The 144,179-nt window shown below is 41.4% G+C and overlaps 2 protein-coding genes across 4 annotated transcripts in view; one reads left to right on the forward strand and one right to left on the reverse strand.

The window, feature by feature from the left end:
- The first annotated feature begins 1,419 nt into the window (after nucleotides 1-1,419).
- On the forward strand, nucleotides 1,420-68,198 carry LOC126277922 (uncharacterized). 2 transcript variants are annotated; one of them, XM_049977493.1, is made up of 4 exons: nucleotides 1,446-1,739; nucleotides 20,609-20,793; nucleotides 59,925-60,096; nucleotides 67,877-68,198. In XM_049977493.1, the coding sequence occupies exons 2-4, from the start codon at nucleotides 20,760-20,762 to the stop codon at nucleotides 68,100-68,102; spliced, it is 432 nt and encodes a 143-aa protein (XP_049833450.1). In that variant the 5' UTR covers nucleotides 1,446-1,739; nucleotides 20,609-20,759; the 3' UTR covers nucleotides 68,103-68,198. The 2 variants fall into 2 exon arrangements, with proteins under 2 accessions (XP_049833449.1, XP_049833450.1); XM_049977492.1 differs by lacking the exon at nucleotides 20,609-20,793 and having other exon boundaries at nucleotides 1,420-1,739.
- Nucleotides 68,199-118,703: 50,505 nt separating this feature from the next.
- The window catches only part of LOC126277921 (zinc finger CCCH domain-containing protein 13-like), a 963,772-nt gene continuing 938,296 nt past the window's right edge, over nucleotides 118,704-144,179 (reverse strand). For both annotated transcript variants that reach the window (XM_049977490.1, XM_049977491.1), the window contains 3 exons: nucleotides 139,208-139,414; nucleotides 126,550-126,718; nucleotides 118,704-121,134 (listed from right to left, as the gene is read on the reverse strand). In XM_049977490.1, coding sequence (XP_049833447.1) covers nucleotides 120,368-121,134; nucleotides 126,550-126,718; nucleotides 139,208-139,414 — 1,143 coding nt within the window. In that variant the 3' untranslated portion in view covers nucleotides 118,704-120,367. The remainder of the gene's footprint in view (nucleotides 121,135-126,549; nucleotides 126,719-139,207; nucleotides 139,415-144,179) is intronic.

Raw genomic sequence — 144,179 nt, forward strand, 5'->3', positions numbered from 1 at the left:
TAATGGGCCTGTAATCCTAATATTTTCACTAAAGGTCGAAAGTTGTTCTGACACTGCTGTGGTGATAAAAAAGAGGGGAGTTAATCCCTAATAGAAAACGGAGTGGAACAACATTTTCTACAATTGAAGTAATGTGGCTGAAAGAAATTTGAATACAACTGTTATCAAAACGGTTTGTTCCAAGAAAAACTAATGTTTTTGTCCAAAAACTGAAACAGCTGTTAATATAAATATTACCCATAACTGGTGTGGTTCTTCGATTTGGTTGTCTGTTAGGCACTGTTAAATAAAACGAAACGGTCCTTTCCACTACTGCAGGAATTGTAACACATGCCAGATAGATAAGACTACTTTGGTACGAATCGTCATTTTATACAAATAACGCGACAGAATTCACGAAGTACTGAAATCAAATGCTTACTACTGCAAATAAACAATATTACTTCAGAAAACAGAGAAATAGTCTAACCTCCCTGCAATATCCTCCAGTATCTCTCTACAAGATTGAAAATACAAAGTACGGCTTCCTTCGATAAGTGAAATCTGGATATGAATTCGGAATCGGTATCGCCTCACGTTTTTCATCTTCCACATTCTCATGAACAGTTCAGATTCTCGTCATTTCTGTCTGCAACTGCATGTCTCTATTCCGGCCGTCTTGAAAATTATTACGCGGTTAAGCTCGCTAACCGGCCAAAAATCACCGGTTCAAGTTATCCTGAGTTTATTCTTCTGTCAGGCGTTAGTCCGGATTAGTGCAATGCGTTACTCGAGCTATTCCGGAAACTGAGCTTAAGCGGTTGCTTACCGGAGATTGTACAACCGGTGCTATGCTATAGGCTTTAACTTGCTGAAACCACAGTCTAACAGTGAATCTTTGCTTCATAAATTTCTTGAAGTAAAGTTACTTCTTTACTTTATAAATCACCAAAACAGTGGAACTGATGGGTGGTTAAAACATTTCGTTGGTAACAGGGATCTATCTATATCCAAATCCCGCTCCAGCTACTGCCGGGTGTGGGTGCTGACGAGTCCTCTACATTTGGCTCGGTCCTCCCACCACTTTTCTTCCTCCACTTGCTGCCAGGTCACACCTCTCCTTTCAACAGATATTCTCACTCCCATTTTCCACCGTGTTCTTGGGCGCCCTCAAGGTCTTTTCCCATCCATCTTTAGTTCTTCCATAATTTTGGGGAGTCTCTGCCCATGCATCCACTTAACATGCCCATACCATCTTAATCTCTTTCTTTCAATTTCTTCTCTCATACTTTCTTGTTTGAGGTCCTTTCTGATCTCTACATTCCTTACTCTGTGCATTCTTGTTTTTCCCTTAACTGCTCTGAGAAATTTCATTTCCCCTGTTTGCAGTCTGCTCCAGTCCCTTTCTGTCATTGTCCATGTTTCTCCACCATAGGTGACAATAGGGATGTAACAGGGATACAAATCGATAATGTCAATTTTCTGTGAAAAACACTTTGGCATTGTTACCGCTACATAGCGTACATCTTTGTGTGCAATTTCAACTTCATTGGTGCGTTTAAATCTTTCAAGGGCGCCAAACGTGAAACCTACTATTCGAAAGCGGTGTAGTGATTGAAAATAGGTGTTCTAATAACCTTGCTATAGGTCAATCATGGAAACTGGAGCTTTACTAGTTTATCAGTGCAAAGTTTGCAAATATATAGTAAGTGACAGTAGTTACCTTGTTCCTGGAAATGAGGATCTCATCCTCGTGTCACGTAAGTGAACTTTCGTTGTTTCTCGAACTGTAGATTTTCTTCCGTCGTATTATTGTATATTTGCTCGTGACGTCACTTTCCTATATAGCAGAAGAGTGTAATGACATGTGTAAAGGCCGTATATAAATCTCCTGCATGTTCATTTATTTAATTAGTACTATAGTACTGTAATGTTTTGGGCGATTTCATCTTAATCATAAATGTCAAGAGTGAATGTGTCGTGTCATATCATCACTTCAAAGTTTTCTGAAAAACATATGTTGAAGTCCCACAAGATTTGTTAAAGCCATACAGAGCTCTCAGAATGAGAGTATTTGTAAAAATGTTACGAAGGGAAAGTTATAGAAACATTATATTAGAAGAACCACAAGCGATAGAGATCTGAAATTATTCTTAATGAAAACCTTATTTACAATACTGCCAGACATAATTAACGCATTTTTTCATCTTTAATTTGAAAAAGTAGACTACAGAAATTTTTAACTTTTAGCAAACTTGAAAATTATGTTTTGAAAATATGGACAGTTACAGGATGTTAGGGTAATTCCATGTCAAATCAACACAGTCATTTTACTCACCATTTCAGAGTTTGATAAAACTTGGCATAAAGGTAATAAACAATAGATTAAGAAAAATATCCTAGTTTATTGAAATCCGTCGACCCATTTTGAAAAAACCGGAAATGTCAAGTTTTCAGAAATCACCAAAAAACAGTAAACTGCAATAATTTCAAATTGCTTAGCAACTGTCCTATTTAAGCTAAAATAGTGGTATAGATGTTAATTTCCATTATGTTTTCTATGATATACAACACAATATGGGTTCGAGATGATTTTTTTCTTTTGTTTTTCAATTTAAATTTTTCATTTTTCAGACTGGATGTCATCGCAAAGGTTCAAAAAATTATACATAATGCGTCATATTATTGTTAACTAATTCCCTAAGTGAGAAAGAGGGACTGTCGTGGGTTCACATCCTTATAAAATTTCAAAAATTCACATTTTGCTACAAACGAAACTTTTGTAGGCTTAAAATTTACAGATCTAAGCAGACATACATATACTTTTATTATTAATGTATCTAAGCATACATTCAAATTTTAAGTTAACACACATATACCAAATGCCAGTTGAAAAACCTGATTTAAACAGTCTGTGTCTAAAGATAGAACTTCTTGTTAAATGCTTCTCTTGTTTTTACAGTTTGATCCAGCCACCACTTCTTGTCCCAGACAGCAGAAACATATCCAAGAATGTCTTTTATTGCCCATCTTTCTCGAGATTTTGTAACTGTTTCAACAATGGAGCCCACGGTATGGGGATTACGGAAGTGTCAGATTCCCCCAGTCTGCTTTGTCCCATGACGTCATCTATATGGCAGAAATGGCTATTCTAAGCATCTCCAATATGGCGCCTATGAATTCACTACCCACACACACACACGGTAACAAACAATAACATTCCCTCCAAAAATACAATCAAAGTAACAGGGCACCCGCAGGAAACTGGGGGTTTTAGGGAGTGGACAAGCTAAATATAACAGTAAAAAAGACACCATGATCCCAAAACACACAAGACGTTAAACGAAAACATTACAAAATTTACAGGAATCAGACACTTACCTTGACCTATATAGGTCAACCGCAGCTAACGATACCAAACCACCAACACCTACAGCAAAAACAACGAAAATTGGAGTCACATTTTCCTTGACCACAGCTGACGATACCAAAACTCCAATACCTACATATAAAACAATGAAAATTGGAATTTGTCATTTCCCTTCACCTATATAGGTCAACCATAACTCTTGATATGAAAAAACCACCACCTACAACTATGAAAAACAAAACAAAAACCACAACACCTCAAAAATTCAAAGTCAAACATCCCTATATAAATTAACATACATTCAGTGTACAATAAATACAATAAACATTACAACTTGAGAAAAATAGACCCAAAAAAAATTTACTTACCACCAACAAATGTTGGTACTGCAGAAGGTTGGCCATCCCAAACACACACACACACACACACACACACACACACAGCACCATCAAACACAACCAGAGTACATCTTCCAACTCATAAACTCCATGCCGCCATAATGACACACCACCCTTACGTAGTGGGTCAAAGCAGATGGGTGGAATTGGACGCTTCCATTAACACCATGGTCTCTGAAAAAGCCCTTATCAATATTTTTGACGCACTTGATGCAGTCAGTATAAAAGTATGTAATTTCTGTGTTCCTTTTATGGAAACAGATTGATTAAGGTGCTCTTCCAGAAATCTACCAGTTTCAATGTACTCTTCTTTTGCTTAAAATTCAAAATTTGCAAATGTAATGCTTTTAACTGCCCAATCAAAATGTGGTTGTCATATGGCCTCTGTGGACTTGCTTTTGTGTCTGACATCGCCGCAGGGTCCTTTTCCATGATCAGAGTCAAATAAATGCCATTATGTTTCGGTATCAAAATGTTCTTTGTGGAAGCATAAGTTTACAATTTTTTTTTTTATTCATATACTAAGCTGCACTGCCATCTGAAAAGTAGTATCTGTATATCAGTCTGAAGCCGGCCGCGGTGGTCTCGCGGTTCTAGGCACGCAGTCCGGAACTGTGCGACTGCTACGGTCGCAGGTTCGAATCCTGCCTCAGGCATGGATGTGTGTGATGTCCTTAGGGTAGTTAGGTTTAAGTAGTTCTAAGCTCTAGGGGACTGATGACCACAGCAGTTGAGTCCCATAGTGCTCAGAGCCATTTGAACCATTTTTATCAGTCTGAAATTGGAATATAATAGAGGGAAACATTCCACGTGGGAAAAATATATCTAAAAACAAAGATGATGTAACTTACCGAACGAAAGTTTTAAAAACTGAATTAGCTTTTTTGGAAAATTATGGTATTATGCTCTAGACATTTAGAAATTGACATAACTCATGTGCTCTGTTGTGTTCTCTTCTTTGTAATACACTAAGGAGGGGGGGGGGGGGGGGGGGGAGAGCGGCACTGCGGTATGATCACTTGATCAGTGATAACCTGGGGCCTCATCGTGGACCACAAAAATGTGTAATTCTCAGAGAAGTCACATATAACAACACATTCATCCTCATCCAAGTTTTCCTTGATCCCATTTAGAAAAGAGCTTTGCTGCTTTGTTAGAAACTCATGAAGTATTAGTGTGGTTAGTTTCTCAGAAAATAATTCAGTGAGCTCTGATGAGGTCTTCTGCATGATTTCTAAGTTGCTTATGTCTACTGAAACCCAAGGGTTGAGAAGTATTTTCAACCAAATTACCATTAAATGCACTTTATAGTGTTCTTTTTATTGGGTAACTTCAGGGGCAACAACGGCAGTTTCCTATAATGCAGTGGTATGATGTTGGGTTGCACAGCACTTTTGCCAAACAGTGTTTGTAACAGGTCAATTCTCCAATGGTTAAGATATCAAGTTTAGTGTTTTCGATCATTAGTTTGACATTTTGATGTGTAGTGCAAACACATACTGAGTGTGTTCCCCTATGACCAGTTAAAATGTAGTGTTTGGGGTGCAGTTCTGCAAATTTACAAAACCCAGTCTTCATAGTGGAAAATTTAGCTTTGAAACTGTTGAATGCTTCTTTTAAATTGCACAAAACAGTCCTTTAGGTATTACAGTCTTTCTTCCTTGCCATTATCCTACTTATTTCATTATTTTCATAAAAATAATTGCACACTATTTGCACAACCTCTTGTAACAAATTCCTTCCCAGTTTTTGCTCAGGACTTTCTAATATACTTCTTTCCTTCAAAAAGCCTTTCTGCATAGTGCACCCTGGTTGGGAGCATTGAGTTCATGCATTATCTTCCTAATACTAAAAGATTCAGGCAAACATGTTTGTAGCATTACTTTCTTTTTCCTACTACTTGAAGGAAAACTACCTTTCAGGTTACATATTACAGACTGTTCCAGTGACTCACATTCATTCTCTGAGGAATCTGTACATTAGCAAATAATTGTTTTTTAAGGGCTAACTCAATGGTTTTCAGTGGAATACTGTTTCATCCGAAGTTTTGTACTATGTACAGGGGACACTTCTAATTGCTGAAGAAACATGTATTTAGTGTCTCAAGAATAGCTGAAGGTGGAGGAACAAAGCTTGTTTCCTCATCATCTGAAGATTTTTCTACAATCATTATTTTCTTGAATATTTTTCAGTGAGCAGTCTGCTTCGTACAATTAGCACACATTTTTGATACCTTTGGGGTATTAGGAAACATATCACATATCCCATTCAGGCACATTTCTTAGTCTCTTTGTTTTTCAGTGAATGATTTTATTATTAAGTCAGTGTGAAGACTTAAAGGTTTGAAGCAACTGAACTACAACAGCTCCAGATTCACAGTTACAGATGGCTTGACCTTGAACTGGCATAGTGAAACCTGGGCAGCTACAATAATAGCAGTTAGCTATTTAAGATTGTTGGAATCAGTAGTGGGAATTTCTATCCCAGTTTGTTCTTTTTACACATAGTAATCAAATCTTAATAATTACAGTTACAGGTTACAATTGTATTAAAAAAATTTGTTTTAGTACTTTCAATAAAATAATCATTCATCAGTCACTAGTGACATTGTAAACATATTACAAATAAATTTATGAAAAATTTTACTGTGTGCTGTATGGCATAGGAAACCTCATGGAAAATGCTGCAAAATGATACGTCTCCAACCATTTCTGCTTAATTAGGAGAGTTCTATTGTGTTTTTACTTTTACTTTTATATGTTAAGCATCCATTAATCATATATTTGATATGGGATATAGCCTACTTTTTACATTAGTACAGAATTTTAAATACATGTTACATAACAGTAACATTGATTCAAATACATAAGTAATTTAAGCACATGATACAGTACAGTAAATCATTGAAATAAAATATATTAATATAATAGTACCACCTAATATATAGTACAATAGGTGAAAAAGCTGTTTCAGATACATAATACAAAAAAGAAAATAATTTAAATTATGTCAATAGACATTCATTTGCCGAAGGAAATGATTTACATTTATGTTAACAGATATTCATTTACAGTATAATAGCACCTGTTTTTTTTATATGTTTTCAAAGTCACTTTGAATTTTTGAGTTTCTTTTATTTCCTTGATGTGGCGAGGAAGTTTATTGTTAAATTTTTTTCCGGTACCCAGTAGTCCATTTTGTCTTAGAGTTGTTTTGATGTTCAGTGTGGAAGTCTGATTTTTGCCTGGCGTCATGTGCATGGACTGCTTGATTTGTGCATGCTAAGTGGTTTTTAGTTTCTGAAATTTTCTTAAGGTATGTAATTATCTCAAGAATGTACATGCATGGTTGTGGTAGTATCTAGAGTGTTTTAAAAAGGGGTTTGCAAGAATTTCTCGGTGGGGTATTGTCAGTTGTCCGAATGATCCTCTTCTGTGCTATGAAACAGCTTTGGCTTATTGGCAAATTTTCCCCCAAAAATTATCCCACATAGCAACAGTAATTCTGCTTGAGCGTAACACACATTTTTTAGTGTTTCTTTTGTTGTACACCTAACAAGTATATTATGCTATTACATATTGTGCTAAGCTTCTTGCAGATGTATTTAATGTGTGCCCCACTTCATGCTGTCCTTAATCCGTAATCCTAGAAATGCAACATCATATTGGATGCAAGCAGCAATCAGGAGAGGTTGGGGAACTGTTAAGTTCTGCTGCATGTTGTGCCACTGGGCGTCAGCTTTGCCCAGTTTGCTGATGGCTGTTCATCCTGGTGTACAGCTGGTTGGTGGTGATACGTGTATCAAAAGCTGGGCAATGATTGCAGTTGAGCTGGTATGTGATAGGGCTGCTTTCACAGGAGGCCCAGCCTTTGATACGGTAGGATAAATCTGTGAGAGGACTGGAATAGGTAGTGTTGGGTGGGTGGCTTGGGCAGGTTTTGCGCCCTGGTCTTCCATGGGGGTATGATCCTGGTGGCAAGGGGTTGGGATCGGGAGTGGCATACGACTGGACTAGGATACTGTGGAGCTTGGGTGGATAACAGAACACCACTTTAGGAGGAGTGGGAAGTATCTCGGGCAGGGCACAATGATAGGTAATCAAAGCCCTGGCGAAGGATGTGGTTTAGTTGTTCCAGTCTGGGGTGGTACGGGTGACGAAGAGGACACTCCTCTGTGGCTAAATTTTGTGGAGGTGGTGGGTGGATTGGGGTTGTGAGGGGAAATAGTACGGGAAATCTGTTTGCGGACTTGGTTTGTGGGGTAGTTCCTGTCTGTGAAGACCTTTGTGACACCCTCGGCACACTGAGTACTCGCCACCAAGCTGTGGCAAGAGAAAAGTAGACCACCCTCTGCACAGCCTGCACCTGAACATAACACACTGTGTTTCAATGGCTGCCTCACTACCGGAGCCATCTGGATCTTTCCCTCCACCACCAGCTTTCCTGAACTGTGCAGATGGGAGTTACCATTACAGAACATTCTCCACTCCCGTAACTATCCCGGGCTCAGTCTACTGCACTACACCCTCCACCCAACAGTTTCCATCCCCTGTGTGCTGTCATCTTCTCCCTATTCTCATCTCCCACCATGTTTATTTGCAGCCCTGTGCCAATGCATCCGCCCGTCTCTCCCCACTTTTTTTTCCCCATCTCCCTGCCCCACAACCTCCTGGCAATGCGCCTGTTGGCAGTCTAGTCCCTGCACACTCAATCAGACAGCATTCGTCTCTGTCCCCACCTGTACACTACTATTGCTTCCCATTCCCCACTCTCTCCAGATAGCTGCTTGCATCCCATATGATGATGCATTTTGACCCGAGATACTGGAGTTGGCTGTTTTCTGTGCGCGCGCGCGTTCGTCTCTCTCTCTCTCTCTCTCTCTCTCTCTCTCTCTCTCTCTCTCTCTCTACTGACGGAGGCTGTGGTCGAAAGCTGTGTGTCAGCATCTTTTAATCGTGCCCATCTGCAACTTGATGTGTCTTTTTTACAATAAGTTGCAATCTATCTTTTCCTACGTTGATATTTATCATTGGCCTAGAATCATCTGGTGATTCCCAAAAACAGTGATCTTTTGCTGGTTATCTGACCACATTGAGATGCAGGGAAACGACTTGGCCAAGAAGCATGTTGTCCATCAATGTCCCATCCTGTTGCATGCTGTCACCTCATTTTTTGGCACGCACATCATATATCAGTGGGAGACTCAATGGTTGAAGGTGACAAGAAACAAACTGTGGTTACTCAAATTGACCACACAGGCATGGCAGACTTCATGTCAGCCTCACTGCTGGAAGGACATTCTGCTTACCAGACTGCGCATCGGACATAGTCCTTTAATGCATGGTTTCCTTCTCTAGTGGGAGGATCCACCACTCTGTGAGGTTTGTCGTGTGCCACTTTTGGTTCAGCATATTTTGGCAAGATGTATTGTATATACTGATATAAGGGCAGCCCTTGGTCTGGATAGAGATCTGCCCACCATACTTGCCTATACTGTTTCCAGTGTTACAAAGGTGTTGAGATTTTGTGAACTGTCAGGCCGCATCCCTAGATTGGTGGGGAAGGGAGGCAGACTTTATTGCATTATAAACTGCTCCGCGTGTGGGGACAGCTTTTGTTCACCCATAAGATTGGCATGCTGGCTTTTTGTTGGGGCACTGTTGACTGTGATGTTGATCATCCGTCACCTAAAATAATAATAATAATCTACAACTGTCCATAACTGTGAAATTGTTCCTGGTACAGGGTTTTGTGCACTAACTTCCCTCTCAATTACATCTTGTAAATGTTTGCTGGGATTCATGTCGGATGATCTGGGTGGTCAAACCATTCACTCCAAATGTCCAGGATGTTCGTCAAAACAATAATGAACAATTGTGATAAAACATCTTTGTTGGGATCACGAATCCATGAATGGCTGCAAATGGTCTGCATGTAGCTGAACACAACTAGAGGACCCAGTCCATTCCATGTAAACGTAGCCCTCACCAATATAGAGCCGTCACCAGTTTGCACAGTGCCTTGTTGACAGCTTTCATCCTTGGCTTCATGGGGTCTGTGCCACGTTCAAACTCTACCATCAGTTCTTAGCGACTGAAATTGAGACTTGTCTAACCAGATCTCAGTTTCCCAGTCATCTGGGGTCCAACCAGTATGGTTACAAGCCAATGATAGGTGCAGCAGGTGATGTCGTGCTTTTAGCAGACACTTGTCTGTTGTCTGGTGCCATAGCTCATTAACGCCAAACGTCACACTGTCCTAATGGATACGTTTCACTATTAAAGCAATTTTGAAAAATAGTGAAGCTCACATTATACTCAACATGTACTGAGAGTTAGCCTAAACTAGAGACTGATACTAGTTTCATGTTTGAGGAAACAGGCAAGTGTTTTGTGGATGGTGGCGTAAATGATGTGAGATGGGAATTGACCCTGTCTCCATTCTGGAGAACTACCATTCTGTATCACTGAATTTGTTCTTAGTCAGAATTCTAAAGGATGTTTAAGCTCAGGCGTATTGTGTAGAAAGCAAGTCACATGAAATTGAACTAAGTTATTCACACGAGTCATAGATGGAGATTCTAGTAAGAAATTACACACGCGAGACAGATAAGCACTTAAATTTACTTGCAATTTGGTTGCACAAAATGACGGAAAAGTTGTGGTTTGATACAGTAATGTAGTACCCTCTGCCTTAATGAGTGAATGGGTAGTGTATTTCCTTATTCAGTTTTCTGTTGAGACTTTTTCGGTTTCGGGATGTACTGTTTTGTGTTTTTTACCATTCATTCATTTCTGTTTTCTGTCAGCCTTTTCAAAAAAAAAGTAGCTGCGATATCTTTGTCATTTTCTTTTTAAACATCTTGTGTTGTGCACGGATTGTCCCAGGAAGGGCATACAAGTAGGTGGCTTAGTTCTTCTTCAGCCCCGCAGTCACAAGAGGTGTCTGCACTCACTGGAAGGATTCCCCATTTCTTCAGGTTGGTCTTGCATTGGGGGACACCCACTCTTAGGCGGTTGAGGGACCTCCATACAGGATATTGTAGGTTTGCGCCAGGAGCTAGTTCTTCTCTTGGTGATAGGTCTGCAGGCAGTGAGCTCTTACATGTTGCAAGATGAATTGCCTCTGGTGCTTCCTCCAGTGGCGCAATCCTAGCAAGGAAACTCTTGCGGGATTTAAGGTGGGATCTTGCTGGCTGATGACCATACAGAGGCTGTTGGCGGACATTCTCCTGCTTTGTTCTCTCATGCAGCAGTGCTCTCCCCCCCCCCCCCCCCCCCCCCCCCCCCCGGATGTTGGGTGGGACTATTCCAACAATTGGATACAATTTCTGCTCTAGTGTTGGCTTCGTTCGAGCATCCTGAGATGATCCTTGCAGTATCATTGACCACAATATCGACGTGCTTAGCATGAGCTGAAGGATTCCACACTGGAGCAGCATACTCAGTGGCTGATACACAAAGTGCAAGTGCAGAAGTCCTTAGGAGATGCGGGTTGGCTCCCCAGCTGCTGCCAATCAGCTTCTTAAGTATCCCATTGCAGTCAATGACTTTCTGTTTCACATTTAGATATTGCTGCCTATACGTTAGAGCCCTGTCCAGTGTGACACCTAGTTAGACTCGGGTTGGGAAATGTTTCAGTTGCTCTCCTCACCATGCGATGTCCAGCTTTTTTTGTGCTTCCCTGTTTCGTAAGTGGAAGGCGTTCACTCGAGGTTTACTGGGATTGAGCTTCAGGTGGTTGGCATCATAGTACTCGGAGAGTTCATCCATTGCTATATACAGTTTTTGCTCTACTTTAAAGGTTGGCCCATGAACAGCTACTGCTGTGTCATCGGCATAGGTGAAGAGCCTAGTACTTGCTGGTACTGGCTGATCATGTGTGTAAATATTGTACAGTGCTGGGGCAAGCATACTGCTTTGGGGGAGACCGTTCTTCTGCGTTCGCCATCTACTCTTCTTACCCTATAATGTTACTTGGAATCTTCTGTTGTGAAGGAAGGTGGTAATAAGGAATGATAGTTGGTAGTCCTTAGTAAGATCATACACTTTCTTTAACAGTTTCCTATGATTCATAGTGTTGTATGCAGCAGTTAGATAAACAAAAGTGACTCCAGTCATCTCACCACGCTCAAAACTGTCCTTGATGTGCTGGGCTAGATTCAGGATCTGACTACAGCATGATTTGCCAGCATGAAAGACTGCTTGTTGTGGGATAAACTTCACTTCAAGGGTGGCACTGATTCAGTAAAGTACCAGCTGTTCTAATATCTTGAAGGTGTGGCATAAAAGGGAGACGATCGAAATTTTTTTGGATCATTTGGTTCCTCCTCAGGCCTAAGTATTGCAGTGACTTCTGCCACATTTTGTGGACGTGTAGCTTGGCGACACATGTGAGGTGGAGGACTTATGTCCAAAATGCAGTCAGGGTAAGTCTTTATACAAACGGCATCCTCTGCCCAGTCACAGGCATTACTCGCTTGTGACAAACTGGGGGATGTTCCTGTTACCATTACGCCTCATAAGAGCTTGAATATGGTCCAGGGCATTATATACCACAGGGGCCTTCTTTTGCAGTCTGACAACGAGCTGCGCGCCAACGTAGAGCGACGAGGAATTCATTTTGTCCAGCACGTCCATCGAGGTCCGAGGGATAATCAGTTTGCCACCGGTGCCTTAATCTTGGCCTTCAAGGGTGACAACTTACCTGAGAAGGTCAAGGTGATGGTCTACCGCTGTGATGTTAAGCCATGTATCCCTCCCCGAGTGTGGTGCTTTAAGTGCTGGAAGTTTGGCCGCATGTCTTCCCACTGTATTTCCAGCATTACATGTTGAGACTGTGGATGTCCGTCCCATCCCAATACTCCATGTGCCCCGCTTCCCATCTGTGTCAATTGTGGAGAGCATCATTCACCTTGCTAGCCAGAATGCAGGATTTTACAGAAAGGGAAGAAAATCATGGAACATAAATAAGACCCTGGACCGACTGACCTACACTGATGCTAAGACGAAATTTGTGTGCCTACATCCTGTAGCTATGACCACCTCTTACGACGCCGCTACGAGAACAGTTGTCGCTCCATCAGTTCCTTGCATTCCTGTCACCTCTCAGAACCAGAAGACTACACCTGCCCCCTTTGTGGTGGGGGGCATTTGCCTCCCTTTTGCTCACGCACCATCTATTTCGGGAACAACACCCCCCTCCCGGCCATTGGGGATATCAGTCCCCACTTCTGAGCCAGAGAAGCATGTCTTCTTCGGCTCCTTTTGCTAGGAAGGGGTCCCTTGGGTCACTTCCTTCCCAGTTTTCTGCTAGTGAGAAAGATGACACCCGCCAGTGGCTGAAGCAACCACAAGAGGTTGGTCGTAGGGCTTCACGGTCCTCCTCAGTCCCTGAGATGGCATCAGTGAAGCCCTCCTAGCCAGACAAACCTAAGGAGCAGCGAGAGAAACCTAGAAAGAAAAAGATCCCCAAGAGCCAAGGCTCTGCAGTGGCACCCACACCACCACTACCTTCAAGCTCTGTGTCTGAGGATGAGGTGGAGATTCTGGTGTCCGCTGAGGACCTAGATCTCGCCAGACCCTTAGACACAATGGATATAGCCTGTTCAGGAAATGAGTCAGTGGCAGCAGGTGATCCTGAGGCATAGGCTGCCTCATTGAGTGTTTCATGCCTTCCCAGTCTCACTATCATGTCATCCTCCAGTGGAATTGCAGCAGGTTTTGCCACCACCTGGCTGAGCTACAGCAACTGTTAGCTTTACACCTGCTTTGTGCATTGCCCTCCAGGAAACCTGGTTCTCGGCAATGCAGAGCCCTGCACTTCGCGGCTACAGGGGATATTACAAGAACCGTAGTGAATATATTAGTGTGTCAGGTGGAGTTTGCGTTTATGTCCTGAACTCTGTACGTAGTGAACCTGTGCCACATCAAACTCATCTTGAAGCTGTGGCTGTCAGGATACAGATGACACAGGAAATAACTGTCTGCAACATGTATATCCCTCCAGATGGTTCGGTCCCCTTTCATGGACTGGCTGCACTTATTGGTCAACTCCCTAAACCATTCTTACTTTTGGGACATTTTTAATGCCCATAACCCCTTGTGGGGTAGCACATTGCTTACTGGCCATGACAGAGATGCCGAAAATTTATTTTCCCAACTTGACCCCTCTCTCTTAAATACTGGGGCTGCCACACATTTCACTATGGCTCATGGTAGTTATTTGGCCATTGATTTGTCAGTTTGCAGCACTGTACTTCTCTCATCTATCCACTGGAGAGCCCACGATGGCTTGTGTGGCAGTGACCACTTCCCCAACTTCCTGTCACTCCTCCGGCTTCATGCCCACAGACACTTACCCAGATGGGCTTTAAACAATGCAGACTGGGTAGCTTTCACTTCTGCTTTCACTGTTGAATCTTTCCCCATGTGCGCTATCGATGTTGTGATTGAGCAGGTCACTACAACGATAATTTCTGTGGCAGAAAAAGTGATCCCTCATCCTCTAGGGTGCCCCCGAGGAAAGGCAGTTCCTTGGTGGTCACCAGAAGGTGCTGAGACTATTAGTGTCAGCAAGCTCCACAGAAACATAAGTGGCACCCTTCGCCAGAGCACCTAATGGCCCGTAAGCGGCTTCATGTACACGTTCGCCTGCTTATGACGACGGAAACAGGAGTGCTGGAAGAGGTAAGTGTCGACCATTGGATGCCATACGTTACCTTCCCAAGTCTGGACGAAGATCACACGTCTTTTTGGGTACCAGACCCCAACAGGTGTCCCCGCCATTAACATCAATGGCATGCTCTCTACTGACGCAAATGCGATTGCGGAGCAGTTTGCTGAGCAGTTTGCTGAGCACTATGCTCGAGCATCTGCGCCAGAGAACTACCCCACAGACTTTCGCACCCTCAAACGGCAGACGGATAAGAAAGTCCCTTTCATTCACTACATGCCACAGTGGACCCTATAATGCCCCATTTACAGAGTGGGAGATCCTTAGCATCCTTGCACATTGCTCCGACACAGCTCCTGGGCCAGATCAGATCCGCAGTCAGATGATTAAAAATCTCTCTCGTCTGACTACCAGCGATATCACCTAGTCATCTTCAACCGGATCTGGTGCAATGATGTCTTTCCATTGCAGTGATGGGAGAGCACCATCATTCTGGTGCTAAAACGCAGAAAAAATCCGCTTGATGCGAATAGCTATCAGCCCATCATCCTCACCAACGTTCTCTCTAAGCTGCTGGAACATATGGTATGTCGGCAGTTGGGTTGGGTTGTGGAGTCACATGGCCTACTGGCTCCATGTCAGGGTGACTTCTGCCAGGGTCGCTCTACCACTGATAATCTTGTGTCCCTTGAGTCTGCCATCCAAACAGCCTTTTCCAGACACGAGCACCTAGTTGCTGTCTTTTTTGATTTACGTAAAGCATATGGCACGACGTGGTGACATCATATCCTTAACACATTGAGGAGTGGGGTCTCGGGGGCTCACTCCTGATTTATAACCAAAACATCCTGTCGCTCTGTACTTTCTGTGTCCAAGTTGGTGCCTCCTATTGTTCCCCCTGTATTCAGGTGAATGGCATTCCGCAGGCCTCCATATTGAGTGCATCTCTGTTTTTAATGGCCATTAACGGCCTAGCAGCAGCTCTAGGACTGTCGGTCTCACCCTGTCTGTATGCAGATGACTTCTGCATTTCGTATTGCTCTTCCAGTACTGGTGTTGCTGAGCGGCATCTACAGGGAGCCATTCACAAGCACTCTTTAGCCGCGAAGTCATGTGTCGTGCGCTTCTGTCGGCATCGTACCATTATTCCGGAACCTGAACTTTATCTTAATGATGATCCATTCACTGTAGTGGAGACATATCAATTCTTAGGACTGCTTTTCAATTCCTGATTGAGTTGGCTACTTCACCTTCGTCAGCTTAAGCGGGAGTGCTGGCAGCAATGCTGTACGCTTCCTAAGCAACACCAACTGGGGGCAGATCGCTCTACGCTGCTGTGCTGCAGCTCTACAGAGCCCTTGTCCACTCCTGTTTTGACTATGGGAGTCTGGTTTACAGTTTGGCGGCACCCTGAGCGTTGCAACAGGAGCTTTTAGAACGAGTCAGGTGACCAGTGTCCTATTGGAGACTGGAGTCCCTTCATTGCAGATCTGACCTGGACAACTGCTCTCCAGTTATGTTGCCTACATTCATCGTTCTGTGCATCGAAATTATGGTCTCCTTTTCCCAACCATGGCGGCTCATTGGCGGCCCAGGTCAGGGCTTCCAATTGCAGTTCGTGTCAGATCCCTTCTTTCCGAACTGGAGTCCTTCCATTTTCCACCTCTACTTGAGGTCCATTCACGTACACCTCCATGGTGTACACCTCGGCCGAAGCTTCATCTGGACCTTTTGCATGGCCCTAAGGACTCTGTTAACCCTGCCGCTCTCTGCTGTCACTTCCTCTCGATTCTTGATGTGTTCCGGGGCTCTGAAGTTGTTTACACTGATAGTTCGATGGCTGATGGTAATGTTGGCTTTGCCTACGTCCACGGAGGCCATATTGAACAGCATTCCTTGCCAGCTGGCTTCGGTGTATTCAATGCAGAGCTTGTGGCCATATCTTGTGCACTTCAGTATGTGTGTTTCTGTTCTGGTGAGTTGTTTCTTCTATGTTCTGACTCTCTGAGCAGCTTACAAGCTATTAACCAGTGCTACCCTCACCATCCTTTGGTAGTGAAGATCCAGGAGTCCATCTCTGCCCTGGAACAGTCCAGTTGTTCAGTTGGTGGCTGCGTGGTCCCCAGGACACGTTGGAATCCCATGCAACGAACTTACTGACAGGCTGGCGAAACAGGCTATGTGGAAACCGCTCCTGGAGATGGGCATCCCTGAAACTGACATGCGTTCTGTATTATGCTGCTAGGTTTTCCGACTTTGGAAGACTGAGTGGAATAACAGTATGCACAACAAACTGTGTGTCATTAAGGAGACTGCGAATGTGTGGAAGTCTTCCCTGCTGGCTTCTCTCAGGGAATCAGTTGTCCTTTGTTGGATCTGCATTGGCCATACGTGGCTCACACATGGTTACCTCCTCCGTCATGAGGACCCACGTCAGTGTCACTCTGGCTCCCAGATGACAGTCGTCCACCTCTTGCTGGACTGCCCACTTTCCGCCGCTCTGCGGTGGATTTCTAACTTTCCAGCACTCTTCCTTTGGTGTTGGGTGACAGTGCCTCAACAGCAGCTTTAGTTTTACATTTTATTCATGAGGGTGGGTTTTATCATTTGATCTGAGTCTTAACGCATGTCCTTTGTCCCCCTGTGTCCTTCACCCTAGGGCCTTTAGAGTGGAGGTTTTAATGTGTTGCAGATTGGATGGCTTCTCCTTTTTTATTCTCATGATCAGCCAGCCGTGGTAATCTGCTTTCATGTTTTTAATCTGTTCTCCCTGTTTCTTGCATATCTCTGGTTTTCTTGTCATGTGTTGTCCATTGTAGTGTTTGTCCTTCTGTTGTTCTTCTGGTTCTTCCTTTCTCCTGTTATTGTTCCGTACGTCTTCTTTGTTTTCTTCTTTCCCTTGGCTAATCGTCCTACTGGGAACGAGGGACTGTCGACCTCGCAGTTTAGTCCTTCCCTCCCCTCTCCCCCACCCCCTTTAAACCAACCAATCTCGGGACATCCCAGACTGTGGCCATGTTTTTTGATTGGAGAAGGCCTAAGACACCTGCTGGAGAACTGGTGTCCTCTGTACTCTTTACATGTGGGGTTTTTGTAGCCGCCTGCCGTGTTTCCTTCAGGCAAAAGATCGAGTTTTCCGGGTGCATGTGAGTTCTGCCTTGTCGGACACCTTTATCCAGGGAAATGGTGTGCCTCAGGGTTCCATCCTGAGTGTTGTTCTCTATCGCCACTAACCCTATCATGACCTGTCTCCCACTGGGCATCTCTGGCTCCCTTTTTGTTGACGATTTTGCTATCTATTGCAGTTCTCAACTGACCTGTCTCACTGAGCGGCGTCTTCAGCAAGTCTTGATCGTCTTCACGCCTGGAGCATCGACAATGGCTTTCACTTTTCCACTGACAAAACTGCCTGTATGAATTTTTGGTGACGCAAGTGGTTTCTCCCACCATCTTTACATCTTGGGCCTGTTGCTCTTCCGTTCGTTGAAAACTATGAAATTCCTTGAGCTCATGCTCAATAGGAAACACTCTTGGTCCTCCCGTGTATCTTACTGGCATCCCACTGTAGGTGGTTCCTCAATGTCCTATGTATCCTCAATGGTACTTCCTGGGGTGCCGATCACACAACCCTCCTCTTTTTGTACCGGTCCATTGTCCCTTTGAAACTTGACTATGGGTGCTTTGTTTAAGTGTCTGCATGCCCATCCCTCTTACGCTGTCTCAACACTATCCATCATCGTGGCATTCCTGTGGCCACGGGTGCCTTTTGCACCAGCCTGGTTGAGAGTCTGTATGCTGAAGCTGCTGAACTATCCCTGTCCTACTGCGATGACTTCCTCCTCAGCAGGTATGCATGCCGTTTGTGTGCTTTGCTTGGCCATACATGCTATACCTCCTTTTTAGATGATTCCTTTGATCGTCAGTAAGGGGCTCGTCCATCTTCTCTGTTACGCCCTGGAGTTCTCTTTCGGCAATTACTACGGCGGCTTAACTTCACACTACCTGCACCCTTCCCAGTTGGTGCGAACCCTTCACCACCTTGGCTTTGTGAAGCGGCCCATGTTAACCTTGGCCTTTGTTTGCTTCCTAAGGACACTACTCCAGCCTTGGTCTATTGCCTTACGTTTCACGACCTTCGCGTGCAACTTCACAATGGTATGTTTGTATACGCTGATGGCTCTCGGACTGACCGTGGGTTCGGATGTGCCTTTGTCATTGGCACCCTTGTCTTTACATAGCGGTTTCCGGTACATGCCTCAGTATTTACAGCCGAGCTATTTGCCTTTTATCAGGCCACAGAGTACATCTGGCGACATAACCTTTTCAATTGTGTCCTCTGCTCAAACTCACTCAGTGCCCTTCAGTCTATGTGCACTATACATCACCCATCTCTTAGTGCAGAAAGTCCAAGAAAACTGCCAACTGCTCACTCTTGGTGGAGCTAGTGTGATGTTCCTGTGGGTTCCTAGTCATGTTGGTCTGCCAAGAAATGGGGCAGCTGACACTGCTGCCAAAGCTGCAGTCCTAGTACCTCAGCCTTGAGTACCTATGTTCCCTCTGATGATTTCTGCATTGCTGCCTGTCAGGAGGTGGGTGTCCCTTTGACATCACCAATGGTCCTCCCTTCACTGGAATAAGCTCGGGCTTATTAAGCCTCTCCCACCAGCTTGGACAACCTCCTCTCGGCTCTCCCGCTGGGAGGAGGTTGTTTTAATTCGGCTGTGTGTTGTGCACTGCCTTTTTAGACACCGTCATTTTCTAAGTGGAGCTACCCCACCACTTTGTATACATTGTGCCCAAGTTTTAACTGTCCGCCACTTCCTGATGGAATGTCCATTTTTTTTTTAACCTTTTACATTCCCATTTGGGTTTGCCATCTGAGTTGTCAGCTGTTTTGGGAAATGACGCATGGGCTGTTAAGTTGACCGCATTTTACTTTTTATCCACCAAAGCAATAGGGCGACGGCCATTTACTTTTTATTTTTGGACCTCCGTTTCTGCATGGTGTCTGTTGTAGCCGTTTTTCCACATACCTTATTTTAGCTGTCTTCTGTTAAGTTAGTCAGGACTGACGTATAGTCGTTCTTTGACTCCTCTCTCTCTTTGTGTTCTATAGATTTGTTTTGGGCATGTATGACCCCAGTTGTTTTTGCACCCTACTGCATAAAAAAAAAAGCAATACTTGTATTAACACCACACAAAAACCTGTGTTAAAAATCACTGGTTTCCTAAAACATTTTTATGTTAATTATAGCTGTTAGCAGACTTGAAAAGAGTTAATTTACGGTATGTGTGGATAATATATATGACAACTCTTCTTTAAGGGAAAACTATTAACACAATATGTTAGAAAATCTGCTACGGTAACTAAATTACAAGTGCTGATTTGTTACCAAATGCTTGTAGATTATGCAAAAGACAATGGTAGATTCTGAAAATTCTCAAAAACTCATGTTTACTTGTGTTGCTATACAATGAAATTCAGGAGTGACCTATACTTTGGCTGAGCTGTGAACCACAAACATTGATTTGCTACGAATTAATTTATATATCGAAAACACTCATACCACTAACTTTTGTATGCACCTGAAAGTTCTGAAACTAAAATGCTTTTCACAAAATTGTATAGTGAAATTAGAGAAAGATTGTTTTAAACAGGGATAGGCCCACTGTCCTAAAAATTTTTAAAAGAGCACTGTTTAATTTTTATCCTACAATTGACAATAACAGTACTAGTTCATTGGTGCACTCATGAATATTTGAAATTTTGTGACACAAATGGGTGTTGATACAGTCAAAGAAAGATTACGCAGAAGAAACATTATGAACAGTAAAATATGCGAATCTAGAACTTTAAATAGACATACAATCTTGTACCAGGGGCCTCGCACGAGAGAAAATTCTTTAAGTTGGCTTTTATATATAAATAAACTTGTGTGTTGCATTAATTTTTCACAAAGATGATTCTGTGCACACTTCTACACTGGCCTGGTAAAGAACAACACCACAGCGTAAGTTTAGCTCAGTCAAAATCGCTAAAACGTGCAGCAGCAACAAATCATGTTTTCTGCTTGTGTGTAGTCTGTCATGGGTTTGCCTTATGTATTTTGCTATTTTATGTATAAAATATAAAGTGTCTGACAATGTTCGAACCCTACAGGAATTATCTGTAAACAAAAATGTTCAGTTTCAGGCACAGCAGATTGAATGGCTGCTTCTCAGTATCCAAAAGATGGCTCGGTTACTATCGCAACAATCGGCATCGGCAACCAGGTGCCACATCAAAGTTTCACCCTCCCAGTAGTACTAAAGGTTACTGGTAAGAATATTGGGTGCAAATGAGAGCTCATTTCACCAAATGCAACATTACAGGTAACGCACACATTTTTTTTTTTTTTTAAAAAAGGTTGTTGGAACCTAAGTGTACCATCTGTGTTTAAAACTGTTCCCTGGCTCTTGTCCAGAAACTGTGACCTGTTTGGCTGGTCAGTGAACGCTATGATGCTCAGGTGCATGTCGCTACACCAAGGTTTAAATTTTTCTGGCTCAAGAAGCAGCCTCAGCTTACATTAAAACAGTGCACTGCCGAACTTAGACGGGTTACAAGAGGCTTACAAGATGCAATCGAGCAAAATGTCTTAACACAGAAGTATTCATGCCGGTGGTCTCAATATGCTGGATCCTGATGTGAAAACATTTCTGTATATTGTGAAATCTCAAACTATTGTGGACACAACTGAAGGCGAGTCTGAGGGTCCATGTATTTCTTTTGTTAAAAGTGCATAAGACACTCGGCCAAAAGTTCAGGCTAATGTTAAAGTGAATGCAAATAGGGATCAGACTAACAGTAAACAGGAAGGTAAAAACATTCAGTCCTGCAATACATGAGGTGGTCTACAGAATACAGTGAGGAAGTCTTGTCCTCAGTACTTTTCATATCGCGACAGAAAAACTTGTCTTCATCATAGCACAAAATCTTTCCATTTCTGTAGGCAAAGTCACAGTCAGTGTGTTTACAAGGCAGCCAGTGCATAGGCCATGGCTGGCATTGTACAGGTGTACAGTTTTGGCGTAGCAATCGACACTTGCATGTTGTATAAGCTTTGTCACAGAACTGACACAGGCAAAGGCTCTCATTTCTACGTCGCGGAAATCTGCTGTAGTACACAGACAGCAGAATCCAATTAGGAGTGGCTCAGAAGACAATTAAATTTCAGTTGGCACAGGTGCAACTGTTTCCCTAATCAATAAACACATGTGAAAGGATTGGTAGCCCACAGCTACAGAAGTGTACTTCTGTTCTTGTCTGAATATAACCGACAGGAAATATCAATGCATTGCACTTGGAGTTTGCCAACAACTTCCCACGCCATCACAGAATGTGTTTTGTTTCATGTACTCAGTTCTAGGAACAGTGCAAACATTTTTGATTGGTTGAAACTGTGCATACAAGACAGTGTGTGAGAAATGTGTTTCAGTACCTCACACTAATGTTTCTGACATGTCTAATAAGTACAATGAACTGTTTGTGCCAGGTTTATGAAGGGCTAACAATTTTGGTGTGTACATTATTGTTGAAGACAATGTGCTTGTGTTTGTTCCCCCACAATGCCTGTTGCCAATGCAGTAAGTGAGCAACATGCTCAGGAACTGCAATGATGTTATACAACCCATTTCTGCAAGTCAGTGGGCATCCCCCTTGTTCATTCTCAGAAAGCCGTCAGGAGCAGGATTGCCACAAGTTCTGGAAATCAGGAAATATCAAACATATCAGGGAAATTTGGTAAAAAAAAATCACTGGAAAAATCTGGTTTTTTGTCTCAGTAGTAAGAAATTGTTTGTTTACTGAGATGTCATGCTTCGTTACTGGCTGGGTGCAGCTGAGTACGTGCGCTGCTTCCCAACTCATTCTTACTGCTTCTCCCCTTCCCACCGTACCCCTCAGCTTGCAGTCAGTGCTGCTGCCGCCGCCACCACCACCACCACCACCACCACCACCACCACCACCACCACCACCACCACTTGCTGCTAGCCTAGCAGCTGCTGTTGATGAGAGGCAGGGTCACGTGAAAAGTGGTTTGCTTGGATGTAATTCTCAGAGCTTGTTGACGCAACGGCCAGAGACAACGGCCATGTATGTATGAGTTGTGTCTTGGGATTGTGTAAATGTGTGTGTGCTCTCTTTTTCTGACAAAGGCTGTGGCCAAAAATTTAATTGTGAGAGTGTGATTGTCTTTTCTATGTGCCTGCCTGTGGCTCAGCAATCATCTTTACAGTGAGTTGCTACCTATCCTCATTAGTATTGATTCTTAAAGTATTTGCGAAAGTTATCTGTTGCGTGGGTTATCACTGCAGTCACATTTCATCAACTTGATGTGTCTGACATGTGATTACCTGGCCACACGAGTGGACATCTGTGTCGGGTCAAAACCTAAGGCCATTTCTGTGGGTATCTCTAACTGAGGGGGCTTATCTGAAGCCCATAGTTTCCCACTATTGCGCAGGCCCTTCCTGTTGGATCTAGTCTGACAGATCTGTCTGAGTGTGGCATAATGCAGTGGATTTTCATGGTTTATCCATATATCCAGGACTGTTGTGCTCCCCGGCAGGCCAGAGGCCATGGGCAATGGATTTCAGGAATTGCGACTGTGACACTACAAGTACATTGTACAGTGTGGCGATTCATAGACATTTCACTCATTCTACTATATTTTGGCACTTACAAAGGTGTTTATATGTTAGAAGTATGGACGATAAGAAGAAGAAAATTGTGGCAGTCGCTGGCAGTTTGTACACTATGTACTCATGTATTGCTTGAAAGAAAAATTGCACAATACTTATAGAATAATAGGCATAACACAGTGGGTAATAACAGACAATAACGTGCATAGTAGAACAAACATTTTGTTCCTGGTCACCCACAGTGTTGGTTTACACATCTCTTCTCCACCTTATACATTTCTTTCAGGAGGCCTACTTTTTTCTAAGGTTATTTCTGGAAGCAGTGAAGGTATTTTAAATCTGTCTTGCTACTCCAACAAAATGCATATTTTTGCCACCAAATGTGTTTTGCTTTATTGAAATAAAATACATCAGTGGTCTTAATGAAACATGTACCATTTGGCTTGATTTCTCCATCTACAAGCAGTTAATTACACAAGATGTTTATGTTAATATTTAGAAGTACAGAAGTCCTTGCATTTTTTTATTTATTTTTGTCAGCTTCTGTCTTTACTTACCCGTGAGATCTGAAAATTTATCAGGGAAAAATGCTAAAACGTGTCTGGAAATCAGGGAAATATCAGGGAATTTCACTTGGGGAAACTTGTGGCAACCCTGAGGTGGTTTATGTCAGTGTGGTGATTGTAAAGCCACAATAAACCTACAAACACTCGTGGATTCATTTCCTCTCCCATGATTGGAAGATACGAGGGTAATCCCAATAGTAATGTCTCCTATTTTTTTTATAAGTACATAGACCTGTTCATTTCTACAATGGTTTACATCAGTTTACAGCTTGTACATTTAGCTATTTTTCGACATAATCACCATTTCTGTCAATGCATTTTTGTAGGCGCTGTGGCAGTTTTTGTATGTCCTTGTCACGCCAGCTCACTGCCATGCTGTTCAGAAAGTTATGAATCTCTTCTTTCACCTCGCGTCAGAGCTGAATCGCTTTCCGGCCAAATGTTCTTTTAACCTACGGACCAGGTGACAGTCACTAGGTGCCAAGTCAGGACTATAGGGTGGGTGGGTGATTATGTTCCACTGAAAATGTTGCAGGAGAGCAACGGTTTGCTGAGCTATGTGCGGGCGAGCGTTGTCATGGAGAATGTGTACGCCCTTGCTCAACATTCCTTTTCTCCGGTTCTGAATTGCCTATTTGAGTTTTGTCAGAGTCTCACAGTACCTGTCAGCGTTAATTGTGGTCCCAGTGATTCAGCTTCGATGGCGAGGTGAAAGAAGAGCTTCATAACTTTCTGAACAACTCGACGGCAAGCTGGTATGACATGGGCATACAAAACTGCCACAGTGTGTATGAAAATGCATCGACAGAAGTGGTGATAATGTTGAAAAATAGCTAAATTTTCAAGCTGTAAACCGATGTAAACCACTGTACAAATAAACAGGTCTATGTACTTATAAAAAAATAGGGGACCTTACTTTTGGGATTACCCTCGTATAATGAACAAATAGGGACAGGGCATATTCTTTTCCAAAGTTGATTTGCGTGAGCCATACCTAGAGTTACCGTCGGACAAGCAGTCAAAGCAATATATTGTGATAAACATTCACTTTGGATTGTTAGAGTTTCAAATCCTGCCATGTGGAAGTACTTCAGTTCCAGCTGTTTTTCAGTGGTTCCTAGAACAATTAACAACAAGTCCATTCTTGTACAAACTATTTGGGCGTTATTGTTGTACACCTGCGAAACATTTGCCAGATTTGGACTGCTTGTTTAAGGTTCATTCTGCAGCTGGCTTAATGTCCAGTAATGAAGAGTGCTCCTTCTTTCATGAAGAACTTGAATGTATAGTATCGTATTCTGTGCTTGTATATTAAGGTAATACAAAGACAAGTAAAGATTGTAACACCAACAGTCAAATAATGAAACACTTTATTTAGTAGAAAATGAAACTTGTCTTTATCGCTCTCCACTGCTGTGACTGGAGCAAGCACAGGAATGGTATATACAAATACAACTCGTCATAGACAAGAAACAGTCGTAGGCACAGAGATGTTTAAAATGAAAAGTCTGAATCTTGAAGTCTAAATTCATTTGCAATATCACTTGCCAATGGGACGCAACTTAACACCCTCTCTAGAAACAAGTTTGTCAGTAGAACACTTACTCCATACTCTGCAGTTGGATGAACAACGCTGCTCAGAACTGTCTCTTATGGTTGTTGCGGCCGTATTTTGTTGCCATGGTCAACCTTGGTGCGACATTATTGATTACTGACTGTCAGCGACACTGCGATCCTCCCAGCTCCCCCAAACATTGTTGTCAGTATTGGGTAAGGATGTGGAACATTGGTGGATAGGAGGCTGGGACACAAACGCAAATGAAGGGGCAGATGCCGAGACTGCAGTTGACACCGAGCACCCACCCACATCCTGGGATTTGCCCTGAGCAGGGTTGGAAATGTCAAGCAAGAAACTAGCTGAATGGTGCACGCTGACTGGTGTGGACGCTGATAGGGTGCCAAAGAGGTGATGGGATCCTCATGGGTGCCCAGCCAGGTGAATGGACACATTCACGCTGCTGCACACATGACTGAGAGGCTGCAAGCGGCTCCAAGCCGACTTCCGTTGGTGTCCCCAATGGAGGATGGATGTAGGGGCATGACTGCCCTGCAGGGGCAGGCGATAGCGCTTGCGATGGCAGCTGCTGCAGAGTCTTGTGGCGAACTGGGTCTGTGAACATTGTGAGAAACAAGACCAAAGCTGGTTTGAGTACAGCCAATACAGCCCCATCGGAATTTGAGTGGCGTAGGTGGGCCTTGACAACACCTGAGACACGACACCATATTCCCGTTGGCGACCTTTGCTGGAAACTCTGTATAACAATCATTGCAGGGTTTGAGGCTTAGACGTAGTCGATGAGATTTAGAACCTCTGAGATGGATGGAGAAGGTGGAGCAACATTGGATATCTAACACCAGAAAGTAGTTCCGCTGGCAACATGCCATCCCTGGACAAGGAGTGGTATGACAACATAAACACTTTAAAGACCTGGTCCCAGGAATGGGTGCCTTGCAGATTTGGACAAACCATTCAGCATCTCCATTGGACTGAGGGTGGAAAGGTGCCGTGAGGATATGATGGATACCATTGTCACTGCAGAATTGTTCAAATGTGTGTGAGGTGAACGGAGGTCCATTATCAGCCACTGTCACATGAGGTAATCCTCAAATAAAAACAAAAACTGAACTCGTGGTCACCACAGTAACGACAGAAATAGTGAAGGTTGTAAGGACAACAAAGGGAAGCTTACTGTATGCGTCAAGTACCAATAACCAGCAGGTATTCCAATAGAAACCAGCAAAATTAATGAGTAGTCACTGCCGTGGTTCAGCAGAGCGTGGCCAATCAAAGTAGTGCTGAGGGGAGCGGCTTGATGCTCCACACACATGGATGCTGGGAAGTTGTGGCATCTATCTGCTAATCAATGCCCGACTGTATACAATGGAGCCAGGCTGGTTGTTTCTCTTCCACACAACACCCAGATGACCCTGGTGTAACAGACTAATCAGTTTCCACTGGAGGGACTGAGTAACTGTGATATGGGCCTCCCCCTTGTCCGTCTGTCTATGCCCATCTACATCAAGGTAGCACACTACTACCCAAAAGTAGTGGCATACCATGGTGTGGTGGATCTCTTTGAGGCTACATGACCACTCGGAGCGATTGAATTAGAGAGTAGCACTCAATACCTGAGTCTACTGCTGTCCCACTCGCCACCCAGTGAACAGTAACAAGAATGTTTTGTGACATATGCTTTTCCTGAGAGTCAATGGGAAAGCATGAGTCCTCTGATTAATCATATTGGGGATCTGAACCTACCGGCGACTGCAACAGTAGGTCAGCATTGGGATGCTTAGTGGAGGGTCGATACATCTGTTCATACTGGTCACTGGACAATGCTAAAGTGCATCGCTGGAGCTTGTGCACTGTCCAGGCAATAACGTGCTGAGCTTGTGCACTGTCCAGGCAATAACGTGCTGAGAGGAACCGAACAGAGCCTATTGTGGCCTGTGGTCAGTAACTAAGTAAAAGAGGCACCTACACAGATACTGGTGGATGTGAGTAACCCTGTTACTGTGACAGTGGGCTCCTTTCCATAATTGGCTGTAATTGTGTTATACAAAACCCATGCAGTGTCACACCACCACATTGGTACCATAACAGGTGTCCACTGCAAGAGTGAAAGGATTGTCCAGAGACCAGTCACTTAACACATCCATTAAATGCTGAAAAGTGGACTGACAATCTTTGGACCAAACAGAGAGGATGCCATTGCAGTGTAAACAGTTCAATGAAGACAAGATTTCGTGGTGTTAGGTATGAATCAAACGTAACATGAGAGTTTTCACATTACTGCAGGTAATGCAGCTGAAATTGTGGAGCCAGCAACACATAAGTGGCACTCAAACGCGGCCTGAGATGGATGAAATCTGTGTGCATTAATCACTTGACCCAGATACTCAGTTTCTGTGTTGGAAAAATAACAGTCATCCGGGGTGGTAGAGCGGTTCTAGGTGCAGGTTCAAATCCTGCCTCAGGCATGGATGTGTGTGATGTCCTTAGGTTAGTAAGGTTTAAGTAGTTCTAAGTTCTAGGGGACTGATGACCTCAGAGGTTTAAGTCCATAGTGCTCAGAGCCATTGGAACCATTTTTTGAAAAATAACTTTGTATGATTACACTTTAAGCCCACCTCTGATTACACAATGAACAAAGCCTCCAGATTCTGTAGATGTTCTGCTGGTGTATGGCCAAGAAGACAGTGTCGTATAAATTATTAGCAAAGGAGGGCACCTGTGAAGTAAGCTGCTCTAACAAGGGGAGGCCACAACGCTTGGAATGCGGATTTACTGTAAACTTCGTACACTCGTAGTTATCCATGAGGATAACAAAATGTGTAAGCCTTAGTGCGTACTTCTTAAGCGTTATTGAGAAAATTGTAAAATAATTTCGGTCTTCAAATATGTACCTGTGCATGGCTATTTTTACCACAAAGTGGTGGCAGCCAAGTGGTTAGCGTTCAAGCCCCGTAATCGCTGGATCGAGTCCCGTTCGTCAGGTCTTTTTTTTTTTTTAATTTAATTTTTTTTTTTTTTCAACACTGTCATTTTCTTTACTATTTATATTACAGTTGATATAATGGGAAAAATACATATAATCGGATGAACTTTTATTAAATTTACAATGTTATTTTTAGTATCACAAATAATATAATATTCATAACTATTGACTAGTAAACGACACAATGCGTAAAGTGATAATGTAAATGTATGCTTGTCCGTGTCTTCAAAATTGTTCGTATTGGATCAAAAGAGAACGAGAAATTGCCTCTCGTGATGACGCTATTAAATTAGTCAATACTGCATGAACAATTATCTGCGTCAATATTTATGGAAATGCTGTGTTATGCATGGTTTGCTTCCAAATTATTGTCTGAAAAAGAGGTTTTTGAAAATGTTAACAAGGTTTGTTTTTCCACGGAAAACCTCAAAAGACCTTGCGTATGCAGAAACTTAGCATTTATTCAATGCAGCTGGTACCGTTTAACTTTGTTTTCCATGTTTTTACAAAAAATACCTGCAACTTGTACTCGTAATGTCAAAAGCGACGATTAATTGTACATCTTTCGAAAGCCGTCTGTGGCGGTCAAAATTTGCAGGTAGCTAGTAGTTTCTGGCTCCTTCCAGGTATAAGGGATTTCTTAAATCATGGACAAGCATAATTTTCAGTATCACTTTATGCCTTTGGTCGTCTACTAGTCGATAGTTATGAAGATTGTATTATTTGTGATAATAAAAATTTGTAGACTGACAAATAACATTGTTAATTTTAATAAAAGTTCATCTGACTAGGCGTATTTTTCCCATTATATCAATTGTAATATAAACAGTAAAGAAAATGAGTGTGTTAGAAATTTAAAAAATACAAACTGATGACCAGGACTCGATCCAGTGATTACGGGGCTCGAATGCTAACCAGTCGGCTGCCGCTGTTTCATGGTAAAAATGGCCACGCACAGGTATTTATTTGACAACCAAAATTATCTTGAGATTTTCTCAATAACACTTGAGAAGTATGCGCTACCACTTACACATTTTGTTGTCCTCGTGGAGAACTGCTAGTGTACGAAGGTTACAGTAAATCGGCATTCCAAATGTCATGGCCTCCCCTTGTAAGTATCTCTGAAAAATTATGGGAGCGGACTCAGTAACTGCTAAAATTGGAGACCCTGAAGGTTATTCAACACAAAAATCTCTGTGGACGTCTTATCCAAAGGCAGTTGTAGATACACTAAGGTGACAAAAGTTATGGGATACCTCTAACATGCCGTACCTCCTTTTATGTGGTGTATGTAGTGGCATAGACTCAACAATTCATTGGAAATTCTCTTGCAGAAATATTGAGACATGCTGCGTCTCCTGCTGTCCGTAATTTCGAAAGTGTTGCTGGTGCAGAATTTTGTGCCTGACCTCTCGATATGTCCCATAAATGTTCGATGGGATTCACACTGGATAATCTTGGGGGCCCTATCGTTTGCTAGGAATGGCGCAGTGTCGTCCATATCATGAAGTGCATGAATGGCTGCAAATGGTCTCAAAGTAGCTGAACATTGTCAGAAATGATTAATTGATTCTGCTGGACCAGAGGACCCAGTCCAGTCTATGTAAACACAGTCCACACCTTTGTGGAGCCACCACATTTGCCAGTGCCTTATTGAAAGCTTGGATCCATGGCTTTGTGGGATCTGCATCACACTCTAACCCTGGCATCAGCTCTTACCAACTGAAATTCGGGGCTCATCTGACTGGACCACTGTTTTTTCAGTCACCGGACCACTGTTTTCTCGGTCACCTATGGTCCAACTGATACAGTTATGAGCCCAGAAGAGACACTGCAGATCATATCATGCTGTAAGCAAAGAAAAATGCGTTGGTTGTCTGCTGCCATTGCCTATTAACACCAAATTTCATCAAACTGTGCTAATGGATACATTCATAGTATGCCCCACATTGATTTAAGCCATTATTTCACACCGTGTTGCTTGTCTGTTAGCACTGACAACTGTATGGCAGTGGTTAGAGGTAATGCCTGAAATTTGGTATTCTCGGTACACTCTTGACACTGTAGCTCTCGGAATATTGGATTCCCTAAAGATTTCAGAGATCGAATGTACCATTCTTCTAGCTGCAACTACCACTCCGCGTTCAAAGTCTGTTAATTCCCATTGTGCGGGCATTATTCACGTCGAAAACATTTTTGCGTGAATCACCTGAGTACAAATGATAGTTCTGCCAAAGCAGTGCCCTTTTATATGTCGTGTACATTGTACAACTACCATCTCTATATGTGCAAATCGCTATCCCCACCTCAGTTTATGCCTCCTGCAAGTCAGTTTTTGGGGGGGGAAATCTTGATCTGATTTGTCCATCAAGGGGAAGGGGAAAGAGTAAACAGCAGTCTTTGGGTTAACAGTAGTTTTGAATTCTGCATAGAGCTGTAGCCTACTTGGTGACTTTGACAAAACGATTGGGAGGTATGCCTACTGGCTCACGGACACCAGTTTTTATTACGTCACAGTCCTTCCAAAACTGTAAATCAGCTGAGACCCAGTGCTGAAGAGCACGAGAGTTAGGCCGACCTTGGAAAAATTTAGGCTTAGCACAATCCTGGAAAGTCACGTGGGCTTTGACCCCCAATGCCTTAACTAGTCTTCCATCAAACAAAGAACTGTACTTCTCTCACAACATGTTGACTCTAGCAAGTGGCAGCTGTAAGTTGACTTGCAACTCATCTCCTTTTATGGACACTCCAAAAAAATCAAAACTGTCCGTACTGAAACTGTTCAGACTGCCTCTTGAATGGAAGACATGAAAAGGAACTGATTAGTTGCAGCAAGAAAAGTAGCCGGTAAACTACACACACCTAAAACAGAAATGTTTTGTCTGTTAAAGGCAGATAGTGTATCACTCATTTGCTGAAGCTGTGGCTGCCTGAGCATTAGTACATCACATGATTTAGCAGTGTGACAGTAGCCCCAGTGTCTAATTTGGAACTTCACCTGCTAATTCGCCACACACAAATGTACAAAAAGTTTGTTACATTGCCTGTTAATCACCAATTGTTTGGCCTGGCATTCGTTTTTGGCTACCACCTTTTCTGTTTTGCACAGGCACCACAGAACCAACATACTCATCAACTGGGACAGGGTTTAACTTAAACTTTGAAAACTGACCAGCACCCAATAGCTGAAGACAAATTGTTTGTATGTGGCCTTACTTACCGCAAGTGAAACATTTTTACCTGCTGGCACGGACAGTATGCCCTGTCATATGCAGTGAAACAATGCGTGCAAGACTTCCTTATAGATGTGGGCTGTGAAGTGCACCAACGGTGAAACTTCCTAGTACAGAACAAGACATTGGGCTATGTTATGACTGTATTTGGGAGCGATATGGCTCTGGAATTTTCTCACTTCTCACTAGAGAAATGGCCGGGCTTGCATGTCAAGTTCAGTAATGTCTACAATGTCTTGAGACTCAATGATCACTAACAGTTTTCAAGTCCGGGTTCAGCAGTTTTATAATAGAGGATGTAATGTGAGCATTGGAAACTTCCTGAGTCATAGTATCACGAAGCATCACATCACAGTAACTCGCAGGAATATTTAAATTGATGCTGTCATGTGAACCCCCTTGAGTTCTGTTACCCAATGTTTGGAATTGACCAGCCTGCTGTTAAGAGTCTAGTGAATTTATATCTAGCAGCTGAAACATGCATCTGCAATCCAAAGTGATTGGGCGGTTTAGAAACTAACTCATCATATGACATTTTGCCAGGATGCTTGTCTGCCAATAACTTTACACAGAGATGGTACACTCCCTCATTTACTGTGGACAATAAAAAGAAAAAAAAAATGCGCTGGTTACCTGTTATGTTGTAGGAGTGGAAATGTGCTGTAAGCTAGGCCACATATTCTATCCATCCTTGCCCCACAAGTTCTCAAAATTTAGACTGTTGAGTCACTTGTGCTGGTGAAACTTGAACAGGCTGGGGCACCAGTTGCGGCACTGCTGCTGCTGCTGCTGCTGCTGCTGCTGCAAGCAATGTGCCATCCAGAGTTTGTAAGGTCTGGTCAATACGTTGTCCGTGTGACTGTACAAATTGAGTTAGCAACAAGTCCTGAACTGGAGGAGGGACAGACATGTTGAACACTCTTAGTCAACTAACGCACAAAAAAGTTCTGAAAGAAGCAACGGATTATTGGAAAATTTTGCAAAATTGTAGTGTGTCCATTCCATTACCATATGTTGTATTCTGTGCTTGAACACGAAGGTGAACACACAGAAAAGTCAGTTCAGTAACAGCAACAGTCAAATAACAAAACACTTTAGTTAGTAGAATATGAAACATAACTCTATCACTCTTCATTACTATGTCTGGAGTAAGCATACGTGGAACACAAATGATACAGCTCTTCATAGACAAGAAATTGCAATAGGGGCAGAGCTGTTCAAAATGACAAATCAGAATCTTGAAGTCTTAATGTCTGAATACAGTTACAATACCACATGTCCATGTTGTGATGTTGCCTGGCATCTCTGGGAGCTCTCACCTCATCCAGATTGGCACCACTGCTGATGCTGCTTGGAGGTCCAGCATCTTTGCGGTGGTCAACCTCGATGTGACATTATCTACAATCAACAACACTGCATTTAGCACATATTATAGATGTGCAGGATATTCATCCTGCTAATCCACACTTGTCTGCAGTTAAAGAACTGCCACAATGTTAAGAAGCTCCAAGCTGTCATGGGAAGGTTACTTATTATATTCAAATCATTGCAAATGCTGCGCCAGAAAATTGTTCCCTTAGTGTAGTCACAAGAATGAAAGGACACGTTTCAGCAATTAAAGGATGTGTTAGCTGTGAATGTATCTTCTCATGAGATTGGAGCCGTGCATTCTCATAGAACTGGTTCTGCTAATAGCCCTATTGCTTTTGCTTCAAAAACTCTTTGCAAAGTGCAGTGTAATTACAGTCAGCTTGAAAAAGAAGCACTAACCAGTACCTATGGTGTTAACCAAGTTCCATCAATAATTAAACTGTCAGAAGTTCTATTTAATTACAGATCATTGGCCTTTATGGCCTTTTTCAGTTTTGCCAAGCCTGTCCCACTAAAGACAGCACAAAAATTGTAATGTTGGGCTTTGATATTGTCTAGTTATCTAAGACAGTTGCTGCATAGGCCCACTGCCCAACATTTGAATGCTGACTTATTGTCTTGGTTATCAGTCAATACAGACACAGTATTCATTTCATCTGAGGGATCACGTTATGAAATCAATACTCAGGATTTTGAAAGTCTTCAAACTTTTCCTCAATTTCTGGCGTATTGCCGCAGCAGCTGCTTATGACCCAGTTCTTCAGGTTGTTTTGCAATATGTGCACCCTAGGTGGCCATGCAGATTAAAATTAATTCCTACAGCCCCCTCTGCCCTCCTTCCAACATCACTATTTTTTTACATTGCTGTCTGTATGGTCAGGTATTCTGCTGTTGCAGATGGAGAATGATGTGCATGTTGTGATTCCTCACTCCCATCAGTGAGAAATTTTGTCTTCATTGCATTGAGGCATGATTCACACAAAGAAACTCGCTTTATGTCATTGCACTTGTCAGGATAGAGGGCTCAGGTTGAGCAAATGACCTCTTGTTGCAGTGTTTATATGGAACATCAGTCAACTCTGCCACAATGCCTTCTTGCATGGCCACATCCGTCTGGGATGGGGCAATGCTTCCGTATTGATTTCTCAGGTAAATTCTGGAACATGCAATGGCTGTTGGCGGTAGACGCATATAGTAAATTTCCTTTTTTTTCTCCACTTGGCATCCACCACTACTGAAAATATATTCTATTTTTTGGCTCAAAGGTCTTCCTTATCTCCGTGTCTTTGACAGCGGGCCGCAATTCACTACAGCTAGTATTTAAAAGTATTGTGGTGCCAGCAGAATACATTGTGTGACTACTGCTCCTTTTCACAATCGTAACAGCAAAACTGAAGGATTTGTTCGAACATTCCAAAGTAACTGGCAAAATCTGTTCCTCCCGCATTTGGAAGCAAGCCTTAGAGTTTTCTTTCCTCCCACTGCTCTTTACCACATGACAAGAAATCACCTGCAAAATTAATACCTGTTTATTGTGACCTTATCCTATTCCTGTGATGGCCACGGAAACAATTCACTCTGCCAAGTCAGACAGAATTTCAGCCACAGGATACAGTATCCATTAAAGTTTTTGGCAAGAAGCATTGTTGGGAGCACAGTGTCCTAACAAAACGCTTAAAAAATTCTTATTACATCATACAAGGGTGATTTGAAAAGTTCTAGGAATGGAATAGAAAAAAAGTACTTAGAGCACTGAAACTTCTTTATTTATCAAGGTAGTCTCCTTATACATTAATGCACTTGGTCCAATGATGTTCCACTGCCTTGATCCCATCTCGAAAATGAGTTTCCTCCAGGCCTGTGAAATAGTTGTCAACTCCAGCAATCAGTTCTTTGTTTGAAGTGAATCTTTGTCCTTCAAGAAAAATTTTCAGTTTTGGGAAGAGAGGGAAGTCTGACAGAGCCATATCAGGTGAATAAGGCAGGTGTGGCAACAATTCATGCCTTAGTTCGTGTAATTTTGCCATGGCTATGGCATGTTTTTGATCCAGTGTTAAGAATCACTGCACCCATCTTGCAGATAAATTTTTCATTTCTAATTCTTCGGTTAAAATATGATACACTCTTACAGATGACATCTGGCAAGTGTGAGCAATTTCACGTTCTTTCAATCAGTGTTCCTCCATGACCATTTTGTGCATTTTTGCAATGATTTCTGGAGTAGTGACACATCTTGGCCGACCACCTTGCTGATCATCGTCAAGCTCTCCTGACCAAATTTAAATTCATTTATCCACTTGGCAACACTTGAATATGAAGGAGCAGAGTACCCCAGTGTATTCTGGGCATCGGCATGAGTGTTCTTTGCTTTCATACCTTTCTTCATGGAGTACTTAATCACTGCTCGAATCTTGGTTCCTCCCCCTCCAAATCCTTGCAAATCACTACGGTGGAACAACAACAGACAGAGCTAGGTCACCGCCACAGCTCTCTTCCAAGAGCACTGATGTGGCACATATTTCCAGGCAACAGTCCAATGAATATCACATGAACAACTTGTTGCACTACTGCTGACCTGTCATGATGATTCCGAGAATTTTTCAAACCACCCTCGTTCAAAGTTCTGCTGAGCTGTATCGGTGTTACCAGAACCAGCTGTGGTACTTTTAAGGGTACGTCAGTGACAGGGAAGTGGGGGAGGGGGGGGATGAAGATTACACCCAAATGAAGAAATGTGAGATCTATATGATCACTACAGCTTATCTGTATGTCCTAAGGTCGCAGGGTGGCCTAGTGAGCTAACTGAGGATTTCATCTTCCAGTAGGATGCAACACGTATATGCCTTTATTTGCCAGTTTTTCTTATTAGTTACTAGGTAAATGTCAGAAGTCATCGGAAGGCCTCATCTGGTAGCACTAGAAGGTTGGCCTCGACCCTTGACCATGGACCTGGTGGTGAATCGTTGCAGCAGATGGCTGGCAGCTGCAGCCCCGGTGAGATGGGTTCTCAGGTAGCTGAGCTACATAAGGACTGATGCAGCAGCCTGAAACAGCCTGCTGATACGAGGTGGCTGGCTGGCAGTGATGTTGTGGCTGGCACTCCAGTGGCTCGGTGTCTGGGCTGACTTCAGTTCACCCTCGGCCCATCAGGTGGTGGCTGCACCCCTCATAGAGGTGACAGTGAATCAGTGCGAACTTATCGCGGAAGTTGACACCGAGATTTGCTGATTAGATCTGATCGCTTTTAGGGCCAGGTGGCCAGTGTATAGCAGAGGAGGCGTGCTGTGGAGTTGTTGGTGGAAATGTTATGTATACTGAATGCTGAAGTTCCCTGTTTCAGTAACAAGCTGGGCACCGGCAAGCAGCCAGGTGATTGAGCCCAGTGAATTCTGTTGTGCAATGCTGTGCCAGTGTATTGTTGCAAGTGGCCTGTTTAATATTCCACTTGTTGTGTCTCCGATAATGGATTCAAAACTGTTATAGAATCATAACTCGTGTGACAAACCTTTTTTTACAAGTGTGCATTGTGCAGTTAAAATTAATGATTGTTTTGTTTTGATGTGTGCATTTATTGGGAAGAGGATGTGTGTGTGCATGTGAGTGCTTTCACTTTAATGCAGTTTTGCGTGCATTTTTGTGTGGTCCAATGAAGTGGAGGGTTATACGAGCACTAGTGTAACCACTGACAGTCTCCTAAGGCTGCAGTTCTAGTGGGGCGGTGCTGTGTGGTGAGCAGTGCAGTGTGGTGAGCAGAGCAGCTCTGGCAAAACAAAGCAGTGCTGCCTAGTAGTGTGTGATCATAGTGACGCTGCAAGCAGAGCAGCATAAAGAAAAGTGGCACAGAGCAGTGCTGAATGAATAAAACATGTTTGTTTCACAGAACGGCGACCAGAGCATTCGTTTGTCTCAGGTTGCATTCAGGCAAAAGCAGCAGCATTTGGCTGTTGCAGCAAGTAAGAGTGTCAGTACTGTTCCTGGTGCTCATGGTGCTTTTAGAGAATGGTATCAATGGAAACTTTGATAGCAGCTTTATTTTTTCCTCTATGCCTTTTATGGGCCCAGCGAAACCACTATCATCAAAACAGATTCATTTTGGACAAGTTTTATGTGGTGAGGTGGCAGCAGAATTACAGGCTATAAGTACAGAATACATTTAATTAACCTCGTATTTCTTTCATTTCCTTAAAATGAAAGGTGATAATAAAGTTGAAGTAGCTTAGCTGAGAAATGTGTGAAAATTGTATTTTATTATGTGAAAAAAAGTTTTAAAACCATCTCATTTCGAAAGCTTCATGTGGAGGTTTGTGAAAGTTTCATCTTGTCTGATAAATGCTGTGCATGGAACACTCTGTTTACTGTGTGATGTTCATCGATTCTCGGAGATCCTTGTAAGTCAATGACAGTGTTGTAGAGAACATGTACAGTGCAAATGTGGGTGAATTACTTCCCAAAATATGCTCCACTTAGCACTCATTATTCCAAAAGTACATTATTAATCACTGTGATCAGGAAAAGTGTTTGTTGAAATGTTTATTCCATCGATCTAAAACATACTGACTGTAATATTTGATAAAATACTTCTACAATAGATATGCCTAAATCTCCAATGAATGCAAAAAGCAATCCAACTGCTATATTTAGTAGTATATTATGTCACCCTTCTTGCAGCAAGCAAAATACACTAGGAGAATAAAATCTAACACCTTCTGTTTCCTTCGTATTTCCCCCAACATTGATTCTAATGAATTTGACCTGAGGATCTGCAACTGCTTATGGTACAATTGAATGGAAATTTTTATAACTATAAAACATTTTACCAGAATTTTCTGGGCATTTTAGATGACTGTGTCTTCTGTCAACATCGCCGATTGCACTTTGAAAGTTCTGTATGTTAGATAAATCATTTATAGTATATTAAATAAATCATTTATCTCATTAATCCAGCCATTCCCAGCACAAATAGGTGCCAGATTATTGAGAGTGTGAAATTTTTTTTCATTCATTTTTGTTTTTTATTTATTTTGAAAACATAGGGGATGTAGTATACTGTACTTTATTAAACCGAAGAATACAATTTTAAAACATAGAGGATATACTTTCTTTAAATCCAAAAATACATTAATTTTCAAAGAAAACTTAGTCCTTGAGTGTACAATATACTGTACATAATTGTACAGTCATATCACTCCCTATGAAACATGCCCCTAATTTTTAACTGTCGCAGTGATGATAGGTGACGGTGGCATGCTTTACCACGCAACTGCTTTACAAGCATTACATCAGTACTGCAAGTATCCGGTTGTTGCATAATGTACTCCAGGAAGACCTCGGTAGCTTCAGCACCAGCAGTGTGAGAAATCTTTATGCTCTCTCCTCCTGTGTCCTGTTCTTTGTCACTTCCATCATTACTTTCTTGCACGCTTTTCATTATTTCTTCATCTGTTAAAGTTTGGTCCATATCACAGTTTTCCTCATTCAGCCACTTAATATCACCATCATCATCATAAATTTCTCCTCTTGGAAGGTTGTGGAACATGTCAGAATTGATAATTCTGAATTGACTGGCTCATCGCTGTCACTCACTACTGGATTTAACTCGGCATCAATGGATGATCAGAATTTTCTCCAACTCGTTATTATGGTAAGCTCTTCTCTTTATTCCATGCTTCGGCTGCTTGGAAAACGTCACATATGTTAATTGCTTTCCACGCCTTCGGCATAGTTTCGACAGTCGTTTTCACTTTCGCTCAGCAAGGAGACGAGAAGTGAGTGTTGGTAATGACATTTGATTGATTCCAAAATTCCTTGGCCATGGGCTGAATTAGAGCTGTCACAGTGGGTGGGAGAAAGAGTGGTTGTATACCAGCAGACTGTAGAGAAACATCTGAAGGATGACAGGGAACATTGTCAGTTAAAGGATAGCTTTCAGTGGAAGCTTTTTCTTCTTTAGTTCTTTCCACTGCTGCTGGTTATAACATTTCATGGAACCAACGAGAGAATATTTGTCTGTCCACCCAAACTTTCTTCTGAGCACAATACTGCACTGGTAGAGTATTTATGTTAGTATGTTGAAAACAATGTGGATGTTGGGATTTTCCAACTACCATAAGCGGTAGTTTATGACTCCCGTTTGCATTAGAACACGTCATTAATGTTATGCGCTGTTTCTGTTGCTTGTAACCATGAGCTTCCTTCTCGTTGTTAGCATCTAATGTTTTTTTAAGGAAGCATCTTGTAAAAGAGTCCTGTTTCATCAGAATTATACAAGGAATCACCAGTTAAATATTCTTCCTCTGTTATTTTCTGTATCTTGCCTACAAACTCTCAGCATCCTTATCGTTAGCCAAGTGAGTTTCGCTGGCGACTGTCAGCTGCCGAATGCCATGTTGTTTTTTCCAGTTAGATAGACAACCTTGGCTCACTGCAAACAAGTTACTACCTCCAAGTTCTTTGTTAAATGCAGCTGCTTTTTCCTTTATAATCGGGCCACTGTCTGGAATTCCTTTACTGCGTTGTTGTTTGAACAATCTATAAACAGCTATGTCCAGTTCATCATTCTCTCTTTCGCATAACCTTCCATTTTCCTAACTCACTATCCATTTGTGTTGAGTACTGTTGAATGTCTTTCTTTTTGATGTCGTAAATAGTTGTTCGTCCACATTGAACTCAGCAGCAATGGCTTTCTGCGAAGAACCTCAATTTAACTTATCTAAAATTTAGAGTTTCTGCATGAGGTCAAGCATAACATGTTTCCTTTTAGAAGACAGTTTTGAACTGTAAAGAAAGCTGAATTTTCAAATACAGTATTTAAAGCATTATTTAAGTAAGCATTGTTGCGCTCAATAATTCATTGTGCACGTGTTTTTGGATGTGCACCGGATTACTGAGAGGCCGGACTACTGAGGGCCGGATTAGCGAGAGGCTAGTGTATTCAGAAAAAGGCCCATGCATGTGGAGGGGTTGGAGACAATCTCAGAACATTTTGGTAGTTAACTCCACAATATTACAATGGTTGTGACTCCTATTGTCAGAGCAATGTCTTGAAAACTACTTCTGGTTTCCAGAAACCTGTAACAATTCTCATTTCATCAGCTGTTGATGGCCCTAAAAAAATGACATTATTTCGTTGTAAAAATCAATAGTTGCATGATTATTGGTTAAATATTGATATTTTGCTTATTAATCATATGGCAAAATATTCTCCTCTTTGTGTACTATAATTTGTCAAAATCTTGTTTTGATGTCTCGAACCATTTACGAGATACAAGGAATGTTAAGTATATTTCGTTTCGTCTTCTTCACTCATGCGCGAGTTCAGAACGAAGCACTTTAAATACGATCAATTTTCTCGAGATTGGTGATAGGTAGCGATATCCTTCTAAGTTTATTGAATAATTCAGTATGTTAACATCATTTCTTATGTAGAAACATACTACCACCAAACACAAAATCACAGTGACCTTTGTTTTTCAAAGTAAACTTTTTGAAGTTCTTTCTGTAGATTTTTGAAATATCACAATAAATACCATTAATGAAATGAAAGGCAGACGAGCAAAGTTAGGAGATGCATGAGAATAAATTATTATTTCTTTCTTATCTCAGATGTTATGTCTGGTCAGAAGTAGAAAGTGACGCGGACCTTGATTAAGCATGACTTCCTTTTAACTGTATGGTATATGTTATATTGCATTTAGGAACTTCCGGGTAATTGAACATGTTTCAATAATTACGGATTTCTGTAGTTGTATATACAAATTTGGATGTAGCTGTATTGCATTGATGTACTGGTGGATATTGTGTGGTATGACTCCTGTAGTTGATAGTATAATTGGTATAATGTCAACTTTATCCTGACGCCACATATCCTTGACTTCCTCAGCCAGTTGGATGTATTTTTCAATTTTTCTCCTGTTTTCTTTTGTATATTTGTTGTATTGGGTATGGATATTTCGATTATTTGTGTTAATTTCTTCTTTTTATTGGTGAGTGTGATATCAGGTTTGTTATGTGTTGTTGTTTTATCTGTTATAATGGTTCTGTTCCGGTATAATTTGTATTCATCATTCTCCAGTACATTTTGTGGTGCATACTTGTATGTGGGAACATGTTGTTTTATAAGTTTATGTTGTAAGGCAAGCTGTTGATGTATTAGTTTTGCTACATTGTCATGTCTTCTGGGGTATTCTGTATTTGCTAGTATTGTACATCCGCTTGTGATGTGATCTACTGTTTCTATTTGTTGTTTGCAAAGTCTGCATTTATCTGTTGTGGTATTGGGATCTTTAATAATATGCTTGCTGTAATATATGGTGTTTATTGTTTGATCCTGTATTGCAATCATGAATCCTTCCATCTCACTGTATATATTGCCTTTTCTTAGCCATGTGTTGGACGCGTCTTGATCGATGTGTGGCTGTGTTAGATGATAGTGGTGCTTGCCATGTAATGTTTCCTTTTTCCAATTTACTTTCTTCGTATCTGTTGTTATGTGATCTAAAGGGTTGTAGAAGGGGTTATGAAATTGCAGTGGTGTAGCCGATGTATTTATATGAGTGATTGCTTTGTGTATTTTGCTAGTTTCTGCTCGTTCTAGAAAGAATTTTCTTAAATTGTCTACCTGTCCATAATGTAGGTTTTTCATGTCAATAAATCCCCTTCCTCCTTCCTTTCTGCTTAATGTGAATCTTCCTGTTGTTGAATGTATGTGATGTATTCTATATTTGTGGCATTGTGATCGCGTAAGTGTATTGAGTGCTTCTAGGTCTGTGTTACTACATTTCACTACTCCAAATGAATAGGTCAATATTGGTATAGCGTAAGTATATATAGCTTTTGTTTTGTTTCTTGCTGTCAATTCTGTTTTCAGTATTTTTGTTAGTCTTTGTCTATATTTTTCTTTTAGTTCTTCTTTAATATTTGTATTATCTGTTCCTATTTTTGTCTTTCTCCTAGATATTTATAGGCATCTGTTTTTTCCATTGCTTCTATGCAGTCGCTGTGGTTATCCAATATGTAATCTTCTTGTTTAGTGTGTTTTCCCTTGACTATGCTATTTTTCTTACATTTGTCTGTTCCAAAAGCCATATTTATATCATTGAGAATACTTCTGTTATCTTTAGTAATTGGTTGAGTTGATTTGTTGCTGCCAGTAGTTTTAGATCATTCATGTATAGCAAATGTGTGATTTTGTGTGGGTATGTTCCAGTAATATTATATCCATAATTTGTATTACACTCCTGGAAATTGAAATAAGAACACCGTGAATTCATTGTCCCAGGAAGGGGAAACTTTATTGACACATTCCTGGGGTCAGATACATCACATGATCACACTGACAGAACCACAGGCACATAGATACAGGCAACAGAGCATGCACAATGTCGGCACTAGTACAGTGTATATCCACCTTTCGCAGCAATGCAGACTGCTATTCTCCCATGGAGACGATCGTAGAGATGCTGGATGTAGTCCTGTGGAACGGCTTGCCATGCCATTTCCACCTGGCGCCTCAGTTGGACCAGCGTTCGTGCTGGACGTGCAGACCGCGTGAGACGATGCTTCATCCAGTCCCAAACATACTCAATGGGGGACAGATCCGGAGATCTTGCTGGCCAGGGTAGTTGACTTACACCTTCTAGAGCACTTTTGGTGGCACGGGATACATGCGGACGTGCAGTGTCCTGTTGGAACAGCAAGTTCCCTTGCCGGTCTAGGAATGGTAGAACAATGGGTTCGACGACGGTTTGGATGTACCGTGCACTATTCAGTGTCCCCTCGACGATCACCAGAGGTGTACGGCCAGTGTAGGAGATCGCTCCCCACACCATGATGCCGGGTGTTGGCCCTGTGTGCCTCGGTCTTATGCAGTCCTGATTGTGGCACTCACCTGCACGGCGCCAAACACGCATACCACCATCATTGGCACCAAGGCAGAAGCGACTCTCATCGCTGAAGACGACACGTCTCCATTCGTCCCTCCATTCACGCCTGTCGCGACACTACTGGAGGCGGGCTGCACGATGTTGAGGCGTGAGCGGAAGACGGCCTAACGGTGTGCGGGACCGTAGCCCAGCTTCATGGAGACGGTTGCGAATGGTCCTCGCTGATACCCCAGGAGCATCAGTGTCCCTAATTTGCTGGGAAGTGGCGGTGCGGTCCCCTACGGCACTTCGTAGGATCCTACGGTCTTGGCTGGCGTGCATCCGTGTGTCGCTGCGGTCCGGTCCCAGGTCGACGGGCACGTGCACCTACCGCCGACCACTGGCGACAACATCGATGTACTGTGGAGACCTCACGCCCGACGTTTTGAGCAATTCGGCGGTACGTCCATCCGGCCTCCTGCATGCCCACTATACGCCCTTGCTCAAAGTCCGTCAACTGCACATACGGTTCACATCCACGCTGTCGCGGCATGCTACCAATGTTAAAGACTGCGATGAAGCTCCGTATGCCACGGCAAACTGGCTGACACTGACGGCGGCGGTGCACAAATGCTGCGCAGCTAGCGCCATTCGACGGCCAACACCGCGGTTCCTGGTGTGTCCGCTGTGCCGTGCGTGTGATCATTGCTTGTACAGCCCTCTCGCAGTGTCCGGAGCAAGTATGGTGGGTCTGACACACCGGTGTCAATGTGTTCTTTTTTCCATTTCCAGGAGTGTATTTAGCATGTTGATAGTGGGTTCAGAGCAAGACAGAACCAGAAAGGACTTAATGAGTCTCCATGGTATATTCCACACTTAATCTGTATTGGCTGTGATGTGATATTATTTGAATTTGTTTGGATATTAAGTGTGGATTTCCAATTTTTCATTACTATGTTTAGGAACTGTATCAATTTAGGATCTACTTTGTATATTTCCAATACTTGTAGTAACCATGAGTGGGGTACACTATCAAAAGCTTTTCGGTAATCAATATATGGGTAGTGTAGTGACCTTTGTTTAGTTTTAGCCTGATATGTCACCCTGCATCTATTATCAGTTGCTCTTTACATCCTCGTGCTCCTTTGCAACAGCCTTTTTCTTCTTCATTTATAACTTTGTTCTGTGTTGTATGTGTCATTAATTTCTGTGTAATGACTGAAGTTAATATTTTGTGTATTGTTGGTAGGCATGTTATGGGGCGGTATCTAGCTGTGTTTGCTGTGTTTGCTTGATCTTTAGGTTTCATATAAGTTATTCCATGTGTAAGTGTATCAGGGAATGTGTATGGGTCTGCAATGTAACTGTTAAATAAGTTAGATGTGAATGTGTTGAGGTGAACTTCTTTAGCCAGAAATTTGCTATTTTATCTTTTCCAGTCGCTTTCCAATTGTGAGTAGAATTAATTGCTTGGTGACTTCATATTGCAAAATTATCACTTCAGGCATTTGCGGTATCATCTTGTATGTGTCTGCTTCTGCTTGTATCCACCGTGCATGCCTGTTATGTTGTACCGGGTTTGACCATATGTTGCTCCAGAAGTGTTCCATGTCTGTTATGTTTGGTGGATTGTCTATTTTAATGTGTGTGTTATCTATTGTCTGGTAAAATTTCTTTTGGTTTGTGTTGAATGTTTGGTTTTGTTTCCTTCTATTTTCACTTTTTTTTGGTATCTCCTAAGTTGTGTGGCCAATGCTTGTAATTTCTGCTTTTTTCATCTAACTGCTCTATCACTTCTTGTTGTGAGATTTTACCTAACCTCTCTCTCTCTCTCTCTCTCTCTCTCTCTCTCTCTCTCTCTCTCTCTCTCTCTCTCTCTCCATATTTGAGAAAGATTGTAGATCGGCTGGGTCGCGTGTAAGCCATCCACGCAGTGAAGTGAGCTTGCTGGCTGCTGCACCACTCCCTAGCCCCCACTATATCTGGATGTGCAGCAGAAGCAGCACTGTAACAGCTGCCCGATACACAGATCCACTCTGCACTGTTGTGCCACCCCACAAAGCTAGACAGGACCCTACAGAGGATTCAGAACATCTCAAAACATCCTGTCTTGTTAGCCTTTACTGTTTACCTCTCTCTGATTGTGTGGCAGCACAGGATCCTTGGTAAACATAGCATGGCTGATGCACATACGCCTTATTACAGAGGGACGGGTAGCATTCTGTAGTTGATGTGAAGACGAGCTGAAATAAAACCTTAAAACCTTGACAGGTGTACAAGCCATAAGGTGTTAGCCACACCCCGACATTCGAGCAGGGAAGGGGCGGGGGGAAGGAATCCACGGAAGAGGGGAGAATTTCTGTGGGTCGGTAATCTGAACATAAAAATTTTCAGTTCACGGATACTAAAAGGAGAACTAACTGGATGGATCCTAAGAATTGGAATGCTGGCCTGAAAAGGAAATCCTGTATTGGATTTCAAAATGTAAGAACATTAAGAGAGACGGGACAATTAACAAAAATTGAAAAAGAGATGGAGAACTACAGGTTGACAGGTTGGATGTACTGGGATTAAATGGAAATAAGGTGGAAGTTAAAATATAGAATAGTTGAATGCTGCTTTATGCAGGACAAACAAGTGAAGATGCAATGCCCAAGACTGGTGTTACACCCTTACCTATAATCTGCAAAAGAAGCCTACTGGAATGGAAACCTCAGGAAGGATAATGACTGCACACTTAGAAAACAAGTGTATGAAGTGTCACTATAATTCAGTGCTACACGCCTACTGATGGGACTGAAAGAGAGTTAAAGGAAACATTGTACACAGAGATAAATGGCTTAATCATGCAAACCAATCACAGACAAAAAAATTTTAATGGGAAAGTTGAATGCAGAAGTTGGTTCAGATAACGAAGGGCTTGAATGTGGTGTCCATGGCATAGGGAACAGAAATGTGAATGGTAACTGGTGATAGATATGAATGTACTAACCCTCAATTTTGTGAAAATTAGTCTGGTCCCACAACTTCTTGTTTCTACTGCACTACCTGCTGATAACATGTAGGTCCATTTGTATCACTAAAGCACTGCCAGCTATATCCATTCTTTTGTATTACTGGTTTTGTTCTTATCTTTGGATGAAATAATGCTATGCTACAGAGTAAACATGGCAGTTATGATGAAATATTGTAATTGAATAAAGAAATGATTGTTTGGTGAATCTGGTAATGACAGCTGTGATGCAGATCCTATTACATTCTGGAGAATACATAAGTTACTGAAAATACTGCCAATGTGGCTTAGCATTATATTGCTAACTGTCTTACTTCACATGGGTTAGGCATAGCATTGATTAAAATTTAGGTGACTTCACTATTGTTAAGAGTACATAAACTGAATGTAAAATATATCAGTGAATGCTTGCAAAACTGTTAGTCTCTCTTCCATTTCACCTTTTAACAACAGAAAAGCCTGTTACACATGTGTTTGAAGGTTAGCATTGTTTTTGTCCTGACATTAAATGCTGTTGGTTAGTGTCATTTTTATCCCATCTTAGTCCTCTACAAATATTTGTTTTATTTTTGAGAAGTAGGTAGCAGGTCACCACATCCTACACTAGATTGACCACTTCACACCAGAAAAAGGAAAGACATGTTGCTAAGAAGACAAGAAACAAGTGTAGATAAAACGAAGGCGGGCCATACAGAAACTATAAAGGGGAGTTCCTGGACACTCTGTTGGCGAACTGTGTAGTTGTCCACTGAAATCTGAAGGAAAAACTGTTGAATGTGAAGAATGACATTTTTAATTGTCTCTGGAATCTGGAGAACTTGGACATACAAAATTCATATTTATTTTGTCTTATAAATGTCCTTCTCAGGTATTGTTGAAAGGAAGGAGCGAGTATTTTTTGAGGACAAATTGGATGAAAATCAGTGTGGGTTAGGCCTCTTAGAGGTTGTCAGGACTAGATCTTTAGCTTACAGCAAATAATGGAGAAGTGTTACGAGTGGAACAGGGAATTGTATCAATGCTTTATAGGTCTAGAAAAGGCATATATGAGGTCCCTAGGAGGAAGTTGTCTGTCCTACAAGATTATGGAATAGGAGGCAAACTTTTGCAAGCCATTAAAGGTCTTTACATGGATAGTCAGGCAGCAGTTAGAGTTGACGGTAAATGGAGTTCATGGTTCAGAGTAGTTTCAGGGGTAAGACAAGGCTGCTACCTGTCTCCACTGTTGTTCATATTACATATGGATCATATGTTGAAAACAATAGACTGGCTGGGTGAGGTTAAGATATGTGAACACAAAATAAGCAGTCTCGCATATGCGGATGACTTAGTTGTGATGGCAGATTCGATTGAAAGTTTGCAAAGTAAAATTTCAGAGCTAGATCAGAAATGTAAGGACTGTGGTATGAAGATTAGCATCTCCAAAACGAAAGTGATGTCAGTGGGAAAGAGAGATAAATGGATTGAGTGCCAAATAGGAGGAACAAAATTAGGACAGGTGGATGGTTTTAAGTACTTAGGATGTGTATTCTCACAGGATGGCAACATATTGAAAGAATTGGAAGTGAGGTGTAGCAAAGCTAATGCAGTGATCGCTCAGCTACATCCACTCTCTTCTGCAAGAAGGAAGTCAGTACCAAGACTAAGTTATCTGTGCACTGTTCAATCTTTCGACCAACTTCGGCGTATGGGATCGTAAGCTGGGTGGATTCAGGTTACCTTATCAATAAGGTTGAGATTACGGATATGAAAGTAGCTAGGATGATTGCAGGTACTAGTAGATGGAAACAATGGCAGGAGGGTGTCCACAATGAGGAAATCAAAGAAAAACTGGGAATGAACTCTATAGATGTAGCAGTCAGGACGAACAGGCTTAGATGGTGGGTAACCTTGCTTCTCCTATGCATGTAACATGACCCCAAGAGACTCATGGGTTCAGCAGTAGAGGGTAGGAGGAGTCGGGGTAGACCATGGAGAAGGTACCTGGATTCGGTTAAGAATGATTTTGAAGTAATAGGCTTAACATCAGAAGAGGGACCAATGTTAGCACTGAATAGGGGATCATGGAGAAATTTTATAAGGGGGACTATGGTCCAGACTGAATGCTGAAAGGTATAATCAGTCTTTGATGACGACGACGACGACGACGACGACGACGACGATATAAATGTCCTGTGAAAATGAGATATGGTCAGATCTCACCACAATTTTGTCATAAGCAGAAGTCGTACAAAGTAAACATCAATACAGAAGAGCAGTTGTAGCATGTGTGCAAAAAGTCTTTCCTTGGTGGTCCATGATCTTCAACACACCAGAGGCTGTTTGAACAATGTATTTAAACAAGTTAAGTTGCAATGTAACAATATTGTAAAAAGGAAAGTTGCTACTCGCCATGTAGTGGAGATGGTGAGTTGCAGATGGGCACAATAAAGTGACTGTTGCAGAATAAGCTTTCGGCCAATAAGGCCTTTGTCAAAAATAGATGAGACACACACACACACACACACACACACACACACACACACACACACACACACACAGAGAGAGAGAGAGACAGACAGACAGACAGACAGACAGAGAGAGAGAGAGAGAGAGAGAGAGAGAGAGCTGCCAGAGACTGCAGTGTGTGTGTGTGTGTGTGTGTGTGTGTGTGTGTGTGTGTGTGTGTGTGTGTGATCTATTTTTAACACTTTCGCTAAAAGCTTATTCTGTTATCGTCTTTTTGTTGTGCCTATCTGCAACTCAGCATCTCACTAAATGGTGAGTAGCAACTTTCCTTTTCAAAATATTGCTACATTCCATCCTGCATTTTCCATTGTTTGATTTAAGTTGCACTGCTCGGTCAAAAAATTCAAAGGACAAAACATGAAAATTGTCCAAATCATATTCCTGAAACATACCTTCGTACCACACACTTCGTAGCTAAATGTAAAAACCAGATAAAATATATTTTAGTAGTGATTCAAATATAACAACATTATATTGCAATTGTCTTGTGAGGTACTGTTAAGAAAGGATGATTCAGTCTGTCAGTCAAGACAATTTTTTTTTTTTTTTTTTTCATCAGTCTACTGGCTGGTTTGATGCGGCCCGCCACGAACTCCTTTCCTGTGCTAACCTCTTCATCTCAGAGTAGCACTTGCAACCTACGTCCTCAATTATTTGCTTGACGTATTCCAATCTCTGTCTTCCTCTACAGTTTTTGCCCTCTACGGCTCCCTCTAATACCATGGAAGTCATTCCCTCATGTCTTAGCAGATGTCCTATCATCCTGTCCCTTCCCCTTATCAGTGTTTTCCACATATTCCTTTCCTCTCCGATTCTGCGTAGAACCTCCTCATTCCTTATCTTATCAGTACACCTAATTTTCAACATTCGTCTATAGCACCACATGTCAAATGCTTCTATTCTCTTCTGTTCCGGTTTTCCCACAGTCCATGTTTCACTACCATACAATGCTGTACTCCAGACGTACATCCTCAGAAATTTCTTCCTCAAATTAAGGCCGGTATTTGTATTAGTAGACTTCTGTTGGCCAGAAATGCCTTTTTTGCCATAGCGAGTCTGCTTTTGATGTCCTCCTTGCTCCGTCCGTCATTGGTTATTTTACTGCCTAGGTAGCAGAATTCCTCAACTTCATTGACTTCGTGACCATCAATCCTGATGTTAAGTTTCTCGCCGTTCTCATTTCTACTACTTCTCATTACCTTCGTCTTTCTCCGATTTACTCTCAAACCATATTGTGTACTCATTAGACTGTTCATTCCGTTCGGCAGATCATTTAATTCTTCTTCACTTTCACTCAGGATAGCAATGTCATCAGTGAATCGTATTATTGATATCCTTTCACCTTGTATTTTAATTCCACTCCTGAACTTTTCTTTTATTTTCATCATTGCTTCCTCGATGTACAGATTGAAGAGTAGGGGCGAAAGGCTAAAGCCTTGTCTTGTTGTTGTTGTCTTCTGTCCTGAGACTGGTTTGATGCAGCTCTCCATGCTACTCTATCCTGTGCAAGCTGCTTCATCTCCCAGTACCTACTGCAACCTACATTCTTCTGAATCTGCTTAGTCTACTCATCTCTCGGTCTCCCTCTACGATTTTTACCCTCCACGCTGCCCTCCAATGCTAAATTTGTGATCCCTTGATGCCTCAAAACATGTCCTACCAACCGATCCCTTCTTCTAGTCAAGTTGTGCCACAAACTTCTCTTCTCCCCAATCCTATTCAATACCTCCTCATTAGTTACGTACTCTATCCACCTTATCTTCAGTATTCTTCTGTAGCACCACATTTCGAAAGCTTCTATTCTCTTCTTGTCCAAACTAGTTATCGTCCATGTTTCACTTCCATACATGGCTACACTCCAAACAAATACTTTCAGAAACGACTTCCTAATACATAAATCTATATTCGATGTTAACAAATTTCTCTTCTTCAGAAACGCTTTCCTTGCCATTGCCAGTCTACATTTTATATCCTCTCTACTTCGACCATCATCAGTTATTTTACTTCCTAAATAGCAAAACTCCTTTACTACTTGAAGTGTCTCATTTCCTAATCTAATTCCCTCAGCATCACCCGATTTAATTTGACTACATTCCATTATCCTCGTTTTGCTTTTGTTAATGTTCATCTTATATCCTCCTTTCAAGACACTGTCCATTCCGTTCAACTGCTCTTCCAAGTCCTTTGCCGTCTCTGACAGAATTACAATGTCATCGGCGAACCTCAAAGTTTTTACATCGTCTCCATGAATTTTAATACCTACTCCAAATTTTTTTTTTGTTTCCTTTACTGCTTGCTCAATATACAGATTGAATAACATCGAGGAGAGGCTACAACCCTGTCTCACTCCTTTCCCAACCACTGCTTCCCTTTCATGCCCCTCGACTCTTATGACTGCCATCTGGTTTCTGTACAAATTATAAATAGCCTTTCGCTCCCTGTATTTTACCCCTACCACCTTTAGAATTTTAAAAAGAGTATTCCAGTCAACATTGTCAAAAGCTTTCTCTAAGTCTACAAATGCTAGAAACGTAGGTTTGCCTTTTCTTAATCTTTCTTCTAAGATAAGTCATAAGGTCAGTATTGCCTCACGTGTTCCAACATTTCGACGGAATCCAAACTGATCCTCCCCGAGGTCTGCATCTACCAGTTTTTCCATTCGTCTGTACAGAATTCGCGTTAGTATTTTGCAGCCGTGGTTTATTAAACTGATAGTTCGGTAATTTTCACATCTGTCAGCACCTGCTTTCTTTGGGATTGGAATTATTATATTCTTCTTGAAGTCTGAGGGTATTTCGCCTGTCTCGTACATCTTGCTCACCAGCTGGTAGAGTTTTGTCAGGACTGGTTGTCCCAAGGCCGTCAGTAGTTCTAATGGAATGTTGTCTACTCCGGGGGGCCTTGTTTCGACTCAGGTCTTTCAGTGCTCTGTCAAACTCTTCACGCAGTATCGTATCTCCCATTTCGTCTTCATCTACATCCTCTTCCATTTCCATAATATTGTCCTCAAGTACATCGCCCTTGTATAAACCTTCTATATACTCCTTCCACCTTTCTGCCTTCCCTTCTTTGCTTAGAACTGGGCTGCCATCTGAGCTCTTGATATTCATACACGTGGTTCTCTTCTCTCCAAAGGTCTCTTTAATTTTCCTGTAGGCAGTATCTATCTTACCCCTAGTGAGATAAGCTTCTACATCCTTACATTTGTCCTCTAGCCATCCCTGTTTAGCCATTTTGCACTTCCTGTCGATCTCATTTTTGAGACGTTTGTATTCCTTTTTGCCTGCTTCATTTACTGCATTTTTATATTTTCTCCTTTCATCAATTAATTTCAATATTTCTTCTGTTACCCAAGGATTTCTAGCAGCCCTCGTCTTTGTACCTACTTTATCCTCTGCTGCCTTCACTACTACATCCCTCAGAGCTACCCATTCTTCTTCTACTGTATTTCTTTCCCCTATTCCTGTCAATTGTTCCCTTATGCTCTCCCTGAAACTCTGTACAACCTCTGGTTCTTTCAGTTTATCCAGGTCCCATCTCCTTAATTTCCCACATTTTTGCAGTTTCTTCAGTTTTAATCTACAGGTCATAACCAATAGATTGTGGTCAGAGTCCACATCTGCCCCTGGAAATGTCTTACAATTTAAAACCTGGTTCCTAAATCTCTGTCTTACCATTATATAATCTATCTGATACCTTTTAGTATCTCCATGGTTCTTCCACGTATACAACCTTCTTTCATGATTCTTAAACCAAGTGTTAGCTATGATTAAGTTGTGCTCTGTGCAAAATTCTACTAGGCGGCTTCCTCTTTCATTTCTTAGCCCCAATCCATATTCACCTAATATGTTTCCTTCTCTCCCTTTTCCTACACTCGAATTTCAGTCACCCATTACTATTAAATTTTCGTCTCCCTTCACTATCTGAATAATTTCTTTTATTTCATCGTACATTTCTTCAATTTCTTCATCATCTGCAGAGCTAGTTGGCATATAAACTTGTAGTACTGTAGTAGGTGTGGGCTTCGTATCTATCTAGGCCACAATAATGCGTTCACTATGGTGTTTGTAGTAGCTTACCCGCATTCCTATTTTCCTATTCATTATTAAACCTACTCCTGCATTACCCCTATTTGATTTTGTGTTTATAACCCTGTAGTCACCTGACCAGAAGTCTTGTTCCTCCTGCCACCGAACTTCACTAATTCCCACTATATCTAACTTTAACCTATCCATTTCCCTTTTTAAATTTTCTAACCTACCTGCCCGATTAAGGGATCTGACATTCCACGCTCCGATCCGTAGAATGCCAGTTTTCTTTCTCCTGATAACGACATCCTCCTGAGTAGTCCCCGCCCGGAGACCCGAATGGGGGACTATTTTACCTCCGGAATATTTTACCCAAGAGGATGCCATCATCATTTAATCATACAGTAAAGCTGCATGTCCTCGGGAAAAATTACGGCTGTAGTTTCCCCTTGCTTTCAGCCGTTCGCAGTACCAGCACAGCAAGGCCGTTTTGGTTAATGTTGCAAGGCCAGATCAGTCAATCATCCAGACTGTTGCCCCTGCAACTACTGAAAAGGCTGCTGCCCTCTTCAGGAACCACACGTTTGTCTGGCCTCTCAACAGATACCCCTCCGTTGTGGTTGCACCTACGGTACGGCCATCTGTATCGCTGAGGCACGCAAGCCTCCCCACCAACGGCAAGGTCCATGGTTCATGGGGGGAGGAGCCTTGTCTTACTCCCTTCTTAATACGAGCACTTCGTTCTTGATCGTCCACTCTTATTATTCCCTCTTGGTTGTTGTACATATTGTATATGACCCGTCTCTCCCTATAGCTTAACCCAACTTTTTTCAGAATCTTGAACAGCTTGCACCATTTTATATTGTCGAACGCTTTTTCCAGGTCGACAAATCCTATGAACGTGTCTTGATTTTTCTTTAGCCTTGCTTCCATTATTAGCCATAACGTCAGAATTGCCTCTCTCGTGCCTTTACTTTTCATAAAGCCAAACTGATGGTCACCTAGTGCATTCTCAATTTTCTTTTCCATTCTTCTGTATATTATTCTTGTAAGCAGCTTTGATGCATGAGCTGTTAAGCGGATTTTGCGATAATTCTCGCACTTGTCAGCTCTTGCCGTCTTCGGAATTGTGTGGATGATGCTTTTCCGAAAGTCAGATGGTATGTCGCCAGATTCATATATTCTACACAACAACGTGAATAGTCGTTTTGTTGCCACTTCCCCTAATGATTTTAGAAATTCTGATAGAATGTTATCTATCCCTTCTGCCTTATTTGACCGTAAGTCCTCCAAAGCTCTTTTAAATTCCGATTCTAATACTGGATCCCCTATCTCTTCTAAATCGACTCCTGTTTCTTCTTCTATCACATCAGACAAATCTTCACCCTCGTAGAGGCTTTCAATGTATTTTTTCCACCTATCTCCTCTCTCCTCTGCATTTAACAGTGGAATTCCCGTTGCACTCTTAATGTTACCACCGTTGCTTTTAATGTCACCAAAGGTTGTTTTGACTTTCCTGTATGCTGAGTCTGTCCTTCCGACAATCCTATCTTTTTCGATGTCTTCACATTTTTCCTGCAGCCATTTCGTCTTAGCTTCCCTGCACTTCCTATTTATTTCATTCCTCAGCGACTTGTATTTCTGTATTCCTGATTTTCCCGGAACATGTTTGTACTTCCTCCTTTCATCAATCAACTGAAGTATTTCTTCTGTTACCCATGGTTTCTTCGCAGCAACCTTCTTTGTACCTATGTTTTCCTTCCCAACTTCTGTTATGGCCCTTTTTAGAGACATCCATTCCTCTTCAACTGTGTTGCCAACTGCGCTATTCCTTATTGTTGTATCTATAGCGTTAGAGAACTTCAAACGTATCTCGTCATTCCTTAGAACTTCCGTATCCCACTTCTTTGCGTATTGATTCTTCCTGACTAATGTCTTGAACTTCAGCCTACTCTTCATCACTACTGTATTGTGATCTGAGTCTATATTTGCTCCTGGGTACGCCTTACAATCCAGTATCTGATTTCGGAATCTCTGTCTGACCATGATGTAATCTAATTGAAATCTTCCCGTATCTCCCGGCCTTTTCCAAGTATACCTCCTCCTCTTGTGATTCTTGAACAGGGTATTCGTTATTACTAGCTGAAACTTGTTACAGAACTCAATTAGTCTTTCTCCTCTTTCATTCCTTGTCCCAAGCCCATATTCTCCTGTAACCTTTTCTTCTACCCCTTCCTCTACAACTGCATTCCAGTCGCCCATGTCTATTAGATTTTCATCCCCCTTTACATACTGTATTACCCTTTCAATATCCTCATACACTTTCTCTATCAGTTCATCTTCAGCTTGCGACGTCGGCTTGTATACCTGAACTATCGTTGTCGGTGTTGGTCTGCTGTCGATTCTAATTAGAACAACCCGGTCACTGAACTGTTCACAGTAACAGACCCTCTGCCCTACCTTTCTATTCATAACAGAATCCTACACCTGTTATACAATTTTCTGCTGCTGTTGATATTACCCAATACTCATCTGACCAGAAATCCTTGTCTTCCTTCCACTTCACTTCACTGACCCCTACTATATCTAGATTGAGCCTTTGCATTTCCCTTTTCAGATTTTCTAGTTTCCCTACCACGTTGAAAATTCTGACATTCCACGCCCCAACTCGTAGAACATTATCCTTTCGTTGATTATTCAATCTTTTTCTCATGGTAACCTCCCCCTTGGCAGTCCCCTCCCGGAGATCCGAATGAGGGAGTATTCCGGAATCTTTTGCCAATGGAGAGATCATCATGACACTTCTTCAACTACAGGCCACATGTCCTGTGGATACACGTTACGTGTCTTTAATGCAGTGGTTTCCATTGCCTTCTGCATCCTCATGTCGTTGATCATTGCTGATTCTTCCGCCTTTAGGGGCAATTTCCCACCCCTAGGACAAGAGTGCCCTGAACCTCTATCCGCTCCTCCACCCTCTTTGACAAGGCCGTTGGCAGAATGAGGCTGACTTCTTATGCCGGAAGTCTTCGGCCGCCAATGCTTATTATTTATCAAAATTTAGTCAGTTGTGGGGATCGATCCCGGGACCGAAGACGCTTTGATTATGAATCAAAGACGCTACCCCTAGACCACGGGCAGCTATTCTGTCAGCCTTATTATATTGGATTTCAACTACCAAAGTCAGTGATTTGCAATACTTGTGATAAACTGCTCATTATACTCAGAAGTTCAATGAGTACTGAAGGTGGGAAGAAAAAAAGGCCCTTAAAGAAAAAGAGCTGCACATGAAGAGCTGAAGCTTTGAGATAATAACTTCAAGAATTGGGTGCTGAAGCAAAAGAAAACCTGGAAAATATACACACAGTTTCTATTGTAGCCACTCTTATAAGGCCATAAGCTATGATTTTAAATAATTTTGTTACTTTTTTTGCATAATTGTGAATAATTTAAGGACAATAATAAGTAGTGTACTAAGAATTTCTAGGTATAAGAAGTTATAGTTACATCAACTTTTGTTTTGTGTAGTCAATAAATTCAAGATAATATTGTCTCAATCTCATTTTGTCAATTTATCTCAGCTCATCTTGTCTCACGTCGTTACCTGGCTTGTGTAAGTGCTTATTGTGAAACTATGTAGTGTAAAGGTATTCAAAGCTGGTGTGTGTGTGTGTGTGTGTGTGTGTGTGTGTGTGTGTGTGTGTGTGTGTGTGTGTGTATATACCTATCCTTTCTTCCCCCTAAGGTAAGTCTTTCCGCTCCTGGGATCCTCTCCCTTACAACCCACATCCTTTCATCTTTCCTTTTCCTTCCCTCTTTCCTGACGAAGCAGCCGCCGGTTGCGAAAGCTCGAAATTCTGTGTGTGTGTTTGTGTGTTTTATTCATTTTGCCTATCTACCGGCACTTTCCTGCTTCGTAAATCTTGGAATCTTTGTTTTTAATATATTTTTCCCATGTGGAAGTTTCTTTCTATTTTATTTATTCAAATCTTTAATTACAGAAGTACCTTCCATTTTATCTGAAAGTAATTATCTTTGTGAGAGGGAAAAGTTTTATTATTAAAAAGAATGTTTTAATTTTTTAAATGGAATCAGGGAAGTGAGGTAGGAAATTTCAGTGGACACAGATTTATTCAGAGCTTGAACTGGGGAACTTCAACTATTTTTGATCACTACATTATGCAGCTCAGGGCAGTAATGCTCAATTTTTTAATAAAACTGAATGAAAAATAGGATCTTTGACTGCCAGCATTGATGAACATTGACTTTGTAACAACTTGCGAAAATAACTTTTCATGTGAAAATTACAGCCCAACAGGAATAGTTACGAAGGTGGAACATTTCAAGGAGCTGTTAAATCCATGAATACAACAAAGAGGAACAGATGAGCGATGTTCGGGAGGAAGTCATAGCAAATCAACATATAAGTCCGCAGCATCCCACAGAAGATGAAATTAGGATTGCTTCAGACAACAAAGCACCAGAGCTCCGAAATGCCAATAATAGTTTTTAAAATGCTCCATTCCTTGTTTAAGAAAATCTGTGGGAAAATGGGCTGGTAGTAAACAGAAAAATCTGGTATCCTGTTACATTGCTGTCAGTGTCCAGTAAGACCCTCACCAGAACTATCTTAAATAGGGTTAAAGATTCACTTGGATGTTGACTGCATAAAGACAGTTTGGTTTGTGGGTACAATCCAGTTGTTGACTTATAATACTTTCAGGATCATCTTGGAGCAATTTAAAGGATTTCTAGCAATCAATACCTATCATTCATTGATTGTGAAAAGGTATTTGTCTTTGAAGCATAAATTGCTAAGGCAGGTTTGGTGGAAGTATAGTGTACCATAGGAAATCTTAAACATTATCAAAAAACTGTATAATGGCTGCAGATGTCAAGTGCCCACAAGCAAAATCTGAGGTAGCTACCAGAGACCGGCAGGGAATATTTTATCTCCAGCACTTTTTCAACAGGGTGCAGCAGAAAGAACGCCTCTATCAGGAAAGCTAAGAAAAATGAAACCAAGCAAGACAGGACATTTATATTTTTATTTTCTAAGAACACACTTAGTGCCATTTAAGAATATGCAATATTAATGAGTTTTAAACAATATGTCACTCCAATGGGTTCCTCCATTTCTGATGCATTCTCTGAAGTTGTCCATTAATCTAAGAGTTATGTTGGGTGTGATTTGCTTTAACTTTTTGAGTTATCATTTCCTTGAGGGCTTCTAAAGTTTGAGGGCATTGTTGGTACACTTCGGGCTTGAGATACTTCCACAAAAAAGTCATAGGGGGGTCAAGTTTGGCAAATGTGGTGGCCACACCATGTCACAACGCAAAGAAAGGACTTGTCCAGGAAACATTTTTGTCACCAATACTGGTGATTTATGTGCTAGGTGGGCTGTAGCACCATCTTGTTGGAACCACACATTCTCAAGGTCATTAAATAGCTTTGCTAGTTTATGCTGTAGGAAGTCGTAGAGCATGCCACAGTACCATTTGCTGTTTACAGTAACATCCTCACCATTTTCTTTAAAAAAAAAAAGGGGTGGTAGTCCAACCACACCAAAATTAAAAACTGTACACTACACTTACTTTTGGACTATGGAGGGGTCATTGATGAAGTTTCAGGGGGTTGTTTTCAAGACCAGAACCTGCAGTTTTGTGTGTTTACTGCACCTGACATGAAAATGTTCCTTGTGTGAAAAAATCACATATTCTTGGTGAACATTCTGAAGCATATCTTGAAACAGTGTTGTATGGACTTCGTAATATCTTCCACTCAATTCTTGAACCAACACAACCTTGTAGGGATGCATTTTCAAACCTTCTCAACGACAAAAGCACGGTGTTCACCTGACCAACCCATGGCGTACACTGAAAATGGCATGCATGCAGATATTAAGACGTGATGCCCCCCCCCCCACTCTACTTTGTTGCTGCACACTGCCTCTCGAATTGGGGACTTGGTTTATGTGACGTCCTGTACTTGTCCTTGACTGAAGCATGAAGAGAGACACAGCAGGTAGGAGAAGAGGAATCCGACAGAGACCCCATGAATGTCTGGAAAATTTGGGCTTCGAAAGCAGTATAGTTCTAGTAGCTTAAGGGCTGAAAAAATTTAAGGATAAATTAAACTTTCTGGGAGGGGGGGGGGGGGGGCAGGATTCCTGGTGTCAAGATAGATATACAGGGGCTGTTCCCCCCCCCCCCCCCATTTTTCCCCTCCCCCTCCAGCCTCGAGTGTAACGGCCATGTTTACAAGGACGTAGCTCGGCTAAAACTGTCACACTGCAGCTGAAAACGGCAGAGGTTGTGGTGGGGGAGCTGTGCAATTACATGACGCGTAGGTCCAGCCCCTCCCTACCTCTTACTTGTTTAGATGGACGATCGGAGGTTGGAAAAAATAAAACAGCCCTCGTAGATTAACTAGAGGAAGTGAGAATAAATGCTTGGAGTATGGAAGAACCTCTGTCTGTAGAGAAGCAGCTGGTAGTGTTTCAACTTGTCCTTCTACCTGGGTATTGTGGTGACAGATGATGGTGGAGCTAGAAAAGATATGAGGGCATAAAGTAGGCTAATGCTGCCTTTATACAACTGTAGCCAATTTGACAAAACAGAAACACCACATACAAAACAAAAATTCATATTTTAATGCAAATGTAAAGGCTATCCTTATGTACGCCAATGTAAGTTGGAAAAATATATTAAAAACAAAGATTCCAAGACTTACCAAGCAGGAAAGCGCCGGTAGATAGGCACAATAAATAAAACACACACAGAGACAGAATTTCGAGCTTTGGCAACAGGCGGCTGCTTCGTCAGGAAAGAGGGAAGGAAAAGGAAAGATGAAAGGATGTGGGTTTTAAGGGAGAGGGTAAGGAGTCATTCCAATCCCGGGAGCGGAAAGACTTACCTTAGGGGGAAAAAAGAATAGGTATATACTCGTGTGTGCGCGCGCGCGCGCACACACACACACACACACACACACACACACACACACACACACACACACACACACACACACACACACACAACACACATCCATCCATACATATACAGACACAAGCATACATATTTAAAGGCAAAGAGTTGACAAGACAAGAATGTAATGTCATAGTTACAGAGCTTTGCAAATAGGTGTCCCTGGCACACCATGAAAATTTTGTGGCCAGAAAAAATAGACTGGAAAATAAACAAGACATGTCTAGAAATTCAGATATGTGAAAACAAAGTGGAGTTGGTTGGGGCACCACTGAGATAGCCAGCAGAGCTGTGGAGAAGAAGGCATTGGAATGGAATCCCCAAGGTACAAGAAAGAGAGGCAGCCCTAGAGGTACAGGGAAGAGGGCAGGGGAAGCGAAGTAAGAAGAGTTGGCAAGAGCTGGTTGAAACTGAGGGAAATAGCCAAAGACTGAGGTGGATAGCAATGTCGCCTGGATGCCCCATGCCCCCAAAGCGGCCAAAGGAATTAAGTTAGTTTCTTAGTTTCAATGTGTGCTATTTGTTGGGAAGAGGGTGTGTGTATGAATGAATCCATTTACTTTAATGCATTTTGATATTTTATCAGCGCCGTTACTTATTCATTTTGTAGAGTAATATGTATATATATGTTCACATTGTGGTTTATATTTCTTATTTGAAGCATTAAAATAATAGGAGGTGTTTTTTTCTATTTCAGATGTGACAGTAACAGTTGGCCCTGAACTTGATCTGCCTGACCAGCCCTTTAGCAAGATAAATGTTTTACTGTGTGATTGTAAGACTATACTTGGAGTTTACTGGAAAATTCCTCCCCCTGATAAACCACAGTTTACAAAAAAATACTTACTAAATGGAGACAAACTACTCAGGTAAAACACACATGGAGGAGATTGAGCATTCATATTCGTTGATTGATTGATTCGTTCTCATACTGTGTTCTATAAATCCCATTGTGATGGAAAGCACTCTTGGATGTGGAAGGAATCAATGTATACATTAACAGCCACTGCACTGTATTTCAGTAATGTAAAATAATGACAAATTATGACTTGTGCTAAAGTACTCATAATGACAAAATTATAGGAATTGCACACAGAAGTTCTGTTAGTGTGTGGGAGGGGGGGGGGGGGGGGGAGGATAGTGGTTTGTTGTGAAATGACGATGATGTGTAGTGAGGTGAGGTTGAGTAAAATGCAGTTGTGAGTAAGGACACCGCTACCACTGTACATAGAAAAAATATTCATGTCCTCATAAATGTGCAAGATAAGTGACAAAATTAATTTTCTATCTAGAATTGAGACAGTAATGTTGAAGGCAATATGTAAACTCGATTTCTGTTATGTGAATGAATAAAATTATTACAATAACAGGATTATAATTTCAGTGATAAAATTTTGCTTGAACAGTATCCGTAACATCTAAGTATTTGAATTAATTGAAAACCAGCCTCTGTCCACAAAAAAGTAGCAAGTTAAGTGTTGATCTTTTTCTGTGTGTTGCTAATAGTATATTTATTAAATTTTGCGTGTGTTTCTCTGTTTAAGAGGTCTAATCTTGGCTTTTTACAAGTGGAAATTCATTCAATGTGTAGCACTATAGTTGCTCACTGAACAGCCAGCTATGTAGCTCATTAACACATCAGCATACATTAGTAACACATTAGGAGAGTAGCATATCTAGGATCATCATCATCATTATTTAAGACTGATTATGCCTTTCAGCGTTCAGTCTGGAGCATAATCCCCCTTATAAGATTCCTCCATGATCCCCTATTCAGTGCTAACATTGGTGCCTCTTCTCATTTTAAGCCTATTGTCTGCTTTTTTAGGTCACTTCTTCAGTTAGTCTTGCTAAGATATGCGCATTCTATGTGCCGATGCTGGAGGAGCTGGCTGCAGTTCATGAACAGCTGAATGTACTTTTTTCTATGGTCAGTTACCTTCAGGCTGTTGCCTCTGGGTGTAGCGGTAGCAGAGAATCTGGCGTGTCGCATGGGACACCTTAGGTGTTGCTTGTTCTGTCCATGGACTCTGCTTCAGAGGCACCTCCCAGTGCACATGACACATTGGATCTGCCCTCGCAGCAGGGTGAGTGGCAGGTGGTAAGGTTTTTCCATTGCTCGAGGCGGAGGGCCAGTATGGAGACTGGCCACCTGGCCTAACTGTGAGTGGGCAGGTGGCCGCTCATTCAGCAAGGTATGAGCAGACAAATGGGAGAAGGGGTTTACTTGTTGTGATTTTGTAGACTTCCCCGGCATAATAACTGCAGGTATTCTTCACGGGTTTGCAGTCAGATCATGTTATCGTCCAGACCTAATATTTTGGTGGACCAGCTGGCCACCATCTTCAGGTGAGTTAATGCCCGTGCACTGCCTCGCTGGAAACTGAATTCCAGCCACAACGATGGAAACCTTTATGCACCACGGACAGAGCACGGCGTGTGCGTGAGATGATGGGCAGCCACCTCCTAGGCAAGTAGACACGCAGCGCGCCACTGAGAGAAGTCAGCAGAAACGATAAATCGCAACAGCACTAGTTGGAAGAATCCAATGATTGAAAAGAGGACCGTTGTTGTTTAATGTTGGACAAAATCAGATTCCACATCTTACTTAGAAGAAAACCTTTATCCCTGTTAATAATATTACTTGATAATCTAATTTCAATGGATTCTTTAAGAACACATTCCCAGTAGTGAGAAGCAGGAGCAATCAATTTTCTTGCCATACATCGTCCTTTAAGGCAGTTTTCCGCACTGCCAACTTCTCTGGCTGGAACAACCGAGTGTGCTAATGATGATCCACACACCAGTCCTGAATAGTTTGACCAATATACTTCTTTCCACAGTGACACAGAATTTCATAAACCCCAGGGTTCCTCAAGCCCAAATCATCTTTAACTGAGCCAAGAAGGGCTCTAGTCTCGGCCACCGGCGTAAAAAACACTTTTAATATCATATTTTTTTTAAATTTTTGAAATTTTGGATGATATACTTCCCGCAAAGGGTAAATGAGCAACAACTTCAAAAATATCCTCTATTGGCTCGCGTGACAGACCAAACTGAAAACACGGCGTATTTGTTGTTCCATACATTCATTCTGTTTAAAAACAATCTTCAAATGATCAAGTTCTCATTTCAAATGTTCATCAGAAATGGCATAAGCTTTTTTCACCAGAGTCCGCAAAACTCCACTGCATTGGTGTGGTGGATGACAGCTGGTCGCATGAAGATAGTGGTCAGTATGAGTAGTTTTCCGATAAACACAGTGTCCAAAAGTCCCATCATCCTTTCTTCGAACTAAAAAATCAAGAAATGGAAGTTTACCATCACTTTCAATTTCCATAGTAAATTGAATACTTGGATGTAGACAGTTAAAATGATCTAACAAGCAATTCAAAGAATCAGTTCCATGTGGCCAAACCATAAAAATGTCATAAACGTATCTCAATTTTTGGTTTAAGAAACAAAGTTCTTAGTGCCATGTCCTCAAAGTCTTCCATAAAAAGGTTGGCGACTATGGGGGACAGTGGACTCCCCATAGCCACTCTGTCAGTTTGCTCAAAATATACATCATTAAAAAGAAAATACGTTGAAATCAACACATAACGACATAACTTGGTGGTTTCTTCACCTAATTTCTCACCGATTAGTAACAGGGACTCTTCAAGAGGAACACGAGTAAAGAGAGAAATAACATCAAAGCTGATAAGCAAGTCAGAAGGACCACAGTACAAAGATTTTAATCATCGGAAAAAGTCGGACGAATTTGATATGTGATGTTCACATTTTCCCACATATGGCCTGAGGACTGAAGCTAAATATTTGGCCAATATACTTCTTTCCACAGTGACACGAACCCAAGTTGCTGACAATGGGACACAGAGAATTACCACTCTTATGAATCTTTGGTAAACTATAATATCTCACAGGAACCACCGCACCAGGATGAAGTTTCTTGATGACATCACTAGCTAAGGAGCTCTTCTTTAAAAGTGAGAGAGTCTTCCGTTTTATACAATCCGTGGGATCATTTTTGATTGCCCGATGGGCGATTCCTCTAACAAAAGATCCATTTTGGCGACATAATTCTCATGTGTGAGAATAACAACAAATATGCCATGCTCTTCAGTCTGGTCCATCACGCGAGCCAATAGAGGATACTTTTGAAGCTGTTCCTTATTTACCCTTTGCGGGAAGTATATCATCCAAAATTTCAAGAATTTTAAGAAAATATGATACCAAGTGTTTTTACACCGGTGGCTAAGATTAGAGCCCTTCTTAGCTCAGTTAAAGATGATTTGGGCTTGAGGAAGCCTGGGGTTAATGAAATTTCGTGTCACTGTGGAAAGAAGTATATTGGTCAAACTATTTGAACCGGTGTGTGGAACATCATCGGCACACTCGTTTGTCTCGGACTGAGAAGTCGGCAGTGCGGAACACTGCCTTAACGAAGGACAAAGGATGATGTATGACAAGACACATTTGATCGCTCATGCTTCTCACTATTGGGAATGTGTTCTTACAGAATCCATTGAAATTAGATTATCAAGTAATATTATTAACAGGGTTAAAGGTTTTTCTCTAAGTAAGATATGGAATCCAATTTTGTCTGACATTAAACAACAACGGTCTTCTTTTTGATCACTGGATTCTTCCAACTAGTGCTGTTGCAATTTATCGTTTCTGCTGTCTTCTCTCACCGGTGCGCTGCTTGTCTACTTGCTAGGAGGGCTGCCCATCATATCGCGCACGCGTAGTGCTCTGTCCGTGGTGTATAAAGGTTTCCATCGGTGTGGCCAGAATTCAGTTTCTGGCGAGGCAGTGCAAGAGCATTAACTCACCTGAAGATGGCGGTCAGCTGGTCCGCTAAAATATTAGGTCTGGATGGTGACATGATCTGGCTGCAAACCTGTGAAGATTATCGGGTTTACTTGTTATTGCGAGCTCCAGTGTTAGGCGTGTTGTGGAGCCCAGTCTGCCGGAGGGGGGGGGGCCTCATCTGAGAAACGGAGGTGACTTTGCCTATGGCTATCGAGTGTGCAAGGTGCAGTCATGGCTCACATTGGCACCGACAATGCCAGTTACATAGGTTCTGAGGTGATCCTCTGTTTATACAGGCGACTGGCAGAGGTGGTGGTGACTGCTGGCCTGGCACACAGGGTGCAAGTAGAACCAGAGTTGATCAGGGATTTGAAGCAGAGTGGAGGGACTCAACCAAAGGCTTCGTCAAATCTGTGATGGTTGTGGCTGCAGATTTCTAGATGTGCGTTATTGTGTGGGAATTTGTAGGACTCACCTTCATAGGTCAGGGGTGGAATACACAAAGGAAGCAGCTACTCGGATAGCAGAGTACTTGTGGAGTTCACATGAGGGCTTTTTAGGCTAGGTCATAGTTTGAGGTGCTGTGATGAACACTTGTCAGTCAATATGCAGCAAGGGGAGTCAAATGGTGTTCAGAATAAAAACACTTAGACCATCAAAATTTAATCAGTATACTGTTGAAGTATTCATAATAAAAGTTCCTGAATTTACTGCTCTTCAGGATAGTTCTGCACTCAATTTTTTTTGGGGACCATGAGCTGGCTGAAACCCGGAGCGGGATGCTCAGAGATATTTAGCGAGTCATCAGTGTACGGGCACTAATGACCGCGATATTGAGCACCTTCCAGATGCAGTAACAACAAGAGCAACAACAATTTAGCGAGTCGTGGAACAAAAAAAACAGAAAGACATATTGGAGGGGAGTGATAATTGCAAATGTCAAAAATATTGTCATTGTTGAGGTTGAAGTTGAGTGTGATAGTAAAGTCGTCTGGTCACGTGTAACAGGCACAGGTAAAACCGTGTTAATTGTTACATGTATTTACTGGCTACCTGATTATGCTGTGACAGTTCTAGAGTCATTCAAAGGAAGTCTACAGTACTACTTAAACCAGCCAAGCATGGGCTGGGATGCCCATGGGTTCATTTTGGGGGGAGGGTTACAGACAGTCATGTGAAATACTTTTGAATATGTTTTCTGAAAATTGTCTTAAGAAGCTAGCTCAGCAGCCCACACAAAATGGAAATATCTTAGACCTTATAGTTATTTACAGTATCAATATAGAAAAGGGGATTAATGATTGTGATGTCACTGTAGCAACTTTGATTACGAAAATTAATAAATCAGTCAAGAAAGCTAGGAGAGTGTTTCTGCTAGATAGAGTAGATAAGCAGTTATTAGCATTTCAGTTAGACAGTGAATTGGCATCACTTAGTTCCAGTTAGCTGGATGTAGAGGAATTATGGGCAAAGTTTAAGCAAGATTGTAAATCTTGGTCTGAAGTGATATGTGCCTAGTAAGTGGATAAAGGATGGAAAAGACCCACTATGCTTTAATAATGAAATTCAGTGGATGCTGAGGAAGCAGAGGCTGTTCCAGTCTTATGTTCAAATGGGAATGCACAAATGACAACATGGGAAGGTTTGTGGAGACTTGTGCATCTGTGAAAAGGTCCAAGCGCAAAACATACAGCAATTACTGCTGTCACACCTTAGCAAAAGATCTGGCAGAGAAACTGAGAAAATTCTGGTCGTATGTAAAATTGCTAAGTGGGGCTAAGGTTTCTATTCAGTCCCTTGTTGACCAGTCTGGCGTGACCGTTGAAGATAGCAAAACGAAAGCCGAAGTTTTAAATTTCACATTCAAGAACTCATTCACACACATTCGTGCATCATACCACCATTGTGACTATTGGACAGACCTCCCCCCCCCCCCCCCCCCCCATGCTTAATAATAAGCATAATCATAGAGAAACAACTGAAAGATTTGAAAACAAATAAATCACCAGGTCCGGATGGAATTCCAGTTAGGTACAGGGCCAATGCTGTACATTACTCCTTGTAAAATCTAACAGTGAATCTCTCATACAGCAGAAAGTCCCAAGCAACTGGAAAAAAGCCCAGGTAACTCCAGTAAATAAGAAGGGTGAAAGAACGGAACTGCAAAATTGCAGATCAATATCCCTAACTTATGTTTTCTGCAGTATCCTTGAACATATTCTCTGTTTGAATATAATAAACTTTCTTCAGACTGAGAAGCTTATGTGATGAATCGACATGGTTTTAGAAAGCATTGCTCATGCAAAACTCAGCTTGTCCTTTTCTTACACAATATATTGAGAACTATGGATGTAGGGTGAAAGGCAGATTCCATATTTCTAGATTTCCAGAAAGCATTTGACATGATGCCCCATTGCAGACTGTTAATGAAGGTATGAGTGTATATAAGTTCACAGATATGCAGGTGGGTCGAAGAAACTAGATGAGAGGGTATCATCAGGAGTGCCCCATGGAACTGTGATAGGACCACTGTTGTTATCTATATACATAAATGATTAGGCGGGCCGGGTGGACAGCAATGTGCAGTTGTTTGCTGATGATTCCAATAGTGTGATTAATGGCCACTAACCCTAATGTGGAAAATATAAGATAATGCAGATGAATTGGAAGATGAAACCTATAATGTTTAGATACAGTATTACTAGTCCTGCTTGACACAGTCGAGTCATTTAAATAGCTGGATGTAACATTTCATTGCGATAAGAGGTGGAACGAGCATGTGAGAACTGTGGTAGAGAAGGCAAATGGTGGACTTTGGTTTATTGGGAGAATTTTAGGAAAGAATGGTTCACCTGTAAAGAAGACCACATATAGGATGCTGGTGTGGCCTGTTCTTGAGTACTGCTTGAGTGTTTTGGATCCATACCAGGTTTGATTGAAGGAAGACATCGAAGCTGGCTGCTAGATTTGTTACTGATAGGTCCAAACAACAGGTAAGTGTTACGGAGATGCTTCGGGAAATCATATGGGAATCCTTGGAGGGAATGCAATGTTCTTTTTGAGTAACACTATTGAGAAAATTTAGAGAACCAGCATTTAAAGCTGATTGCTAGACAATTCTACTGCCACCAACATACATAAGAAATGACAAGTAGTGGTACAGGGTATCCTCCGCCACGTACCATATGGTGGCTTGTGGAATATCTACATAGATGTAGAAGTAAATACAGATGTGATCATGTATCAGCAAGCATACTACTGATAAGGAACAAATATGGTACCACTGTTTGATTCATTATACACTGCTCACTAATGAATAGTAGCACTAAGTTATATTTTGTGGAATAGTTATGTATTTGACTCACATGTTGTAATTAACATGTTCTCTTACTTAGCAATGTATATTAACCAATTTGCCATAGTATGTTATATAGGCCAGGTACCTGAGAACACCTTAAGTGAATATCAGCACAGCATGTGACTATAAACTTATTTGTATACATAATGAAGCCTTTTAAAATGTTCTATTGCCCAATACTGTGGCCTTTACTTCATCTGATCTATACCATAAAAATTAATGAATGTGTCCAAAATAACAGTATCTATGTCTGTCTCAATTAGAGAGATTAGTATTAATTGCTAGTCGGTAACATGAACGTCAGTGGTTCTTAATTTAACTATAGCCTTTAAAGATTTTTTATCCTCTTGTGTAAATGTTTAATGTCCTTGCACTGTACATGTCTCATATGTATTACCTTTTGTTTAATTTTGCAGTGGTCATGGTTATAAGTGATAATGTTAAATTACCTAGAGTTGGTTGTTTTGTTGCAGGTATGCTTCTAGAAAGGGATTTATTGAAGCGCTAAAACTGGATGAAGAGATTAAAAATCTCAGTGACAAAGTATCAGATTTAAACGACCAAGTTATGTTGTCACTTTGGGACATTGTGAGAATAAAAGAGGTATTGTGCCTTGTTGGAAATGATCCTGAAGTGATGAACTTGCTTAAGTTAGATACTCCTTGGACAAATACATCCTGTGATGTGGACGATTTATAAGATTTGTTTGTAGACATACCTTGTTTTACGTGACTGATGATTTTACCTGTATAATTTGTTTTATTTTAAATTATATTTACTGAAATGTGTGCTTTATTTATTTTTTATTTTTTTACTTAGCTATGTGAGACGACTGGAGTTAATATCCTCAAATTAGTTGTGATTTAAAAATACTCAGAGAAATAGATTTGTAAATTTCTAATGTGATGCTTTCATCGGCTCTGTCATTGGCAGATAAGCGTTAAACTGTTTCCTATTCTTGTGTGTCAGGACAACCTTAACTCATGGACATGATACATCAGGATTTGGTTTGAGAAGTAATTAAGGTAGTAGTGGCTATAGGATTATGCAGTTGTCTTAAGAGTACGCTGGGTAAGTTTATATGGTTGCCAACACTGCTGATGGTATCTAATGTAATAGTCTAGTGTGTGTACAACAGCAGTTGAAGAATATATATTGCCAATTGTTTACCCAGCTTTATTTAGAATTCACAGGGTAAAATGTTTTTGTCCTTCGTATGTAAGTTTTGGAACTTAATACCTATGTGTGTGTATTTTTGTTTCCCATTTCACTTTACAGTACAGTCAGTTCGTAACAAAATGCTGTGGATCGTAGCTGTTTGTGTGAATGATGCTGACTCATCTAGCACCAATTCTCTAGAATTCTACACACTTGGCCAAGAGAATCTAACAACAGGTAAAACCTCAGATAACGAAAAGTGAACTTTTTAATCAAGATGATGTGGGAATTTATATTTTTCCCCTTTGTGTGACTGATTAACCACCAACTGAATGTCCAGCAAAATCTGCTGAAGGACCTGGTAAAGCTGCTGACTAAAGAGTAGTAACAGATCAATCCTTACCCTTCAATGAGTATAGTAGTCCTTCTTGAATAGAACTACAGGTATTGAAAGGCCAATTTTTAGGTGTTCATGAAATTCTTTCATTTCCTCAATCGAGGAATCAGATAAGTGCCTTTCCCTCGTTCAGAAATTACTTAAAAGAAAAGGAAAATGAATATACTTGGAAGAAAAAGAAAAGGAACAACAGGAGACCTAAGATGCAAAATTGAAAGGAGGTGCAGAAAGAACTGTAAAGAAAAAGCAGAAAACAGTTTAGTACAGATTTATTGATGACATCTTCATGATCTGGACTCACAGTGAAGATGATCTCCAGAATTTCCTCTCCAACCTCAACTCCTTTTGTTCCATCAGATTCACCTGGTCCTACTCCAAATCCCATGCCACTTTCCTCGACGTTGACCTCCATGTGTCCAATGGCCAGCTTCACACATCCATCCACATCAAACCCACTAACAAGCAACAGTACGTCCATTATGACAGCTGCCACCCATTCCATATCAAACGGTCCCTTCCCTACAGCTTAGGTCTTCGTGGCAAACGCATCTGCTCCAGTCCTGAATCCCTGAACCATTACACCAATAACCTGAAAACAGCTTCCACATCCCACATCTACCCTCCCGACCTGGTACAGAAGCAAATAACTAGAGCCACTTCATTATCCCCTCAAAACCAGAACCTCCCACAGAAGAACCCCAAAAGTGCCCCACTTCATGAGATCCATCCTTCATGAAATCCTCCCCACTCCACCAAGAGTGTCCTTCCGCTGTCCACCTAACCTTTGTAACCTCTTGGTTCATCCCTATGAAGTCCCCAAAACACCTTCCCTACCCTCTAGCTCCTACCCTTGTAAGTGCCCCCTGTGTAAAACCTGTCCCATGCACCCTCCCACCACCACCCCCACCTACTCCAGTCCCATAACCCAGAAGGTGTACATGATAAAAGGCAGAGCCACGTGTGAAAGCACCCACGTGATTTACGAACTGACATGTCTACACTGTGAAGCCTTCTATGTGGGGGGGGGGGGGGGGGGGTGCCACTATCTTCGTTTGGAAATATCATAGGTCCGAGGCTGATGTGCAGAGCAGTGTGAGTTATAGTGGGGAAGTTTGTAGTCTCCACATGACCCGTGTTTACATTTAGTGATTTTCCTGTTTCCTCTTTGTTTACTGCTCTCATGTCAAATGAAAACAAAATGGATTTCTGTGGCCGAGCTATCAAGTGAATTAAAATACATTCACATAATTACGGAAGGCTAATATACGTTGTTAGTTTCAGATTTGATGTTATTTCCACTTTTCTGACAGCCATGCATTAATCGCCTTGTTGAACAATGAAGTTGCTTTTGTCGGTTTGCTAAATAAATTTGGCTTCATTAATCTTTTACGCTGAGGCAGTCAATGTGTTTGAAACAAAGTGTTTAGTTCCACACTAATTTCAACTGCTCGCTGCATTTCAAGTGAACATTTTCATCTTCTAGCATGTATGGCATTATGCGATAATATAGAATCAAAAATGAGTTAACACATTACTGGTACTGCTAGAAAATTTACGTCCCGAAACCCAACTGAAAAGCTTAATATCAGGTTGAGGCCTACTTCATTGGGAATCTGGACATACAAATGTACTCTTTAAGTACTTTAAATGTGCCATTTTAGTATGCTTCACAAAATTCCGATGCTCTTGGAGTATCCTCTGGTGTCTTTTTTCTTTTATGACATAATGTAAGATCTTCTGATGTTTTACATGTACGAACATAAGGGCTTCCTGCGTCATAGCAGCTGCCAAAGCGCGGTGGCACCTGTTGTCTTACACACTCTGACGACTACCGACACGAGCCTATTTCTAACAGGTCGCGGGAAAGTATTGCGAATGGTGGTTTGAAAAGCATTACCTTCAATGTAAATTTCCTTTTACGCAATTTGAACTATGTGTGGGAATGTACAATGAATTTCTTAAATCACAGAGCGTTGGATGACGAGCCATTTAGAAGTATTTTGAGCCCAGAAGATCAGACATTCATGTCATTATTATGAGCAAATTGATGTAGTGCTACGGGAAGCTCTCTCTCCTCTGCTGTAGCTAATTTATTTGTGGAAAACTTTGAGGACAAGTCACTGGACTCGGCTAAAAATTTTACTGGGACATTTGTGTGATGTATCTTAAAGTGTAACACGCGCAAAAAATATCAACATTATATGTGAAAGCTTAGCTTCTCTTGCAGCTTATTGACTTTAGAGACCAATGTTATATGTGAAAGATTTGCTTTTCGTGTAGCAACACTATATATATTAATTTAAAACATTAACTTTTCCTGTTTGTGTATCCGTGCTACTTAACAGTGGTGTTGCTATTAGCTGACTGCATCACGTATCCTGTGGTCTGAATATCCGCTGTCATTGGCTAGCGGGCTCACATGACATGAGCTGTGACTGGCTTACAAAAGCACATTGCAATCTCGATTACAATGGTTCGGAAAGTAACATGCGGTGTTTTGTGGAATTCGAATTTACACTTTTGTAATATGAAAATATTTAGGATACATGTTGCTGCACATCAAAAATCTTTCCAAAAGGAGTTTCTTTTCGCTGAGTTTCATTTTCTAAAGTGCCAGGAAATTCTACGCCTGTGTATAAAAACATAACCATTCAAAAGATTGATAAGTTTTATAGTGCCGGTGGAAAATATGCCGTCACTTAATAACATTTTCATCCGGGAGAAACTGTATTTTTAACTGGGAAATCCGGGAAAAATCCGAGAATTTTTTTCCCCCCCCTTGTCCACGTATACACCCTGTGATTAATAAACTTCAATCAGCAATTTGCACTGAATGATGATGACTTTTGCCATGGAATCGCATGATAACTCCTGTCCTCACATGGCTCACCTCACCCTTGAAACCATTGAGAAATTGGGTTTTGAGTTACTGGAACATCCACATTACAGTCCAGATCTTGCTCCGTCAGACTTTAGTTTGTTTGGACTGCTGAAAGATCTTTTCAAGGCCACGATTTTCTTCAGAGACAGAGGTGCAAGAAGCTGTGCAGCAGTGGCTTTGCAACCGACTGAAAACCTTGTTTTTGGCAGGAATACACGAGATTGTGGATCGCTGGACGAAGTGCATTTCAAACAAGGGAGACTATATTGAAAAATAAAGTGTAAATGAAGCTGTATTTTTTAAGTAAATAAAGTGGTTCTTGAAAAGTCAGTAATTTTTTACTTGCACTGGTATTTCATTAAATAAATAACATATAATAATAATTTCAACTGAAATCCAACTTGCGAATTGCTCCATAGCCTATTATGTTATCTCAATGCGAAGCAACACAAATATTATATTATGAATGTACAATTTGCATTCCTTAATTTTTTATAATGAAAGTCAATTCTGCACTAACAAAAGAAACTAATTTTTGATCGTGACTGTTTACTGAAATGTCCATTGTCACTGAGTTGGCTAAGATAACTGACCTTAGCTTTCATTTTCAATTTGGAACGTGTATCCTTAGATTACTATAGTGAATTTTCTCCTTTTCTTGTGTCATGAGCTCCACTGATTCCAAAACAATTACTTACTCCTATTGTGAATAAGGATTTCCCATTATTAAATTCTGAAAAGCCAACTTTATTGAATCTTGAACACTATTTATTGACAGAAATAAACTGTCCGTCTTGTGAACACTTTATTATACTAATATTGTGCTAATACTGTATTCCACAAATTAGCTCAGTAAATGCGAAACAGTCTTTACATACTAATGTGACTCAGACTGAAGTTTGACACTGATTGCACCCTCTGTTTGCTGAGCTTGATATGAAGTATTGTTGGCATCAACAGTTGTATTCCATCTGTTACATGTATGTACCCTTACACACCCCATGAAAATTGAAACTTTTCATGCAACTTTAACCAATAAATAAAATTTGGATTAAAAGTTGAAAGTGTGAAAAGCACAACAGGTAAGTAACATTTCATGTAAGTAACATTTCAATATTTCTTTAAAATTCACACTTTATACAAAATGAAACAATAGTTTTATACGATGTCTTACACTTAAGGTATATATAAAAGGCAAGTACCTGAGGATCCTGGGTGTACAGAGTAATTGTTTAAAAAATTCATACGGTTAAGTTGTATCATTATGGACTCAAAATGTCGTAATAAATTGTCATTTGTATCACTGTGCCTTTAAAGAATACACCTATTCTGCTTATTCACTTTCTTTCATTTTGTCACTTGCACAGTTATCAGGGTAGCATTCTTCATCACTTGACTGCTGAATCATTTGACTGTGCAATGTATTGCAGAATGTGTCAAACATGTTGCTGACCTCTGTCGTAACTACGAGGGCGACTGACAGCCTGGATGGTTTTCTGATGAGTTCTGAATCAATGTTTTCACTCTTATAGAAGTTCTTGTACACTGGAGGAATGACATGAAGCCATCAACATTTTTTCTTCAAACACACTGGTTCATGTCAAATTAGTGAAAGATGTGCAGGTATTGTACCACACCTACATTAATGTGCAAGATTTACTTTTTGAAATTATATGCCTTCATTCAACATTTACCTAAAGAAGAAAGCTCTTGGTTCAGCTTTCCTGTACTGCATCCATCTCACTGTCAACCATTTAACCTTTTGCTTCCCAGTGTATCTTTTTCTGTCGATCAGAAGTTGTGCAATTATTTCTGTAGAAAGGAAATGATCCTGCATCATTTCATTAATGTAAAATGTCATTTTCTACAAGCTTCATCCAGTCCTGTGGCACTGGGCTATATTTCTCTTCCCCTCATTGTGAGAAAAATCAGCATCATAAATATGACCAGGTATGAGGAACGTGGGATCAACAGTTTCGATAGATGTATGAGCAGCAATATAGAGCAAAAACTTGGCGCTTATTTGATTTATGTTTTGCCTACCACAACTGTCACTGTAGGCAATAACATGTTTAATTTCAGATGACAATGATTTTTACATACTTCAGTATGCGTTACCCAGTTTCTAAAGGACCATGCAAGGCAATATTTCCAGACCACATATGCGTGAAAGGGTCATGTATTCAGAGATCAAATGTCCAAAGCTGTCTCTTGTAAATAACATAAGTTGTTACATTGGAGTTAGCAGTTGGCTTTTTTTTTTCCCTTCAAGATTAAAAGTAATTACATGTGATTAGCCTTCTTTTGACTTATGAACATGTCATTTCCTCGCGGATCTTGCTTTATCAAATCATCTTGCTCTTTCTCCAGTATTAGTCTGTTTCTGTTACTGGAGTCTACCTCTGCTTTGGTTAAATTTTCTAATGTCACAAGTATTGAAAGTGTCACTTAGTCCATAAAATAATAGATTACCTTCTGAATTGAACGCCTTGCGGTGAATGCAGGCCTTCGCTGGAGAAAGATTTTCTTTTTCACATTTCTCAGTATAAAGCCTACACATTTTTGAGACGGATAACTCCGATGACAGGTATATCCTGTGAGAATTATATTTATGAGAATACTGACTTGCATAATGAGCAAAGCTTTTTATGTGGTTCCCTGCAGTACTGAGGCGATCTTCTGCTATTTTATTTCCTGGAGCATGTATAGCACTCTTATCAACAGGTTATAGCCGTTCCACAGTTGGTCTGGTCACGGTAAATCGCTGATTGCTTGTAGCTAGTGTCTTGAGAAACAACTCCTTACACACTCGTTTACAATCCAAAGTAATCACAGTACTTTGCGTTTTTTACTTCTTACAATTTAGTATTGCGCTTCATAGTTTGGAAGTTGAAACTCATTTTACCTTGAAGGGTACTTGTTGTTGCCAAGAACCAGTTTTCCAATACTCTTCATGGATAATTCTTCACTTTTCTTCTGTAAATATCTTGCATTTATATCAGGAGTTATGTTGAAATGGCTGGATGACTCTTGCATGTGTAATTTTTCCTGTGGTAGATGTGTATTCTTTTCCCAGCTTCCTTTGTGTTTTTCTTTTCTTCACTTGTATGGAGTGTAGCTGTGTATGGAAGTGAAACGTGGACAATACATAGTTTGGACAAGGAGAGAATAGAAGCTTTTGAAATATGGTGCTACAGAAGAATGCTGAAGATTAGATGGGTAGATATCCCCTACATTGCACATTAGGGATATTGTTTTTTACTCCCGAGTGTGTTGGCTATCCTTGGAATGCAATGGTTCGTATTCTTTTGTGTCTGCTGTTTGTAAACAACACGGGTAGTTTTGTTAAAGTGTTATTGCGAGTAATTGTTATACTCACAATTGCAGTACTTGTTTACGTGTGTTTTGTTGTGTTTATTGAATGCGATGAAATGTAAAGGCATTTTCAAGAAATGACAATATAGAGGAAACAAGTTTAGAAAGCTTTCTGTACAAGAGGTTATATCGCCTGGCAACAATGTTTCTAACTGTAATTCAAAAAGTGCATCATCAAAGAAGCTCTCACCATTTCAACAGAGTTAAAATGAATTTACTGTAAGTGATAAAGGGTGCAGTAACATTATTATAAATTTGAGAATATTACCAGATGTAATTTCTAATTTGTACAATGTAGGTGAAAATTTGTGAGCGCGCCAGTGGGAGAAAAGACCTAGCAATTGCTTTGGGTTTAATTTGCACTAAATGCTCAGCTGTGGTTTCGTTTCTTTCTTCTTCTTCTTCTCCCTCTTTTTTTTCCCATCCCTCCTGATTGTTCTGTTGTCCTCCTAATAGATTCTGACACATCACATATTAACTCTGATGTCATAGCAGTGGCTAATGGCAATCAGATTTTCTTGTTGTGATTTCCTGCCCACACATCGCATCTGCTGCAGCCACTTGATGTATGTGTGTATAAATCACTGAAGGCTCACTGGGCCAAAAGACTGGACCAATACTTGAAAGAGAATCCAGCTGATGAGCTGAACAGAAGCAACTTTCATAGAGTTTTAAATATAGCATTTATTAAGAGTTTTTGTGTGAAGAATATCCAAAAGTATTCAGAAAAACAGGAATATATCCCTCCAACAGGAACGCTATTGCTAGAGAGGCTATTGTTCCATCACAGCTAACAAATAAGCCTCTTCAACCTACACAAGAGGCCTATGGCACAATACATATAAAACGAGATGTTAATATTGCCAACAGCACCAAAAAAATGCAATAGGCTTACTGTGAATCAGAAAAGAAAAAAAAGATACAGGAGCGAAGCGTCTCAATGAAGAACTGCAACTAACCACACGCAAAAAAGACAAGACAGAAGATGATTGGCTTTGTGCTAAATGCCATAAATCTTACTAAAGTGATGTTTGCAAAAAGAACGGAGCTAAAGAGATCCAATGCTCGCTTTGCTTAACACCATACCATGTGTTCTGCTAGCATTCCGGCACACATGAGGAAGTTTATATGTGTGACAACTGTCAGAGGATTCAGACATCGTAAGCAACAATGCTTAGCAGTATGTTGTAACAATAATGAAGACTATTGCCACCTGCATGACCATTTGTATTGTTAGTTAGTAAAAAAAAGAAGTAATCCAATAAATTTGTTGTGAAAGTACAATAATTATGATTTATCACAAAATTAGATTACTGTTATTACAAAATTACCTACCTATGTCACGAAATTACGTACATTTTATCGTTTGGAAGATGCACTATATTTATTCAGTAACACCATTTAAATGGAAAAATAGTCTAAAGCCGTTGTATTATGTCCGATCCATAACAGGAAAGTATACATAAAGGATTAATTTCGTAAACACCAGAAGTAATTTGCAAAACAACAAACTTATCGTGAATATATCTCTCTTTACCCTACACTAAGCAGATTCAGAAGGTTGTAGGTTGCAGTAGTTACATGGAGATGATGAAGCTTGCAGAAGATAGAGTAGCATGGAGAGCTGCATCAAACCAGTCTCTGGACCATAACACCACTCTCCATGACTCCACATTCTTGTTTCCTTTGCTTTGCACAAAGTTTTCTCGAGTTTCTGCATGAGGCACTTCTGAGCACAAATTTTCAGCTTTGTTTGGATTTTGTCATTGTTAGTTTTTGTTGCTGACTTGCTGTGATCTTGGTTTTTATCTGAAGACGATACATTTCAATAGAAAAGGAAATATGTCACTTCTGCATCAATGCAAAGCAAAACTCAATAAAAAATCAGTTTCATACATAAAATGCACTTTATAATCTTGTCTTTTGGTCATTTTAATTGGTTCAAGTGAATGAAAATGTATCTGAGATGTTAATCATCTCAGTAACTTACCGATACACAAGGTCTGTTCAAAAAATTCTGGAACATTCGTAATTTTGTGCCAGTAGTCTGTTGAGAGAAACATGGTTGGCATTGCTGCACATGCCTGTGTTTAATGTGTAACTGCCTGAAGTTAAAGTGTTGTATGTCTGTTTGTTATTGAGTAGAATGTTGTGTTGCACAGCTCGCGAGTTTTGAGATAGCAGAGTTAGAGGAGCAGCGCATCTCTGCATTAAATTTTGCATGAAACTCGAGAAAACCTTTACAGAGACACACCTAATGATGCAGGAAGCCGACGGCGATAAGAGCTTAAGCTGTACTCGGTGTTATTAATGGTCCACACTGTTTAAAAATGGCCGGATGGTAGTTAAAAAAGACCCTCTTTCAGGATGCCCTTTGACGTCTACCAACGACACTCATTTTAAGAACTTCTATGAAGTTGTGCGTGCCGATTGAAGACTGTCAGCGAGATTGCAGAAGAATGTAACATTTCGGTTGGATCATGTCATGAAATCCTGGCACAGCATGTTTGAATGCTTAATGTTGCTGTCAAGTTTGTCCCACTGCTCACGAGTGAAGACCAGAAAGACCTTTGCATCCCAATCTGTGAAGAGCTTTTATATCCCACAAATGAGAACAAGATGTTCCTTAAGAGATTCGTAACTGGTGATGAGAAATGGGTCTACAGTTATGATGTTGAAACCAAGGTCCAATCTTCACAGTGGGTTGGGAAAAAGTTATCCAAGACCAAAAGAAGCTCGTCATGTCAGCCTTTACAGGTGAACCACACTTTACTAAAATTCTCCCAATAAACCAAAGTCAACCAGTTGCCTTCCCTGCCACAGTTCCCACACATTCATTCCATCTAATATTGCTTTACAATGTTATGCGCAGATGTTTAAATGACTTGACAGTGTCGAGCAGGACACTAGTATTACTGCACCCTACTCGTCCGAATTAACTTACATTTTTCCACATTTAGGACTAGCTGCCATTCATCACACCAACTCACTGGACTCTCATTTGGGAGGACAACGGTTCAATCCTGTCTCTGGCCATCCTGATTTAGGTTTTCCGTGATTTCCCTAAATCGTTTCAGGCCAATGCCGGGATGGTTCCTTTGAAAGGGCATGGCCGATTTCCCTCCCAATCCTTCCCTAACCCGAGCTTGCGCTCAGTCTCTAATGACCTCGTTGTCGATGGAACGTTAAACACTAACCACCACCACCACCACCACCACCACCACCACCACCACCATCACACCAACTGGAAACTTTGTTAATGTTGTCACACACTCTTGTGTATTATTTCCCAGAAGAGTATCGTAACATCACGTAGGGTTTAGTTACTGTTTGAAAATTATCATTTGGCTAACCTGGCAAACAGTCTACATTCTATTTATACAATAATAATCCTATTCATGTACCTTGAATTGATCCATTCACTTACAGCCTAGTCAGCAGGAAACCCAGGTTCAAGTCCCAGCCTTGGCACAAATGTTGATTCAGTACTTCAGCTTCATCCTTATTGAAGTAAAGTTTGAGACTCGTGTGTCTCCAGGAAAATGCAATTCCATCAGATTAAAAAAAAAGTTTTTAATACTTCATGAAACACTGTGCAGTTTTAAACACATCAGTAGTTACACTGCTTTTAATGCCCTGCTTACCTGTTAATCACACACAGTTGCACACTTTCTTGAAGTACAAGACTGTGACATTGTCAACTCTGGGGACTAAAGAAAATGTAAAAGTGTCATGAGCACATTAGTTGCTCTGCTTTCGATTTGCTGCTTATATATTGATATGTAATGCACACACAGTTACACCATTTCTTGAAGTAGTGGGCTGTGGCATTGAAGTGGCTAGGGACTAAGGAAAGTGTTTGGCATTGCATCTTGAAAGGTCGGGTACATCAGTAGAGTTGCAACAGTTGTTTCATGCGTGCCTCTGTTCGTTGACATATGTGGTGACTGGTTTAGGCGATGGTGTTGGCTTCTATGGTGATGGAATGAGTTATTGTATTCTACTCAACAACTTGGAAAAAAAACTACATTCACTATTGTCTTCAGCAGCAACATCTTATGAAATACACTGTGTGAAAGTGACAGCATAGCACTCATATACAGCAACCTCACTGTGCGAACTACTAGTCTCTTAAATGTTCACAGCAGCTACCTCTGTCAGCCTAAGCTTACAATAGGTACCAATGATTCTGTTAATCCAGACTCATGGTAATTCACATGCTCTTGTAACATTTCCTGGTGATGGTTATTTTTAAGTTTTCAACATCCTGGAAACTGTAATATGTTCCGTACTTCATCACATCAACTTCAAAAGAATTGTGATGAATGATGTTCTAAATTTTAAATTTCTGTGGTAATAGTAACTGAACTTCCTTATTTCTTCGTTCACTCTGGAGGATTAAGTACGCATTGTAATTAAGACTCAATAATCTACTTTATATGCAATTGGCTTCACAATTCTGTCATGCACATTTCCTTTCTTCAGCTTTTTTATTCATCTCTAATGCTATTCTAAGTTGTTCATCTCGGATTAGAGTAGGCCATCCCTGTTTGGAAAATTACTGTTTTCATCAAAATATATCCCATGTTCTACCAAAGAGAACAGTGCGTGGCAGTAATCTGAGTCATGACACACACTACCGATAACTATTCCAGTCTTCTAATTTTTCAATACAGTGGTGTTGTAGCTTTTTATTAATTTTTTCCAGTGAGCACAGAATAGATGTTCCAACCCACACGTTAATTCTTCTGATGGACTTGAGGACGATGTGTAAGAAGATATCATAATGTGATGAAGTCCCTCTTCCTTCGTAAAACCTTTCTCACGAAATGCATTCTGCTTTGATGACTAAGTTTTAATCTTTCAATTTTTTAATCACAATTTTGCTATTAGGTTTTCTTAATAGATAGTGGAATACAAATTATGAGAAGACAGCCATAACAACCATATTTTGAAGGAGTTTCTCTTAGATTGTGGCAATGGGTCATAAAGATAAATTCCTCCCAGAGCGCTCAATGCTCTTACTGAGTTCGCACTTGGCTACCATGGGGCTCCAGCCTTTGCCGCACCTCTTCCCTTTCCGTGCTGCATGTCTATCCTCCTGCTATTATTTTTCCTCTCCCTTAGCAAACATGTCTTGGGTATTTTTGGGAATGCATTCTGAAGTTTTCTTCATTCTCCATCTCCTGCCTTCCTCCGTTTCAACGTTTGAGGCCTCTCTTCTTCTTCTTCTTCTTCTTCTTCTTCTTCTTCCTCCACGTATGCTCCTAAAGGCCTGCCCACGCGTTTGAAGTGCAGCAGGTGACTGATTAACGTGTAATTCCCAGCTCCAGACCAACAGGTAGGTTTCGCATATACCTTCTGGTACTGGTATAGCTTACGGATGGGCGATTGCCTAAGCTGTTACCTTCCCAATTGTCAGTTGGTCCCTCTATCTAGAGCTTGGGAGGTGTGAACAGTCACCTAATGTGGATGAGCTGCCCCCGCCCCTCTGAGGGCTATCAGATATGCAGACAATTGGGAGTTTTTTTTTTTTTTTTTTTTTTTTTTTTTTTTTTTTTTTTTTTCTATGAGCCAATCCTCTTAATCTCAGTCTGCACCTACTAAATGCCAATGAAATGAGTCTAAAAATTCGATGACCCTAGCAGCTGCATATTGGTTCTTTGTATTGTCACGTACCGTAGGTCAGTCTTTTGCTACTATTCAGAATGGTGCTGACGCAGTTGCAGGCTCTGTAAAATCATGGTCATCTCTTATGTGATGGGATTTTGCTTCTCGAGGCCAATGGTGATTTGGAAGCCCCAGCAACTGCTTTCAGCTTTGCTCCTTCACGTCCAACCTGTTCATGTCGAGGCCCATTGAATGCTGAATTCTCTGTGTGGTGTTATTTACACTCGGCTGCTTCATGTCCGACGGGGGAGATCCAATATTCTCTCTGATGAGGGCATCATTGTCGTCTATCAGGTAATGAAAGTAGTTGATGCAAATTTAGTGACTACATACAAAGTTTTTCTCACATTTGATCGAGTAGGGCTTCCATCAGAGATTAAGGCAGGCTACGAATAGTGGTCTGACTGTACATTCCGAACCCGATACATTGCTACCAGAGTCGACCTTATAACCACACTTGCATGGCCTGTCAAAACATGCCAAATATGTTAACTTGTGGTAGAGATGCTCATGAGGGCAATTTCCCGCCTCCTCCTCCCTGCTGTATCAATTATAATGGTCACCTTATCCCTTGAGTGTCCCATGTATCTTGATGAGCGGACCATCCATGAGATCTGTGTGAAGGAAGAAGTATCCTACCCTGTCATTCACAGGTTGTTGGCTAGTCGAAAGCCTAGGATTTTACCATCCGGCACATATAGTGCCGTTCTTGCTATGCCTCGCTCCGCGAAGGACATTGCCACACAGACTAGTGATCTGAAAGGCAATACTTCAGTTGTGAAATCGCTCTGTATCACATTAGCATCCCTGTCTCCCCCTCCTACAACTGCACAACAAGCCAACAGATCTCTGCACCCATGGTGAAATCACCTGCGACACAACCAGACTGCCAGAAAGAACAAAAGCAGCACTCCTGCAAAGACTTTTTACGTCCCTCCAGCCAACAAACATCTGACTCTTCACCTGTCAACTATAAAGGCATTAAGAAATCAAACAAAGGCAAACGGTCTTCTCTTTCCCTGACTTGGAGGTCCTCTTCAATGGTGTCACTGCGTGATACCCCCACCTGGCCGACTTCCATTTCACTGGTGTCCACTGCCTACTTTTTTTGTGCCCTTTAATACACAGACCGACCCAGGGAGACTGCAGAAGCCTCCATAGGTTTTATGGAACAGGATCCTCCAGCCTCTGTGCCCTATAACAGTGAGTCTTTGAAGGCTGGCACTTGGGACCTGCTGAGATGACTGCTCTTCATTTGCTACCTCTTCACCATTCCCCATTATGACTTCTATGGAAAATTCGTGGCATTAGATCCAACAAGGAGGAATTTCAGCTACTTTTGGAGTCCTAGCATCCGGTTGTTTTCTGCCCCCAGGAAACAAAAATGTGTCCTCAAGAGTGCTTTAACCTCTCGGGTTTCTTTCCAGTCCACCTTCCTGTGAACCCTTCACCACATTAACTTTGTGTGGTGGCCCGTGTTCATCTTGGACTTCATTCATTTCCCAAGGACATTACTCTGGATTTGATCTATGTCTGGTTTCGCAGCCTTCACACGCAACTTTGTGATAACACCTTCATTGACGCCAATGGCTCTGAGATTGACAATGGTGTCTGGTGTGCCTTCGTTTTTGGCACTGATCATTTTTGGTATCGGCTTCGAGAACAGTGTTTGATTTTACAACAGACCTCTTTGCCCTGTATCATATCATGCAAAACATCTGGCGACACAGGTTTTCCAATTGCTTCATCTGCTATGACTCTCAGTGCTCTTCAGAGCCCCTGTGTGCTGTACTCAGTCTATCCCTTAGTGCAGCAGGACCAAGAAAACTTCCACTTGCTCGCTGTTGAGGCAGCCACTGCGATGTTCATGTTGGTTCCTGAGCATCTTGGTCTGATGGGGAAATGAGATTGCTGCCAAGGCTGCAATCCTACCTTGGCCTGCTAGCTCTTCCATTCTTGCAGATGATCTCTGTGTTGCTGACTGTTGGCAGATGATGTCACGTTGGCATCGCCAGTGGCCTTCTCTTCACGGGAACAAGCTCTGGGAAATCAAACCTCTCCCAATGGCTTGGCCAACCTCCACTTGTCCTCTCGCCGCAAGATCATTATAGCTAGCATGCGTATTGGGTCCTTTAGCCATCACCATTTGTTACGTTGTGACTAGGGACGGGTAGTTCGCGAACGAATGGGTCCAAAGGAACGGTTCACCAAGATGAACGAAAGGACCGAGGAAAGAATTCCTAGGAACTGTCCTTCATAGTTCACTTCGGTCTACTTATAGTTCCCGGTAATGAGGAATGATCGGTTCGTAGTTCACTAGTTCACTTCGGTCGTGGCGGTCACTTCGGCAGTTCTCGTTCCAGCCTCGGCCGCGTACTCGTGTCAGTCTCGGTCTAGGAAGGCCCTAATTATTTTTAAGTTTGGTCGTTTCCAATTTGCATCACCTACTAGTTTGGTTTCATTGAAGAAAAAAATGGGTTGTGGGTCATTTTGGCTCAGTAGGAAAAGGGGTGCCTCTCCATTTGAAAAGACATAGGTTGCCATAAAATCGTATTTACTTATTATCTCAAGAACATTTGTTCAGAAGGAACTTTCAAACCAAAAACTTTATTACTGCGAACTCAATTATTATTATTGGTGCATTAACTTTAATAATGCAACATAAAAACCTAATTTTTACCAACCATGTGAGGCAAGTATGATCGGAAAACCATGTATTATTTTAAAACTATTTACTCTTCTATAAAGATGCCGAGATTTTCAACGTCTGTATTGTGGTATCACTACAAAAAAAATAGAGGTGGATAGAGGAGAATGCAAATATTGCAAAGCCACAAACAGTATTGCTGGAGGCTCCACGGCTAATTTAAGAACACATCTTATAAAGAAACATCCCACAATGCCACTGGAGAGGACGGATATTCGATCTAGGGCTCCATCGTCAACATCTACAGAAACAAGTGCTGCGACGTCAACTGCGTCTTGCCAGCGATTCACCCCAGCCTCTACCTCCTGAGCCTCTGTGAGCGAATCTGTCAGCGATGTTGATTCGCTATCGTCGAAAAATCTGCTCAGCAGGATGCCTGCATTTTCCACCTCTGAATCTGGCTCAATAGGAGGAGGACAAGTCATCTTTGACAAATTTTGTCAGTATTATTAAACCTCTCCCAATTTATAAAAGCAAAGAAATAGACTTACAGTTGCTTAAAATGATTTGTAAGGAATACCATCCCTTCAGCATTGTGGAAGACAAAGAATTTAGGAAATTTGTTTCCCTGCTCTGCCCCAGTTACTAACTTCCAAGTAGGAAAACATTTTCGACCAACTTGCTGCCACAACTATTCAGACAACTGCGGTATAATTTACGAGGAATACTGAATTCGATGACAGCAGTCGCTCTGACAACTGACGGCTCGACGTCCTCGAACAATCAAAGTTTTATTGCGATTACTGCACACTACACTCCTGGAAATGGAAAAAACAACACATTGACACTGGTGTATCAGACCATACTTGCTCCGGACACTGCGAGAGGGCTGTACAAGCAATGATCACACGCACGGCACAGCGGACACACCAGGAACCGCGGTGTTGGCCGTCGAATGGTTCTAACTGCGCAGCATTTGTGCACCGCCGCCGTCAGTGTCAGCCAGTTTGCTGTGGCATACGGAGCTCCATCGCAGCCTTTAACACTGGTAGCATGCCGCGACAGCGTGGACGTGAACCGTATGTACAGTTGACGGACTTTGAGCGAGAGCGTATAGTGGGCATGCGGGTGGCCGGGTGGACGTACCGCCGAATTGCTCAACACGTGGGGCGTGAGGTCTCCACAGTACATCGATGTTGTCGCCAGTGGTCGGCGGAAGGTGCACGTGCCTGTCGACCTGGGACCGGACCGCAGCGACGCACGGATGCACGCCAGCCAAGACCGTAAGATCCTACGCAGTGCCGTAGGGGACCGCACCGCCACTTCCCAGCAAATTAGGGACACTGTTGCTCCTGGGGTATCGGCGAGGACCATTCGCAACCGTCTCCATGAAGCTGGGCTACGGTCCCGCACACCGTTAGGCCGTCTTCCGCTCACGCCCCAACATCGGCAGCCCGCCTCCAGTGGTGTCGGGACAGGCGTGAATAGAGGGACGAATGGAGACGTGTCGTCTTCAGCGATGAGAGTCGCTTCTGCCTTGGTGCCAATGATGGTCGTATGCGTGTTTGGCGGCGTGCAGGTGAGCGCCACAATCAGGACTGCATACGACCAAGGCCTACAGGGCCAACACCCGGCATCATGGTGTGGGGAGCGATCTCCTACACTGGCCGTACACCTCTGGTGATCGTCCAGGGGACACTGAATAGAGCACGGTACATCCAAACCGTCATCGAACCCATTGTTCTACCATTCCTAGACCGGCAATGGAACTTGCACGTCCGCATGTATCCCGTGCCACCCAACGTGCTCTAGAAGGTGTAAGTCAACTACCCTGGCCAGCAAGATCTCCGGATCTGTCCCCCATTGAGTATGTTTGGCACTGGATGAAGCGTCGTCTCACGCGGTCTGCACGTCCAGCACGAACGCTGGTCCAACTGAGGCGCCAGGTGGAAATGGCATGGCAAGCCGTTCCACAGGACTACATCCAGCATCTCTACGATCGTCTCCATGGGAGAATAGCAGCCTGTATTGCTGCGAAAGGTGGATATACACTGTACTAGTGCCGACATTGTGCATGCTCTGTTGCCTGTGGTTCTGTCAGTGTGATCATGTGATGTATCTGACCCCAGGAATGTGTCAAAGTTTCCCCTTCCTGGGACAATGAATTCACGGTGTTCTTATTTCAATTTTCAGGAGTGTATATGGGTCATAACACGAGACTTCATTCGAATGTATTGGGTTGCCTGGAATTTTCGCCTCGACGCACGGTAGAAAACGTAAGTAATTTTTTACAAAGAGAAGCGACCGGCTGGGGAATAAGCTACAAACCAGTGACAGTTGTAACCGACAATGCAGCTAACATGGTAGCTGCGGTCAAAATTGGTAAATGGGCTCACATCTGTTACGTCTACATAATAAATTTAATTGTCAAATCACGTATTAAACCAACTGAGTGTGTGGTCGAAAAAATAAAATGTCTCGTTCAATTTTTCAAAAAAAGTTCACTTGCAATGAATAAACTAAAGGAAACGCAAGTGCAAATGAATCTGCCGATACTAAAACTAAAACAAGAAGTCCCCACGTGATGGCACTCGCTTTTCGACATGCTAGTACGAGTTTTTGGAAACATTACCCATAATTTCCACTTTAGCTGTTTTCGGAAATGATGGGAATAAACTGACGCCAGAGGAGTGGGGTCTCATAGAACATTCAATTACGTTACTTCATATCTTTTATGAAGTAACTAGAGAGATGAGTGTTGAGCAAAGTGGGTCGTTGCCCCAAACGGAGGTATTAACCTGTACGCTTTTAAACTTAAGTCTATGTTTAAAAACCAGGAAGGTGTGTGTGTGTGTGTGTGTGTGTGTGTGTGTGCGCGCGCGCGCGCGCGTTTTGTTTAAAAACCAGGAAGGGTTGTGTGTGTGTCCATAATAGTTGCAATGTCTGAGATGATGATAAAGGCTGCCAAAGAGCGGCTTGTTAATACGTCGTATGTTGTTGGCCAAGCGCGACGTTACTTATACCATTTTCACATTTTAAGTTCGGTTGGTAATCCTTTGGAGGAATTACAGGGCGGTCTGACTGCTTTAAGTTCATTCTAATCTCCTTTACATTCGCTCAAGTCACCAATTTTTTTAATAGCACATGTTTTGAAAATGCCTGATCCCACTTGAGTTTATAAAATGTGTATTATTTATTCAAATACTACAGTTTTTGTATTACCTATAATACTTTTTTTTTGTTGGAGATGAGTCTGTGTCATGAAAGAAAGAGTAATGAATGGTAATTTTAAAAAAGTGTTTCTACAATTTTTATCCAAGACTGTAAAACGTAGTGTTTCTAGGGTACAATACTGCTAGTCATGAGTGTCCACAGAAATTTTTCCAAGGAGGGGGCAAGGCTCTACAATAGCCATTTTTGATATAAATTAATTGATCACTTTTGAGATGTGTCATGCAACCAGAACTCTCCGCGAAATGATGGATATCGACTCAATATTCGTATTTATTATGGATAGACTACTTTGATACTTATAAGACAAACATGATTCACGATTATGTTCTTTGAAGTAAACCTTTCTGTGTTATTAATATGATTCTGGAAATGACACATTTCTCAAGTTGACCATCTAACATTATATCATTTTACGATAGCGTTTAACATGTATTCAAGAAAATTACCAGTAAGTTAGGAAATAAAACAGTAAAATATTTAAATATTTTTATCAAGTACTAGTAACGTCATGCTGAAATTGAAAAAGAAAAATCTGAAGTATGAAACGATCAGAAATGAGAATACTATTGGTTATAAACAAAAATGAACCAGTCATAAAGAACCTTTGACTAATCTTTCTCAAAAGTGATGAAGCAGAAAAAAAATTTTAAGGCATAGCGCAATGCACACAGCATTCAGTTAAACAAAACATTGCTCTAGGAAGCGCTACCTTTAGCTTGCTGATAACGTTTAGAAAATTGTGACGGAGAATTCGGTTACACGACAACGGTGAAACACCTCATACGCAACTCCACAATAATATTTCTAAGAAGGCAGTGAAGGAAGTCGGTACAGCACACACGAGCGGCTATTTTCCATCCTTCTTTGATCCAAGGTAAAACGGCATGTTCATTGCTACGGAAGGCAGGCCGACTTACAACAGAATGAAGCCTGAGGTCCATAATCGAGTGTCTGCTGTCATATTTTGTAAAGAGAATATGATAACTTCCACAATATTATTTCAGTGGTACAGGCTGGCACAGGAAAAGTCGGCCCCGACTACTGGACTGCCCAATGTCCCCCACAATCGTCATCTATTGTTTCGCAGTTGTTGCTTGTATTAGCTTAGTTGTTATTTCTTCACTGCCAAAATATTACATGTTTATATGTTTGTTGTATCTGCTCGTAACCGGTAACAAATCGTGCGTAATTGGCGAGCAGTCTGTACTCGGGGACAGTTTTCCGTGCGTCACCCTATATTATTTCCCTGCGATCAGCCACACAACGCTACAGTTGGCTAAACGAGATGTCCTGCAGAATCACGGAAATTACTTCAAGTGTGTAAGAATTCTGTAATGAATAAGAACTCTGTACTCCAGGGGGGAGGCAAGTGCCTCCTCTTGGTGCCCTCCATCCTTCAGTCACCTACACTGCTAGTTTTCAGTTTTCATAATAGCCATATACCAAGCACAAATGAACGGTGAACGAGTAAAAATGAACAGTTCCCAAAAAAGAACGATCACCAGTGAACTAGTTCCCAAGGATGAACGAGTTTGCCCATCTCTAGTGATGACCCCCACCACCTTGTGCTCATTGTCATCAACCTTTGACAGTTTGCCATTTCCTGACCCAGTACCCTTTTTTAACATCTTACATTCTAGTATATGTTTGCCATCTGAGTTATTGGCTGTTTTAGCGAATAACGTGCGGGATTCCGACCACATTTTACTGTTTATACGTCATAAAAATATTGTGAAGACAGTTAATCTTTGGACAGGGACCTACGCTGTCACTACGACGTATTTTGTGGACCTTTTTCCAATGGGAAGCCCTCGTTTCTAGCGCTCTTTCCTTCCATTTATTGGACTTAATGTGTAGTCGCTTTTAACTTTTTTTTTACTTATTGTTGTTCTATGGTTATGACATGGGTACTTATGACCTCAGGTGTTTTTGCACTCCCCCCCCCCCCCCCCCCAAAAAAAGAAAAGAAAGTAAATCAGTTGCAGAATTTTATCCACGATATTGTGGTATGATGCTGTTCATAAAACCTTTGTTGACTAGTAGAAACTTTAGTTCTCTGGCAGAGATCACAAGACATTAATGCCATTCTGACTTACCGGACCCCACTGTTGGCTTCCTTGCAACTTCAGCATGTATATGCATGATTTGCAGTGAGTGTAATTAAGGTTCACATAGCCTCCAATTATCTGAATCTAAGTTAGATCTTCTGTATGAAGGTTTTCGTGCTTCATCAGGCTCTTCGTAATTTTCTCTGACCATTTTAGTAATTTCATCCACCTCCAACTCTCGTGTGATACTTTATAGAAATTTTCATATGAAATGCTGCATTCTGTACCTCTGATAAAATGGATTCTCATGCCTTCCTGCTGATAATAAACATCATTAATTAGTAGTTTTCCTATGATAGTCTCGAAAGAGAATCTGGTAAAACATTTGCCGTTCTGATGTATACCAAATTTCAAAATCATAATCCTGAACTACTGATATACACTGTGTTAGCCTATTTGGTATTAGTTTGCAATTTAACAAGGACGAAAGTACCTAACTTCAGTTAGCGATACACTTCTGAGCCCTCCTGCGGTGTCAGGTGTTAGAAAATAGATCTGTGGTTATTGCTCACTTGTTGTTAGAGGTGACTTTAATCCTAGAACGCCCAGGCGAAAAATAATGTCAAGAACAGTCGGGCTGGGTCTGTGGGACCCAATAAATAAATCACTTGTAACAAATGACAAACAGTATGTTTAGATCAAATGTCGAATTTCTGTTTTGATTAGGTACTACTAAATACTATAGTAACATTTGTTCAGTGTGGCGTTCGCTGTGTTATTCAGTGGTTTGGTATTTAACTAATTTGTAAATGAAAATGATAATCTTATTTTATTACATTGAGTAATTACTAAATAATTTTTCTCCCGGCTAAAGAATTGGTCAAGTTGCTAAAGAACTCCAAGTTAACGTCGTGTTAAAGTGTTGTCTGTAAGTTGTGTAAGTGTCACTAAATCACAGTTCATACAACAGATTCTATACTACTATGGATTATGATGAAAACAGTTAACTTCAGCAAAATAATCATTAAAACCACCGAACATCAGCCTCGCACAACACTGAGGTATGTTACCTGAAACAATATTCTTCGCAACTCGTGCGTAATTAATTTCGGCTCCATACATCAGCTAGAAAAGTTTCTTATAACGTTCGTGCTATGAGCACTGTTTTTAAAGAACCAATCTGATTCGAATTATTTTCATTAAAAAGAGTTCGGAACCACCGGTGCACATTTATTTTTACACATTTGTATTACGTTCGGCATTTATGTGTGCAGAGTTACGTAATTTGAATTTGCCTCTGTGATAATTGTTAAGATGGCGGCAGACAATTGATAGAGACTTTCTATTGTTAGAGCAAATAAGTATTTTAAATGCTTATTGAACTTTACAGAAACTCTACTTTCGTATTGTGCACTATTTACGCTTCATCAAGCAAACATTTGATTTGTTTCTAAGGAAAACACAGACAAAAACGCGATACAAATCGCTATCATCAATGGCTGCGCTCCTTGCAACGGAAACAAACAATTAATACAGATAATGCTTGCTGAGAGAGGAATTAAAGTTACAAATAATTATTCACTCATGTTTATAGTAATAATGAACTCTATTTTTAAGTAATAATTAACAAATAATTACAATTTCTTAACAGACCTCAGTTTGATATGCGTCTTGCGTGCTGAACCTGCAAAAGCCATCCAACAAAAGGTAAAAACAAAGGAAGACAAACGCAGATCATAAAAGCACTTTACAATTATCATTGTCTTTGTATGATTCACATCGATATATCCAATTATATCATAGAATATTATATAAATAATTAATTCAGTATTTTTTGATATGTCGAATAGATAATGTTTATAACTGCCAGAGGCACAATTTCCTCTTGTCGCACTGTAGCCAAAAATTTATCTCGTGGATGTTACATCAGCTTTCCGCATCAACTGAAAATACAAGTAAATTTGATTGGAATAAGAATATAAATGAGAGTAAAGGCCCGTCCACACACAACGATCTGTCTGCGCAAATGTCTGCGCGCATCACATCTGCCCAGACAGATCGTTACGTGTGGACAGAAGATTTGCACCAACCTGAGGTGTGTGCAAACATGGAAGTTGGAGTTGGAGGTTTGAGCGAAACCTCTCAGATCTGTGGGTTCAAACCACATCTGCGTAGACAAGTTGGAGCGTGTGGACAGGAGATCGCCGCAAATCTGGCGCGAAACAGCTGTTTGCTCAGTCTAGTGTTTGTATTTGTGGGGTAGCATTCATCTCACTCCAGGTGAGGAGAGCCCTACGTCATAGTGACGTAGGCGTGCGTCATCATGAGTTTCACGAGTTGTCCTGTCGACTGTTGTATGCTTTCTGTATATATCGACTGTTGTGTGCGTCTTGAATCTGCATTGTTATTTGTTTATGTGCTTTCATTGTCCTATTGTCCGGTGTTGCTAGCGAGTACGTCGTTCGGAACATGGGCTCTAACGGAGATGAGAGAACTTTCGAGCAGATCCATGAAGATAGTCTGAAAGATTTCACTATCTTTCTTGGTTGATTTACAACACGAAGGCAAAATTAAATGGAACTAAATGGTTTAATGTTTCAAGCAACATTCGGAATTATCTTCAGAACCACTTCAATTACTCAGTTTAACGTTTCTGCCCACATGAATTATGTACGATCCATTGGATTTTATAAAAATACGAAACACTTTAATATCTTCCTATTTCACCGTTTTATCCACATGATTTATTCAGTATTAATCGGATTGAAAACACGACTAGACACTTTTTTAACTTTCGTTATGGTTATGATTCCTTCATTCAGATATTCGTTACGTTCATGAAACACACAGTAACATCCCACATTCTTTGGATTACAGCTTAATAATTAATTACTTCACTTCTCTGTCCACATGATTTATGCACAATTCATTGGATTTAAAAAGAATGACAAGCTTTTTTTTTTTGCTTTCGTTATGGCTCTTTGGCTCAGACATTAATTATGTTTAAAAATACACACTAACATCGGAAATTGTTGGGATTACATTTAACAATTCATTCAGCCGGGATGAGCAAATCACACAACTCCTGCCACTTCGTTTGTACACGTGTATTTACATTTAGCTTTGACGTTATCGGTACAACTGCAAAACATCGATATACGTACTCATTTAGCCGATTTAGGTTATTTACGTCACAATGACGTAGCGTTACGTCATTATGACGTAGGGTCCTCCTCATCTAGCGTGAGATGAATGCTACCCGTATTTGTGCGCACAGGGCATTAAAATGGCTGATACTCGTTAGCGTTCTCGAGATTTTGTTAGTGAATTCATTGAAATATATAGAAACCACCCATGTCTGTGGAAGATTAAAAGTAAAGAATATAGTGACAGAGACAAAAAGGCAGCACCATACAATGCTCTAATTGAAAAAAATTGCGGGCAGTTGACGCCTAGGAAAACAGAATTAAAAAAAAAGTTGCGAACTGTTTACCGAAAAGAGTTATCCAAAGTTCAGAAATCTAGAAGATCTGATGTAGGAAAAGATCAAGTATACCAGCCAACATTATGGTATTTTGATCTGCTTGGCTTTCTTAAGGTCCGCCCTGCAAATCTCGCAATAAATTTACGCGAAAAAACTGCTTTCGCTTTAGCAGCCACTGTCTACACCATTTTACCGCTTTCTCTGTTTCCTGCGATTGGTCTGAATGTTTTTTGCAACATAAGTTGCGAACACAGACCACAACAGAACTTCCTCAATTTCTATATTTCAAAATAACTGAATTAAATTTTCGACGTTTACGGGGAGCGTAGTCGCTTGCCACTGATATTTCTTTTCTAAGCCGACAGATGGCGGGCGAGTAGTAGAGTGGGGTTTGTTTCGTGTGAACACACCACATTTGCATCGATCTTTTGCATGTACAGCCATCTGCGCATACAGATCGTTGCGTGTGGATCGGGCTTTAGTTGTAGAAATAAGAAGCAAAAATGATGAACTTTCGCTGTATAAATGGAAATTATGAATTTGAAGAATAGTTCATGAAATATCGTCCTCTAAAGTTATCACTTTTCAAAACAGTCGCCGCAAACCATTTCTGCATCCGCCAAGCATAACCACAATTTGCAAACTTTGCAAAAGTATTTACTTTTGCTGTCATTGCATTTGTAACATCTTCCCCTTTTTTCCTGGTTGTGGATCTTCGACTATTCTTTGTTCTTTGGTACTGGAGAGGTTAGAGGCAAGCCTGCGAATATCACGCGGTAGTTTTGGTTGGGTTGCGCGCATTCTCGAATATGGTGTTATGAGAGACTTTCCTAGTGTTCAGAGGTATTCTCGTCTAACTGATACATTTTTGTTGGCTTTGAACACAATGTAGCCATTGAGAGCTGCAATGTCCAACAAGTGAAAAAAGAGATACAGAGGCCACCGTCTTGTCCCTCTAGCAACAGTATATTCACCACACTTAGCATCAGGGATTCTACGCCGCCCTTGGTTTTGTTGTAGTACTTTATTATACTTGGTTTTTCTTTCCACCGCTGTCTCTGTCAATTTCATCATCATGGTGCATTGACGACAAAAGGGGTACTGATTTGTTCCGTTTTGGTATATATTAAAGTAATGTGACATCTTTGTGAAATCCAAACATACTTGAGTACTCTTCTTTGCACTTTTTAGGTAAAAAGTCAAACTGAATTTCAGGCTTATTTTTTTAACGTACCAATAACAGTAATATTATATTCTTGTAATAGTTTTTTGACGATTGGATAAGAAGTAAGCCAATGGTCTATCGTCAGATTACTTCCAGACCCTTTTCCTCGGTCTACAAGATGGAAAACAACATCATCTGCCTTATTACTGACTCTGTGCGGCCCTTGGGGTTGTGCACCTGCATAAACTTCCAAATGTTTTACGTAGTACGTTTTAGAACAAGCCAGGATGAAGACCTTGAGCCCATACTTGGCACGTTTATTTGGGATATACATCCTGAACCCGCACCTGCCTCTGTATGGAACGAGCATTTCGTCCAAAGTAACGTTTTCTGACGTAGCAAAATATGCTTTGCAGTTGGAGACAAACATATCAAGAATGTTTCTTGTGGCAGCAAGATTATCTTGTGCTTTTCTTTCTTCCCGTGTATGGATGTTGTCAAACCTGATACAACGCGTCAAAAATCTGAACCTCTTCAGTGACATACTTGCACGAAAGATTTCTATTTCTGTCCCATCTGTATCCCAAAAGTCTTCAATCTTCATTTTACCGCCATGCAATGTTGTTTCGAACTGAATCAATATAGATATTGGTTGATTCAAGAATTATATCAATCAATGCATTGCTACAAAATAACTGCAATGATTCTAGCGGTGAATTTACATCCATCGCAGCTCGAATACTTCCAGGCAAATTCATTGTAATTATGTTATGACGTCTTGTTCGAACGCGCTTTGTGGGAAACACGTTTTTCTCCGTTGAGTTGCTTCATTCCTTCCTTTGTAATAGCGTATAGGTGACGTAACTGAGTCAGTTAGAGGAGCTGTATTTGCATCAGCAATAGCAGGTGCATCGGTGTCGGTAGATGACTGAACATCTTCCTCTTCATCATCACTTATTTCACTATTGCCGTCATGATAACTGTTTAGTTCGAAGTCTGGAGTAAGCATCAGAATCGTCTGCTTCAGTCTGATCATCGTAAAAAATTCTGCAAATTTTACTGTAAGAAAGACTTTCTCTTGCCTTGTTATACTGCAGACTACTGACAATGATAATTCGGTGTTAGTACATCACGTATAGTTCATAAAATAACTAGTTACTCAATGATACACCAAAATAAAAATGGGGTTGCACTGGGACAGACCCGCGCGCTTTTTAAAAGACTGTCAAACAACAAGTAAACAAAGAAAAACCTTATTCACGACAATAATGCTTTCTCTCGGATGTTTCAGGAAGGTAGTAGGACGCTCGAATCAAATCAGCTACTATAAGAATATAAATTCAGAGAAACAAAAACCAGTGGTCTCACAGACCCAGCCCGACCGTTCTAGGGTTAAGGAGTCGTTTACCTGGTGAAGCTTTTACGCTGAAGACTCTGCCATTAGGACACCCGTCACTTTTAGCTCATTCCACAATCTTTCAGGTGGGATGGACATCAGGGCAGACAACCTGCAATGAAATGGGTCAAATTTACTCATGCCGCCGGCCTAAGTGGCCGAGCGGTTCTAGGCGCTACAGTCTGGAACCGCGCGACCGCTACGGTCGCCTGTTCGAAACCTGCCTTGGGCATGGATGTGTGTGATGTCCTTAGGTTAGTTAGGTTTAAGTAGTTCTAAGCTCTAGGGGACTGATGACCTCAGAAGTTAAGTGCTCAGAGCCACTTGAACTTTTTTTTTTTTTTTTTTACCCAGCTTTTGGCAGCACAGCCATCTAGTAGACAGAAAGCAAGATTTTAATGCAGAGAGTTACAACCCCACTGTGATCCTGTCTGTTGCCACACTGTGGGACGAGAACGGGGCAAAGAAAAATGGAGGTGGACAGTTGATACAGTTCGTAGCATGCTACGGAACAAACAGAGAATCTTTGCAACAATGAAGCAAACATTTTCTCTTGAAAGTATTGAAGATTAGTTTGGAGAAGTTGCTGCAATAAGAGTTGAGAAATGCATCGTTGTCAAGCAAAACATAGGGTGGTAATCAATCACAGGCACTTCTGGTCTGTGTTAAGCTCTGGGATATACCAGTTACTCACTCCTCATAACAAATTGAATGGGATTCAAGGTGACTTCTTCCATCGGGAAATAACACTACAAAGATAGGAAGAACTGTGTGCTAACCTAGGTGGGATGGCGTCCATCTTGTTTGTTGCATCCTGAGAGGACCTAAGGATAATAGAGTCGACACTTGAACTTCCATCCTAATTTTCGATTGAAATGTTTCAACTGAGAAAGTTAAGGTTATGGTTTATAGTAGTGATGTCAAACATCATTTTCTGTTTCCTATGAGATGTTTTGAGTGCCAGAGGTTTAGAAATATGTCCTCCTGTTGTACTAATGAGGCTACTTGTGGAGCATGCAACAGGAAAATGCATTAAGGACAGCAAGCTTTGCAAACGTGACAGAATCCACACATAGTGTGATGATGAGGGCTCAAACAACAGCTCTTGATTCTAACCATATGTCAAAGTCTGTTTTTCAGTCTGGGGATGGGACACCAGTTTCCTTGACCATCACACCCCTAGCACTGTTGGTAACCACCCCAACAATGCAGCCAGGGATGCCTTGTCCATTTCTGGCATTGTCAGGGAAAAGGACAGATTCCAAGGTGCTCCTGTCCCGAGACAAACATTGAGCAAGGTGGTGCAGTTGTTAGTACACTGGACTTGCATTTGGGAGGATGCCAGTTCAAATCTGTGTCCTGCCATCCATATTTTCTCTGATTTGCCTATGTTGGAAATCCAGGCAAATGGCAGAATGGTGGCTTTGAAAAGATCATGTCCAATTCCCTTCCCCATCCTTTCGTAAACTAACTTTATGCTCTGTCTAATGACCTTGCTGTCAATGGGGCGTTAAATACTGATCTTCCTTCCTTCCAAAGACAAATTAGACCAAGCAATAGCTGACACAGTCACAGGTTGTGGATCATGGGAAAGAATGATACTCATCCGTCCCAGAAGTCGAGACAAAAAAATACCCTTAGAAACTGAAACCTCACAGGGACAAGAAAGATAAATTGAGAGTTAAACTGAATTCTGGTGCTCCGGGTGACCTCGCCAGCCCTCACTCCCGTCCCCGTCCCTCAGTCGAATCTATGACTACTGATAAAGTAACACATTCAGGTGGAGCACAACTGAACAGCAAATTAATTCATACTTCTATTTCCCTTATGCTGCTTTTTCAGAGCCTGATATGATTTTTATTCAGTGGTACTATAATGGCTACCATTGCTACCTGGCCGAACTCCATCAACCAATGACTACTTATTCTGCAGTTGGCAGTGAAAGAGATGCAGCTCTCAGAAAGCCAACTCCCTATTGTAAAAAGTTTACAAATCCTACTTTACAAATCACATTGATACCAAGAGGGCATCTCGAGGACTCAGTGTGCTCATTGGATCTGGCACTGTCAGTGAACAGGTGACACTAAACACTGTGTTAGAAGCTGTCAGTTAGGGTATCGGTTTGTAAAATCTTTCTGCTTCCATTCAGATCTATATCGTATCGGTAGCTGGTGGAGCTAGAGAAACAACTGGTTCTACCCTTCCTCCTACTAGGGGGACTTCAATGCACCATGTCCAGCAAGAGCCAAGTTACGGAGCAATTAATTTCAGAACTGGACATCTGTCTCTGTAACACTAGAGCTGCAGCGCACTTCAGTACAGCACGTGGGACATACTCAACCGTAGATATTACAGTGTGCAGTCCAAGCATTTCAGTGATCCGTCCATGGTGACCTCGGCGACAACAACCACTTTCCTATTGCTCTCTTTTTCTCCAACCATCGACCAATGGAATATATGACACAGTCGTCACTTTGGGAAGCTAACTGATAAGCTGTCACCTCCAAAACAACTTTAGAACCCATTCAGGAGGAGGATGTAAAAGGAGGGATAGAATATACTATTGACATGATTATAAAGGCTGCAGAAGCAACAATACCCAATTTTTCAGGCTTGATGCTCCCGTGGTCTCCCACCATTCACAATAGTTCCTGGCATCCCTGCAGTTATGCTGAAATGTTCACATGCAGTGACTACCAATGTACTTTGCTGACTCGGAAACATCTGGTAGAGTGAAACTACTTATGCTTCCTTGCACAATGCTTTTAATCATACAATGGTCCATTTAGTGAATGAGAGTTCTGCAGTGTTTTCAGCAGGGTGCTGAGACACAGCCCCTGACCTGATAAAACCCACGATCAAATGCTGAAACACCTTAGCAATAACAGCATGAAACATGCCCCTGAGTTTTTCACATGTGTTGGGTGGGAAGGTATTACTATTCCTATCCTGAATCTGGGGGAAAACCCTCAAATTTTGAGTAAGTAACTAATCTCTATATTGAACAGCCTGTGTAAATTACACAGAATAATGGTTAGCTGAAGATTGTGTTGGTACCTGAAAGGCAGAGGACATTTATTGCAATTTCAGAGTGGGTTTCTGGTATTCTGATCTGCCACGGACAAACTAATTCATCTGAAATATGCAGTGTGCAATGCTTTCACACACTACCAGCATGTGATCACTGTGTTCTTTGAGCTTCAGTAGACGTATGGTACTACCTGGTGCCATCACATCCTGTCTGCACTGCACAAGTGGGACGTCTGGACCTGTTTACTCAGTTTTATCCAGAATTTCCTGTCCCGCAGACTGTTCCAGGTCCGAATAGGATCGATCCTCAGGGATTGGTTCCGAACATAACCCTCTTTGCCATCACAGTCAATACTGTTGTGACTACTGTGGAACCCTCAGTCTCACTGGCGCTGTACATGGATGACTGTTGCCTGTATTGCAGCTCCATCATTGCACGCCACATTGTGCCATCTTCAGAGGCTGGTGTGGAAAGTACATAATTGGTCCCTGAATCATGGATATCAATTTTCTCCTGCAAAAACTTTTATTTTACGCTTTTATTGACTGAGGTTACTGCATCTGTGCTCAGAACTTTACTGCAGTAACAAGATATTTGAAGTTGCTGAAACTTTCAAGTTCTTAAGCCTTTTACTTGATAGCAAGTTAACATGGTTACCACCTGAGGCAAATTGCGTGAGGAAGCTTAATACCCTCGGATTTCTCAGCAGCACCTCCTGATGTGCAGATTGCGCAGTTCGTCTGCATTTTTATAAAGCTTTGATTTTATCCCAGGTAGACTAATGATGTGTTGCCTATGGGTCAACAGCACCATCAGTACTGAGCTTGTTAGATCCTGTCCACCATAGTGATGTGCAGGTGGCAGTTGGAGATTTCTGTATGAGCCCTGTAGATAGCCTCCTAGTGGAAGCTGATGTCCCATTACTGAAGGTCAGACACTAGCAACTCTCTGTGAGTGCACAGTTGATCATCTTTCAAATGTCTTTGACAACCAGCATTTCAGACTTTTTACAAATCACCCAAAACTGAGTAGACCAGCTAGGATACAACTGGAGGCTCTATGCAAGGACCTCCAACTCCCCCCTCTTATCAAACTATGACAAGATCACAAATGCTGCAGCTTCCAATTCTTCTTTTCTCATTCCACATTGTTTTTATGAGAATTTTAAGTGCACCAAGGGACTCGGAAGCAAGATATTCATCACTTTTAAACCATTTTTGTCATCGTCAATACATTTTGAACCAAGAGCATAATATCTGCAGTCTGTACCAAGATAAAAATTTCCACTCAAATAAGGTTAATGAAATTTGGCAACCCAGAGAGAAGTTTTTTAATTAATGCAAATTGATTATTGACATTTCCTACTCCATTTCCATAACACACCATTTTTTTTTTAAATTCGTAAGCTGAGACAAAGACCAAGTCCAACCCTAGTGGTCATTAATGCATCCAGCATTGTCTGATATCATTTTACTGAAATTTGTATATTCTCTGCACCTTGTTTTTACCTGCCTTGTGCACCTGTTGAACTATTTTGTTTTTATTGATGTCTTGTGTGCCCCTCTCAATCATTTTATATGATATTAAGCGTGCCATTTATTTCACTATATGCTCATCTCTTTTACTGGTCAATGTGTGATGACAGTAAACACATTTGTGGACAGGGGGCCAGTCCACGTGGCAGTGTTCACTGCACTGAGCACTGCAGCACCTGCTTCTCTGAGCTTTTCATTATTGCATGCTCTTTTGTATTTATTCTCACCAATAAATTCTTAAAATAATGTGTACTTTGAACATTCTTGAATTTTCTCAAACTAAATAATCGGAAAATTCCTTCCTCAAAGCTTCAGTGCATTTTCCTTGTATGACGGTTTAACGGACCTCTTCCTAGGATTTCCACAGTCTGTAAGTTGTCCTACTCCTTTGTCCACATGGTGACTTCAGGCACCAAAGGAGATTCAAATTTATAGGCCGACGTCGTTAACAAGTACGAACTAATACACACATCATGATTAAATTTCCAGTTCCGAAAGTTAGTAATAAATTGGTTTCCCAAGTGATCTTAGTTATATATATATATATATATACTTTCCAAGATATACAATTTGAATGTTGCATTGTCTGTGTTGAGTAATAAATGTAATGAGTTTATAACTAACAATAAAATATGGCACCTTAAATTTAATTGATCATGGTAGCTGCAGAGCCTTGTTAAGATGGGTACATAATTATATAGTATACGTATAAACTCAAGTTTACTTCAATACCGACTTAATGCATCTTAGTTAAACTCACTCTTCTGATAGCAGGAAACATTGTCAGTGTTTTCTTTAGAATGTATTAAGTGAACTGTGAAATGATGCATCTCTCACAATCTTTTAATATTAGTGCTTCAATAAAATACCTTATGGCATGGCTTGTGCCCAAAACAACCATTAAATCTAAATACATCATTATTCTAAAATAAACAGGTTCTTTTAACCACATACATAAAATAGACATAGTTCAAAATATTGTAATACTTATACACAAGGTTAAATGGTTGTCTCTTAGGGAAAATTCATGTATATGTGATGAATATAATCACATGGTGGATCCAGTGCAAATTCAATTATGCGTGATCAGCACTGTATTTTCAGAGTCAGATTGGTTTACATATTTATGATTTAATGTTCCTTTATAATGAGGTAGCTGAGACGTTCCATATATGATTGTGACTATCATTGCAGTATCCTCACATTGTACATCTATGTCAGCTTTATAGGTCAAACTATCACAAACTCTACACTTAAATTGCGTAAGATTATTAGTATTTGTACCTTAACTTTACATCATTATTAAACAGTGTTTCATTTTTATTTACTCTCTTATGCTCAAATAGCATATTGCCATGAATAGAAATTATTTCAAATTGTGTAACAGGGTGTGGGATAAATTCACTTTAGCATTAAATTATCTAAACTATTACAAAATATTCTCCCACAATATAAACTTCAAAATTAATATCACATAATCTTCAATCCATCACAGGGGTTTCAAAAGTAACACACCAACATCTGTCTCCATAATGCTCTAAACCTCAATATATTCTTAATTTGCATAATTAAATTTTATGACTATCCACTATATTTTTAACACACTATAATATGCCTGGTCTTTCAACGCACACTCTCATAATCTGACAAGTACCTCCAGTTTGCTTTATCCATTAAATAATGTTCCATCTGACATAGCTTACAAATGACAAGTTTTTGTCTTCTTACACACAATCATTTTTCATATCTTATTACTTTAAAAGTGTCCACATCATTAAATTTGGTTTCTGTTAAGAGACATTACTATGACACTGTAGACTGGTTCGTAGTCTGACACACTGATCTCATACCAAATTTAATGAATGGGTATATTAGAGAACAAAGAGACATTAGTACAGACATAATTCACATACACAAAATCTACTTCATACTTTTAGTTGACATAGTCCCACACATTGACATGAAGTTTTCCTTGAATGGTAAAGCAATAAAGTGATTTGGTTGGGCCAGTCAACTAGTTCTTTCGGAGCAGCATTTTACTTATTAATGACTATTTTATGGGTCATGTTTGTAGAGTTCTAACTCTGTAACATTGCGCAGTCCAAATAACTTCTTGGATTTTGGGTAGATTAGCCTATAGGCATTAGGGTGCGGGTTTTCCTTGATTTCAAAGGGGCCTATATAGATGTCAAAAAATTTCTTTATTTCAGAACTCATCAATTTAGATTTTTCCTGTTTTTTTACTAAAACCAGATCTCCCGTCCTGAACTGTACTTCTTTACTTCTTGCATCATGTCTCCGTTTTCTTACCTCTCTCTGCCTTTTCATAGTGTTTCTAACAGCTGTCTCTCTTTCCTGGGGTTTTCATAGTCTGACAAGGTGGGAAATCAACATTCTCAGAAATCAAATTTGCAGGTTGTCTATTAAACATTACTTCATAACCAGTGGATGAATGCTGTAGGCTGTTCATTATATCCTCGAAGTCAGTAACATTTTCAATCCAATTAACATGATTTTTACTACAGTATGTTCTGCAGAGCCTTCCAATTTCCCTCATGTACCTTTCTGCTGGGTTACTTGATGGGTGACAAACCGAAATCAAAATATGTTTTATTCCTGTATCTTCAATAAAATTTTTCCATAATTTAGATGTAAACTGTGACCCATTATCAGACATGATGGCCTGGGGTATACCAACATTTGTGAAATAATGATTCTTCAGCTTGATGATAATTTGTTTACTGGTTGCTCTCTTTAATGTGTACAATTTTAGAAATTTAGAGAAAACATCAACTATAATGAAGATGTAACTGTACCCTCCCCTTGATCTTGGTAGTGGCCCATATAGATCAATAGCTGTCAATTCAAGGTTTTTATTTGGTAAAATGTTTTGCATCAATCCTTTAGAAGTCTGGTTACTAACTTTTACCCTCTGACAACGATCACAGGTTTCAAGTTTTTTCTTCGCTCTCCTACTAATATTATAGAAGTATACATTTTCCTGTGTCTTCTGTATACATTTTGTTGCTCCGCAGTGTCCAAAGCTTTCATGTATGTACCTGATTAACATGTCAATACATTTCTCAGGCCAGCATAGTTTCCAATTGTCTAAGTCAGGTCTCGGTCTCCTAAACAAAATCCCTTTATATACTTTATAATACTGATCTACCTTTTCTCGTCCCTTTTTCCCTATATAACTTTTAACCAACTTCCAATTTTCATCATGGTTTTGGTTTCTACGAATATCATAACAGATTCTCAGTATTTCAGCTTCATCTTTTACACCCTTTAAGTACATAAGTTTGGACTCTTTCTCCTCTTTTCCATAAGTATTTTCAACATCTGCACCTACTGGTAGTATGGAAAGGGCATCTGCAATGACATTATGTTTACCCTGAATAAATTTGATCTCATAGTCAAACTGTTGAAGGAATAAAACCCACCTTGTTATATGGTCATGATAGAGTCTGCACTCCTGAATGTAAGATAGAGCTTTATAGTCAGAGAAAACAATTACCTTCTGCCCTAACAGATAACTTTTAAACTTATTAAATGCCCAGTGGATGGCAAGTAGTTCCTTCTCTGTGACTGTATATGATTTTTCATACTTTTGTAAAACCCGGCTAGCAAAAGCAATAGAATGGTGTTCTAATTTTCCTTCTACTCCTATGTTTTGAAACAAGTGCACCCCTAAACCTGTCTCACTACTATCTGTCATTATACAGAATGGTAACGACATAACAGGTCTATACAACATCTGACTTTGGGACAGTTGTTGTTTTATTTCCATGAATTCATCCCGACAGTCTTGTGTCCAATCGCAAACAGTATTCTTTTTTAGTAAGTTACATAAGCAGTTTGCATTTAAAGCTTGGGTACTGAGAAATTTTCTATAGAATCCAGTGAGACCAAAAAAGGACTTGAGTTGTTTTTTGTTCTTGGGGTTAGGGAAGTTTACAATGGCCTCAAGTTTATCCTTATAAGGTAAGGTTCCCTTTTCTGAAATATTATGCCCCAAAAATTTCAGTTCATTAACTCCAAAACAACATTTTTCCAATTTTACAGTCATTCCCCCTTCCCTCAATTTTGAACAGACTTGTCTCAGAAGATTTAGATGATCTTCCCAGGTTTTTCCAGTTACAAGAATGTCATCTACATATACTATTAATTTTGAGGACAATTCATCACCTAATACAAAATCAAGTACTCTGATAAATTCAGCCACAGATACATTCAATCCAAAAGGGACAACACAATATTGGTAACTTTTGCCACCATACAAAAAGAAAGTATACTTCCTAGAATCAAGTTCAAGTGGCAATTGGTGAAAACCAGATGTCAAGTCTAGGCTACTCATAAATTTTACCTTACCAAATTTGTGCAGAAGTTCATCCATATTGTCAGGATGGTCATTTTCTCTAATCAATAACTTATTAAGGGGCCTAGAGTGAAGCACAAGTCCAACCCCACCATTTCTCTTAGACACAACTACTAATGGGTTGTTGTAAGCTCTTCTACTTCTTTCTATAATTCCCCAAATTTCCATTTTTTGGATTTCCCTTTCTACATTTTTTTTCCTGGAGAATGGAATGCCATATGGTTTTAAGAAGAAAGGATGATGATCTCTGAGTTGAAGTCTGCACTGATAGTCTTTTACCTTCCCTGGTCTCTCACTAAATGTATCCTGAAATTCCCATAACACTTCTCTTAACTGATTTTTCTGACTTTCACTTAGATTTACAGCTTCCTTCAATTTGACTTCGACTAATTCTTCAAAATTTTGTTCATTTATAAGGTCAAAGGGTGTGTTATCACTTATGGGTTGATTATCTACCTCACTTACAACAGCTTTGATAAGGTTGCAAGAATTACTACAGTTAAGGATGAACATTTCTGTTTTCAGAATACTATTTTTCTCAGGTTCAGTAATTATAACACTCTTATCTTGCCAAGAGAAGCTTACACCCACTTTTAAGACCCAATCCATGCCAAAAATGATATTTTCTTCTAACCTTGGGACCACAAGGCAACCCTGCTCAAACTCCACATTTTCAATTTCAAACGTTAACAATACTTGACTCTTAACTACCTTACTTTGCCTACCAGTGGCACCTCTCATTTTTACTCCTACAACTGGCATTTCTACAAAGTTCTTACCATCTCTAATTTTATCTCTAAATTTTTCTGATATTGCACATATGGGGCTTCCTGTATCAATAAGACAGTGTCCTTCCCATTGATTGACTCTTATTTTAATATATGGACAGCCTAATTCCTTTTCATCTGCCTTCCCCTCAGGGACTTCATATAATAAATCTTTTTCAATTTCTTTATAATTTTCATCTACTTCCTCCCTTTCAGTCTTCATCAGGTTTACCTGAGTTTCAGATTCTAAGTTACTAGTGTCACGTTTACACTTTGGCTGCACACAAAAATATCTCCATACTGTTTATGCACCTTTGACTCAGACTCTTTCTTTTACTCTCCCACCAGAGTGGGCATAAAACTCTACTAATTATACTTAGATGATACCAAAACACTTTGCTACTACAACTCTCATTATACTGGTTCCACAGGATTTCTAAAAATTGGCTTCCTTTACTTTCAATAATATCATGCAAATCTAATTCTTTCACAATATTTTCACTTTTGTTATCACCACTTTGATTAACCATGAAATCATCAGGACAGGCATGTAGCAATTGATTTTCAGCTGTCACTTCATTATTCTTGTCATATTCCTTTGATTCATCACCACAACTATCATCAAGTTTCAACACTACATTATTTATTTCAATAAAAACATTGTACTCACCTTCTGGTTTGCTTACCATACTTTTCACATCAATAATACTAACATCATCACTACTATGGTATACTTTACTGCCAGTTTCATATATTTCTCTCTTTTTCTCACTTTCTATGGTTGATTCTTTTTCCTGTTATAGGTATATCATCAGCTGATTCACTATTACCTTCTTGTGTGAACAACCCTTGCCCCCCCCCCCCCTCCCAATTCTGAACTAAAACATTTATTACTGTCTTCATCAGTAGCTTGCTCTCCCCTTTTTGGCCAGCTGTAAAAATCATTTAACATCTCCTCATCCAGAATTGACTCAGAACTTTGATCTATCCTATGTTTATTTTGTGGTGGTCTACTGTGACACATAGCATCCCAAAATTTTTTATCAAAATTTATATAATTCACTTGATAGTCCTGGTTTTTAACCTGTTTGTTAATGGTACAGTTATTTACACTATTGGGTTTTGTGTGAACGTTAGTGGTCCTATTATGTTTAAATCTGTTCGCCCCAAAACTGTGGACCCTCATTGAGGCGGACCGGAGTTTTCCGGATGTCTACCTCTATTGTCACTCCTCCAATTTGTATTCATTCTGTTGTTACCTTCCCATCTGTTGTTTCTAGTTACACCACTGTTTTCCCAGTTACTCCCTCTCCCATTAGCATTGCACTCTCTTGTTCTATCATATTGGTGTTCATTCCGAAAATCTCTATCGTCCCTTCTAGTGTTCTCCCCACGGTAATCAGAATTCCACCTCCCACTGTAATGGTTTCCATTACTAAACTGTTGCACATTTCTCGCCATTGCCCTGTCTAATTTGTCTATATATTTTAGAAACTGGTCTAAACAGTCATCAGGTCCATGCACTAATTCCCACTGTATTCTTTCAGGTAACCTCCTTTTAAGGGCATCAATTTGCGTCATTTCGTCAAAGGGTTTATCTAGATGCACCAATTTCCTAAGTTGATCCCTGCAAATTTCTTTCATTGAGTGGTTTCTGCCCCTGAAACTAGGCGAATTTAAAAATTCACTTTTTATTCTACCCTGTTTAGTCTCAGACCAAAACTTATTTAAGAAACTCTTCTTAAAATCATGAAACGTTTTCCACTCATCAAAATATTGGTTTGCCCAAGACAAAGCTTCTCCCTCAAGGAATTTTTTTGCAAACTTAATCTTTAGATTATCAGACATGCCAGAAACAAGGTTGTCAGAGAAGTGTTGTAAAAAGTCTACAGGGTGTAAATTATCACAAGGAAAACTTTTTACAGTTGAATTACTCCACACACTCCCACTACTCATACATAAATTTCTAGACACAAAATTATCTTGCATTTCAGTGAATCTCTTGTCTATTACACTTAAATTACACGTTACAGACTCTTGTATCTTATTTAATTCAGCATCTAAGGTGTTAACTTTTGATTCTGTATCTAGACTTAATTTGTCTACTCTCTCCTCCACAGTTCTTTGAGCTGCAGTTAACCTTTCAATCTCTTTTCCTTGACTTGAGCTAACTGTGGCCAATTTATTTTTTAAGGTCACAAACTTATTTTCTATAGCCTCAATTTTGGAGTTCACGCCCTTCAAACTTTCTCCTAATTGAAGTTTTAAATTTGAGATCTCTTCTTTCAGTACATCACCGTTGCTTTTCATTTTCGCTTCCAGCGATTCACTAGTTAAGTTTAATTTCACTTCTAGCAACTGACTGGATGCATTTATTTTGGATTCTAGGAATTCACTATTTGAATGCATTGCCATTGTTAATTCGGACTGCATTTGTCCCATTCTGGCAATCCTGTTGATCCGGTTTTCTTTCATTTTGTGAGTCATCTGGATCGTCACTGACACCACACATGTTCGAGTGTAACATTTCTCCCATTTCCTTTTTAATTTCTTCTGATAGTGTCATGATGGCACCACGTGTTTGGACACAGTTTTGACGAAAAGTTTAAAACAAAGCAGAATTGTACTTATCTTTTCACACGACGACTTCGATCACAGGTCCACCTCTCCGATAAGCCAGCACTTTCTTGGTTCTCACACTACTTTTTCTGGTTCAGGAAACGTGTACAATGTTATTCATGTTTTATGAATTATAAAATTTATAATGTTTCACAACTGAAGCGCAATTAGTCTCATCGCATTTAACTGTAATATCCCAGACGAGCCCCCAAGTTTAACGGACCTCTTCCTAGGATTTCCACAGTCTATAAGTTGTCCTACTCCTTTGTCCACATGGTGACTTCAGGCACCAAAGGAGATTCAAATTTATAGGCCGACGTCGTTAACAAGTACGAACAGTTTGGTACTTAACTCATATCGATGGCTGCGTTGTTGTCTTCGTGAAGTCTAGAGGTGATTCCACTGCAATTTTCCCGTGGTTTTCTTTGTGTTTGGATGAGACTAACTGGTGTGTAGGGCGACGTGGTATTTTGTTTTTTAGAGAGCAAACGTTACATTATTTTTGCACATCACTATTTAATTCATTTATTCACATTTAACACTTCTACAATAATATGAAATAACACATTGTTTTACACCACATCTGTATCGCCACCTCCTCCAACGCACGCTCCCGATCCAAAGACCATCAACCCCCATCTTCAAAGCTCAACCTTCTTCCCCCATGACGAAAGATAACCGTTTCTTAGTTGTTACACTCACAGTCAAAGGCTATATTTACATAAACCATTACATGTAAAGAAATTACTGACATACATGATTTTACGTTCTGTTATAACGGACTACCTCCTGATGCTTTCCTTTCTTGTGGTACATCTCTAAAATCTCACGAATGACAGCAAAATAAAATTAGCTCATTGAACCATTTGTATGTGTGTGAACCTTGTAAATAAAATGGTAATTTAACACACACATGTCTAAGGAGTAAAGAGTTTCTTGTATCGTTTCAGTGGTTGTGAATAGCCTCCGTTGAGCTATCTAGTGTTTTGCATTTGTTCACTGCACCCAAAGACTCATTGTAATCCAACACACATTTTGGTTTAAATTTTTTGGCATTATCTAGGCAGTCCATTTTCCCAGCTGATTTCATTTTAGCTGTATGGCGTGTTATCAATTTAAATACACATCTTTTGTCATGGCTCTTCAAAACCATCATAGTGTCTATTGACCAAAATTCCTACTGTCCTCTTAGCAGTTTGGGTTCATTCTTGATCTTGCACACTGTACCTACTGCATTTGTTCCTCTGTCATGCAAGTAGTGAAAGAGAGGACTTCTGTACCAATTATTCACATGTAGCCTGTGCCCTTTTCTCAAATATGGTTCCAAAACAGTTGTCACAACATTGCCAGTAATTTTCAAACAGTTTGCACCTACTACTGTGTCACTCTTTGCAGCAGGATAAACTAAAAAGTCAGAACACAATCAGACATAACAAATATTTTTATACCATAATGAAATCTTTTAGATGGAATGGGGGAATGAACTGTTTGAAAGCCAAATGTTCCTTTCTTAACAGAAAACCTTTTAGAATTGAGTGAGTGTTATTCTGAACTTCCCTCTCAGGTATGAATCAACTGACCTTATTTTGTATTGTGTATCATCTTGAGCAGTAATATTATTTCTGCAAAAATGCAGTAGTAGGAGTAACAATAAATATCTGCTGAGAGACTTTATTTTAACAAAAATCAGAGTTTTGAGAGAGGCTCATTTGATGAATATATATTCAGCATATTTCTGTTTTCTAATTGTTGCCATGAGAATAGTTACTGCTGTGAAACAGTACATTTCTGCTAGACATGTATGTTTCCAGGCCTTCAAACGTTTTGTCTCATGAAGCGTAGTACTATGAACAGTGCAGTAACTATTAGTCTTGTCTACAATAACTGAGATTGATTTGTCTTTGAACATTTTCTGAATAACTTGTAAGCTTAAGTGGCACACTGAATATGTTGTATCAAATAATGAACCCTTGGATTCAGCTCTGTCTTGTACCACTGAGATTTGTACATGAACTTGCCCTTCTTCACTGGAAGCACACCATCATTATCTTCATAACTGCTGTCAGTTGTCTTTCATGAGTATGAAAGTAAGCAATGAAAGAGAGTTTCTGGCCCATTAGAGGTCGAAGGATGAGAATAAAGAGGCACAGTGTTCTCATTGTACAAAGAAAGAGAAAAGTCCACCACTCTCCATGAGAATTACGTTTCTTTTGTCAGACAGAAAGTGATTACACATTTTCAACACCATGCAGCTGTACAAAGCAAGCCATCATGCCCACAAACTGCAGCTTCTGCCTGCTGAGTTACATCAAGAAACCAATAGTAATCCTGCAAACCACATGGAGTCATGTGGTGTTACCTGTCATGTGCTGGCTTGATAAATGTGGAGTCGGAGTGAGACGTTTGCATACAGGACATCACCAAGGTTTGATAGCAAATGGATGTTTCCATCTGCTGTGAAGGGATTGCATATGCTCTGTCATTGTGGCTTGGCAGTGTTTTGGAAAGCAGATAGCAAGAGGTGCTGCCTACAGTAAGAATGGCCAGAAACAGCTGAAAGATGCTGAAAAAATGTCATGTCTTCTGTTCTGTTATATTCTGTTGTGAGATTTGATTCAGAGATGTTGTGATTAATGAGAGAACTGTTCACCCGATGTTGCAGTTGTTGAAATGTAAAATGTGTATTCTTCATCTGATAATGTACAGAATTTTGGAGAATAAGTATGATGTACAGGAAACACGTCAGGGTCACAATTTATGTATTTAAAATTTTGTCAAATTTACAATATTACTGGTTGAAGGATTTATGTATTTAAAATTTGTCAAACTTACAATACTGCTTATTTAAGAATTTATACAAGGTTCTTTTTAATTTCAGAATTTGCATCCACTATAACTGGAATAAATTTTTATATCATTTTAAGGATCCAACTTGTTACATTACAGCAACAAAACACAGAAGAGTTTTTTAAGAAACAGTTTTGTCATTTCATAACTTTAACACTGCAAAAACTCTCTTTGAACCCTTGACCTCTGTAGACGGAGAGGGGGTCACGTGCCAAGAGTTTGTGGCGTTGCATAGCAGGTTCACTGCATCAAGAGATTCTCGAAAAGTGACCATACAAGAAGATAGTTAAAGTAAAAATTGTCGTCAATAGCATCAGGGTGACAGATTGTTAGGAACATAGCATATCTTCTGGGCTTAGTCCAGATATGTAACCTAGCACTGTTATATTCCAAAATGTACAAGTCCGACATTAACACTCCTGGCACAATCAGGTTCTGTTGTATAGATACATTGTTAGTACTGGAGGTATGATGACTGTGCATGGCTATATGTCACCAGCAGTTAATGGGTTAACTATATTGCTGAAATACATTGCTTTACAATACCGATGACTAAAGTTAAAATCTGATAGAGATTTGAGGAGATGGTGCCACTTACTCTTTATACTGCAATGTCATGTACAATAATCCAAATTGTTAGTGAAGCCTGACATTGTCGGGAAGGAGACAGCAGTTTTAAAATACTTTAGCAAGTAAGTTATTAATGTTAATCAAGTCAATGCCTAGACCTTAATTTTTATTATACAATTACAGCATGATGACTAGTTTCAGTTGCTTTTTACAACCATCTTCTGATTATAATCTCACAAGATGAGGTGATAAAGAAGGAATGCAACTGTCCATTTTCCTTCTTTATTACATGCATCTTGCAAGACTGTGATCTGGAGGCAGTTTTAGGAATAAACTGAAACTAGTCATCGTGCTTTAACTGTAAAATGGAAACTGCGATCTATGTGTTAATTTTTTTTTACATTAAAACATATTTATTTAATAAATCCAAACTGAGTATGCAATGAATGAAACCTTTTAGCCAAACCTCTTCAGTGGCCTGTGCATTAGGTACCAGCAGCGTACGCTAATGTTGGTCCCACCATACAGGTCATGTACAATTGTTCGACAATGTCTACAAAGATACACCCCAAGCCACTGTACAGAGCATGGCAGAGGGTACCCATTCCATTCACAAATAGACCAAGGAAAAACAACTATCTATATGCCTCCATATAAGATGTCATTTCTCATATCTTGTTTTTGTGGTCCTTACAAGCATGGCAGTAGAACCATTTGGCAGCCAATTTCAATGTTGGTTCTGTAAATTTTCTCAATAGTTGAGTTCCCAAAACATCGCCATAACACTTACCTGTTGTTTGAACCTATTGGTAATGACCCCAGCAGCCCGCCTCTGGATTGCTTTGATGTCTTCCTTCAGTCCAACCTGATATGGATCCTAAACACTTGAGCAGTACTCAAGAATAGGTCGCACCAGCATCCCATATGTGATCTCCTTTACAGGTGAACAACTCTTTCCTAAAATTCTCCCAATAAACTGAAGTCGACCATTCGCCTTCCCACCATAGCTGTATCATGCTTGTTCTATTCTTATCGCTTTGCAACATGACGCCCAGTTTTTTAAATGACTTGACTGTATCAAGCAGGGCATTAGTAATACTGTATCCGAGAATTACAGGTTTTTTCTTCCTACTCATATGCATTAAGGGTAGATGGGAGGCAATTTTTATCCCTATTCTACTAATACTATTCCACCCTTTGCATAGGTACACTTTTCAAAAGAACTATAAATGTTAAAACAGTGAAATTTTTACTGAATGTATGTAACATATATGCCTGCATTTACAGTGAAAAAAACAAAATACCTCTTATGGATATGAAGAAATTTTTTTATTCTTTCACTAATAAAATTTCACATTTTAAAAATATTTTAATTATTATAAAACAGTGTCTGTTAAGTTGGTGTTATCAATTTACTTGAGATTGCTTCCTGAGTACAAATTTCATATTTCTGACTCAGTTAGTTTAGAAAATAATTGTACCTGAAACTCAAAAAATGTAGTTTTGAGAAAAAAATTTAATAAATGATAATTGATTGAAACCCTCAGCTACTGACAGGTGTTGTTGATATACCTCGATGGGGACAGCTGAAAATAAGTGCCCCGACGAGGACTCGAACCCGGGATCTCCTGCTTACATGGCAGATGCTCTATTCATCTGAGCCACCTAGAACAAAGACGAATAGGGTGACTGCAGGGACTTATCCCTTGTATGCTTCCCGTAAGACCACATTCCCAACTGTCCAAAATCTACATACATAACGTAATACACTTCTGGAAATTAAAATAAGAACACCATGAATTCATTGTCCCAGGAAGGGGAAACTTTATTGACACATTCCTGGGGTCAGATACATCACATGATCACACTGACAGAACCACAGGCACATAGACACAGGCAACAGAGCATGCACAATGTCGGCACTAGTACAGTGTATATCCACCTTTCGCAGCAATGCAGGCTGCTATTCTCCCATGGAGACGATCATAGAGATGCTGGATGTAGTCCTGTGGAACGGCTTGCCATGCCATTTCCACCTGGCGCCTCAGTTGGACCAGCGTTCGTGCTGGACGTGCAGACCGCGTGAGACGACGCTTCATCCAGTCCCAAACATGCTCAATGGCGGACAGATCCGGAGATCTTGCTGGCCAGGGTAGTTGACTTACACCTTCTAGAGCACATTGGGTGGCACGGGATACATGCGGACGTGCATTGTCCTGTTGGAACAGCAAGTTTCCTTGCCGGTCTAGGAATGGTAGAACGATGGGTTTGATGACGGTTTGGATGTACCGTGCACTATTCAGTGTCCCCTGGACGATCACCAGAGGTGTACGGCCAGTGTAGGAGATCATTCCCCACACCATGATGCCGGGTGTTGGCCCTGTGTGCCTCGGTCGTATGCAGTTCTGATTGTAGCGCTCACCTGCATGGTGCCAAACACGCATACGACCATCATTGGCACCAAGGCAGAAGCGACTCTCATCGCTGAAGACGACACGTCTCCATTCGTCCCTCCATTCACGCCTGTCGCGACACCACTGGAGGCGGGCTGCACAATGTTGGGGCGTGAGCGGAAGAAGGCCTAATGGTGTGCGGGACCGTAGCCCAGCTTCATGGAGACGGTTGCGAATGGTCCTCGCCGATACCCCAGGAGCAACAGTGTCCCTAATTTGCTGAGAAGTGGCGGTGCGGTCCCCTACGGCACTGCGTAGGATCCTACGGTATCCTACGGTCTTGGCGTCCATCCGTACGTCGCTGCGGTCCGGTCCCAGGTCGACGGGCACGTGCACCTTCCGCCGACCACTGGCGACAACATCGATGTACTGTGGAAACCTCACGCCCCACGTGTTGAGCAATTCGGCGGTACGTCCACCCGGCCTCACGCATGCCCACTATACACCCTCGCTCAAAGTCCGTCAACTGCGCATACGGTTCACGTCCACACTGTCGCGGCATGCTACCAGTGTTAAAGACTGCGATGGAGCTCCGTATGCCACGGCAAACTGGCTGACACTGATGGCGGCGGTGCACAAATGCTGCGCAGCTAGCGCCATTCGACGTCCAACACCGCGGTTCCTGGTGTGATCATTGCTTGTACAGCCCTCTCGCAGTGTCCGGAGCAAGTATGGTGGGTCTGACACACCGGTGTCAATGTGTTCTTTTTTCCATTTCCAGGAGTGTAGATATTTGCCCATTCACTGTCCCCATCGAGGTACATCAACAACACCTGTCAGTAGCTGAGGGTTTCAATCAGTTATCATTTATTAAATTGTTTTTTCTCAAAACACAGCCATGGCTCCCCTCGGATTGGAGTAGTTGACAGGGTACCCCATGAAATCTCATGGAGGTATCAATGTGGATGTCCAGAGCACAAATTGCAGCAATTCTATCGCTAGGAGACTTATCACCCCCCCTGTTCCTCAGGAACCTCTCTCTTTCGGAAGACCTTGATGCACTTCAGTAATTATTGTGGTTGTAAACACACCGATTTTCACTTAACATAGATTTTAAACAACAGAAAGTTGAGCCAACCTGGAGAATTCGAGCTGCAGCAGATAGGAGATGACACAATGGCAGCTACAAATGATGGACACTTCACGTACATTTCATCAATAAGCGTATGATAAATCTGTTTAACAGTGTTACCATCTGGGGAAGTGCAGGTTGCCGTGTGTATCCATTTATGAGAGAAGGTTGTCGAGTTCACCAAGAGATTCTGGCATAGCACAGAGCTGATTAGACACAGGCCATTGGAATTTATTTTCCCATGTATGCTCTTGCTCCTGATTGCCAGCCTACGCGTTCCTTCCTGGCCCACTTTGGCGTTGAAATCTCCCAAGATGACCGTAGTGTGGTACGAGACACAGGAGAAGGCATGTACAGGGCATCTGAATTGGAGTCACTGAGTAATTGAGAAGCCGGTCAATTTCTAAAAATGAATGCTGAAGGCTTCATTTGTGAGAAGGGGCCTATATTTGAGGCATGTAGGGAAGCAACAACTGGCCAAAGAGGCGGCCACTAAAGACCAAAATGTATGTGATGGTTTGGAGGAGTGGCAGAGGACTGTGTCAGCTGGTCAGGTGTTGTTGAGCAGGAGAGAGTAGCATCTTTTTGCAGTCCCCTGCCTGCCTGCCTATGTCCGAGGCACCACGTGATCCTCCAACACAACTCTATTGGCCAAGGAGGCTCAACCTTGTTCAGCAATTCTATTTTTCAGTGTGGTAGCCATAACTGTCAAGGCACTTATTGTAGCATGGGATCAGCTTTTCAATTCCCATGTTGTACTCTTCTACTGTCAAAGATCTGAGCCAGGATATCACTGCTTGTTTGAGGTCTTCATCCTTTGCAAAATGTTTTCCACACAAAAATTCCTTTAGTTTCCGGAACAAGTGAAAATCACTTGGTGCCAAATTGAGGCTTTAAGGAGGATGTCCTAAAATTTCCCACTTAAGATGTTGAAGTTCTTACTGTGTTTGAGCTGATGCATGAGGCTACACATTGTCATTCATGTTACATCTTTGTTGACAACATTTCATTTCTCTAAAGACTCGGTCATTGCACTATCACCATAAAAATTCTTTATTTGCCTATAAATTTTGAGGGGTCAAGCATTTTGTGCATTCAGAAAATGAATGACGCTATGCACTTCACATTTGGTGGGATTTTCAATGGCTCCACTATTTCAAAAAGTGTGACCACACAGCAACAAAACTCTGCCCACACTGAGGTGGGCAAAGGAGCTAACTGGCATGCTTGTGATCATGATAGTGGGATATCAGCTCTGAGTGTGATACACAATTGTTCTTTGCCTTCTTGATGGCCCTTGTACAATCATATTGCTTCTGTTGGTACTTTATAATTGACCCTGCATAACATTATTATTTTTTGCATCAAATTTGTGCCTCTTTCATTCAATTCCTTTGTATGAGTGCTGAAACTGAGTTGCTCGCCCAAAAAGAAACCTAAATACTGTTTTTCTGTTTGTGAGACTATTGTTAAGTCACATTAGTGGGTCTGTTAGAACGTGGTATTTTTAACAAAATGTATGGAGTTTTTCGGGGTGCTACTGATAAAGATGGGCCTCTTAAAGAATTGCATTAAAACCTGTTTCAGATTGCTTCTTGATCGACCCTAACTAGGATCATTATATCATTGGCATATCTCACTAGACCCAGGCACAGTGAGAAATCAAGTTATGAAAGGTGAATGGATACAATTAAATGATAAAATTGCAACAGGATGGAATGGCTTTGTCAGTCCTTACTTTTCTATAAAAGGTGAAGAAATTATACCTAGTTTGAGACCCGTTGATTCCTTCTGCAAGAAGAAGTGTGTTTCTATAGCTGTGTGTTTCTATAGTGTGAAAAAGAGTGGCATGTCACTCAGACCTCAGATTGAGGGGGAGCCATCTGTTCTGAGGACAAGTCTCCTTTTCTTCTCATGTCTCATCCTCTTAATTAATCTTTACTTCTCACTATAATGTTCTGTCATCTCTAGACTGAAGCTGACACAGTGCTGATCCACCTTTGATCTCCTACACTCTGACTCATATTTGGAGAGAGTGGAGCTCATATTTCTTTGGAGAGAGTAGAGCCCAAATCTCTATTCAGATTTAGATTTTCAAATAATGGAAACTCCTGGTAGGAATCTCAACAACGTAGGAAAAGACAGATGTATTTACTGTAAGGAAAACATGTAAGTTGCAGACAGCCACAATTAAAAGATACTTACTTAAAGCTTTTGGTCTCATCAAAAGAGAAAGACATGGCATTCGTACACACAAGCAAGCACACACCATGTACACGACTAACTGTCAACTATGGAGCTCAGATCAAAATTCATTTGAGCCCGAGCTGCTGGAGTTAGTGGTCATATGCACAGGAGGTGTGCTCGCTAGTGTGTATGAATGGTGTGTGTGTGTTTACTTTTGATGAGGCCAAAAGCTTTATGTAAGTATCTTTTAATTGTGCCTGTCTGCAACTTAATGTGTATTCTTTAATGTAAGAAGTAATCTATCTTTTCCTACATTGTTCAGATTTATATTTTCTAATGAACGGCCATCTGAAGCTTCTAACAGGACCAAACGTACTTTCCATATCTATTCACCACTTCTGTGCTTGCACTCTATCACTAATAATCTCACTGTAAATAGGCTGTTGAACATTGACCTTCCTTCAGTAACATACATGCTGAATGTAAAGAAGATGTAATTGCCACTTTCCTTTCAATGAGCATGTAATAAACACTGAACATACTTCTCCATCTTAGAAAACAGTTTCTGAAACATAAGTATATAACTGTTTCATTGCTGGCTTATTGGCATCTTTATAATTGGAGCATTTTCTTTTATTTAAGTTGTATATAATAGCACTGGTGTGTGGACAGTAATGTGTGCTGGACAGTTGCAATCCAATGATCAAAGTAATAAAGACCATGTTTGTGTGCAAGATTTTGATATTTCTGATACTGAACAGCTGACAAGCATTGGATTGCATGTCTTTACGGAAATCTCCAAACAATACTGCAGATATCATGTATGCTGGTTGTTCTATTGCCTGTATGTATTTGATAAAGAACAGCTTGTCATACATCATGTGCTTCACTTCAGAAGTATTTGTCAGACCAGTTGCATCTATTAGAGGGTAAACAACAAATTTACGCATTCCTATGTCCATAACACAAGAACACTTTGTATACACTAAAAAAGTAAGAAAAGATAACTTGCAAACTGTGTTCTTGTACTTCAAATGCTATTTCTGACAGGATTAAAATCTTGATCATGATTACAATGCATGATGATGTAGAAGTATGGAATGCCCATAAGTATTTAAAAATGTAATTATAACCCTGTACATAACCACGCATACATGATCACATTAGGGTCCATTGTCTCATGGTGAAAAAATGTATCTTCCCTATATGTTTCACAGATTATTGCATTAAAATGATATAAAACTGTAAAACAAGAAATGGAATTAGAATGGCATTTTCTTTCAAATACACCAACACACAGTAATCGGACAATTTCTTATATCAGGTCAAAAGTCTCAACACATTTCCAGGTAGTGTTGGACAGTTGGCCACTGTTGGTACAGTAAGAAAATGTGTAACTTATTATAATAGTACTAGTCTCTTGTTATCTGTAAGACCATACCTAGCTAGATCTGTGGTAAGCACTCGGTACCAATTGCAAACTGTAAAGTGGCCGTTCTGCGGAGAATGTCGGAAGTGAGAACTTACGATCGGCACAGAACACGTTTGCTGCTGAGTCAAGCCCTGACTGCTCCTCCCAGGCCTTCTTTACAGAAGAAATGAGCATGTAATGTGTTTCAGAAGTGGTATGAAAGTTAATGGTGAGCCATTAGGGCCAGCTGCAACATCTTCACTCATTTTTCCTATTAATAATTGTAACCACTATGCACAGTAGACCATGTGAGTCAACACTATTTTCCCAATGGGTACTTTATTGCAATGGTGTGCAGTATTGTTATGTAACTAATGTTGGCAATGAGCATAACCATTCAATAGCAGCCCATAGTTAACAGAATTTCACCGATCAGAAATTTTACACATGTGGCTTTCACTGTTAATTCACCGAAGTGGCCAGATTGTGACTTTGGTGTTAGAGCTGTATAGACTTTGTATTTAATTGAAGGTATTCCTTGGTTTGATAAAAACTTTGCACGTTCTGTGATATAGTACTCTCTGTAGTTAGCAGACATAGTGCATTTGATTTCATGTAGTTCTCACAAATAAACTTGTACATTACACATATTGGAGTTAGTGTTTTTTTTTCTTTGTTGAAATGTAATAGTTTAAGATATGTAAACGAGAGAATCTAGAGGTGTCCACATCTCTGGCAGCTGTCCAGAAAAGTATTCAGGAAAAATTAGATTTTTTTGCACAATAACATCCCTGCACACCTTTCATTATTTGTTTAATATTAATTTCCCAAGAACAATGCTACTTTTCTCTCTCTTTGTTATGGTTGATGGAAATCACTGATTTTATTTTTACACTGACCTGTTTTACCTCTGATTTACAGCTCCTTGACACCTTATTTGTGAATGATAGGAAAGAAATAAACAGTAAAACTACATATGTGTCAGTACTTTAATGCACTTTTGTCAAAAACACAGGACTCCATGTTACACACTCTTAACATAAATTCAAATGTACAGGTAAGGTAGATGACAGTTTTTTACATTTTCTATTAAAATGACAATTTTAAAATTTTTCTGTTAGTCTTAACTGACTGTATTAATAGAATTCTGTGCCACTGATCCATATTGAAATGGCAGTTTTAGCAGACAAAATGTTCTCTCACGCTCTGTCTCTGACACACACACACACACACACACACACACACACACACACACACACACACACACACACATGTCAGTCACACAGTTTTTTTTTTTTTTAATTTCCAGTTGTAGTTAGTAACTGTGTGTGGACAAAGTGCCTTATAAGCACATCTCACACTGCAGGATAAATTGGTTCTGTGGAATTTACCATGAATAGTGAATATTTGCTTGGTTCTCAGGTCCATGTGGTATCTTGTTCCCAATACTACTGGCTCTAACTCAGGATCTTGACTGCTCTGTGTAACCTCCAGTTGCACTGCCATCAGCTACAGACACTCAGTTATTAGATAGTGTGATCTAAAAGAGGGAGTGGCTGTTTATGGCATATAATTGCTAAATGTTCTTTAATTTGTTTGTGCAAGTGTGTTTCTGTGTCAGAAACAAACATTCAAACTTATGTTAATTCATGTCAACATATGATTTTGGGAGTTATTGATTTGAATATTAATGGTAAACAAAAAATGATAATTTTTGGCCAAAAATGATAAAAACTACAAAATTACTTAAGAAAAGAAGCTGCAGAACTCTCACTTGTACAATGGGATTTCAGAACGTGCTGTAAGAGTTGCTGATGTCGCGAAGTGTATGTTTGTCATGTGGGCATGTGCCTGTTTGTATAACTAGCAAAATAATTCACTTTACAGTCTTTTCCAGTAATTAAGGGCGTGAAGTTTCGACAAGTCCACAGTAGTAATCATTGTGGATCAGGGCGAGGTGAACTGACATGATAATTGTAAATGTAACACTGCACAAACTGGAGACTTTGTCATCCCGAGAATGATGTAACTGGCTAGCAATGAGAGCAATATTCACAATGAGGAATGAATGAGGTTTTATTTACAAGAACAGCAACTTACTCGTCTCAGAGCATTAACATGTCGCTAAATTCTGAGAGAACAAAGAATAACTTTCATACCGTTAGGGGTGTACCTGTAATGTTAAGTACAGTACATGAGAAGTTTACTGCATTAGTATTTCATTTAATTACTGCTCAGTTATCTCAATTTACCACCACTGTAGGTGTGTTAACCCTTGTTAATATAAAGGAGCAGCATTTGTATTCGTTAATCTATACGAAAACGAGGCCGGGTAAGATTGGGACGGCACACTACGTTCGGGGACTATTTAACTAGTTATTATAACCTCGTATGTAATTAGAAAGCAAATGGCTGTACAGATGCTGAAACGAATATTCCACAAATGGCACAATTATTTCCGACCTCCAGCTGTGCAAGTTTAGTACCGTCAGTTGTGAAGAGATTAAGGTCTGTTACGAGTGGTAGTTACGGTCCAACCTGCAACCTCACACATTTCTCGCACGCACTAAAGCCGGAAGTCGAGACGCGGTACAACTCGGGGCCTCCACGCGTTCGGTGGGCGTGACGTGACGGTCCTTTCAGGTCCCTTGCTTCTTATTTCTGAGTTTGAACCACCCGGCCGTCACCCTGGTGTCCTTCGGCATCGAAGCCGACCTCGAAACTTTGCCAGAGTCTTTCGTCCTGTCCGCGTCCTTCTTGTGGGTGGAAGTCTTGTAGGCTCGGCTGCCGCTGTCGGCAGTACTGAGCTCCACGGCGGAAGCATTGAGGGCAGAGTTCTTCCCGGAGGCGGAAGACCTCTCCTTGCCTCGGAGGCGGGCATTGCTGTGGTCGCTGTGGCGGCTCAGGGACTCCACCGAGCCGGCGGGTCCCAGACCGCCGCCGCCCGCCGCCCTCTTCTTGGCGGAGTTGCGCATTTCGAGGGTGTGCCTGACGCCCCCGCTGGCCCCGTTCTTGTGGCTGAGCGACTCGACGGACACGGCCTTGGCGACCTTCTGCTTGGCGTGGATCTTGGAGGCGGCGTCGGCGACCCCGCTCCTCCGCCGGGAGACGGCGCGGCTGGTGGTGGCGCCGGAGCCCGACGGGGCCTGCCGGAGCTGCGAGCCCGAGGAGGGCGCCTTGGGCGGCCGCCCGTTCTTGATGTAGTTGCGGTTGTTGTCCTCGTTGGTGTAGTGCACCTCCAGGCCCTCGCGGTAGTGCTTGGGCCGCCACGGCGCCAGCACCGAGATGGACCGCGAGATGGTCTTGGTCTGCGGCTGCAGCTGCGATGACGTCACCGAGGACAGCTCCTCACGGCTCTGCGCGCGGCGGGCCGTGGCGTGTGATCGGGGGCCCGGGATGTCACCCACTGGAACACAGACGGCACTCTCAGGCGGGCCACCACGCCTCCCGTGAGTGACAGAGCTGTTCTCCGAGCGCAGGACATTTACGGCTTCACCAGAAGATCAGATTAAAAGATTTACTGTCGATGCAGTAACACAACATATAATGCTACGATCGCTATCCACAAAGTACATTACGCTTTGGAATTAAAAATAAATAAAGTATTGGAATTTTTTTATTGTACACAGATGAAAGCCACACCTAAATACTACTTTTCTACATAGTTGCCATTTAAATTAAGGCACTTATCGTAGCGATGGACGAGCTTGGAAATTCCTTCGTCGTAAAATTCGGCCGCCTGCGCCTTCAACCACGTGGTTACCTCTTCTTGGAGCTGTGCGTCATCATCAAAACGCTGCATAGCCAACCACTTCTTCATTGCTGAGAATAAGTGGAAGTCGCTCGGTACCAGGTCGGGAATGTACGGCGGATGAGGAAACAACTCCCACTTAAAAGATTCGAGAACTTCACGAGTGGCATTTGCCGTGTGGACCCGGGCGTTGTCGTGAATCAGCAAGATCTTTGAGCCCAACTTTCCCGTGCGCTTGTTTTGTATTGCTCTTCTGAGGTTGTGCAGAGTTTGGCAATACCTTTGAGAGTTTATTGTAGTGCCTCTTTCCAGGAAATCCACAAAAATCACACCTTTTCTGTCCCAAAAGACACTCATTACGTGGTTGAAGGCGCAGGAGGCCGAATTTTATGACGAAGGAATATCCAAGCTCGTCCATCGCTACGATAAGTGCCTTAATTTAAATGGAAACTATGTAGAAAAGTAGTATTTAGGTGTGGCTTTCATCTGTATATAATAAAAAAATTCCAATACTTTATTTATTTTTAATTCCAAAACGTAATGTACTTTGTGGATAGCCCTCGTATACCGTATTGTACGTATGCGCACACTATGTGTCCCTCCTAAAAAGTCGCCTGGCACATTTTCTCTGATTCATTGATGGATATTTGCATTTTCGTTTTTCAAATGTGTAGCTGGAGTCAGCATGAAAGGCCTGATGAGCAATATCTCTGTTTCTGCTATGCCCACTTCTACGTACCCGTTCTACAGGGTGAAAAGTATTTAAACCGACAAACTCTGGGAGGTTGAAGGCGACATCAAAATAAACATTTTTCCCTAATGTCATTTTTTCCTATGATGAGTATTTAAACCGGTGGAGGCCGTATTACGCTCTTCACTTGTTAGAGGCCGTATTACGATCTTCAGTTGTTAGAGGGCGTATTACGATCTTCAGTTGTTAGAGGGCGTATTACGCTCTTCAGTTGTAGGCTACTGCTGTCCACCAGTGTAGTAGTGCATTGTCTCTGTTTACTAATGGAGCGATACACCTGGAGTGAGTACACTGACAAGTTGCACAGCGGGTTTATCAACAATATCCTAATCGCCGTATCCCGCATCACACGACCTTTGCTGCTGTGTACCAATGTCGTCGTGAGACCGGGTCATTTAGCAGATTACCAGGACAGGGACGCCGTTGCACGGTAAGAACGTTGCAATTTGAGGAAGCTGTCTTGCAGCATGTGGAGCGGGATCCTTCAATCAGCACTCGTGCAATTGCACGTAACATGGGGACGAATCACACGAATGTAAGAACAGTCCTTCGAGAGCAATTGTTACGTCCATTTCACTTACAGCGTGTCCACAACATGGGACCAGTTGACTATCCACCCAGAACACAGAGCACTGGAACAGTGTGAAATGCATCCTACATTTCCATCCTCTGCGTTGTTTACCGATGTAGCAACGTTCGGGAGTGATGGAGTCTTCAACATGCACAATTCGCATGTTTGGAGTGAGCATAACCCACATGCCACAGTTACTAGCGCTCATCAAGTGCGGTTCTTCGTTAATGTGTGGGTCGGTGTTGTTGGGGACTGTTTAACTGGGCCGTATCTGCTACCTAGGCCATTAAAAGGCAGGCACTATTACAATTTTCTCACCAGAGCATTGCCAGAATCGCTGGAAGACGTCCCGCTCCCTACAAGACAACGCATGTGGTTCCAACATGACGGGGTGCCCGTTCATTTCAGTCGTCGTGTGCGTCGCTTCCTGGACCGACGGTTCCCAGGAACGTGGATTGGCAGAGGTGGTCCTGTACCATGGCCTGCTCGATCCCCAGATATGTCCCCTCTGGACTTTTTTGTTGGTTTAATTAATTTGCCGCCAGAGAAATCTTCCTCTGCCGGTTTAAATACTCCTCGTAGGAAAAAATGACATTAGGGAAAAATATTTGTTTTGATGTCCCCCTACAACCTCGCAGAGTTTGTCGGTTTAAATACTTTTAACCCTGTATACAGAAGTTCCACATCAGTCTAGTGTGATATTCATTTTATCGATTTGTGTTAACAGGGACAAGAAAACACGAAACATAACCGGTACCCCAGAAGCGACAATGCGGTCCTTATCCGCGCTGACTGCTACCGCCAAGAAACAATGTACATTTATATCAAACAAAGATAATTACAAACGAAAAGCTACAGAAAACTGAAATACAATGTTCTTATCAGCTGTAAAATACTTGTATAATAGAACTTGTTCTCAAAAGGCTTCGAAACAAGTTTTATTATTATATCATCATTATTCACCATTGGTGGAACCATCATCCTGCTTAGTTTGTTCTGTAATATTCTGATACAAAGGAGTAAGACAGATTTTCCAGAGGAGAAGGAATCTATATGGTCGTCAAACTGGCACGAGCATGCAATGCTCATTCAAAATAGTGACTTAGGCAGATACTGAACAAAACTGTACAGAAGTATCAATGTGGCACTGCTGTTTTTTTCCCTTTTCTTAAAAAAAAAATTCAGATGGGATTTCGCATGGAGTGTGATGTTGATCTTATTAATCGCTACGTTGTAATTATTTCAGTAACTGCCTGCTTTCTTTCATTATGCTGTAGGCTGTTATGTGATCTATTTCAGCCTGAGAACATACGTTGACGAAAAGTGATGTTTGTCTAGTCTGAACCAATAATTATGAGTGCAGGGACGAATTAACAAGCTATGGCCATCTGGTGAGTAACTTCCCAATTATTTAAACCAACTTCTTAAAGACAATATAGTTAGCCAAGAATACAAAAAGGCACTTCTATCTGCATTCCCTATTAGTATGTTTTTATTCCATGCAATCATGATGAGCAGGAGCGCTTTTTTTCTGGCCATGCGTTATGGAATGCAGAATCGACACCTTTTATCTTACGTTTTAAAAAAGAGTATGATTTATTTAGAGGAAAATGTGTCGTAAATATCCCAGTAAATGACACTGTCTTTCGGAATGAAATTTGCAGTTTTATTTCTTGTAAGTTGGCACCATACTTTTTTGTTACATATGTCGGAAATAGCAAGTCGCGCTCAGTAAATCAGTGTTTCTTGTTCTGCGGTGTTTTCACTGCTACAGGCAGGTGTTTCGGAGCTGTTTACGTCAGTTTTGAGTTAGCTTAATTCAGTGCATTTCTTCAAAAATCCTGGGAAGCATCTGATATTTGGTAAAGCTGGAATTAAAAAGAGCCCACAAATTTCGTTTAAATCGAAGAGAAGCAATTTGTGGCGTGCGTGACTATCTTCACGAAATTAATCAATATCTTCATAGTGAGCTCCAAGCATTCACCGCGGGACACACAGATATTGAGCATCTTTGGTTGGAATTTAAAGGTATTGTCCACCACGTGCTAGAGAAGTATGTGCCTACCAAAAATATAGGGGAGCGAAAGGATCCACCTTTGTACAACAAACACATTAGGATTGCTGAGAAAGCAGACAATTTTGCACAGCAATTATGCGAAATGAAAGCAACTGTCAAAAGGTCAATGAGAGATTCTTTTAACGAATTTGAAAGCAATATTTTATCTGCAGATTCTAAAAATAACCCCAAAAAATTTTGGTCGTACGTAAAATCTATGAACGCTACAAATAATTCAATACCATCTCTTGCTGACAGTACGGTTAGTGTAACTGATGATCATAAACAGAAGGCCGAAATTCTAAACCTAGCTTTCAAAAAGTCGTTTACGTTAGAGAACTGCAGCACCATTCCCTCTTTCAATTATCGAACAAACGAAAGGATGGCTGACATAGTGTTTAGTGTATCTGGGATTGTAAAACAGAAGATCCATAGACGCCAGAAAGGCATCTGGCCCAGACGGTATCCCCGTAAGATTTTATGTTGACTATGCTACAAATATAGCACCATTCTTATCCATCATCTATCAGAGACTATCGGAACGGCAGAAAGTTCCACGGGACTGCACAGATGCACGTAATTACCGGTCAATTTCACTGACATCGATTTGTTGTAGAATCATGGAACATATTTTGTGTTCATACATAATGACCTTTCTAGACTCTGAGAAGCTCATCTGCAGAAACCAGCACGGTTTTAGGAAACAGCGGTCATGCGAGGCATAGCTGGCCCTCTTTGTGCATGATGCACAACAGGCTCTAGATACCGGCTCCCAGGTTGATGCCATATTTCTCGACTTTCGAAAGGCGTTTGACTCAGTTCCGTACTGTCGCTTGCTCCAAAAAGCGCGCACTTATGGTCTATCTGATGGCATATGTGGTTGGATAGAAAGTTTTCTAACAGCAGAGAGCAGTATGTCGTCCTGAATGGGGTGACTTCAACAGAAACAAGCATTAACTTGTGTGTGTGTTTTACGGCTTTGGTGTAATCTTTGGTATTGTCTCCAGTGGTTACAGGCTCCTTTCTCTGTTGTAATATATCACATATGAACTGTGACCACTGGAGACATTGCCACAGGTTTTCCAAAAGTCGTAACACAACTCATATACGTCGTACGTATTAACATACATAATCCGCCAGATGGTAAGAAGTCTAAATTAATTTTAGTAGAGTAGATTCTGGGTTTCCAGAAAAATGACATGATACGCGAGCAAAAAACATGTTCTAAAATTCTACAACAGATCGACGTGAGAGATATAGGTCTATAGTTTTGCGCATCTACTCGACGACCCTTGTTGAAGACTGTGCTCTTTCCCAATCATTTGGAACCTTCTGTTCCTCTAGAGACTTGCGGTACACGGCTGTTAGAAGGGGGGCAAGTTGTTTCGCGTACTCTGTGTAGAATCGAATTGGTATCCCGTCAGGTCCAGTGGACTTTCCTCTGTTGAGTGATTTCAGTTGCTTTTCTATTCCTTGGACACTTATTTCGATGTCAGCCATTTTTTTCGTTTGTGCGTGCATTCCACTTTGATGACGTGACATGGCACTGACAAACTTTTTTGTCTCGACGACAAAAATCGCCCGTGCGTGCTAGACCTAATAGCAATAGAAGCGATCACGGCAGTGTCAGTGCACAGTCGTCTGTGCGTCGACCTTAAACGGAAAGCGCCTGAGGTGAGCGGTGGGCTGTACCTGTGGCGGCGTGCAGGTAGACGACGGAGCGCTGCGACTGCTGGCTGGAGTCGCCCTCGGTGGTGGACTCTGCCGACGAGGTGGCCACGTCGCCGGCGCTACGGTGGTGTCGCCGCTCGCCGCTCGCCTTCAGGGTTCCGGAAGGCGGCGCGCCGGTGCTGGTCGGCACCTGCTTTCCAACAACAACGGCATCAGCATCTCAGTCCGCCGTTATCGTCAGGGCACAGACAATTTTCCTTTTCCCCTCTGTCCTAGAGTGTGCGTCAACGACAGAAGGCGTCTCAGAGAGAGAGAGAGAGAGAGAGAGAGAGAGAGAGAGAGAGAGAGAGAGAGAGGGGGGGGGGGGGGGGGGCGTGGAGAGGATGAGATCGGATCGCCCATGGCGGCAGGGCAGGGGAGAAACCTTCCATATTGCCAACTGTTGCCAAGTGTTTATGCAGACAATGAATAACATTTGTGACACGTCATTGTCTATTGAATGTAATCATGCCGCTTGTGGTCGTTAATATTTATCACGATTACAACTTCTGCATGCTGACATTTTCAAATATAGCGGGATGTTAAAACCCCTGTACAGTGTTAAGTCGAAAAATGGCGGAACATGGCTCCCAGCAGTCTGGATCCAAATACGAATGGCGTTGTAAGTATACCCGCTTTTCCACATACCATGTTAGCACAAACCATGTGGGTGGTGTTATACTTCCCACACGTTGTGGGAAAAATGAGTAAAATTATACGTCTATACGTATTTGTATTCAGACTGCTAGGAACTATGTTCCAGCATGACTTAATATTGTAGGGTGGTTATAACGTCCTGCTTTGCTTCAAAATGAAAAAACGTCGAAATTGCAATGGCAATACACATTTATAACGGCCATATCGGGAATGACTACATTCAATAATAGCCGTAAGACTTTTCCTGACTGTCGACATTATCAGAGGGACGAGCTTTTTTTCCCCATCCTCGATCTGATGGTCCTGTCTTCCTGTAATCCTCCTAAAAGGGTTTTGTAGGGACCAATTTCGGTGGTTTAAAAGCTTGACTTTCCGAAACGGTAGTTGGAATTTCCAGCATCTCTTGGAAAGGAACTTTGAAAAGTCCTGCCACACAGCAGCACCTCGCGGAGAAATGCTATTAACGGGAGCAGAAAATTCGCTCCTAAAGTTGATTGGCAAAAGGCCTGGATCTAAAAAAAATTGTGGAATACTTTTGTAGCTCGCGAAAAGTGAGTCCGCCCTTAACCCATAGATGGTATTTTACTTACCACACGTAGGAAATAACATGAATGAAGCCTGTATAGTACACAGTATGAAAATAAAGGAAAAGGAAACGAAAGGCACTGTAATATGCTTAAAGAAAAGAAGAACGAAGTATAAGTTAGGGCCAGAAACAGTAGAACACGTGGAGCATTCAAGTGTTTAGGAAGGTGGTTTAGGGGAAGAGGTACATTATGAACAGCACTCAGAGTCAGAACGGCGCTGGCGAAGGAGGCATTTCAAAAGCAGGAAAGACTCCTAGCTAGTGGTTTGAACACGGAATTAAAAAAAACGACTAGTGAAATGCCTGATATGGAGTGTCGTCTCGTACAGAGCAGAAGCATGGACATTGAGAAAACAGGACGATAGGAGAACTGGAGTTTGTGAAAGGCGGATATGACGCGTAATGGAGATCGGCTGGGTTGATAGTTGGGGATGATGAGGTACTGAGAAGATCGGAGGAGCCAGGAAGCAAAATTCCATTGTGTATGTTCGGCGATTGGCGTCTTCTTTTGGGCAAAGGCCTTTAAGGGTATCTATGCGTGACGTGGAATTCTGAGAAGAAAGAGGAGAAATCATTACTAGAAACAAATACACTCCTGGAAATTGAAATAAGAACACCGTGAATTCATTGTCCCAGGAAGGGGAAACTTTATTGACACATTCCTGGGGTCAGATACATCACATGATCACACTGACAGAACCACAGGCACATAGATACAGGCAACAGAGCATGCACAATGTCGGCACTAGTACAGTGTATATCCACCTTTCGCAGCAATGCAGGCTGCTATTCTCCCATGGAGATGATCGTAGAGATGCTGGATGTAGTCCTGTGGAACGGCTTGCCATGCCATTTCCACCTAGCGCCTCAGTTGGACCAGCGTTCGTGCTGGACGTGCAGACCGCGTGAGACGACGCTTCATCCAGTCCCAAACATGCTCAATGGGGGACAGATCCGGAGATCTTGCTGGCCAGGGTAGTTGACTTACACCTTCTAGAGCACGTTGGGTGGCACGGGATACATGCGGATGTGCATTGTCCTGTTGGAACAGCAAGTTCCCTTGCCGGTCTGGGAATGGTAGAACGATGAGTTCGATGACGGTTTGGATGTACCGTGCACTATTCAGTGTCCCCTCGACGATCGCCAGAGGTGTACGGCCAGTGTAGGAGATCGCTCCCCACACCAAGATGCCGGGTGTTGGCCCTGTGTGCCTCGGTCGTACGCAGTCCTGATTGTGGCGCTCACCTGCACGGCGCCAAACACGCATACGACCATCATTGGCACCAAGGCAGAAGCGACTCTCATCGCTGAAGACGACACGTCTCCATTCGTCCCTCCATTCACGCCTGTCGCGACACCACTGGAGGCGGGCTGCACGATGTTGGGGCGTGAGCGGAAGACGGCCTAACGGTGTGCGGGACCATAGCCCAGCTTCATGGAGACGGTTGCGAATGGTCTTCGCCGATACCCCAGGAGCAACAGTGTCCCTAATTTGCTGGGAAGTGGCTGTGCGGTCCCCTACGGCACTGCGTAGGATCCTACGGTCTTGGCGTGCATCCGTGCGTCGCTGCGGTCCGTTCCCAGGTCGACGGGCACGTGCACCTTCCGCCGACCACTGGCGACAACATCGATGTACTGTGGAGACCTCACGCCCCACATGTTGAGCAATTCGGCGGTACGTCCACCCGGCCTCCCGCATGCCCACTATACGCCCTCGCTCAAAGTCCGTCAACTGCACATACGGTTCACGTCCACGCTGTCGCGACATGCTACCAGTGTTAAAGACTGCGATGGAGCTCCGTATGCCACGGCAAACTGGCTGACACTGACGGCGGCGGTGCACAAATGCTGCGCAGCTAGCGCCATTCGACGGCCAACACCGCGGTTCCTGGTGTGTCCGCTGTGCCGTGCGTGTGATCATTGCTTGTACAGCCCTCTCGATGTGTCCGGAGCAAGTATGGTGGGTCTGACACACCGGTGTCAATGTGTTCTTTTTTCCATTTCCAGGAGTGTAAGTCTTTGGTTTTCTCAATAAAAGTCACAGGTTGGGAAAGTTTGAGATTAAGTCTGTGACTATAACAGTGGATAAAGGCAGCAGCAGGATATGCGGTTTTAATTAAAAGTCCAAAGTCCGTCCCGAAGCCTTGGTGTGCTGATTCCTGTATTTCTCCGCCTCACCCCTCCTTCCCTGTATGGCAGTGAAGGCTGCTGCAGTAAGCGTCCGAAGCTCTATAGCCTCCCGTCCGCAGCTCATGGTCTAGGGTTAGCGTTGCTGCCTCTGGATCACAGGGTCACGTGTTCGATTACCGGCCGGGTTGGGGATTTTCTCTGCCCGGGGACTGGATGTTGGTGTTGTCTCACCATATCATCATCATCATTTGTGAGAGTGACAAGACTGGAAAAAGATTGACAAAGCATATGAACTGTGTAAAAATTGGGACTTTGTACGGGCGCTGACGACCGCGCAGTTAAGCGCGCCACAAACCAATCATCATCTATGGCCCCCTCAGTTCGATGATAGAGAACGAGACATATTCTACCCTACGCGCTAATTCTTCATGAGTGAATTTGGCTGGTATTGCAGTTGTTATTAATATTACTCATTACTTTCTAGTTTACTTTAGATATGGACTTCGGCGTTAGCCTACAATATACACCCCTGGAAAGTTGGTACAACGCTACGACAAATGTCTGCAGAAAGTATGGTTAAATGTTGCAAATAAAGCATTTTTGATTTTCAATGTGGTTTCCATTTCGCCACCAATCGGACCTTTAAATGAAAAACAAAGTATTTCCACTCTTCTAACTACTTCGGGATAGGAACTTTGCGTCTTGGCAGTAATTCTGAGCCAGTGAATGCTTTGAAATGTCAGGGACAACAAGGGCAATTAGTACGCGTGAATTAAGTTCAGCAAAAAAACTGTTTACTAAAAAATGTTGTACATTACAGGTGGTGTTTAAATTGGCGAGCACCAAATTCAGTAGAGATGTCGTCAATGTAGAAAAAAAATGGAGCACTCTACCAAGAATAGCACGAGCATCATCAGACGCTGCAAGTAGCCTGGCGAGTCACATTTTTGTATCAGGAAGTGATATCACGTACTAGGCATTTTATATGCCCAACAAAAAACAAAATAAATAAAATCTGTCAAATGGAAAACGTTCTAAACTCTTTCTCAGAACTGTTGTGTTCTCGGCAGTGTGTTGCACATCCCTAGACTTGTTTCACTTGTCAAATCACAGAGAAAATTCTTCAGACGTGCATTACTAGAAGGTACACGGCCATTGTGCAAAGTATTGCTTTCCCTCTGGAATTCTAAAGTGTCATGCGTCTAGGTCTTTGTTCTGACACATTTGTACACGACAGCATCTTGAAAGGATGATACAAAACGAACATCATGGAGGGCCAAACAATCTTAATGGAATGTAGTTGAATTAAATCAGATGATGCTAAGAGAATTAGTTTAGGAAACGAGACACTTAAGGTAGTAGATGAGTTTTGCTATTTGGGTAGCAAAATAACAGATGATGGACAAAGTAGCGAGGATATATAATGCAGACTGGCAAATGGCAAGAAAAGCGTTTCTGAAAGAAGAGAAATTTGTTAACATCGAATATAGAAGAAAGCGTTAGGAAGTCTTTTCCTGAAAGTATTTGTATGGAGTGTAGTCATGGAAGCGACACATAGTTTAGCCAAGAAGAGAATAGAACCTTACAGATGAATGCTGAAGATTAGGTCGGTAGGTCGCGTAACTAATGAGGAGGTACTGAACGGAACGCGGGAGAAAAGAAATTGTGGCACAACTTGACTAAAAGAAGGGATCAGTTGATAGGACTCATTCTGAGACATCAAGGGATCACCAGTTTATTACTGGAGGAAAGTGTGGGTGGTAAAAATCGTAGACGAAGACCAAAAGATGGATGCGGTAAGCAAATTCAGAAGGATGCGGGTTGCAGTAGTTACTCGGAGATGAAGAGGCTTGCACAGGATGGCAGCAGCATGGAGAGCTGCATCAAACCAGTCTCAGGACTGAAGAGTACAACAACACAACTCAGAAGAGGAAAGACCGTGGCAGATGTATTTCATGCCGTACTTCACGTGAAAGATCAGTCTTGCAAAACAGAAATACCTGTTGACGGTGTTGCTATTTCTTTCTTAACAGCGCAAGGAGCTTTACACGAACTCTGCAGCATCTGATCCCCAGAATGGAGTTGTGTAAGAAACAGAAGTCAATACTGAGGAATTATCTCCCATGAATTTAATTTTGTTACTCATGACAAAAGAAAGAAGAAGAGAGAAGAAATAAAAACTTTGAGGTTCGCCGATGACATTGTAATTCTGTCAGAGACAGCAAAGGACTTAGAAGAGCAGTTGAACGGAATGCACAGTGTCTTGAAAGGAGGATATAAGATGAACATCAACAAAAGCAAAAAGAGGATAATGGAATGTAGTCGAATTAAGTCGGGTGATGCCGAGGGAATTAGATTAGGAAATGAGACACTTAAAGTAGTAAAGGAGTTTCGTTATTTGGAGAGCAAAATAACTGATGTTGGTCGAAGTAGAGAGGATATAAAATGTAGACTGGCAATGGCAAGGAAAGCGTTTCTGAAGAAAAGAAATTTGTTAACAGCGAATACAGATCCAAGTGTCAGGAAGTCATTTCTGAAAGTATTTGTATGGAATGTGGCCATGTATGGAAGTGAAACATGGACGATAAATAGTTTAGACAAGAAGAGAATAGAAGCTTTCGAAATGTGGTGCTCCAGAAGAATGCTGAAGATTAGATGGGTAGATCACATAACTAATGAGGAGGTATTGAATAGAATTGGGGAGAAGAGGAGCTTGTGGCACAGCTTGACTAGAAGAAGGGATCGGTTGGTAGAACATGTTCTGAGACATCGAGGGGTCACCAATTTGGTATTGTAGGGCAGCGTGGAGGGTAAAAATCTTAGAGGGAGACCAAGAGATGATACACTAATCAGATTCAGAAGGATGTAGGTTCAGTAGGTACTGGGAGATGAAGAAGCTTGCACAGGATAGAGTAGCATGCAGGGCTGCATGAAACCAGTCTCAGGACTGAAGACCACAACAACAACAACAACAAAAACAACATGACAAAAAAGGTAAAAACCATAAGAAATGGTTTTTGTTGGCTACAGTTTAGTATTTCATTGTTAATGCATTTGGAACAACAACTATTTATTGTGTGACCTTAACTTTTGCCGGAGAATTGAATGTTCAAATAACTTACAGGTTTCCTGCCGGGTGACGTCGTCGATCACCACCGATATTTCGAGAGGAGCACACCCTGTCATTCTCAAGGCACAACTGCAAGGAGGAAGCAGTGTGCAACGGAATTTAATACCTCGGTTCACAGAGGAGAAACAAGGAAGATACCACACACAGAACAGGTGTCAACACAAGCAAAGATAACCAACATCAGAAATATCGGTAGTGACTATTAATCAACAGGTGAGGTAGCACTAATTCCGTCCCTCTGTTTTTTATGAGACACAGAGCCGGATTCCAAGCAGCATTTAAACAAAATCTACCATCTCTTTATAAGGTTACTTGATAGTTTGATTTCAACAGCTTCCTTAACAACACTATCCCAATAGCTGGACCTGCACGCCAGAATCTCCGTGTCGTTATATTCCATAGGATGACCGGTGACAAGGCAATGTTCAGCAATAGCGGATTTGCTCGGCTGTTGTAAGCGTGTGTGACGCTTATGTTCAACACACCGGTCTTCCACAGTCCTGATTGTCTGACCAGTATATGACATGCCACAACTGCAAGGAATACGATAGACACCAGCCTTACGCAAACCAAGATCACCTTTTACGGACGCCAGCAGGGTATTAACCTCAGAAGGTGGTCGAAAAACACATTTCACACCATATTTCAGCAAAATACGCCAATCCTGTCGGAAATGATTCCTGCGTAAGGCCCCGTTGCACGGAAGGCTGATAGCGCAACGCACGTTTGATCTGCCTCTAGTGTTGACACTTGTTCTGTGTGTGGTGTTTTCTTTGTTTCTCCTCTGTGAATCGAGGTATTAAATTCAATTGCACATTGCTTCCTCCTTGCATTTGTGCCTTGAGAATGGCAAGGTGTGCTCCTTTCGAAATATCGGCGGTGGTCGACGACATCACCCGGCAGCAAACCCGAAATTTATTTGAACAACTTTCTTATTGGCACTTACAAGGGGAAGGCCTCAGACACAGCCAACCGATTCGTCTAAGATTTGGTAGGTCGCTTGTGTACAACCTAAAACGAAGGAATCTAAGATATTTTGGGTCAACACCTCCCCGTTTTTGAGAAAATCACCCCTAAACGTTATGACGAGCGATCGACTCGAAGTTAGCGGGATCGATAGATAATTGTAAATAGAGCATTTTTCATCACCACATATGTGGTCCGAAAACGCATACTTTTCCAGAAATCGAGGTAAGAAACTTTTACCACTGCAGCGTCTGTACCCACATGGTCAACGCTTTTCGCCGACAGCACCGATAGCGCAACGGCCAAGGTAACTGGCTGGGAATCTCTAAGGAACGTAGTGGATGTTTTTCTTTTGGTTTATATTTTTCCATATCTCAATTGATACGGATAGGAGGGTTAATAAGGTAAGTAAATCAACAAGGAATGATAATAAAGTAGGCAAATAAATTCCTCAAACCTCTTGGGTTAGTGAACAACTAAAATGTTACTCCAGGTCACTTTACAATGGCTCTTCCAGTCACTGTTACGTGTCCTCACTTTACTTCGAACAACTAGATGGATGGTACTTGTCATATAAACATTCGAAACAAATATACTCACGGCGCCAAGAACATCTAATGAATGCAATCTTTCTACAGCTACACTGTTCCTTCCCTATGATATGACGAAGAGGCAGCCGGAACAACATAACTCTCCCCGCGTGCATTCTATCCCGTGCCTCACTGTAAACAAGCGTCGCATGGCTGGCTATCCGTGATCCCTCCTGAGGAAGTCGCAGCACTTGGAGTTGTTTTCATGTGACAAGACTTAAAAGTTTAATACTTTACTAACTCACGGCGTTTGGGAAATTAGTTTGCCTACCTTATTATTATCATTCCTTATTGATTTACTTACCTTGTTAACCCTCCTATCCCTATCAATTGAGATATGGAAAAATACCAACGAGAAGAATAACATCCGCTAGGTTTCTTGGAGATTCGAACCCGGGTTTTCCGATTCCCAGCCAGTTACATTGGCCGTTGAGCTATTTTTTTTAATTTTTTTTATTAATCTCACATTGTTCGTTTATGTTCGTTGTATGTGCTCGAGACGGAAGTCGCAAGACACCTGTTTCAGTTCGCCGTTGATACATTAACTCAGTTTTTTTTTATTCTAGAGGGCAGCTAACCTCCTGATCGAACACGATGAGTTACCATGCCGGCGTAGCTATCGGCGCTGTCGGCGACAGGCGTTGACCATGTGGGTACAGACGCGGCAGTGGTAAAAGTTTTTACCTTGATTTCTGGAAAAGAATGCGTTTTCGGACCCCATACCTGCTGATGAAAAATGCTCTATTTACAATTATCTATCGATCCCGCCAATTTCGAGTTGATCGCTCATCATAACCTTTAGGGGTGATTTTCTCAAAAACGCGAGGGTGTTGACCAAAAATGTCTTAGATTCCTTCGTTTTAGATTGTACACAAGCGACCTGCCAAATCTGAGCCGAATCGGTTGGTCGTCTCTGAGGCCTTCCCATTGTTAGACCTAGTCAGTTTCCTGGTATGGCACTTAGAACGTTCTTGATAAATTACTTATTTCCTAATTTGTCTAATATTTTTCACATTGATGTGGCGGGCATTAAAATTCTGTGCTAGCAGAATAACTTCCTAATTTTTTGGATAGAAATAAGTTCATGGTGTGGCTTCCTGTAGTCATATCCTAGTTCATGAACCTCGGGCAACGTGTGAGTGGCCAAGTAAGTGGTCCCGACAGTCGGGATACCAGTTACTTTGGAATAAGGCTGGGTATCTCGGACATATTCTGAGTCGTGGTCACCTTTGTGCTCATACGGCAAAGACTACCAAATCCACCTGTTAGTCCCTTAACCGTTAGGGGTAATACCCAATGGGACTCAGGGCAAGTAAGGCTAGCAACCTACTTCCCTGATACTTTAAATATGATGCTGGAAACAATCGGAGCAAAATGCCTCGGACCTTTGGAGGTGACGGAGTCCCACCTCTAACTGACAAATCAGGGACTCATAAGATACGACTTGGCAAACAAATGGCAATGAGATGGGGAGCTATTAATATCAATGGGGGCTACTCTGGGAAGAAGGTAGAGCTGGTAGAGGCTGCAAGTAAGATGGGGCTGGACGTTTTAGCTGTTAGTGGCATTCGGGTAAGGGGTCAGAAAGAAGAGGAAGTGGGAGAATACAAGGTCTACCTGTCAGGAGTCAAAGCAGGAATAGCACAATGGGTTGTAGGGCTTTACATCAGGAAAGAAATGGAACCCAGCGTTGTTGCAATAAGGTATGTAAACGAACGAGTGATGTGGATAGATTTAACAGTGTCTAGCAAGAAAATTAGGATTGTGTCAGTATATTCTCATTGTGAAGGGACAGATCAAGATAAGATGGATAGTTTTTATGAGGCACTCAGTGATGTAGTTGTTAGAGTAAAGAACAAGGACAGTGTTCTGCTCATGGGTGATTTTAACGTCAGGATTGGAAATCGAACAGAAGGGTATGAAAAAGTTATGGGTAAATTTGGAGAGGATATGGAGGCCAACAGGAACGGGAAACAACTCTTGGATTTCTGTGCCAGTATGGGCTTAGTAATCACAAATTCCTTTTTTTAAACATAAGAACATTCACCGGTATACTTGGGAAGGCAGGGGAACCAGATCTGTCATTGACTATATAATAACAGATCAGGAATTCAGGAAGGCTGTGAGGGACACACGTGTATTTAGGGGATTCTTTGATGACACTGATCATTATTTAATCTGCAGTGAAATTGGGATTGTGAGGCCGAAACTGTAGGTGGTCAGGTCCATATGTAGGAGGATAAGAGTGGAGAAATTCACGATAAGGAAATCAGGCACAATTACATAACAGCGATCTCAGAAAGGTGCCAGGTAGTTGAATGTAGTCAATGTTGGAAAAGGAATGGGCAAGGTACAGGGACACAGTACTAGAAGTGGCTAAAGAATGTCTTGGAATAGTAGTGTGTAAAAGCAGGAAGAAGCAAACAGCTTGGTGAAATGACACAGTCAAGGCAGCTTGTAAAAGGAAAAAGAAGGCGTATCAAAAATGGCTACATACTAGAACTCAGGTAGACAGAGAAAGTTATGTTGAAGAAAGAAACAAAGCCAAACAGATAATTGCAGCATCCAAGAAGAAATCTTGGGAAGACTTTGGAAACAGGTTGGATACTATGGGTCAAGCTGCTGGAAAACCATTCTGGAATGTAATTAGCAGTCTTCAAAAGGGGGGTAAGAAGGAAATGACAAGTATTTTGGACAGGTCAGGAAAACTGCAGAAGAATCCTGTGGATGCCTTGGGCAGATGGAGGGAATATTTTGAAGAGTTGCTCAATGTAGGTGAAAATACAATCAGTAATGTTTCAGATTTCGAGGTAGAATGGGAGAGGAATGATGACCGAAATAGGATCACATTTGAGGAAGTGGAGAAAATGGTCAGTAGATTGCAGTGCAATAAAGCAGCTGGGGTGGATGAAATTAAGTCGGAACTCATCAAATAAAGTGGAATGTTAGGTCTTAAATGGCTACACAGGATATTCGAAAAGGCCTGGGAGTCGGCACAGGTTCCATCAGACTGGACAAAAGCATTAATCTCACCAATCTTTAAACATGGAAACAGAAAAGATTGTAACAATTACAGAGGTATCTCTTTAATCAGCGTTGTGGGTAAAATCTTCTCAGGTATTGTTGAAAGGAAAGTTCGAGTATTAGTTGAGGACCAATTGGATGAAAATCAGTGTGGGTTTAGGCCTCTTAGAGGTTGTCAGGACCAGATCTTTAGCTTACGGCAAATAATGGAGAAGTGTTATGAGTGGAACAGGGAATTGTATCTATGCTTTATAGATCTAGAAAGGCATATGACCGGGTTCCTAGGAGGACGTTATTGTCTGTTCTACGAGATTATGGAATAGGAGGCAAACTTTCGTAAGCAATTAAAGGTCTTTACATGGATAGTCAGGCAGCAGTTAGAGTTGACGGTAAATAGAGTTCATTGTTCTGAGTAGTTTCAGGGGTAAGACAAGGCTGCAACCTGTCTCCACTGTTGTTCATATTATTTATGGATCATATGTTGAAAACAATAGACTGGCTGGGTGAGATTAAAATATGTGAACACAAAATAAGCAGTCTTGCATATGCGGATGACTTAGTTGTGATGGCAGATTCGATTGAAAGTTTGCAAAGTAATGTTTCAGAGCTAGATAAGAAATGTAAGGACTATGGTATGAAGATTATCATCTCCAAAACGATAGTAATGTCAGTGGGAAAGAAATATAAACGGATTGAGTGCCAAATAGGAGGAACAAAGTTAGAACAGGTGGACGGTTTCAAGTACTTAGGGTGCATATTCTCACAGGATGGCAACATAGTGAAAGAACTGAAAGCGAGGTGTAGCAAAGCTAATGCAGTGAGCGCTCAGCTACGATCTACTTCCTTCTGCAAGAAGGAAGTCAGTACCAAGAATAAGCTATCTGTGCACCGTTCAATCTTTCGACCAACTTTGTTGTATGGGAGCGAAAGCTGGGTGGATTCAGGTTACCTTATCAACAAGGTTGAGGTTACGGATATGAAAGTAGCTAGAATGATTGCAGGTACTAGTAGATGGGAACAATGGCACGAGGGTGTCCACAATGGGGAAATCAAAGAAAAACTGGGAATGAACTCTGTAGATGTAGCAGTCAGGGCGAACAGGCTTAGATGGTGGGGTCATGTTACACGCATGGCAGAAGCAAGGTTACCCAAGAGACTCATGGGTTCAGCAGTAGAGGGTAGGAGGAGTCGGAGCAGACCAAGGAGAAGGCACCTGGATTCGGTTAAGAATGATTTTGAAGTAATAGGTTTAACATCAGAAGAGGCACCAATGTTAGCACTGAATAGGGGATCGTTGAGGAATTTTATAAGGGGGCTATGCTCCAGACTGAACGCTGAAAGGCATAATCAGTTTTAAATGATGATGATGATGATGATAAGTTAAGTACAAAAAGGGAAGCATGTTCTTTGATTGTTCTCCTGATAAATCTGCGATTTGGCTCGTAGATCGTTTTCCACTTCCATTCTTCAGGTGACAACTGCTTAACTTGTAAACTATCACGTCCCACGCAGGCAGGAGAGGATGTTTATAGAGTGCTCGCAGCTCGGCTACAGTACCTGCAGAGTCTTGCTGCTGGCCTGCAGCGCGCTGTTGGTCTTGTAGCGGCGGCTGAGAGGCGCCGCCGGCGGCGGGATGGAGATGACCGACTCGGCGTCCGTGTCGCCGAAGAAGCGCAGGCTCTTGCCGCCCCCGCCGGGGGTCGAGTGGTGCCGCGGCGACGTCTCGTCCTCCGTCACTCCGGCGTCCGTCGTCTCCATGTCAGACTGGCCGAGGGGGAGACAACAACGGTCACTCTCGCTCTATACTTACAACTCTATGAGAGGCACTCAAAAATTTTAAATTGTTACTTCGAAAAAAATTAATTAATTAATTTTTCATTTGAAACTTCCTGGCAGATTAAAACTGTCTGCCGGACCGAGACTCGAACTCGGGACCTTTGCCTTTCGCGGGCAAGGCAAAAGCCCCGAGTTCGAGTCTCGGCGCGGCACACAGTTTTAATCTGCCAGGAAGTTTCATATCAGCGCACACTCCGCTCCAGAGTGAAAATCTCATTCTGAAAACATCCCCTAGGCTGTGGCTAAGCCATGTCTCCGCAATATCCTTTCTTTCAGGACTGATAGTTCTGCAAGGTTCGCAGGAGAGCTTCTGTTAAGTTCGGAAGGTAAGAGACGAGGTACTGGCAGAAGTAAAGCTGTGAGGACGGGGCGTGTGTCGTGCTTGGTTAGCTCAATTCATAGAGCACTTGCCCGCGAAAGGCAAAGGTTCCGAGTTCGAGTCTCGGTCGGGCACACAGTTTTAATCTGCCAGGAAGTTTCATATCAGCGCACACTCCGCTGCAGAGTGACAATCTCATTCTGGAATTTTTCACTTGTTTGCAGGTTCATGTGTAGAGGCCTGGTACATACTAAAATCCTCGTGCAGCACTGCAGTAGCACACCGCTAAAAGGTGCACAGCCCTGGAGTATCGTGCGGTAATTCGTTTTCTGCTTTCGAAGGGAAACAACCCTAAAACCATTATGGCGAGTTTGTGGAAGTGTACGGCAACAAAGCACGCTTCTACGAGATGGGGCTATAACATAACGGGACTATTGCTGTAAAACATATTAAAAAAACGGATATATTCAGTTATTGTCACCCGCGATATACTCCCCTCCTCTATCCCTTCAACGCTCCACGCGTACTTCCCATTGATGGAAACAATGTTGGAAGCCTTCCTCTGCTAACTCCTTGACGACGCGTGCCTCTTGTAAGTAGGCTGTTTAGGTTTTCTTATTGGTAACGCCACATAGCGCTCGGTATGAAAAAATCACTGGCTGTGCCGTGTGCAGTCTGTGTTTAGTCTGCATTGTTGTCTGCCATTGTAGTGTTGGGCAGCGGCAGCTGGATGCTAACAGCGCGTAGCGTTGCGCAGTTGGAGGTGAGCCGCCAGCAGTGGTGGACGTGGGGAGAGAGATGGCGGAGTTTTGAAATTTGAAAGAATTGGTGTCATGAACTGCTATATATATTATGACTAGTGAGGTAAATACATTGTTTGTTCTCTATTAAAATCTTTCATTTGCTAACTATGCCTATCAGTAGTTAGTGCCTTCAGTAGTTTGAATCTTTTATTTAGCTGGCAGTAGTGGCGCTCGCTGTATTGCAGTAGCTTGAGTAACGAAGATTTTTGCGAGGTAAGTGATTTGTGAAACGTATAGCTTAATGCTAGTCAGGGCCATTCTTTCGTAGGGACTTTTGGAAGTCAGATTGCGTTGCGCTAAAAACTATTGTGTGTCAGTTTAAGCACAGTCGTGTATAAATTTTTCTAAGGGGACGTTTCACTCTTTTACTTTCACTGCTTCAGTGGACTGACATCTTGTTCCTTTTAATGCAGATTTGACCTTGGGGTATAGTTACATAGCATAGTGCTAGGTTAGGCCAATAAGGGGGGTGATCTAACACTGAGAGGCTATACTTCACTAGAAACCTTAACAAAAAATGTTCATATGTGTGTGAAATCTTATGGGACTTAACTACTAAGATCATCAGTCCCTAAGCTTACACACTACGTTAACCTAAATTATCCTGACTACAAACACGCACACCCATGCCCGAGGGAGGACTCGAACCTCCGCCGGGACCAGCAGCACAGTCCATGACTGCAGCGCCTGAGACCGCTCGGCTAATCCCGCGTGGCGAAGCCGAACAGACAATGCGGTATGAACCGGTGCGTTTGCCGAGTCCATGACCTTCCACAAATGGGGTCGTTTTTTTTCTTTCTTTCTTATTTTCTCACCGAATTGAGCAAGGATCGAAGGTAGTAATGCTGATTAACAGCGCGATCTTCAGGAATCCAGTGAAGATTGTAACGGGACATCCTCCTCTAAAATTACTTTTCCTCAACAGTAGTTGTCGATACCACTATTATTTTTCGAGTTTTTGACGGGTCAGTATTATCTCAGCGGCTTTTCTGAAAACTTCCATATAATTTTATGGTATGCTATACTTCAAGCCAAAAATTTGTGAAAAGGAATTATTTTATTTTGGATGTTATTATCGATATGTACAGTTAAACTTATTTTTCTTACAAACATTTGAAATTATTAATTATTTGACACACTTAAAATTTCTCTTATTAATTACGCAATCTAATACTGTTTACTATGTTTATTTCCGGATTCATTTATGAAATAATAATCGAAACTAATAGAAATTCATTTGTCAAGATAAATTGTAAACCCTTTGGAATATTGTTTATTTCCGTGGAGTGACACAGGTAAGCATGCTTCTGATGTGATCTAACGTATTTTTGCATTTTGTGCGAATAATGTAATTTCGGTTTTGTTAATGTGAAAAATCAAAAGACGGTATGATATACTGAAATGTGACAAAATATATTAACGTAATAATGAAAATTCCGCAACAACTATCTTCAAATTTATTTAGACCAATTCAACCATGAGGACCTAAAACGTGAGAATTTCAGCTTCATGAATCAGACCCTTAGACAAAAGGAACTGGTGCCAACTCTACGTGAAAAGATAAGTAAACTAGAAAGTTTACTGTAATCTTCGTTCCTCTAAAATCTTCATAAAAGACTAATGTGGACAATAACTGCAAATAGGAAAGAGAGGGGAGATTACAATATACACAATTCCGTGAATATCGAAAAAGACAGTCATCATCGCTTTGAATCATGGTTTCCTCATTCGAGCTCTTTTCGCTCTCGGTGTAGTTGGGTCCTTCCAGTGCATGGATTAGCACTTAGTATCTGGATCATAAGTGAAAAACCGAGATTTGACAACCACTCTTTCCAAGAAATTTAAATCAGTTTCATGGTTCTCAAAGTGTCAGCACAAACATTTTCACTAGCTTTTTTTTGTTCGATCCCCCTCCCCCCTACACACACACAGCTGTCATGTTAAATTGGTTATGTAAAATTTGCCTTACACATTGTTTGTCAATTCCTGCACTTTCAGCGAGCGATCGATTGAAAACAACCGACGACTAGATCGAATCAGATTATCTACTTTTTCGATATTTCCATTCATTTTTGATATTGAAGGGTGCCCCGGGCATGAGGCATCTTCAGCGCTTCTCGACCATCTTGGAAACGCTTGAGCCACTCAAACACTTGCGTACATAATGAACAGTCTTCGCTATACACTTCTTTTTGTAGAAGATAATTTCAGTAGCAGTTTCTCCAAGTTTCATGTAAAACTTCACAATTCGTGGCTCTATTACCACACTTAATATTTTTCTGGCAATTCTCATTGCCGCCCCAGTCTACTTCAAATTCCCCTTACACACGAACAGAATTGCCATGGCTTTCCATGTTCCGGAATAATGGTGGTGGCACTGAAAATTTGGATCGAGGAAGAAGGCGTGCCAGGGTAGCTCGTGCAGTTGTTTGACTCTGTGCCAAGGTGCTTAATGGCTAATGCAACAGCCTAGTAACCAGGAGACCCGGGGTCGAGTCCCGGCATTGGTACAAATTCTCTCTCGTCACTTCAGTCTACATACATAAAATCATATCTGTATGATACCAGTAGAATCTCTAAAATTTTATCATTTCATATGAAGTTAAAACATTCTTGAAAGTCTTGGAATCCTTGGGACCGATATTTATCCAGTACCAATATCGATAACAGGCAGAAATTGGCAAGATCCTCGATTCTCGGACTGAATAATTAATTAAGTTTTCCCTGAACCCTCAGTGCGTGAGTGCTACTCGCAACTGGGTACTTTTATTTTTCAGAGTGCCTTCTGGTAGCTCACACATCTCCAGCCACCCATCGGTTGTATGTGTGTCATCTGGTGACACAACACCGCGTTACAAAGATAGGATTTGCCAGCTGTGTGGAGAAAGTAGATGACAAAGAAAAACTGCAAGTTAAATGCTTTAGAGCTCCTTGCGCTCGCACAGTGTCTAATGAAAATCATTGATTCTGGAGAGCAAAACTGTCAGTTAAAGGGTTATGGAAACGGATGTACAGCTGTCATGCAATGGTTCCCTCCACTGGACACTGAAACTGACCATGGCAGCTGCCTTGGTGCTCCTACAGAGCAGCTTTTATATGTTGCACCAGTTTTCGACCTCTCCTTTCTCTCATATCTAACATCACCACAACAAGAACACAAACATTTCAAAAGCTTTTACGACGACTTCTTGCGCCAAAGTCGTCTGCATACTGCTGCAAGGGTCACTTCGCTCGCCTGATCGGTGTAATAAATGAAACAGGTTCTTACGTAATCCGTCGCGGTTGTACTGTCGTGCCGGAACGGGAGAAAGCCGTATCAAGCCACAGGCCCATCTGGCACCGTCGACTGAAGAGCAGTAACGACGTGGTTCCCGAATTCGTTGCTAAGTAAACTGATATGACGCCTCGCGACACTCACGTGACGCTGTAGCTAATTGTTCAGGGGACGAAAAGCAGCATGTGCGCGGTCTGTCGAAGGGAAAGCTGCTGCTGCATATGGCGCCTTGGCTAATAAAATGTCTGTATGTCAAAATCTACGGACATTATCACAATCGCTGACCATCGCCAAATT

Source organism: Schistocerca gregaria, chromosome 6, assembly GCF_023897955.1.
Source record: "Schistocerca gregaria isolate iqSchGreg1 chromosome 6, iqSchGreg1.2, whole genome shotgun sequence".
Taxonomy (NCBI): Eukaryota; Metazoa; Arthropoda; class Insecta; order Orthoptera; family Acrididae; genus Schistocerca; species Schistocerca gregaria.

What these genes read in the sequence shown, in the direction of transcription:
- LOC126277922 (XM_049977492.1), top strand. Translation starts at nt 1,634, where the DNA reads ATGGAAACTGGAGCTTTACTAGTTTATCAGTGCAAAGTTTGCAAATAT. An exon ending in GGATCTCATCCTCGTGTCAC is followed by an intron (nt 1,740 to 59,924) that starts GTAAGTGAACTT and finishes TTTCTATTTCAG; the next exon opens with ATGTGACAGTAACAGTTGGC. An exon ending in AATGGAGACAAACTACTCAG is followed by an intron (nt 60,097 to 67,876) that starts GTAAAACACACA and finishes GTTTTGTTGCAG; the next exon opens with GTATGCTTCTAGAAAGGGAT.